This window comes from Prinia subflava, chromosome 6, assembly GCF_021018805.1.
Source record: "Prinia subflava isolate CZ2003 ecotype Zambia chromosome 6, Cam_Psub_1.2, whole genome shotgun sequence".
Lineage (NCBI taxonomy): Eukaryota > Metazoa > Chordata > Aves > Passeriformes > Cisticolidae > Prinia > Prinia subflava.
The window spans coordinates 5507502-5619435 of NC_086252.1; the positions used below are offsets into that span (position 1 = coordinate 5507502).

The following is a 111934-nucleotide window of genomic DNA, read 5'->3' on the forward strand; positions in this document are numbered from 1 at the left end:
AGGGCACCTCCGTCCACAGAAATGATGGCTTGTGCTCCACAGGCCTCACAGACACAGCACAGGACAAATCCACGCTGTGCTCGCTAAAACACAGAGCTGAGCTGAGCCCTGGTGACACAGCCAGCAGGGCTGCAGTCTCCCTGAGGTCACCCCGGCTGCAGGGAAGCTCGTGGTGCTGTGGAGATGTGTGGCAAGGAAGAGGAGAAACCCATCAGGGCAGCAGGTCATGGAATGGTTGCCCACACATCCAGTGCCTGGCTCAAGGAGGAACTTTGGCAGTGGTCACATTGTGCTCAGCACCTGGTCTCAGTTGGAAGTCACCGAGCTGCAGCCCCAGGGATGCCCTGGGGCCGTCCCTCAGTGCAGGTGGTGCTGCCCAGAGCCAACCTCTCTGAAGGAACAGGGAGGGAAAAGCAGAGTAGGGCACAGAAACTATAAAAGATCAAACGCTCCCAGCATATCTCCATCAAAAATTCAGAAATGTTACAAAACTGCCTTGTTTTGTTCAGGAAAAGCAAGTGCCAGGTAGGGGTGGGAATGCTGGAAAATTCAGCATTTAGAGAAAACAAACATGTTTTTTCTAATTTTCAGGTTGAAAAACCACAGTGCAGGGGAAAAGAATCAGCTCATTTCTCTTAAAAGATGTTTTCTATTACATACTAGAAACTATATACAGACATTTTATAAATACACATACTTTATATTTCAACAGATCTACATGCAACTTTATATACATATAATACATATTTCATTATAATATATAAATATTGTACTTTTTTTATAAACTCACCCTTCTCCGTCAGATTTCCCAGCTCCTTTCAAACATCCATGGAAGGAGCTGGCAGATGGACTGTGTACATCCCAAAGGCTCCAAGTGCTCCTTAGGAACCCTTCCAACCCAACCCACTGCGTCCCAGGTCACCAGTGGCAAGGCCTGGGTCCAATGCTGCAGCCAGCAAACCCTGGCATGTTCTGGATTGGGAAGAGACACAACCAGCAAGGGAAACATCAGGGACGAGCTCCAAAACCATTTATTGGAACAAAACCAATAGGAATTCACATGAATTTAAAGCTGGGCAAGCAGGAGGAGGTATGAGCTTTATCAGGTTTCTTGGGTGTCTGATCTTTTAAATAACCTCTTAATCCCATTCCACAGAATGCTACTTTGGGATGGTAAGAAGTTGTTTTTTCCTTCCACTGGAGTGGCATAAAAATAAATCTGTCAACTCATATTGTATGCACACATATGGGCTGTGGCTTTTTTTCTGTGGGAAGATATCACTCTCTCAGTACTTACAATTAAGTACCATTATACTTAACTTCTTTATCTTACTGCAATTTCTGATTTTTAACTGTAAAAAATGGAGACTTGAAGTCTGAGAATACCTGAGAGGCCAGCATCCAGAGAAAACCAGTTTAGCAGCCAATCTGGGCATGTCTTGTACAGTACAGCAAAGCCCAGAGTGTTTGCTACAGGAGCTCTAACCTGGATCCCAAACACTGGGAACACCTGGGACACGGAGAAATCTGGGGTGGGGAAGGACCAGAGCAACATAAGAACACCATACAGGGCTCATTTTCTTATAAAACAAGCAGTATTGGTACAACATGGCCACAGCCACGGGTGCCTGGCTGGGATGGCAGGAAATTTAATACCAGAAGTGAAAACATCTTCTGTTTCTCTCTTTAGGACAGGCATTCGTGAGGCTGGTATCCGTGCTGGATCATGCATGTAAATACAAAGCTTTGGTTGCCCTCATGGGCTGACCTGCAACCACAGCTCAGCTTGCTCCAGCGCCCTGGGAAATCTGTCCTGTAACCCTGCTGCTGTCCCTGCCCAGGCCAGGGACACTAGCACAGGAACAGTGCAGGGAGCAGGATGGTGGGAAGTTGAGAAAAGGGCAAAAGCCCCCAGGTGAGCCAAAGCAACCAACATCAATAGCACCAGCAGGATGTGCACAGCAGTGGGGAAGGTTTGTTATCTGCAGTTTGAAGGTAGCTCCTTCCCCAGGGAATAGTCCTGCTTTGTCCATTCCTGTGTCTCCTAGAGACAGACGTCCCCCCTGGAGGCATGAGGGGGATCTGGCAGCTGAGGCTGGCAGGGCAGAGCCAGGCTTTCCCCCAGCACTGGGCGGTCTTGGGGCAGTCCCATGGGAGAGCTGGGCAAACCACAGCCACTGCGGGGCTAGGAGAGAGAGAGAACAGTGGTGAGGCACTTGGCAGGGAGTTATTAGCACTAGCTGGGCAGATTCCCAGCACAGAAACACTGAGCCCCAGAGCAGAGCAAGGCCCTTACCCTGTGCCTGCCCTCCTGGCTCAGTGCAGAGGCGTGTCCCCCACAGGAATTCAGTGTCTCCAGAGAGTGGCCGATGCTCCCAAAGTGCCCTGCAGTTGAGCTGGGGAAAGGGTGCTGGGACACGGAGGGAACAGGGCTCAGCTGCTTCTTGGGAATATGGTGGTAGGAAGGGGGAAAACACCTCGGGTATGGAGCCATCTCTTCCCAGGAGTCCTCAGTGCTGGCAGATTCCATGCTGCACAATCCATTCAGGTTAATGTGCTGTGGGGGCACGCTGGGCCCAGGGCCCAAACAGTCCTGGGGCTGGGAGATCACATCTTGGCTGAGGTCATAAATGTCAGGCTGAGCTGGAGACCCCAGGAGTGGGCAAACATCGTCCTGCCATGAGCTGGGGTGTGGAGAGGAGCTGGGGCTGGTGCCACACGTCCCATTCATCAGCAAGTGATGGTGCTTCTGCCGGCCTGGCGGTGCCACACGGTCCTGGCACTGGCTGGGCAGGGAGAAGGACTGGTGGGCATTCTCTTGGGGGAGCTGCACAGCTGGGAAGTCTCCCTGTAGCCACTGGGCCCCAGGTGGCTCCTGCAGGCAGGGGGCTCCCGGGGCTGAGCTGGGGGCCCTGCCCCATGGGGTGCCCTGTGCTGGCTGGAGGAAGCGGAGCACAGTCTCCTCTCCAGCTGGTCCCCACTGGGAGCCACTGGACAGCTCTTCCTGCTCAGCCAGCTCTGGGAGCAGCCCTGGCACAGCGCTGAGGGGCTGCTCCCACAGAAGGATGGGGGGCTGGCCCTGGGCAGTGCTGGGCTGCCCTGCACGCTGTGCCAGGTGGCACCTGGAATCCTTGCTCTCCATGTGGCACGGAGCAGTGCCTCCCTGTGGGTTGGGGGGCGTGCCTGGCAGAGGACAGAGCTGCTGCCCTCCCTCATGCTCATCCACTGGATGGCTGGGGACACAGGAGAGAATCTGGTCACTGGCCAGGATGTTGTTCAGAGACGGGGACTGGTCTGGGTCCATACTGACCATCATCATTTTCTCATCCAGCAGCAGGAGCTCCAGGTCCTCAGCATTCAAGCCCAGGCCCTCCAAAGCACTGACGCTCTCGTCACTCATAACTGAGAGCGAGTCCATGGTGGCCAAGAGAGAGTTCTCCTGCTGCAAATCCAGCAGCTTCTCTTGGAGACTGCTGCCCCTTGAAGAAACTGGAGCTGTTCCCCTACTCCAGGCATCCTCTCCTGCACCCGGCAAGGACACACCCTCGAGCTGGAAAGTGCTGCTAAAGGAAAGGTTCTGAGTGAGAGCTGGGTGTGAGGCACACACCGCCTTGTCCTGTCGCATCCCAGTGCCCAGCAGAGACCAGGGATCAATGCCATTCTCCTGGGAGTGCCCACCGTGGCTGCAGGAGGGCTTCTTGAACTTGCTGGGTTTCCCTTTACTCTGGAAAAGGTCAGGGAAGCCTGGAAGAGGGTGAGTGCTTTGGTATAGAAGCGCCTCTCCTGTAGCAAAGGTAAAGGGAAGATGCAGGGGCCGCTTCCGAAGGTGCTCTCCTCCTTCTTCATCTCTGCAGGGCAAGAAGAGGACACTGTGACTGATACGTGCACAAACCCACCCCATGAGTGCTTCTGCAATGAGCAGCTGTGATCCCTGCAAAGCCCCTTGGCTACAGCCAGCATGCATTCACACAAACACACACAAAACCCCCAAACATCTGCAGCATAACCAAGCACCCCCTACTGAGGGGTGGCCTTGCAGACAGGGATGTGGATGAACAGCACCAAGCACAGAATCCCACAGCTGCTCCTTTAAAAGACACAAGCAGCAATGGAAAATCCAACATCCTGCCCTGCTCAGGACATCCCAGAGCCATGGAAAAAGGCAGGCTGTGCCATGCCAGCCCTGGCACGTACACGAGGGGCCTCTGTGTGGCCACGATGTACTCGGGTTTGCCGTTCTTGTAGACGAGCCGCGCGTTGGCCTGCACCCACTTCCAGCGGTTGTCCTTGGTCAGCAGCCGGAACACTGTCAGGCCACTCTCCCCTGTCTTCATCACTGCCAGGAGGAAGTACAAGGGCTGTCACCGTGGCACACTGCCCCTCCCAGCTGGAAACAGCAGCAGCATGGCTGGCAGGCAGAGGGGACACCATGCAGGTGGACACCCCTCCCTCCACTCCACCCCAAGCTTCCTGCAGTGACAGGAGCAGCACAGCAAAGCATCCGGTGGGGAAAGAGCCACTGGGCTTAACAGAGCAGCCAACAGAACTGCCCCAGTCCCAGCCCACTCATCAGCACAAGTGACCAGGGAGGGGACTCTTACTCCTGACGTGGTTCTCAGCACAGTACAGCGTGTCAGCAGCATGGACAAACTGGTACCCGGTGCCGTACATCCGCAGCTCCGCCTCGGTGTAGCCCAGGACGATCTTCCCCCTGGGAGAGACAGAGAGCACACCCAGCTGAGAGGCAGGGCTGGGGTGGGGTGTCAGGAATGGCGCACTGGAAGCTCTGCTGCTTACTTGGCATCACACGCCAAGGGGGTGAAGTCCAGCTTGTGCTTGGTTCTGAAGATCATGTTCTTGGTTCGGATCTGCAGGATGGATGGGGGCTGCAGGGGTGTAGAGATGGCGAACAGAGCGAGCTGGGGGGGCAGTACAGAGCCATCTTCAGATCTTTTGTTCTGCCCATGAAGGAATTTCAGCCTGCCTTGAAGGTTTAAAGCCTAGGAAGAAAAGAAAAGCTCAGTGTCATGCAGAAAAGTGAGAAGGAAGAGCGCTGCATGGAAAGCAAGACATCTGTGTGCAGCGTTGGTGTAAATAGAATCATCGAATCACAGCAGGGTTTGGGTTTGGAATGGCTTTAAGCATCATCTCGTTCCAATCCCCCTGCCATGGGCAGGGACACCTTCCACTATCCCAGGTTTCTCCAAGCCCTATCCAATCTGGCCTTGGACACTTCCAGGGATCTAGGAGCAACCACAGCTTCTCTGGGCAACCTGTGCTCTCCCGTGCAGGAGGGATGACCACCATCTACTTGATCTTAAGACATGCTTTTAACAGAAAATCCAAGTAAAACAGGGGGAAGAAAAGCACTTTTGTTCAAGATTCAGCATTTCTGAGAGGAGAGGAACAAAACTCACAGGGAAAGGCTGTAGGTACAGGCCAAACCCATGAAAAACGGGGAAAGTCTCTTGCTGAGACAGGCAGGTGCTGCACATGGCAGAAAGGAGCATGGGATCATTCCAGGGGATGGTTTCAGTGGTGGTATGAACCTCTGTGGTGAGCCTGCCTCTCTCCTGCTGGGGAGGGTCTGTACTCACCAGGAAGCCGGAGGAATTATCCAGGAGGCAGCGAAAGCGGCACACAAAGCTCCTCTCCAGGAAGGAGGAGTTTTCTGGGGGCAGCTGATCTGGCTTATAGATGACAGCAGAAGAGTCTTGACTCTTCCCCACTGTGGAAGAGAGGGACTGAGAGGACTGAGCAAGGATTCACCCCAGTGAGGGTTGGATGTCCCCAGCACTGGGCACTGCAGCAGTTTGCAGAGCACAGAAACTTAGGGGAAGGCCACAACATTTGGATGAAGCCGTGGCCTGAGCCACATGGGCTCAAGTGGTGACAGTGAGCTGGGCTCGCGGCATCCCTGGGGAGCCACACACCTTGTGCCACCCAGGATGGCAGCCTGCCTTTACCTGCTGGAGAAGGCTGACCCTCAGGAGTGAGCGGTGGGTCCAGGGCCCAGTGGAGGTTGCGCCTGAACTCTGGCTGGTCCTCGGTGTGGATCAGCTCGAAGACACTCTGGTGCATGACATCTGTCTAGAGGGGACATGCCACCTGTGAGCTCTGCAGCCTGTCCCCAGTGCCAGTTTTCACATCCCACCTGGGAACAGCCATCACGGCCCCAATTGGTTTTATCTTACCCAGTTTCGCTGGGGCTCAAATGTGTCCCTGGTTAAATGAGGTTGGAACTTTCCCCCAGAACTCATGTTGGGGGAACAGACAGCACATCTGGCTTTAAGGACCCCTTGCTCATGTTGGGCCTGACTTCCTCCCTGCGAGAAGCCTAAAGAGCCAACATAGCTTCCCTCTGACATCCCCATAACTCAAAATCCTAGTGCTGACTTAAGAAATGAGATGAAAACATGGATTTGGGAACAAAACAGCAGGAAGGCCACCCCATCTCTAGACTATTCCCAAGAGAACAACACCCTGGGACTTGTTCCCCTGTGCCCAGGTGGACAGGTCTCATCTACCCCAGGTGTTGGGGACAGCCAGCAGTGTGTAGATAACACCAAACCATAGTAGCTGAAGGACTGCAGGTAAGTCCCACTTCCCTGTAAATCTGATCTAGTGCCCTCCAGGTTACCTGGGTGCCCAGAGTGCTGGAGCCTTGTGGGATTTACCAGGATTTGAGTGAGTGCCTCAGGCAAACTGGGCAAGGAACTCCAGACACCTCACCACAGACATGAACAACATGAAGGCACATCAACATGGCAACTGGAAAGTGTCTATGGGCTGATGAAGTCCCTTGGCACCTACCAGTGACCACACCTGGCAACATGGGGTCCAAATTCCCAAGACCAAGAAAAAGCCCCAAACAGCTCCCTGAGACCCTGCAATCCCTGCAGAGTCTCTTCCCTGCAGGGAACTTGGGGCTATTCTGCACCACCAAGGAAAAATTGACTCTTCACAACAAGTCAGAGTCCCACCAACCTGATGAAATCCTAGATAGTCCTGGATTGTATGCGAGGAGTAAAATATCAGTCCTTCTGATGTCACCACCAGCACGAAGCCATTGAGAGCCTGTAGGAGAGAGATCAGCAGGTACAGGCCACAATCATGTCACTTCTCCAGCAGGACACTGGTCACCCAAAGCCTGGCTAGCAGGTAGCTGAGCTGCCACAGAGGGCCTCTCTGAGGTCATGCAGCTCTTCCATATAGCTGCCTGAGAATATCCTAATCCAGACTGATGGAAAACTGTGCTGCCATCCTGGGAGCGTTCACTCAGACTCAGCTTTGGACATTTATCCTCATCCTGTGCAGGGAGCAGATAAAAACCTCTGAACTGCTTGCAGGATGGAAGTGGACACCATGATTTGGTCCATTCTGGTGGAAATGAGCCTTTCCAACAGTCTTGAGGGCCTTGGCAGCTGTGTGTGGCCATCCCAGGCTCCAGAGGAGTGGCCTGGAGAAGGACCATGGTGTGCCTGGACTGTCCATGGGCAAGGAGCAAGGCCAAGGAAGGTGTTATCTCCACTGCCGGCTCCCTCCTCAAAGTAGCCAGTGTTGAGAGGGCCTTAATCAGCGGAAATGGAAAAGCCAAAAGCTAAAGCATAAGGGTTTGGATTTGAAACTGGGGCAAAACCAATCTGATTTCCGAAAAGCCAATTTTTTCTAAAGCAGCAGGGAATTCAAGCTGAGTCTGGTGCCTGAACTTGGGGGAAAACCACAGAATGCCTGGGTGACCTCAGAGCACCTTTTCCTTTCTGCCAATACATCGCAGAATCATTTAGGTTGGGGAATCCCTCCATGATCACTTTTTCTGGAGCACTACCTGGTTCATGCACAACCCACACCCCTTAGGGCTGAAGGCTGTGCTCTGTTTTCACAAAACAAATGCCCAAAGCTGCTGTGCCCATGTGGGTTTGAAGCCCCAAGCCCTCCCCAGAGAGAAGAGCAAATGCAGCCATCAATGTGAAGTGTCCATTGCATTTTTAATGTTACACACTTAGACATTTCACAGTTCACTGGCCCTTCCATCCACTCCTCAAGCTCCAGGATTGCAAAGTCAATATTCAAAGGAGCACTGGGCCTCCTGGCAGGAACGGGCTGAGCTGATCAGAGCCTCTGTCTTACTCAAGAGGGGCTCACTGCTACCAGTTTAATAAATTTGGCAAGTAATTTGAATGTTTTCCCCGAGCTAAAAACCCCACAGCTGGCAGGACAGGACACATAAGAAGGGACCAGGGTGCTGGCTGACAGTATCCTTTACACACGGGGAAGACTAGAAGGGGCAGAGGAGTTCCCTAGCAGTTTGGGAGTGCAGCTCCTTTCCAGGAGCCCTGGCTTTCCATCCCTGCTCTTTGGCAGCAGGCAGGAGCCCACTGGCAGAACACCGCTGACACAGGCACTGGCAGGATCCAGGGAATTACCCTGAAGTGCTGCAGGCACAGCACCAGCCCTTGCAAGCCTCTGTGGCACAGAGCCCAGTGCTTTGGAGACCTCGTCAGCCCCCTGCCAGGGATGAGAGGAGCCCCACAGCAGTACTCCCTGAGCCCAGCTGGCAGACTTCATTCTGTGGCTTAGTGTCCCCAGTTCTGAAAATCCCCAGAGTCACCTAGTAGACACTTTCAAGCCTGTGGTGCTGCCCAAGAGCAAAGGCAGTGAAAGCCCATGAAAAGCATTGGTTTATCTTCCCAGAAGCTGAAGAGCTTTCACTGCCCTGACACCATCAGGTGGCCACCCCTCCCTAAGGGCAACAGATCCCCAAGGGGACACTATGGCAGCACAAAGCAGGACCTCTCTGGAAGGCAGAGCTCTGTGGCTTTTGTGCAGTTTGGGTCCTGTGGCTTTTCAGAGCCAAAACCATCCTGCACCACTAACCTGGTGGGGAAGCCACAGTAGCCAGCCCTGGCTTGCTTCCTCCACTTCATAATGCACAGACATCAGCATTAATTAGGGCCTGGCATGTAGTCTCAGCCAAGTCCAGCTATTGTTGCTGCCAAGTCCTGTTTCATTGTCCAGGTCAGAGTTTCTCCCCCCTCTCCTTCCCTTTATTCCAGGCACAAACGCTCTCTCTATTTACTGGGGTTGATCTCAGTGTGTGGGAATCTGCTGCAGAGGTTAATTAGTGCTGCCAAATGCACTTTAACCCTTTGAGCAGCTTCAGAGGAGGAGAGGGAAGAATCAGAGCAGATCAAGAGACAAAGGAAGTTTGGCTATCAGAGGTGACAGACGAGGTTGAAGTGTGTTTATAAGTATGGAGGAATGTTTCTTTGGGGGCACAGAGACAGATTCTGAGCTCCTGCCACGTCCAGGGTCACACAGATAAGACACTGAGAGAGCTGAACCAGCTTCTCATACCCAGTTTGGTACCTCTAAAAGGATGGTACCCAACTGTGGGAGGGGCTGATGAGCAGGACATCAACCCTCAGCAAGCCCTGCTGAGCAGTTTTGTTACATCCTGAGGGAAAATCCTCAGGTTTCTGGTTATTAAGTAGGCTGCCCTTAGCCCTTCTCCCAGCAGACACAGAGATCCTCAACTCTCAGGCAGGACAGTAATTACACTTTGTGCTGAGTGAGCGTTTGGATGGGAGCTGGAGCTGCCCAGCACGCTCAGCCCGTGCTGGAGGACAGCCAGGCAGGCAGGGAACAGTGCCACAGCCTGTGCTGGGTGCTGGGCAGGGGATGGCAGACTTGTGTCCTTGCAGGACCTCATGCTGCCAGAGCCTGACCTCTTCCCGTTCTCTGCACAAAGTTTGGGGACAGAAGGTGACCTCCTGGTATCTCTGAATAAATCATGGCAGCTGCATCACCAGCCTTGTCTCCAGCATCCCCAAAGGAGACAACCTGGGAAAAACAGAGCTCCTGGAATACACCCACCCACCCTGTGTTTAAGGAAAGTGCACACAGCCTATCAGCATCTATCTGTGTGCTCAGTGAACATTACTTCCTCATAATCGGAGGAGACTTCCAGGACATTCTCTTCTCTGTTTTCACCAGCATTTGGACAATATCCTCGAGTCAGGATCAGTGTGCCCATGCTGAAAACAGCACTCAAACACCTGCTCGGTTCCTATGTTACACCTCTAGCACATTTACATACGAGAGCAGAGAAGCAGAGAAGATGAATCACCATGCTCAGGAACCCAGCAAGATGTTCCCTACATATGGACTACTTACAGATGGCAATTTTTTCCACGAATAATGGGAAAAGCAGGGAAGAAGAAACACAATTTCTGCCCAGGGACCTTTGGAAGTCTTAAACCTTTGCCCAGTGAGCTACACCACATGAAATCACAAATCACCTGCCATCAGCATCAGAACAGCCTGGTTTGGGGGTAAAACTCAATGGAGCTGGAAGAGGGACAAGAGGAAAACCCCATGAAGGCATTTGTGAGGAGCACTAACCTGTAGGAGCAGCTCACCCTCTGGAACTGCTGCCGAGTCTGGAGCCGGCCCGGTGCCACAGGCTCCATCCCTCTGGGCTTCTTTGGCTGCAGGATTCTTCAGGGCAACTGCACCAAGGCAAGGGAAGGGACATGAGTGCTGCAGGAACACACTGCCACAACAGCTGGAATGCTGCAAAGCTGGACAGTGCAGGGGAAGCCACCACGCAGTCACAGCCCTTTGCTTCACCCCTCACAAGAGATGATTTTAACAGGATGTTTCCCCACCCCTCAAACACCCTCAACTGTTTCAGTCTCACTCATTTCGCCCCCCTTTTAACAACCTACAAGTAAAAAGCAGTTAAAGCCAGGGATCCTTAAATTAGATAGGCCTCAGAATAATAGAATTATGGAATTGTTAAAGTTGCAGAAAGATCATAGAGCCCAACCATTCCTCAGCACTGCCAAGACCATGTCTTGGCACCAAACCATGTCTCAGCACCAAACCATGTCTCCAACTGCCACAGGTCTTCTGAACACTTCCCAGGACCATGAATCCATCACTGCCCTGGGGAGCCCAGTCACACGCCTGGCTATTTTTGTGACGAAATTTTTCCCAATACCCAACTAAACCTGCCCTGGCACAACTTGAGGCCATTTCCTCTTGTCCTATCCCTTGGTCCCTGGAAGTAGAGTCAAGCTCCCTCCTGTCAGGGAGTTGGGCAGAACAAGAACATCCCTTCTGAGCCTCCTTTTCTCCAGGCTGACCTCCTTTCCAGCTCCCTCAGCTGTTCTTCATCACATTTGTGCTCCAGACCCTTCCCCAGCTCAGTTTCCTTCACTGGACATGCTCCAGCCCCTCAATGTCTTTCTTGTTGTGAGGGGCCACAGTTGAACACGGGATTCAAGGTGTGGCCCCAGCAATGCCCAGCACAGGGGACAGTCACTGCCCCAGCCTTGTGGCCACACCATGGCCTTCCTGACCACCTGACAGAGGCTGGCCAACAGCAGCAGAACCCTGCCCTACACAGGAGGCATTGCAGCAAAACCCAGGATGAGGAATGTGCCATTTTGAAGGATACGGCTCAGTCAATGATGCCTCGTTACAGTTCAGCAACACAGTGGGTTTACTCAACCAAATTAAGGCAAGCCACAGCTCACAGTGGGAGAAAAACAACAAGGAAAACACATGGATCCAGACACAGACACCCGAGATCTAACAGTGGTCGATGCATGATCCACACGCATGAGAGAATCTGTCACTCAGCTGAACTGAAGGATGGGCCTGTAAATTTTGTTCTGTACTACCCAAGAGAATGATTCCTGGGGATATTTTGACATGGATAGTAATTAAAGGTAAGATAACAAACAAGCCTGTGCACGACAGGCCTGTCCAGAGGAGCTCACAAGAGAGCTGGGAAGCCTCTTGCCAGCACCACAAGAACAGAGGACAACATTTGGCAGCTGGTAAACCAGCTGCTCCCACTGGGATCTGGGAGGAAAGGTGTGAAACACCAGCTGCAGCACCACTGTGGCCTGCCAGTGCACAGAGGGAGCAAGAGCTGTCATGGATCTGCCTTTCCCAGCTCCTGGACTGCAGGGCTTCCAGGCTCAGAGGTGATGGGAGCATCAAGTAGACTCTGGATGCAATTGGACAGTGAGTCAGAAGGCAACAGCCACCCGCACATGAACAAAGCCAGGCTCTGTAACAGGCTCTGTGCTCCCTGTGCTTTGCCAAAACAGCTGCTGAAACTCAGCTCCTCCATCTGCATGGAGCTGATCCTGAAGGATCTCAGATGCTGCAAAAGGTGGATGTTCCAGAGCCAGGCTTTGGGGACAAAGAGCAGGTTTGTGCCAGCACCCTCCCAGCATCTTGCTTTTCTGATCGCTAGGAGCAAAATGCAGGAACTATGAATTATTCAAAGTCTCCAGTCCTCCTCCATGAGCTCCCAGCCCACTGTGCTGGAGGTGAAAGACAAAAATAAACCTGGCTGACAGGAGAGCAACTAAAGGTGCTGCCCTCTGCTCAGGGCTCTGGTTTGCTGGTTTGATATCGCCCCTGCAAATGGAAATCTTGATCCCAATTGCTGCCTACAAACAGGCTTTGCTATCAGCATCTGGGCTGTGGGGCCAGAGGAGACACATTAACAGCAGAGGACAGCCCACTGTCCTCCATGGGGATGTCTGCCACCCATGTCTGCCAAACAGGAGCCAGCCACTGGGGTGTGAGGGAAAAAACAGAATTCCCATGGAGGTTTCCCCATAAACTTCACCAAACAGCATCTTTTCCGTCCGAGTCACCCAAGGATCCCCGAAGAGGGCAGGCTCTTGGCTCTGGCCACACCAGGCTGGCATCCTGCCCGGTGTCCCCCAGCTTTGTGTGTCCATAAATAGCCCCGTGCAGCCCCTGGGGGCAGCAATTCAGCAGAACTGTCACAGCACATCAGGCTGACAGAGCAGAATGAGCCAGGGAACGGCCACATCCTCTCTGCTGCATGCATCCCACCCAGACCTGGGCACTGGGAAAGGTGGGACACGCTTCAGGCACAGCACTCTCCTTCACCTAGGGCAGCAATACCAAGTGCAGCCTTTGTCCTTGCTGCATAACTGGGGACAGGCACTTGCAGGTAAAAAAGAGGAGAATAAAAAGGAGAGAACTAGTTTTTCCTGGGCTCCCTCCCTGTGGCCACTGGTGTCACCTTTGTTGCTGGAGGGAGAAAGGCAAGGAGACAGAAACTGGTCACCTGAAAGCAGTGAGGCTTTCACAACTTCACTGCTACTTCTTCCAAGGCAAAGCTCCTGCCAGGCCCTGCAGGCTATTTGGCCACAAAAAGCCTTTTAGCTGAGAGGAAGAAAATCTCTCCCATCTCTGGGGAACGAGCTCCCTGCCTACACCTGCCTCTCCACAGGAGAAGGATGCTCCCTGCCTCGTGGTATCCTCACACATGGTGTTCACCAGCTCCCTGTGCTGTCATCAGGAGAGCAGGAAGGGGCCACCAGGGGTGGGTTTCCTCCCTCCATCTCCAGGTGCTTCCCAGCCTGGGAATCTGTTTCACGTGGTGCTGCAGGGACACCTTACTGCCTACTAGGTTTGCTAGTGAACTCCTGAACCTGACAGGGCTTTGTAGACCTGGGAAATCTCTGCACCACCAAGCAGGAATTAACACCTGAGAGAGGATATCTCCCAGCCACCTTCTCTGCACACAGCAAAAGCTGGTGGGAGCAGGGTTTCCATCAGCCACTGACTGCAAAGGAGAAAAATTAAACAACTCCATCTGAAACCTGCTCCAGGTGTCAAAGAAGGAGAAGGAAACCAAACTGCTTCCTGACTCTTTAAGAGCTGCAGGAGAGGGCTGGGCTGCCCTGCATGGCCACTGTCAGTCTAAGCAGGTTGTGGAGAGGGGAAAGAGAAGGATTTTGGTAATGGTGCTCCCTACAAGCCTTCTGCCAAACACGCCAGGATGTACCAGCCACTCTAGGGGAAGGATTGATTGATTGATTTTGTAACAAAACTGCCTTTTATCCACATCTCTCTTTCTGTCATTTGTGCCAATCCCCTGAAGAGCTGGTCTTACCTCACGGGAAAGTCTCTACTCCCATGAGTGGATCTCCAGATTGCCCTTTCCCACCCACTTCTCCAGCTTCTCCTTTCTCACTGGCAGAGGGATCCACAGCTCTGCTGCTTGGTACACCCCCCTCACATCAAATAATCCCTCAACATTGTTTTTTACCTACCTTTTATTGCTAGTAAGAGAGAAAATATTGGAAATTTAGAAAACATGTAAGTGGTGAGGGAAGTGGGCATAGATTTGCCAACACCAGGCCACAGAGCCGTCTTTTCCCTGCCTTGCTGAACCATCACTTGAGTTCTCATCAGCGCTGCTCAAAGCCCATTTTCCAGCCACTGGCAAATACTTCCTGACTTTCCATTTGTTAATTCATAATGGATACCACGGTTTTACTTAACTTTGTACCTGCCAGAGCTCCCTGTTGGCAAAAAATTCATTAAAGAAATGAATTATTTATCCCTGCCTGAATGATGTGGATACTCTGCTTTCCAAGAACACTTGTGGTTAATAATGGATGGCCTCTTAAAAGATCTTACTGCACTTTTAGAAGCAAGGAGGCCTTGACTACATGTAGCTTTTGGTTGTGTCACTTGGGTCTCAAAGGGAGAAGCATGTGCAGGAGTTTAAACAAGGACAAAGATGACAAGGACCTGCCAGATTTTCCTTCTTCCTTCAGCATCATCAACTGTTTGAACCCTCCCACTCCCACTGCTCCTCCCTCAGGAGCTTTAGCATCGGTTTGGGTTGGAAGGGACCTTAAACACCACTTGGTTCCACTCCTCTACTGTTGGATACCTTGCACTAGACCAGGAAGGATTATCCCCACACAAAGCCTCAGCCTGGAGTTTCTTCCCAGCCCTGCTCCCCTGCCTGCCTTTGCAGGAGCCCTTGAGACAGCCCAGTTGCTCGCAGGTAGCAGAGCAGGCAGTCCCCAGAGCCCGCTGTGAGCCCCAGGGAGCTCCAACAGCTTCCCACCAGCTGCTTTCCCGAGAGTCAGGGAAAAACACTTGGCAAGGAAAGCACACACCAGGAAAACTGCCTGCCTAAGGGAAGTCACAAGACTTCTCCGCCTTAAATTGCTCCTCCGAGGTCAGCTCATTACCTAGGCAATTAAGAGCACAAGGTGATCACAGGACCAGGCTTTGTTTTTCTTAAAACAGTCCTTAGGCTTCACTGCTACAGCTCTCTGCAGTGCTTGACAAACAGCTTGGGAGGAGCATCCTTAGTCCCACACAGCCCATCTCGAGCCTTCATCCCTAAGCAGAGATTTCAGGGGCACAGTTATATAGTTTATAATAATTATGTAATTAAAAGCACTTTTCCAGCCTGACCCAACTGCAGCTCAGGCACTTTCTGGGCCACCACAGCTCTAGCAATAACATCCTGGGTTCATACCACAGTTCAAAGGGTGAGGCGCAGCCCTGAGGCCGCACATCGATCCTACAACAGCCACCAAGATTTTAAGAGGACTCTGGGAAAATTCCCGAGCCCCCACATTCCACAGGAGTGTTATCTTTCAAAGATACATGGGAGAGAAAATCTGCTTAAGTTTTGGATACATGACCTTAAGCTTTCATATAGAACAGACCCATGCAGAGCTCAAACCCACACAGAGCCCCGACCAACTGGCCACAGCCACAGACTTTTGCAGCCAACAAGCCCCTCTGGAGCCAGAAGTTTCTAAGGCCACAACACGTGCCAGGGTATTTCACCCTCTCCTCCCAGCCAGTGATGCACCTGAGCTGCCCAGAGAGCCAGGCAGGATGCTGCACACAAGCAGAGGTGCATCTGCATCTCTGAGGATGCCCCCTTCAAGGCAGGGTTAGCCCATTGCTATGGGGCTCAGGCATGCGGCTCCTGGCACCACGGACTGACCTTTTCCTACTGCTCTTCCTACAGCTCATAAACCCTAGACTTGATTCAGAGCATCAAGAGAAATCCCACAGGTCAATCACTGAACATCAGGCACAGGTCTGTGACAGCCATAGGAAGGCCTGGGGACACCCAGGTGGCCCCCAAGGACAAGTGAGTGCCCAGGAGGGGCTACACACACACCAGAAGGGCCAGGCTTGCTGTAGGATGGGAAGCACAGCCTGGATGAACTTCCAACACACTGCAGGAACAAACTGCAAGAGACACTTCTCCAAAGTGAGCTCTTGGCCATTGTGACATCTGCCAGTTGACCTCCCACCAGGAGTTTAAGTGGCCCAGGATACACATATGGCACCTGACAGCCATATAACAAGGTGCCTTTGAGGCATCTTCTTTTTTTGATAAGAAATCCTCATGCAGAGCAAAACAGCAAACCTGGAGCATCTTTCCTTCTCTCCCCCTTTCCAGAAGGTGAGCGAGATGGAAGAGACAGGGACCCCTCCTCCCTTCCCAGCAGCATGTGCTGGGCTGAGCGGAACAGGGCAGGATTAGAGGGGAGCAGCCCTGCCAGGCACCACCGGGATAAGCTGCTGGCACACAGCTGGTGTGACATGCTGTGCAGGCCCCAGCAGGGCTGGCCAGCAGCAGCACACAGGCTGGGGGACAGGCAGGTGCCCTGCAGCACATACTCACCTCTATCAGACCCCAGGAGCTGAAACAGGCTCCAGCAGAGCAGGGAGGAAGATCAGGGTAGTGAATGGGAATTAAAAATATTTGTTTACCAAGGCAGGTAAGAAATAAGGCATTTGGAGGACTGTTGAAGGGGAAAAGACCTGGATGGGAAAGGAGGAGGTACAAGCCTTTAAATCAGCTGGCACTGATGTCTGGATAGGACCCTCAGCTTGGAAGCCAACCTCTGCTCCTTTTGGCCTCCTGGTCCCAGTGCTGCTTCTAGTGGGTGCTGCTTCTCCAGCAGGATGGATGTCGGATGGGCTGGATATCCTGCTCCCTGGCAGGACACCTCTCCTGATGTTTCCATCCCTCCTAGGATCCTGCTCCCTCCTACAAAAGAGGTGAGCTCTTTTGTGGTAAGGGAGCCCTTGTGTGAACCTGGGATTGCAGTGTCAGGCGATGGAGGAAGGGAAAGGCATCTGGGAATCTCACAGAGGACAGTGGTGCCTCATAACAAAAAAAGCCTCTTCCATCTGCTGTGGATCAAGAGGAGACCTTGGCTGAGATCCCTCCTCCCGCAGAGCTGCTGAACACACCTGGCACTGAGCTGCTTCCTGCTTTGTTAAACTGGAGAGATGTGAGTGGTAAAAACTGAGCGGAATCACTCCACAAACACACACAGGATGGTCTTGTCCTTTGCTCTTCCAAAGCCCTGCAGAAAGCCACCAACCCAGCACATCAGCCTGAGGAAGGGTTTGCTTGGGTAAATAACCCTGCTCAACAAAGGCAGCGCTTGATGATCTCTAAACCACTCCAAAGATTAAACAACAGAACACTGAGCAGCCTTCATTCCTGTCACTCTACTGCAGGCCTTTACTGGTGCCCCCACACAGGCAGAGGCAGCAGGGACAGCTTCCCTTGTGGCTATATAAAGAATAAAAATCCTCATGTCCCCAGGAAAAACGCATCCTTATAAAAATCAAAGATCTTTAAGCCCGTACAAACTTCCCCATGTATCAGCTATGCGTAAACCAAGATGGTGAAGTAACATTAAAACCAATTAATAATTAATAAATCAATAATTATTTATTTATTCTGGCAGGGGATGGGCTGGCATAAACCTGCTGGGTAAATTGCTGTCAGCGATCATGGGCAACACCTGAGACCTGCTCCAGCTGTTTCTCCTCACACTCCATGGCAGCACATCCCAGGTTTTGTCCTTTCTTTCCCTCTATCTTCTTTCAGGGACCACTCAAGCACGGTGGATAGATAGACAGATAAATAAATAAATAAAGTCATTTAAAACCAATTATTTTGTTGATAAGCTTCCCCAGAGTTCCATTTAAGGATTCTTTTTAAATTGCTATTAAGCATCACGAATGGCTCAGCTCGGTCTGCAATCGCTACCTTCATCTGAAAAACTGAATTGTTCCTCCTTCCCTACCACACCTGCCTCAAAGCCTCAGACAAACGGGAAATCAGTGCCACGGAATTAAACTAGGTGGAACGACAGGGGGGAAAAAGACACCCAGAACAAAAGAGACAATCTCAGAACAGTAAATTTCCTGATGACCTGGTGCAGCAAGGCAAACAACTCTCCTAGGCCATTCCTTTACCAGCTCACCCACTTGCCAATCCTTTAAGCACGGTTAAAACAGACTGGAAAAGGGAAAAAAAAAAGGCAAAAAAAGAGCACACACTGAATATATTTAATGTGAAACTGTGGTGGTTCTGTGGCCTGAAAACACAGCATTTTCGAGCCATTGCTACTCCACCAGGAAAATCCAGGGATGCCTCAATGCCCTCCCGAGGGCTCCTCTTAATCATAATTACAGTGCGGCGGAACAGTTCACAAAAATAAAAGATTCCCAAAAATAAAAGGCTCCCAGATAAATTGTAAGCACATCACACGGAATTAGCGCTCACTGCCAGCACAGCGAGTCTATAGTAACAGGAGGGGAAAAAAGTCACTTCCATGGGGAAACTCCCCAGGAGGGACGCACAAGGCTCTGCCTCATCCTCCTGCACAAACCAGAATTTTCTACTTCAGCGGAACCCACAAAAGAAATCAACTTCATCCCTCCAGATCCCTGCGATCCCACAGCAGTGCCGGACGCAGCCCCAGCCTGGCAGCTGGAGACAGCACAGCCAGGAAATGTGGGCTAGAAAAGCGGGAAAAGCAATCCTAGGGGAAAGAAACCAACATTCTGAGGGGTAAAAAGATTAAATTCTAGGGCAGTTAAAGAACAAAATATTCGGGGGTATAGGGAAACAGAATTCCAGGCAGGCATGGCAAAATTCCAGAAATGTAAAGAGAGGAAAGACACAAAATTCGAGGGTGTAAAACCCACCAGACTCTGAGGTGGAATAAAGGAAAAATTAGGGTGAGAAGGAGCCCCAAAATCCAAGGAGGGCAGGTGGTGGAGAAACCAAACCCAAAATTCAAGGGAAAAAAAACCCAAAACCAACAGCAAAATTCGAGGGGGAAACAGAAATCCCACAAAATTCGAGGCAGAAAGAAGGAATCAATTTCAGGAAAAAAAAAACAAAACGAACAAACAAAAAAATCGAAGCTGTTAGACACACAAACATTCGAGGGCGGAAAACCCACACAATTCAAGTGGGGGAAAACCTGTCAAAATCAAGGAGAGACATACAAGATGCGGGGGAAGGAGGGGAAATCCCACAAATTCGAGGAGGGATCTATTCGAAATTCCTGAAAATGGGGAGTTTTCCCCCAAAAAATTCTAGGGGGGAAAAAAGTACGATTCTGGCAGGGAAAGAAAACAAGTTTTTGGTGAGGGAAACTCCGTAAAAACTAGGGAAGAAAAAAACCCAAGCCACTAAAAATACTAAGTGAAAAATACTCTGTGGAGGAAAACAAAGTCACGAAGTATTTTTGGGGTGGGGGGAGAATTGCCGAGGGGTGCAACAACATCCCGGGAGGGGGTAACACAGCTGCAGGAGGATGCAGCGGCGAGGGAAGGAGGGGGACAGCGCACAATTCCAGGCAGGAATTGCGAGCAGCGGCAAGCGCTGGGAACATCCCTTACCGCCGAAGAAGCGCCTGGCGCGCAGGAAGCCGGCGCTGAGGCGGAGCACCGACAGCTTGTCCAGCCCGGCCACCACGTCGGGCGGGAAGGGCAGCAGCCCCGCCAGCCGCTCCAGCTCCTGGTTCAGCCGCTCCCGGTGCCGCTTGGACGGGTTGGAGCCGCCGCCGCCGCCTTCGGCCGGGCCCGGCCGCGTCCTGCCGGGCACAGCCGCGTTACCAGGGAAGGGGAGCCCCTGTCAGCGCTACCCCGGCGCCCTCAGCCCCCCGGCCCTCACTCACGCCCGCGGCACCGGCTTCCTCCGCCTGCGTCCCGCGTACATGGCCGGGCCGGCAGCGCCCGAGCGCCGCGCCCTCAGGGAGAGAGGCAGCGAGAGCGGGAACGGGAACGGCCCGCCCCCGGCCAGGGGGAGACGGGGGATGGACGGGGATTTGGGGCGGCGGGGGATTGACGTACGAGGGAGCTGAGAAAAGATTTGCGGCTGAGCGGGGAGTGGGAGCTGCTGAAGAGAAGGGGTGATGGGTGGGAGGGATGGAGGGGGTTAAGGAGGACGTGAAAGGTGCTGAAGGGGGTTTGGGGTGTGAAAGGCGAGTGGAAGGAGTAGGGGGTGATGAGGAATGGGGGCGCTGAAGGGGGACTTGCGGTGTGACAGGGCTGTGGGTGGGGGTGAGCAGGGAGCCATGGGTGGGTGGGGATGTGAGGGTGGATGGGGAGGTGGGGACTGCCCCGGCGGTGCGCTAATGGCTCCAACAATCCACTTTGCCCTGGCAAAGCACAGAGCGGCGGCCTGCCGGCGCACAAGGGCTTACAGATAAGGGAAGAGGCTGGTAAGAGGCAAATCCTGCGATGTGGAGCAGGTCTTTATCATGCCAACGTCCTCCCTCGTGTAATGGCTCAGTTGCGAAAACTCTGTTCCCAAGTACCTCGACGTTCACCCGTAAACTGAAGGCACCCATCTCAACTGATGGGCTATTATTGATTCAACTGCGCTCACTTGAAGACAGCTGCAACATCTCAGAGGGTGTCAAGGGTCCCCAAGTGTCCCGTGATCCACAATATTATCCGGGGTGAAGCTCCCCGCCCCAGCGGAGGTACAGGGGATGTTCCCACGTAGCTCAGCAGAACATAAACCCCACGGACGTGGTGTTTGTTGGACTCTTTCCCTTCACCACTCGATGGATGTAGTCTGCAGTCACCACCTCGGCAAGACACCGAAAGGACGCGAAGAAGTAGTGGTATTTTCTCTGCGCAGTCTGTTTCACTGTCACTTTCTCTCCACCCTCCTATCTTTCCCCACTTTCCCTCTCACATTTACTGTTAAATAGAAATCCATACTATTGGCATATGCTGTCGTTTACACCTTATTTCGGGCAGAGGGATCTCTGTAATAATTTTTAATAGTCAGATACTAACAACCACGTGTGTCAATGCTGAGTGTAGCCTTTCCTGTGAGTCCCACAACCCCACAGGGCAGTTTGGGGTTTCAGAGGCAAGACACTGTCATGCCTCTGCTGCCGTGCATGCCCACAGTAGCTGGGGACAGTGAAAACGAGAGTGTCACGCACCCAACACCAGGGCCAGGCTTTTCCCAGCACTTGCTCAGTCAAGGAGGAAATGGAGAGGCATGGTTTCAGGTCAAAACAAATATCAGCACCATACAAAGCAAATCGCCTTTTAATACATCACCAAACACAGGGGTGAGGCTCCGGACAGCTCTTTTCTCCTCAGCATCTTCCGGCTGCAACCAGCAGCACAAAGGAATCACGGAGCGGAAAATGAGACGCTGCCACCAGAACAGACTTTATCTGCACAGCCACGAGGTACAGAAAGATCAGACACCAGTGACAGCACAGGGGGGGTCTGTCACAGCCCCAAGCAGCAATGCCCCCACCCTAAGGCCCATCTCCTGCAGCACTGGGAGCCCTGGCACACCTCAACACTGTCTCACAGGTGCCAGAACAGAGGCTGGTGAGCAGAGTCCCTTCTGCTTTTTGGATCTGGATCATGGCCAGTCAATTCCTGGCTCTGTCCTAGGTGCTTCTCGAAGCCACCTTAGAGTGCTCCAGGATGTTCTGGCGTTGCTTTGCTCTCAGCCTGCAGACAGGAGCTTGACCTTTCCCCATCAGCCAAGGCAAAGCTGGGCATGAGGGAAGAGACCCAGGGAGATGAGGCCACTCCACACCAGGACATGTGGGCTTGCTGTTGGCCCTGCACTAATTACCTGGTATAATTTGCTCAGCAAATGCTTATCACTGGTGTGCAAGGCAGATGTGATGCTCAGGGTGATGGGTGCATGAGAGGAAGGTATGAATGTCCCTGAGCACTCTGATCTCTCTGACCCAATGTTGCAAGCCAGTATGGTCTCAAATCATCCCCACCCTCGCCCCTCAGTGCTTATTTTGTGGCTTTCCTGATGGATCTGCAAGACTTTGCTCCATGGTGGGGAAAAACAATTCATTCACATCTTAGGTTACATATATATAAAAGGAAGAGAATTCAACCAAGTGGTTGTGCGGACTGCAGGACAATGGTTTGAGGGGCACCAAGTGGGTCAGGAGAGGCAGCCAGTGGTCACTGCATCCCTCTCTGCCTTTCCTTCTCACTGCTTTGGCAAAACCACAGGGGAACCCCCACTGTTCCTCTGTCCCATGGCAGTGTGGAGCAGAGGAGAGGAAGGCAAGGACAAACCAGTGACAAACCCAAGGGGAGCCTGGCTAGCCTTTCCCCACTCTGCATCCCAGAAAGGTCACAGTGGCCTGGTACCCACCTCTCCCAAATTCCCCTGGAAGGCTGCTGGAGAGCCCAAACCCCCAAGGTGCCTCCACTCCCACCAACTTCACTTCCCACTGAGATCCTTCAATGCTGCTGAGCTTCTTGAAGTGCTTGGTAACATCTTTTCCAAAGGATTTGGGTGGTCTCTGGAGATGGAGAGCACAGGAGGAAATGAGGCTCAGGCAGGCAGAGATGATACAGGGGACCAAACAGCAACATGACAAGAGTGGTCCAACACAGGAGACGAGGAGACCATGCTATTCTGTTGAGAAACAGCAGTTCAGTGCTACCTGCCTGTGAGGCAGCAGCTCCATCTGCAAGAGGCTGCTCCAAGCATGTGGATGTGCCAGCAAGCAATGTCCTTCCTTGGACCCCAGGAGCCTGTAAGCCTCTGCAGTTGCACAGCTGCATCTCCCTGAAAGATTTCTCATGGGAAAAAAAGTCCAAAGCATTTCATCTTAGACTGCCTGACAGCATTGGAAGACAAAATCCTGAGAGACCAGGGAGCACAGGGTACCATTGGCAGGCATGAGCAGCTCACAGCTGCTGGTGGCTTTCCAAGACAGCGCTCCTGGTTCACAGTGAGCTCCAAACCAGGCTGCCCACAAAGGATGGTCTGGCTGCACCCCTGGCAGACTCCTTGCTCCCTCCACAGGAGCCGGGCACCTCAGGTCCTGCAGCCCTCACACCTCACTTTGAACTGGATCTCACAGGCACAGGGAGGCTGCCCAGGTGAGAATGGAACTGATGGGCAGCCAGGGTCCTGCCCAGAGCACGGGGGTTCTCCTGCACCCATCTTCACAGGAAGAGCTGTCAAGCACCTTGAAACCGAGCCCAGTGAGGAGCAGGGTGCTCCAGGGTGGTTCTCAGCAGGGCAAGGCAAAGCACCTGGCTGCTGGGGAAGGGGTACTTCAGCAGCATCCCTCAGGAAGCTCCTCTCGTGCCTAAAAGGGCTGTTTCCATACTGGCACTCAGGCAGCACAAGGCAGTCCATCTGGTGGGTGCTGGGATCCGTGCTGGAGCCCAGCAGGAGCCCACTGTGGTGCACTGGCCCTGCCCCATGGCTCCTCTGAGGAGCTGCCCCAGCCTGCGGGAGCCACAGCTGTGAGAACCCCTTGTCCTCTCGGAGCACTGCCTGCTCCCCTTCCCAGGAAAAACTGGGCTCTGCATGGGCTACCAAGGGCTGTTTGGGGAAGCTGCCATGCCCTGCCAGCTGCCTGGCTCCTAAGGGTGCAGGGACAGCAGCCTCCACATCACAGAGGTTCCCATCCCTGGAAAACAAGAACTCATGCAAGCCCTGGGCAGGGCAAGGAATGGATTGGGAGCGGGGTGGCAACCACAGCCCAGCCCCTGGGGGCCTCTCAGGGCTGCCACCTGGCAGAGTTTGGGGCTCCACATTCATTCCTGCAGCTTCCTGCTGTTTTGGAGCTATGGCCAGCCAAGCCTCCGATGGACAACTGCCTGGGTTTGCCTGGAGGGGGACATTGTGCCACAGAGTCACCAATGTGTTTGAGTGCAGTGGGGGTGGGGAGTTTGAGCCCACCAGCTGGCACCCCAGCTGGCTCTGAGCAGTGGGAACACTGTTACCTTCAGGAGCAGAGGGGGTAACTTCTGCCTGAAATGCTTGGTTTGCCAGCTGAAGTGCTGCAGAGGATTTGCTGCTGGAGACAGGGACACCCAGCACAGTCCCCGCCACCGGCCTGGCTGGGTTAAACAGGACCTGCTGCTCTGGCTGGGCAGAGCTGCCCTCAGAGGTAACAGAGGCTACAGAGCCCACAGCCCCCTGGCCTGCCCATGTGCCTGCTGCCCTGGGCTGTGCTGGGGCTGGGAATGCTGAACCAGCTGCCCAGCAGTGCTGGAAGTGAGCCACAGCGTTGTTTTTCTCATGGCAGTGTGTGAAGTCCAGGCTCTTCCTAGCACCCTCCCTGGGGAGCATCTGCTCCACACAGGATGTCACCTTGGTGCCTGGCCTCTGGCCAAGTCCCTGAGCTTGCAGCTCCTCCTCTGCCCCCAGGCTGAGCAGAGCCTCCTCCCATTGCTGCAGCTCTGTGCTGTCCATGCTGAGGCTCTGGCAGACGTTTCCACCCACCCCGCTTTTCTCAAAAAGGGTTTCGATGACCACCAGGAGGGAGTTGCTGTCCTCCTTGGCACTGCTGACGTTCTCATTCTGGCTCAGTCCATCAGGCTCAGGGATGAAACCTGGCAGGGAGAACTGAGGCACGTTATCAGTGTGGGAATTGTATATGGATGCATCCTGCTTCATCATGGCCCCAAGGAGAGAGTTGGGGTCTACCAAGCCCAACTCTGCCTTGGAGTTTGCTTGCACCTGCAACTCCTCCTTGCCTTGGAATGAGTCCAAGAACCCAGGAAGGTCATTCCCATACAGGACTGCTTCCCCCGTGGCAAAGCTGAAAGGCAGCTGCAGATTTCTCTTCCGGAGATGTTCCTCCCCTTCTTCATTCCTTCAGTGTGGAGGCAAAAAGGGATGGAAACAGCGTGAGCAGCTCCTCCAGGCCAGGCAAAACCACGCTTCTGACAGCAAGGGGGGAACTCACAGCCTTGCCCTGGCTTTGCTAGAGGAAAAGGGGGCTGGATTGTGCTGGCTATAAGAGGGCTCGGGAGAGCCTTTGGGGAGGTCTGCATGGCTCAAGGAAGGGCTGCTGCTCCTAGGCAGGAGCATGTCCTCAACCACCTCCTCAGAGCCGTTTCACTCACACTGCAGGAGGACAAATGCTGCAGAAGTGCCAACCCCACCTACCCCTTCCTCCACCCTCATGGCCTCTGCATGCCTCAGGCAGCCCCCCACACCCAGAGCAGCTGAAGGGGGCCAGCAATACTCACGATAGGGCTCGCTGGCGGGCAATGATGCAGTCGGGCCTGTCCCCTTTGTACACCAGGCGTGCGTTGGCCTGCACCCACACCCAGCCGCCCCTCTTGGTCAGCAGCCGGAACACCGTCAGCCCGCTCTCCCCTGTCTTCATCACTGGGGCAGGGACACAAGAGAAGTGTCACAAACAGAGTGCCTCCACGCAGGCAGACACAGGACACGGGCAAGATGCCACGAGGTTGAGCATCACCTCATAGCCGTGCTATGGGGGCAGGAGATGCAGGATGCTGTCTCTCTGCCAGCTCGCCAAGCTCATCCAGGAGGAAGAGCCTTTATCACAGCTACTCCAGCTCCGGGACAGACAGCACCAAGGAGCAATAATACAGCCATGCCAGAGCCTTGAGGGACCCCACAAACACCCCCCAGGCAGCCCCCCGGCACTCACTTCTCACGTGGTGCTCTGCGCAGTGCATCATGTCGGCAGCGTGCACAAACTGATATCCAGACCCCCTCCTGCACAGCTCCACCTCTGTGTATCCCAGGACAACCTTGCCCCTGGAAACAGCACAGGAACGCAGTGACACCAGGGATGCATCCCCCACAGCTGCACCCTATGAACGGCCGTGGGAGTCTGTTGGTCCCACCCGGAATGCCGCAATCTTCCCAGAGAGAGAGGTCTCACAGGAGACAGCCTTCTGGGGGTCTCGGACAGTCCTCTGGCCACCAGGTTATCTCTGCAAGGCACAGCCTGTGGCTGCAAGTGATTCAGCTCTCAGCAGCGATTTCAGCTCTGCCTTGCGAGGTGATCCCAGGCTGAATCAGGGACAGAGAGACACGAGAGTCATGTGGCCACTCCACAGGGTAGCTTTTATTGTCCAGCACCCTGCAAAGGGGTCCAGGGACAACAGCTGCCTCCTGAACTGAGCAGAAGCTGGGGTATTTATAGGGGAAACTGAGGGTGGTACCAAGGGGAGAAGACCAATGGGTTAGAAAGAATCTACATAGGTATATCAGAGCATGATGGGATGTCACTGACCAGGGAGAACAGCCTCAGCTAAGGGGTATCTCCCTGGAGGAGGGCTGAGATGAGCTTATCACATTCCATTCAAGGGACATCTCCCCAGGTGAGGGGCTTGGCAAGCTTATCTGCCTCCACAAGCACCCCACTGGCCAGACCCCTGCTTTGGAGCGATGCTCCACCCCAGGCTGAGCTGCATCCCCTGTTCCACAAACCACACAAACCACAGCAGACAAGAAGTGCTGGTGCCCTGTTAACCTGCTCTTCGTGTTACTGGGGGCCTGCAGCAGAGGGACAAAAGCATCAGGCCATGGGAGCTGGGTCAGGTGTTCCTTGTCCCCACCTGGTCTAGTTTTCCATCCAGAACCAGGGTTTTTGCCACGGGCAAAGAGAGAGATGCCTTACCTGGAGTCACAGGCCATGGGAGTGAAGTCCAGCTTGTGCTTTGTCTGGAAGATCAGCGTTTTGGTCCGGAGCTCCAGGATGGGGAGAGGCTGGAGGAGTGTGGCAATGGCAAAGAGAGCAACTGGGGACTTGTCTTCTGCTGCTGACTTTTGCTGCCCAAGAAGGAACTTCAGGCGTCCATGGAAATTCAAGGCCTTACAGGGATTAGAAAATGTGAGTGTGAAGCAAACAGGGTGGTAGGAACTGGCTGTGCTCTCATCCTTATGGGACACAAGTGGCTCTGGGGGAACAGGAGGAGCAGAGGAGTGTCCCAACATTACCAGGAATCCTGAGGAGTTATCCAGCAGGCAGCGGAAGCGGCAGGTGAAGCTCCTCTCCACGAAGGATTGCTTCTCAGCACAGAGGTGCTGGGAGACGGACATGGTGCTGCATCTGGATGGCAGCTGCTGCTCAGGGGGAAAGGCTGGAAAAGCAAAGAGAAAAGGAAGCTTTCCGAGCTGTGCTGCACCCCCTGAGCTCATGGCTCAGAGCTGCTCAAGCGAAGCCCCGCAGGGATCACCCTGCCACTCACTGTCAGCAGCATGCAGTGGGGTCCTGTGCAGCTGGTGGCGGAAGGTGGCCCTGTCGTCTGCATGGATCAGCTCATACACGCTCTGGTAGATGAGATCTGACTGGAATGACACAACAGAATAGCGTCTGCTCCTCGACAGCCTGGCAGAGGTGTCAGGAGGAGGACATGGCAGAAAGTTTCCCTTCCTGGGCACTAAAAGTGCAGGGATTGAGTGTAAAGAACAGGCAAACTCCAGCTCCTTCCCCTGCCACAGGAGCTGCTGCCCTCTGGGAAGCTTTGCTCCCCATCTGCACCTTCTTCCCACACCAGGACTTCATGCATCTGTTTCCAGCCAGGAAAACACGGTGCTTACCTGGTGGAAGCCCAGGTAGTCCTGCACAGTAGGGGAGATGTAGAAGATGTAGCCATCTCCGGTCACGGCGATGACAAATCCATTGAGTGCCTAAAAGCAAAAGTTCAGTCCAAAGTTATTCTCCCCAGCTTCAATCCAGCTGCTGAACGCTGAAATCCCCCAGCTGTTTCTTTAGCATCCAGAGACAGGAAGGGACCTTCTTCCTCAACAAGGAGCCCCACAAAGAAGGACAGCACTTACAAGATTCAGTTCTGTGGAGTTTTTTGTTCCCAGCACAAGCAATGATTCAAGCTGGACCAACCACTTTCTCCAAAACCCCCACGGAACCCTCTTTCACTGCAGGGCAGCTCCTGCATTAGGAGGGACCAGTAAGGACAGGTTTCATGGAGGACCTGGAACTGGTTTCCTCCTCTACAGCTGGAAATAGCTACATTCTTCTGGGGCTCTGCTTTGGACATGATGATCCTTATGGGTCCCTTCCAGCTCTGGATATTTATGATTCTGGTGACCATTTCAGGCTGATTTCCCCCAAAAGCAAAGCACTGCACTAGACAGTGATTCATGCCCCCTGCTCTTGACTGTGATAGGTTTAATTTGTAAGTGAATAGAAGGAGAGAAATTAGGGAAAGAACACCCTAAATGGAAACCTAGTGTACAGATCCAGCTTGCTGAGGACCAGTCCCTTCCCTTTGTGTGCTACAGCCCCCAGAGGGACCCCGAGGCAGTTTTCTGCAGATCACAGTATATCCTTAAAATGATCTTTGTAGGGAGCAATAAAAGCCAGCAGACAGCTCAGCGGGGGGATTTCTGTCACAGTAACACCTCATAAGTTCTCCAGATGCCTTCAATCACCCCAGCCTGCCAGTGCTCTGCTGGCTCAATGAATTGCCATCATATGGTCCGAGTCCAAAGCCCTGGAGAGTGCTGAGGAGCAGCTCCATGCTGGGGCTGGTGCAGCCCAGGGCTCCCTCCTGGTATCCAGCTGCTCCTCTGTGACGGTCACACTCCCACACAGCTGGGACTGTGGGGGACCTCGTGTGGTGCAGGATTCACTGCCAAAAGTCACACTGAGCTCCCAGGAATCACTGCCTTGCCAAAATCCCACATGGAGGCTCCTGCTGGGGGTCTGCTCACACTGCCTGCTGCCTGGAGGGCTCTGCACGAGCAGGGCTGAAGCGACCAAAGCCTGACGCATCCATCTGCTGGTGTTTGGAGAGGTGGGAGGACTGAAGGCCCAGAAAGCCTACAAGAGAGCTGGAGAGGGCATGGAGAGACAGGACAAGAGGGCTTCATGCTGCCAGAGAGCAGGGTTAGATGGGGTATTGGGAAGGAATCCTTCCCTGTGAGGATGGGGAGGCCCTGGAACAGGGTGCCCAGAGAATCTGTGGCTGCCCCAGGATCCCAGGAAGTGACCAAGGGCAGCTTGGGTGGGGCTTGGAGCAGCCTGGGATAGTGGAAAGTGTCCCTGCCATGGCAGCTCATCACAAGATGAGCTTTAAGGTCCCTTCCCACCCAAACCATTCTGGGATTCTGTGAAAGCGCAGGCACAGGAGATGCCAAGGACACGGAATGATTGAAGGTCTTGCACTAACTCGCCCTGCAGCCCCAGGGAGCAGCATGTTCCTCAGCTGATGTGCCCAGATGCTGCTTCAGCAGTCAACCTTTCCATGTGACCTTTCCATGCCAGGCCTTTCCAGCTCACATTTATAGATGGCAGCCCAAACCAGCAGCATTGTGGGAGGCTGATTCACCAGCTCCTCATGCTCTGAGCTTCACTGGAAGCTGTTTCATGAGACACACGTGGCCTTTCTACAAAGCAAAGCTCTCATTTCCCATTGTTTTTTTCCACCACTGTTTTCCAACATGCAACTGCTCTTCTTTTCTCCCCCACAACCTACAAACTGAAGCTGGGCTTTTCCCATCCCAGGCAGGTTGTGAATTCATCCCTATGGAGCTCACGCAATGCCCCGGGTAGGGCAAGGAGTTCCTGGGGGATGTTCTGTCCCACAGCTCTCAACAGCCTCCTCTTGGCCTTTGCTGAAGATAATGAACCAACCCAGGGTTGGGAATTACTCAGGGATCAATCCTTACACCACCGTATGACATCCCTGAACCTCTTGGTAGGTGTCCTAGGTTGCTATGCAAGATGTAACCAGAAGTATGTATTCTATTACCATCTGTTAAAATCAGGCGGGGCAAGGTTTTTTATCTCTTCCATGACCAATCCTCCACCCAGAGATGGTGTTAATGGGCCATTGAGTCTCAATGCCGTGACTGATAAAATTACATCATCCCACTGTGAAATGCTCCACCCAAGGGGAGGAGCCCAGCATTCCTACTTGGATAAAAATCTGAGAGTCAGAACACCAGTGCAGCCTGTTTCAACTGGATTCCCAGAGTTAGACTGGACTCATCTCACCACCACTGGACCTTCAGAGGAAAATTACACCCTTCTACAGAATCATTGCTTCAACAGAACCACATCTGTCACTCCAGGAGGACTGCAGCCACGATTTAATTGGACTGCTACCAGCATCCTGACCAACAGGGTTCCAGGTTGCATTCTGACTCTGTCAGTGTTTTCTTTTTGTTTGTTTGGTTTGTTTTTGTACTACTACATTTTAATTTTAATTTTCCTAGTAAAGAACTGTTATTCCTATTCCCATATCTTTTACTGAGAGCTCCTTAATTTCAAAATTTAATAATTTGGAGGGAGGGGGTTTACATCTTCAAGGGAGGCTCTTGCCTTCCTTAGCAGACACCTGTCTTTCAAAACCAGGACAGTTAGAATGGAGCTTGTGTCCATGAGATTTAACATAATGAAAGGGGCAGCAAATTGCAGTGGGATAAGGGGGAATGGTGGGAATGAGGATCTGGACCCATCCCAGCCAAGCAGTGTCTCTGTCCCCAGGAATTCAGAGTCTGCAGGAATCACAGCAAAGCAGCTCTGGGCAAAGCAGGGTCTCATCTTGCTCCACAGATGGGATCACATGCTCCAGAGTTGCTTGGGGAGACCCCGAATGACCAAACCACAGCACAATACCTGGAGCAGCAGCTCCCCCTCAGGAAACAGCTCCCTGTCAGCCTGTGGCTCCGTCCATCTGTCCCCTTCTGGGGCTCTGGGCTGATCCATGCAGTTGCCATCCTTTGGAGCTGTAGCTGCAAGTGGAAACTAAATTAGTGTGGAATGGGCAAGCCAGGAGTCTCCCCCTCCTCCTCCTCCTCCTCACCCCAGGGCTGCTCATGCAGCTACTGGATGCCCATGGACCCAGCATGGAGGAAGATGAGACCATCAGTGGGAACTGGCACAGAGCCCATTTACAGAGCCATGCCCAGCTTGCCTGAAAGGAAGCCTGAGGCTTTCTCCAAGAGATTCTCTCTCCTGCTTGATCTCATTTCTGGGAAACCTCACTCCTGCCCAGATGTGAGGCAGAGATGCAAAGCACAGACGAGGGCTGAGCGCTTCTGGGCTGCCCAGGCTGGAGAACACCACCCAACAAAGCTTGGAGGCTTCTGGTTACAGCCTGGCAGAGCTGGAGTTGGCTTCCAGCCACACCACTGGGGTGCTCTGTCTGCTCTGCTGCCTTCCAGGTTTGATGAAAGACACAGGCAAACCTTCCCAAAACACCTGAAATGCCATCAAAGCACCCATATTTGTTTTCTCCCTTCCACCTTTGGCAGCTTGGAAGCAGATCAAGAGCTGGTGGCCGTGGCACTCCTGGTGACACCTGAGAGGTCTCGGCTCCCAGGTCACTGCCATGACCTTCCCAGGCTGATTCAGGAGCTGCCTCATGCTTCAGTACTGGATGCCTTCAAGGCAGCACCCCTGGGTGCAGCTGGCATGAAACCTCCTGCTGCCCTACTTGTGGGACCTCGAGCTTCATGGGACTCACACAGAACTAGTGGTTCAGGGAACAGGAATGAGGACAGAGGCTTCCAGGGATGTCCCCAGCGTGGTCCTTTATCTGCTGATTATCACTGAAAAAACTCAATCCAAGCTCAGCCACCAGCAAAAGGATGATTTTCAAGGCATGTTTTTGTGCCAGCTCACAATAAAAAAAAAAAAAAATTAAAAAAAAAAAATCAAAAAAAAAAATCACAGAAAAGCTCACAGCAGCTCCCATGTGCTGGTGCACCCCACTTCTGCCACCATCTCCAGCTCCTGCAGCTCCCTGAGGTCTGACAGAGCTCCCATGTGCTGTGTAATTCACATCCCAGCAGTGAGTACTGCCTGCCCCATCTCAGCCCTGATCCAAAGGGAGAAGATCCTCTGAATGCTGGAAATGAGGAAGAACCTCAAACTATCCCATACCTGGCCATACATTTAATTTTCTCCATGGCAGAAATTCTCCCTTCACCACTGAAATGTTTTGAAGGTTTGTTTAGTTTCTTGAACCAAACAAACCTTCAAAACCTTCTTTGTTTGGTTTCTTTGTTTGGTTTCTTGGTGAACTTGAACACCAAGTTCAAAGCCAAAACAATTTGATGAAAGACACAGGCAAACCTTCCCAAAACACCTGAAATGCCATCAAAGCACCCATATTTGTTTTCTTGAACCAAACAAACCTTCAAAACCTTCTTTGTTTGGTTTCTTGGTGAACCTGAACACCAAGTTCAAAGCCAAACCAATCTGGAATCTAAAGAAATTTCCCATGCAACTGCTGATCTGGGACATTTTGCTCTGCAGCAAACCATCAACATGCAAAAGCATTTCCCCTGATGGACTGGCACATTTTAATTCAAAACAAACTTGGAATCAAAGCATCTCTGGGATGTATTTACACCTGGAGCCTGAGTGCCAACAAGCAGGCACCCATGGAGGCTGTCAGCAGCCAGGGCATGGGTACAGTAGGGTTGGGGTAATCAGCTGCAGGTCTGGCATAAGATGACACCAATAGCAGTGGAGAGGGTGCTGTGGAGCAGAGCCAGCCTCCATCTCCATCGCTGGCAGAGCTAGGATACTGCTTCCTCCCCCAAACCTTCAACACTCCTTGGAGATGCTCAGGCAGCATCTCCACCTTCTCCACCAGCCACAGCTTCTGCTCTTTTCCATCCTGTGCTGTCAGAACAGCCTCCTCAGGGGATGTGAGACCTCTGGAAAAGGTTGGGAAAGATGAGATTCAACAGGGAGACACCAAACAAAAAGCCTCTTCACATGATTGCCGTGTGATCCCGAAGGAAAAACATCTCATCTGGACCACATGGCTTCAATTTGCACTTCATGGAGCATAATAATTTCGAAATGAAACATTGATTCTCATTTAAAATTTGATTTCTTTTGAAGGGCTGGCTCCTCTCTAAAGCATTGAAATGAGGCAAGCTGGCAGAGGAGTTCAAAAAGAAACAAGCTCTTCCAAAATACAGCTCCAAAAGGGCACAGAACTTTTTGAGAGCATGCAAATCCTGAGAGCATCTGGTCTCCAGCTCTCTCCCAGTGTCCACCAGCAGTACCTGCAGGGAAAGCTGGGGAGAGCTGCTGTGGCTTTCAGCATCCAGCAAGAAATACCCATCTTGTGCTTTCCAGCAGAATTTCTTCTCTCCCACTGATCTTATCAAGGTGCTTTTAATCTCCCATCAAAGGTGCTCACTTCCCCTTCTCTCAAACACAGAGCAGTCAACTTCTGCACAGCTGAGCTCAAAAATCCTCCAGAATCCATCTCCCATGGGACACACCTGACCTGGGGAGAAGGTCTGGAGCATGGAGAGAGGGGAGGAAACTCAAAGAGATGTTGCCTACAACAAAAGTACTGGTGGTGTGGAGCAGCTGGTGCTCACATCCATCCCAGCCCTCACCATCCACAGCCAGGGGCCATGGTGTTCCTGTGGCTCTCCTCCTCCAAACAGGTCTCTGCACTCATCCTCACTCAAATTGCCAAGAACCATCAGGATTGGGAGCAATCCCAGGAGAAACCCAAGCACTTCCAGGTAGAGGACTCCAAGAAACCACCAGGGGCACAGAGGCTATTCCCAGTCACTTTTTGGATTCCTCAGACTGCTGAAGCCAAGTCTCCAAGGAGCCAATGGCTAAGATGGACTGGAAACAGTGGCTGGCAGGAGGAAGAGACGCCCACTGGCCGCCAGGCAGGACAAAGCAGGTGACAAGCTGTATTAAAAGCTGCTAATTCATCCCATTTAACACACTCCTTTTAATGGAGCAGTTGAGACTCTTACACAAAGCAGCTGAGACCACAGAATACTGGGATTAAAGGAAACAGGTATATCCAACGTATATCCAAGCTATAATATACCCACAACAACAGGGGTAACTGGGTAAAAGGACAGTGCACTTTTGCTGTTTGTGTCCAGTTTTTCCCATCTCCTGCAATGCATCTTGGGACAATTAATGGGAATTAAAATGGGGATGTGGTGATTAGGGACATGGGTTAGTGGTGGGCTTGGCAGTGCTGGGTTAATGGTTGGACTTGATGATCGTAGAGGTCTTTTCCAAGCTTAAAGATTTCATAATTCTATGAAAAAAGACCATGGCAAAAGCCATCTGCAGTTACCAGGTAAGTCCCAGCATTTGCTGGGGCAGTGTGGTCATCACTTACATTTTCAAATTACTGGGACAGAGGCTATGTGTAATTTTTAAGACAGGAGGGGGAAATCCAGCTCTGTCCTGAACCTCAACAGCAGCCACAGCACTGCAGGTTTCCTGCTGCCAGTAAGATCCCCAAAGACAGCAAGGCTTTTACTCAGCCAGGGAAGGTGCCAGACAGGATCAGTAGAGTTTCCAGCATCAATGAGTCAGGATGTGCCCCATATGACCCCCAAGAGCATCCCCCTATGGGTTGGCTTTCTTGCCTCCCCAAGGAGGTTCCTAAGCCCTGCAATAGAGGAAAAACTTCCAGCAGGAGAAAGGAGGAAAAAGGAGAAAAGACATCTAATCTCTTCACTTTTTTGTCTATCACATTCCCAAAGAAAAACATGGCAAGGCAGCCATGGAGGCTAAACACATCCCTTGCCTCTGGCATGAGTTTGGAGCTGAAAATAATAGGTTAGTGGTAACAACCCCAGAGCCAGATCTGTTCTCACAGACTGTGTTACACGGGGGGGAGTTGACAAGCTCCACCTACGGTCAACACTTCTCTTTGAACAGGCTCCAGAGGTGCCTGGCATCCAAAAACCAGGAGCTGCCAGCTCTTCCAGCAACACCAAGCCACTCACAACCATTTCCCTCTTGGATCTTATCCCAAACCCTGTCAAATTAGCACCAACCTTTGCCTCAGCTGTTTAACAAAGGCATGGTGCCAAGCTGAGCAAGCTCGTGCCATCCAAGTGAAATGCCAAACTCACAGATTATAAACTATTAGGAAAAGTCACTCAGCATTTTCCAAAGAGTACAGAAATGCCCTGGGGAGTGCTGGCATCCCCAAGCCCATGCCAGCCTCTCCAACCTGCAGCTGCAAACCTTCATCCCACACAGTCCTGCAAGATCTTGCCCAAGGACAGATTTGAGCTTGACTCTTTTCACTGCCTCAGTTACTTCAGGCCCAGACCCCTGCAGCTCTGCCCCATGGTAAAAACAAACAACAAGGAGATGAATAAAAAAGCTAATTTAGTGCTGATTGCAGTGAGATTACCCAGGGAGACCTGCCAGCTGCGCTGCAGCAGAGCACTGGGGAGGGAACTGGTGAGACCAGCACCAGAGGTGGGAAAGGACCTGATGAGACCTTCTAAGCCCAGCCCCTGCTCTAGCCAGGTCAGCTGGATGGGGAGGGAGCGCGTTGCTCACTGTTTGCTAGGAGCTGTTAGATATGTCAAGCTTTGCCAGACTCCAGACTGTGGTCTCACACCACGACAGGGCTTTCCATGGGTTCTGAAGGAGACTGCGTTAGGTTGGATGTTGGGAAGGAATTCTTCCCTGTGAGGGCGGTGAAGCCCTGGCACAGATTACCAGAGCAGCTGTGGGTGCTCTGTCTCTGGAAGAGTTCCAGGCAGGCTGGACAGGGCTTGCAGGACCCTGAGACAGTGGGAGGTGTTCCTGCCCATGCCAGGGGGTAGCACTGGATGAACTTCCTTCCAACCCAAACCAGTCTGGGACTCTGTGATGCTCTCTCCTGCAGACCTCCCTGCCTGGTGTCCTAGAAGAAGCCATGGCAGCACATTCCCTAATTACACCCTCTCCACCTCAGAGAGCATTTTAAGCCCTATTTTCTTGCTCACCCTTGGCAGGGCCACATCTGCAACCCCAACATTTGCTTTCTTTGTTACAAGAACCATAGGAAACGAACCCCAGCATAGCTCTCCAGCTAGCTGGAGGTTTTCTAAGCCATTCAGCACTAAAATCCATCCAAGCTAATGAGATCTCCCCCTTTGCAGCAAATGGGGCTCCTGTCTCACCAGAGAGCCCAGAGCATCGTGGCAGTCGGCAACACAGACACAAGCTTTTCTCCTTGGGCACTTGCTCTCAAAGAGACAGGGATCAGCAAAGTCACTCCAGATTTGTCTGGGAGACTGTCAGACACAGGTCCAAGTAGCAACCACTGCAAATTGGTTTGCAGACAGAGCTCAGCACAAGTCTGGCAGTGAAGTTCAGTCACTGTTTACGTGACTGACAAAGCCTTTAAAGTGCCTTTAAGGCAGGCTGTGATAGCACCAGAGCTGTCACTACCACCCAGCACTGCTCAAGGCTGAGCCTTATGGGAAGCTTGGGGAGACCAAGCCCTGAGCCCCCTGATTTTGGCACAGGATGACTGAGATCCCAGGCAGCAGAGAGCTGTGCAACACCGGCAGCGTTTGCCCCAGGGCACAGAGAAGTTACAGATGCGCACGGAGGGAGCTCCGAGAGCTTCCCTCTCTAGGCCTGAAGCTTGGCATTTCCAGCAAACTACTAATTAGTCTGGTTTCTCCTTAAAGCACAGACAGAGAAGAACATCTAAAAGCAGATTCAAAGGATGATGCAGTGAGTCACTACCTCGCAATGGAAACCAGGATCCCATGCAGATGACACGTCCCTTTCCTCGTATCCACTGTGTAGCAGGCACTGATACCAGCACCCAAACTCACTGCACTTGTCCTCTGCTCTGTCCCACCCCAAACACTGCCCCAGCCCCTGATGCCTGGCTTCCTACACCCCATTAAACCTGTCTGTTCCCAAGGCACACAGTACCCACACCTCAGAAATACCAGACAAGATGGAGAAGGCTGGAAGCCTCTCAGATTTGTCCTGGTGTTAGCAGCAGACAACACTGGGAAGCTCCACTCTAGGAGAAAATGAGAAATGCAGCACAAAGGAAAAAAGAGCCTCAGGGCATCACCCTGAGCCAACTGTGCAACTGGTCTCTCAATTGTCTGGCAATTACTACTCTGTCAAAACATCCATCTCTCTTCTGCCTGGAGATAAGGCCGGGCTTGGGCTGTGAATGGGAGAGGATAGGGGTGCTCTCCTGCTGCAGGAGAGGAGCCTGCATGAAGCACAGGACAGCAAACCTGAGGCAGAAAGCAGAGCACAAGAGGTGACACCATGTCCCCACAAAATGCCTGACAGGACACACCACAGCAGGCTGCTGTGACCTGCAGCTGGCATGGGTCTTCCGCAGGCATGCCTGAGGGAGGCACACCTCCCTGATGAATCTGGGATGATCTGAAGTCAAACAAGATGAACTTCAGGGCAGAGCAAGAGGAAGGAGCTGGAAATCACAGGCAAGTGGCCAGATGGGAATAATTGGCCTAACAGAATGGGGCTCCAGAACCCCTGCAATGCCAAATGCCTTTCCAGAGCAGCTCTTATGCTGGGAAGCACATCCTGAGCACATCCAGTGGTATCCAGCTCTTTCTGGAGACACAGGGCCCATCTGGAGAGTTTGGCACAGGAGTGTCCTCCTGGAGCCCAGCACCCCAGCTGGAGAGGGCCCTGGGAGAGCCCAGAGGAGTGGGCATGAGGGAAAAGCCATGGGAGCCAAGTTTATCCAGTCTGCAGCGGGGAGAAGACACAATAGGAGACTCTAAATATAAAAACTGCGGCTGCCTTCCTGCTCCACATGCTCTGCCTTCCCCAGTGTCCATCACCCATTCCATCAGGCCCAAGTCACTGGAGACGGAATACGTCCCCATCTGCATGTGCTGGTGACTCCTGGGAATGTGATGACGCCCACCAGCCAGGCTCTGCACCATATATAATGTTATAATTATTAAACATACTGTAACTGTAATAATAATAAAGGGTTGAAGAAGAATTGGGAGGGAGGAAGAAGGAATATGGAATAAATATAAGAATACCAAATATGGAATAAATAAGGAAATACAGAATATGAAATATAAAAGGGAATATAAAATATAATAATATATAAAAATATAAAATAATTATAAAGACCATAAAAGGTAAAATGTAAGATATATTATATTATGAATGTTCAATTATTTAATTAATTTAATTTTAAATTCAATTTATTGGAGGGCAATGTTACTGTTCAGCAAGACACACTGTTTCACCGACCTCTATCTTCGTCTCCACGGGGTGGTGGAAGTGTAACACAGGAGGGGTTCTGGTCTGTGGGAAATAGATTTGTAGAGAATTCTCAGAATTTCCCACACTGGAGATAAAGGATGGCTGCTAATGAATTGGAGGAATTTTGCAGGAGATCTTAGCTGCTAGGCAGGGCCCCATGCTGCTCCCTCCATCCACGGTGACATATTCTTACTAGTATCAACATCCAAGGGCCCACTCCCACAACTCACCATCATGGTCCCTTCAGGAAACACAACTTCCCATCCCAAAGCTTGAGTTAGGACACAAGCTGTGCAGTGGGGATTGATCTCAGGGGCTTTCCCCCCCTCCCAGCACAGACACTCACCCATCAGGTAGCTCTTCACCTTCAGGTAGCCCACAGCCAGCCGGAGGATGGAGAGTTTATCCAGCCTGGAGCGCACATCCTCAGGGAAGGGAAGCAGCCCTGTCAGCTTGTTCAGCTCCTGGTTTAGCCGGTCCCGGTGCCGCTTGGAGGGGTTGGACTTCACACCCTCAGCAGGGGGTGGTTTGGGGCTGGAAGACGCAGGGAAGAAGTAATCGACCTGGGACTGTCAAACCAGCTCTTTCCAAACCCAGCACTGGCTTTGGTGCAGCCACAAGAGTGAAATGGTTAAGATTTTTCCATACCCTGCTCCTCCTAGCAATCACAGCATCACAGACTGGTTTGGGTTGGAAGAGACCCTAAAGCCCATCTTGTTCCAGCCCCTGCCATGGGCAGGGACACCTTCCACTACCTCAGGTTGCCCAAGCCCTGTACAGCCTGGCCTGGAACACATCCAGGGATGGGGCAGAATGAGATGAGCTTTAAGGTCCCTTCCAACCCAAACCATTTGGGATTCTATGACTTAAACAAAGAGTGTATCTCATACGGTGGTTTAGGGCACTTCACTTTGAAAAGAGTTTCTCTCAAAAAAAGTTGATGTAAAAAGTTTTGTTCACCTCCCATATTCTGATTTCTGACCCTTTCAGATGGGCGTTTCCAAATTAAACCAGCATTTGATGCCAAACTTAGGCCCTGGGGGCAACCCTGGGCCTGCAGAAGGAACAGTGCTCAGGAGAGCAGCCTGAAGCCTACATGAGGTCCCATCTCTGTGAGCTGCAGTTATTTCACCCACCCCGCCAAAATCCCAGCACAGCAGTTAAGAGCTCAGTTAATAACTTTAACAAGACTTGGATGGCACCCTGTGTCCTTCATTTTTTAATGCCAATCTGAATTTTGTAGCTCAAAGACAAACCCTGCAGACCCCCCAGCTCTGTATCTCACGCAGCTGCATCCTCTAACATGCATCTCGTTTGGTTTGATGTAATTTGTCTAACCACAAACTCCCTCTCTGCAGGAATCCTTGCTTCAGGAAGGAGCTTTGGATAACAGGATCTGCCAGTATTTAGCAGCAATTTAAGCTCTCTCCTCTACCACCACTCTCCAATCTCATCTGGCAGGGCTGCTTGCATGTGTGACATGAGAGGAAATGAGCATTAAATGAAATGCACTGAGGTGCCTGTTGAATTTGCAGCTTAGAGAGAGATTGAGGGGTCTTTTAAGGATGAATGGAAAATTGCAGCATTTCCTCAGGAAAGCTCAAGCCTGCTGGATTGTAAGTGCAGCATCAGGAGGGATACCTCTCTCTCAGGGAGGCTGGCACAACCCTGCTCCAAACTAGCCCACACAAGCTGGGTAAAACACACTGGCACCGGGGCTTTTACAAAGCTTAAACACTTGTGAAATCACAGTCACACAAACAGGAAGGAGAAAAAATTAAAATAGTTTTCCTTTGACTGAAAAAAAAAAAGGGGGCAAAGAAAATTTGTCTGAGATTCCTCAGATACCCTTTAAAGTCTTCCTTCTGTCCACTTACCATCCAAATCCTGCCCCAAACAGACAAAAGAGAAAATGAGACTGGAGATGAGCGTGGTAGTGGGTAAAACTCTGAGGTATAACAGAATCGTTGGGATAGCCTGGCCAAACACTGAAAATCCTCTGTCTGAGGCACACAGGGTGACAGCCAGCAGCAAGTTACCCCAAGGAGGACACCCCAACACCTCTGTTCCTGCACTTCCCAACTGCAGCACACGTGGCCAGCCTGGAGAGGGGCCGTGCCATGGAGGAAAATGCCTCTTGGGAACAGTGAAGCTTGCTCTAGACATTTAAAACCTGTTTAAATTCCCTTCCCTTTGGCCCAGTGGTTATGAAGCACACTGCACATCCACCAGCCCTGCTCTGCCTGGCCTCTCCCAGCAGGATCCCGCTCCAAGATCTGATCCATCACACAGAAAAAGAATCTCTTCCCATTCCCAAGGTTGACCTTGCAGAACCAGGGAACGACGGCCCTTCTGCTCCAAAGAGACACCTTCTCCCACACCCTGAGCCACACAAATCCAGCGCAAACCCTCAGGCTGATACGCCAGAGGGCTGGAATCACCACTCTGAGATGAACAGAAAACAGGTTTGTGGCAAAACAACTATCCTTCATGTTTACACAACAAGACTCCCAAATACATATCCAAGAGAGGCTCACGGTCACCTCTCCACAGGTTTAAAGTGCTCCCTCCTTCATCTCGGGCTTGGACCTAGCTCACCCGTGTCCTCCCCCACAGCCTCCCATAAATATATACCCACCTTTGGTTCCTACACACCTGCAAAAGCTGAGGTTAAACAGGCTGGTGGGACTTAGGAGCTGGGGAAGGCATGAGGGAGGCAGGAAACACTGGGGACACACTGAGGGGGATGTCATGCAACAGCCACTGAGCAGCATAATAATTAATAAGTAAGGAATCGAGATGTTGTGGCAATTACTAATTGCTGTATGTTTGATTTAAGCGGGCACCTAAACACAGCCCAGCCCACGAATCACTGCTGAGCAGCTCAAACTCTCCGGCATGCAGGAAAAGCATCTTTGGGATTTCTGTTCTCCCACCAGCGTGCCAGAGACGACACAGCATTAGCTCCAATTAACCCTGATTAAAACCGAGTAACCCATGCATGCCGCTCCCTTTTGCTAACCCAGCGCTCGCACCAGAGCGGCTCCAGGCACTTCCCCAGAGCCAGCTGGGCTCCCGCTGCCTGGATTTCGCTCGCCCTGCCCGGTCCCACGCACGGGGGCGACCGGGGAGAGCTGTACCCACCTCTTGGGCACCGGCTTCTTCCTCTTCCTGCCGGCGTACATCCCGGGACAGCAGCAGCAGGGGCAGCGGCACGGGCAGGGCAGCGCTCCGGTACCGCAGCGGCGGCGGCACCGCGCCCGGGGCGGGGCTCCGGGCCACGGCACAGGCCACGCCCTTGGGCGGCCACCGTGCCCCAAGGACACCAAATCCTGGGAGACACGGACACCCTCCGGAGGGGACACTGTGCCCATGGACCCACTGCCCCCAGGTGACACTCTCCAGAGGGGACACTGTGCCCATGGACCCACTGCCCCCAGGTGACATCCTAGTCCTGGGAACACTGTCCCCCTCACAAGGGGACACCAAATCCTAGGAAACGCCATGCACCTAGGCCACAATCCTCAGCGGACACCAAATCCTGGAAAACACCATGTCCACAAGCCACTCTTCTTAGGGGCCACCAAATCCTGGAAAACACCATGTCCACAAGCCACTCTTCTTAGGGGCCACCAAATCCTGGAAAACACCATGTCCACAAGCCACTCTTCTTAGGGGCCACCAAAACCTGCAAAACACCATGACCATAGACCACCATTCAGGTGACACTGAATCCTGGGGAACTTATCTGTGGGCCACCATCCTCCGGGAACATTTGATTATGGGAAATGCCATGTCTGTGGGACATTGTCCACAGGGGACATGGAATCCTGGCAAACACCATGTCTGTGGGCCACCATTCCAGAGCCTGACATCCTCGCTGGTGTCACTTGAGGAAAATCCAGCCCGTTTCCTCTCACTTTGCCTTTCCCTGAGTTAATGCTGCCCAAAGCTTTTGTTCTCCCCGTAAAAACCAGCTCCAGCTGCTGTGGTGAGGCCCTGGCCCAGGCTGGCCAGGGAAACTGCGGCTGCCCCATCCCTGGAAGGGCTCAAGGCCAGGTTGGACAGGGACTGGAGCATCCAACCGGTCTAGTTGCAGACAGAGCTGTTAAGGAAACCTCAACCCATCCTTTGTGGGTTGTTTGGTTGGGTTTTTGAAGCTGTTTGCAAATTCCAGGGATAAGTCCTTGAAATGCAACTTGATTGTTTCTTGCCAGGGGGCAAAGCAGAAGCTGCTAATGGTGTCACAAATGTGCCAGGTCAGCAGAGCTGATGTCACTTTGATGGGAAACGTGTAAAACATTTGGTTGTGACCTTCCCAAACCCAGTAATTTAACAGTGGTTTTTAATCAGGGTTAGGGTTACTGCACGTGCTCCAAGCCTAAAAGCTTGGCGATGTTGGTCGAGCACTCGAAGCAGGGTGCAGAGGGAACTGGCACAACTCGTTGTGCAGGTATTGGAAAGAGACGTATCCTAGGCTCCCTCCTGCGGGCAGACACACTGCAGGCATCCTGTCTGTGCCTTATCCTGCCTGCTCCCTAAGCCGCTGTCCCTTACACCGTCTGCTCCCTAGCCAGGCTGTTCATTGTCCTGCTCGCTCCAGGTCCCACCTGTTCCCTAACCCGGCTCTCACATGTCCCACTTGTTCCCTATCCCGGCTGTTCCCGGTCTCCCCTGCTGCCTATTTCGCCTGTTCCCTATTGCCTAACCCGGCTGTCCTATCCCGCCCATTCCCTATCCCACTGCTCCCTAACTCGGTTGTCCCCTACCCGCCTAAGTCCCTATTCCGGACCAGACTACTCCCTGTCCCACCTGCTCACTAATTCGGCTGTTCCTAGTCCCGCCTGGTGCCTGTTCCCCCTCCTCCTTAACCAGGCTGTTCTCTGTCCTCCCGAGTCCTTAACCCGGGCCGTTCCCTATCCCGATGGTTCTTCCTGCTCTCCATCCCTCACCCGGGCCGTTCCCTATCCCGGTAGTTCTCGATTTTCCTTGCTCTCCATCCCTCACCCGGGCCGTTCCCTATCCCGGTGGTTCTCCCTGCTCTCCATCCCTCACCCGGGCCGTTCCCTATCCCGGTAGTTCCTGGTTCTCCATCCCTCACCCGGGCCGTTCCCTATCCCGGTGGTTCTCCCTGCTCTCCATCCCTCACCCGGGCCGTTCCCTATCCCGGTAGTTCCCGGTTCTCCATCCCTCACCCGGGCCGTTCCCTATCCCGGTAGTTCCCGGTTCTCCATCCCTCCCCAGGCCGTTCCCTATCCCGGTAGTTCCCGATTTTCCTTGCTCTCCATCCCTCACCCGGGCCGTTCCCTATCCCGGTAGTTCCCGGTTCTCCATCCCTCACCCGGGCCGTTCCCTATCCCGGTAGTTCCCTGCTCTCCATCCCTCACCCGGGCCGTTCCCTATCCCGGTAGTTCCCGGTTCTCCATCCCTCCCCGGGCCGTTCCCTATCCCGGTAGTTTTCCATTTCCCCGCTGCCTGTCCCTGTCCCTGTCCCCAGTCCCGCCGAAGCCACAGGGCCGGTGGGCGTGGCCATCAGTGTGGGCGTGTCTGAGGTGTGGTGTCGTCATCACCCCGGGGCACTGCCGCTCCCGCCTGACGTCATCACTGCGCGCCGTAGCCCTGTGTCCGGCACCGCCATGTCCTTGTGGGTGTCCCGGCTCGGCCGGGCCGCGGTTGCCCGGGGCCGGCGGGGGAGCTCCGGGCCGGGGAGCGCCGCGCTGGGCTCCGTCCTGCCTGGGGTGAGCGGGGAAGGCCTGGGCAAGGCTCCGAACTGGGCCCTGTCCTGCTGGGGGTGGATGAGCAGAGAGAACCTGGGGCCGGGGATGCCTCTGCCTGGCACTGGGCTGTCCCTTGGGAAGGGACATTCCCGCAGGGAGCTGGAAGAGGCGGCGAAATGCGGGGCAGACTGGAGCAAATGCCTGAGAATGGAGTGCGGTGACCTTCAGTTGCGGCTGTGGTCAGTGGTGCTGCGAGGAAAGGAGTGGTAGATAGAAATGAACGCCCCTGTGTGTCAGGGAGGTCCTTGTGCCGCTCAGAATGAGGTGTGTGCAGTGTTTATTGGGATCTGTGGGAGGCTCAGAGCAGGGCTCAAAAGGGCCCTGCCTTCAGTCCCACAGCCTGGAGGGGTCTCGCCACCTTTCAGGAATTGTGGAATAGTTAGGACTGGAAAAGACATCCAAGGTTACCAAGTCCAACCTTTTGCCCACCAAACTGCTGAAATGAAGCTGTAACTCTCCTGAAAATGGGTTTAGTGTTATGTGCCTAACAACAAACAAAATGCAAACAAAAGTCTAATGTGGGGTCTCCCTTGGGAACTCTGGGTGTGTTGTGTGTCTGGCCTTCAGACTGAAAGCTGTTTTATGCTTTGTATCTTCTCAACCTTTAATTTCATGAACAACTTCCCCACCCAACTACTGCTTCGGTTGCTAAGCTGAAATGATAGTACTAAGGTTACAGAGTAAATTTTTCTTGCCTTAGATGCATTAGAGTGTGTCCTGTGTGTGTGTCTGGAAAAGCTGCATTTTCAGCTAAAAAGCCCTTCCAAATCTGATGATTTCTCTGTGTTTTTGACCAGGCAAGAATCCACACCAGCCCTGAGCAGAGCCTGCAGTATGGGTGGCTGGCCTATATGTTGGGAGAAAGGGCCACCAAGAAGTTCACACAGCACAGCAAAGTCTTCACAGTGGAGGGGAATCTGTCTTCTGGGAAGGGCAAGCTGGCCCAGCAAATAGCAGAAAAACTGGGTATGTCTCATTCTGTTTCTCTGAGAGCTGACAGAGTTTCATCATGGCTCTTGTGCAGAAGAAGTTCACCAGTGCAGCAGTTCTGGATTAGGAAGTGCTGGAGGGAATGGGGAGGGTTTGTGGATGATGTTGGGGAGGTTTGGCATGGGGACGTGTCTCAGGTCCGTGGGATTTATTGTGAGTGAAGCTTCAGTTCTAATGGAATTGGTGTGCTCGCTGTGCTCCCAGAGAGTTTGGATTCTCCAGGTGGCTGTGCTTGGAACGGCTCAGCTCTCCCTGGGCAGTGGCAGTGCTCAGAGTTTGGGTTCATTTTCTTCTGCTGTGATGGACAGAGGGGTTGGGGCTGTTTGGGAGCTGTTCAAGGAACAGCTGTGTGTTCAGCAGCTGAAGAGGCATTTGCTGCAAATGAATACAGTTTATTTCTGCTGTGGGTTTCTTCTCCTTGTCAGGAATGAAATACTTCCCTGAGGCAGACATCCACTACCTGGACAGGATCTCAGGGGATGGGAAGTTGCTGCCTGAGAAGTTCAATGGCTTCTGTAACCTGGAGAAGTTCTACACAGACCCCAGGTCTCCCGATGGGCACTCGTACCGCCTGCAGTCCTGGATCTTTGGGAACCGTGTCCTGCAGTATGCTGACGCCCTGGAGCACCTGCTCAGCACAGGTTGGGCAATCGTGGAATGGTTTGGGCTGGAGGGCGCCCTGCAGCTCCTTTTGTTCCTACCTGGAGTCTGTTCTCCCTTGCAGGTCAAGGTGTGGTGTTGGAGCGCTCTCCCTACAGCGACTTTGTGTTCCTGGATGCCATGTTAAAGCAGGGATATGTCCACAAGAGATGTGAGTTCCTGCCAGCAAAAGGGAGCTGTTTTGCCATAATCTCTCAGAAGTCTGGTAGTTTACTTTACTTGAAAAAAAGAAACAAAAAATTCGTGCTTGGAAGGAGGGATTCCTTTAAATATTCACTGCTTGTATGCTGCTGGGTGGAGCTAGTCTGGTCTCAGTGGCAGTGAGAGGACAAAAGATAAAGGACATGTTTCATTTGTAAGGAAAAACCCTTTTTCACTGTGAAGGGAGTCAAACCCTGGAGCAAATCACCTGGGATCTCCACCCTGGAGATAGTTAAACTGCTGTGGGTGGAGTTCTTAGCAGAGTGGTTGAACGAGGTGATCTGGGGATGTTCCTCCTGACCCTGAGTGATTTGATGTGGGGTTATGTGCACTGAGCTCCTGAGCTGTTGCTGCCTGTTCCTGGTAAATCTGTTCTTTTGGCTGCTCCTGAGGTGGAGGTAACCGTGTTCTTGATTGGCTCCTCTTTTTGCTGTTGGATTTAATAGGTGTATATTTGTTTTTTACCATCTGTAAGTTGCTGCATGACTTTGAGAGCTGGTTATAATGTCCTATGTCTTCCTGCTCTGCATTGCTGAGGCAGCAAAATCCAGCAACCCACAACTTAATACAGAATCCCAGTTTGGATTGTACTGGAATCCTTAGGGAACAGACATCTTGATTAGAGCTACTGCTGCTTACTGTCTCCATATGGTGGGGGAAAAGCTGAGATTCCTCTAAACCTGAGTCAGGAATAAAGTCCCTCTTTGATGTAACTGGGTTCAGATTCTTAGATCTCAGTGCATGGAACTTCTGTGGAGATAGTTTGTTCTGTAAACTTCCTGAATTCTGTTTGAGGGAAAGCTAACCTAAACTTGCTCTATGAGCCCAAAAGAAGAGACTGCAAATACAGAGGTGGAAAACGTGATTTATTTGTGTTTTACACAGGCCTTGATCACTACAAAGAGGTCAAGGAGATCAGCATTTCTGAGTTCCTACCACCTCACTTGGTTATTTATGTAGATATGCCTGTCCCAGAGGTGCAGAAGAAGATCCAAGAGAAAGGCAAGGTAATTTGATCTTTGATTATTGCCTATTTATCTCTTATCTTTATTTTTACTTGCCTCTCACAAGTGCTGCCTGCTAATGTCTGCTGTAATCACACCCTGTATGTGAGTCCTGTGGGATTTGCTGCTGAATTCTGCTTCTGAGGAGCTGCTTGTCCCCTGAGGTGTGGGAGCTGTATGGTGTTGATGACTCTGTGGGTATTCTGGTATGCTTGCTTTTTTAAAAAAAGGCAAAAAATCAACTTGTTTTGGCAAAAGATGCATACTGCATCGATACCTTATCATTTGTGGAATGAGAAATTGTTTTAACAGCAGGTGAATATTTCTACCAGGCTTTGTAGCTGCCACTTCAGGAGTGGTGGGGAGGTGCTGTGCTGCTTGCAATGCACTTAGAGGGGAAATATTTCTTATTCCTGAGTGCCTGCAGCCCAGCTGGGCTCCCTGGCTCCTGCTTCCCAGTTGACTGCTTCCTCACACCCCTGCTGGGGTTCACCTGTGAGTCACCTGGGGTCAGCAAGTTCACTTAACTCCGTGAAATCCAGAAAATCACTGCTGGATGACTGCCTTATTGAACTAGTCTTGGCTCAGGAAAGCTGTAGGGTGCTTTTGGGGAACAGCTAATCTAAGGAAGGTTTGTAATTTGGGGGCTTTCCCCCCTTCCCCTTTCTTTAATATTTAGATGAGTGCTTGTAATGAACTGTTTGCAGACGTGTTATGAGGATTAAAAGCTGTTTGTCTTGCCTTGTTGAAAGGCTATGGGAAATGCAGTTTAACTCTGGAAAACAAGATAGTTTAAAAGAAAGTTTTGATTTATTAGGAAAAAAATCATTTAGGGAGTTCTTCATGTATTGGGGGAACCTGTGAGTTCTTAGCCCTTGTAAGCATGGAAATCAGTGGCACTTTTGAAACCTTTGGACAGAAATTGCTGTTGTAGCTTGTGATTTTTGGGTCAGTGCCATTGCTGAGCTCTGTAGGGCTTGTTTGGGGAACACATGGTAGATCAGAGAAATTCCTGGTGTTTTGCAAATGTGGCATCATAAGTAACCTGTGTGGAAAGCAAGCTAGCTAACAGCAGGGATATTATCCATAAAATTTCAGAGGAGTTTGAAGTGGGTGTTTGCCCATGCACTTCTCTGAAACTGGGAATAGGTGCAAATTTGGCCTCCTTAAACAAAGGGTGGACTCAGTCTTCTCCTGTTTTCTGGGTGACTAACACAGCTCCTTGGAATGTGTAGCTGGCAGGGATGAATCAATCCTTGGAAAGCTGTGGGCTACTCTAGATATTTTGTGGCATGTAAGGAATTCCAAACCCCCCAAATGCCTTAATTCCTTGAAACTTTCACTGATGTGCATGTAATTCACTTGAATGTTTGACTGCTTATCCCAGAACGAGGCCTTGGCAGGTGGTGGAGCTGCCCTTGGAGTCTGTGCTGGTGGGAAAAGAAAGAAAGTTAATTCCATTATATTTTCTGTTTGTTTGCAGCCATATGAGAAAAAGGTGTCTCCTTCCTATCTCCAGAGCATTGAGGATGCTTACAAGAAGACCTTCCTACCAGAGATCAGGTTAGCAAAGCAAAATGTTTTGCCTCTTAGGTCTTTGAGCAAAAATGTTTGCAAACATTAAAATCTCTGCCAATATCAATATAACAAGTCATGTGAAAAAATCCTGCTTGTGCTACAGGGTACAGTATTGTGCCCTAATGAAGGGGTGCTGCATTCACAGCATAAGAACTGTGTGGCTGTAGTCACCTTTGCCATCCCAGAAGCCTGATGCCAGTGTTGGAAAATTAAAATGGGTTCAGGAGTGATGTGCAGAATGCCACAGCTATGGCTGTGTGTGTTTCCACAACCTGAGGAGAGAGTGATGCAATACAAGCTTTTCCAAGGCCTTTTTGGAAAGTTTTAGGGCTTTTCTCTCCTCAGAAAGTTCTTTCAGTTGCCACAGAATCCCAGAATGGTTTGGGTTGGAAAGACCTTAAAGCTCATCCAGTGCCACCCCCTGCCATGGGCAGGGACACCTTCCACTGTCCCAGGCTGCTCCAAGCCCTGTCCAAGCTGCCCTTGGACACTTCCAGGGATCCAGAGGCAGCCACAGCTTCTCTGGGCACCCTGTGCCAGGGCCTCAGCACCCTCCCAGGGAACAATTCCTTCCCAACATCCCATCTAACCCTGCCCTCTGGCAATGGGAAGCCCTTCCCTGTGTCCTGTCTCTCTCTGGGCTCCCCTGGCTTCCTCTAGCTGGGAGGCAAAAGCATGTGCCCTGTAAACCTGGGATGAAACAGAGCTTGCCAGCTCTTCCAATTCTTATAAAAGAGCTCTAGGAAAATTAAAATTGTCCTAAAAATATAAAAGTAGAATTATGGTTCCTCATAATTCTGGAAGGACAACTCTCAAAGGGTATCAGGTGAATTAACTACCTAAGTTCTGGTGTGTGCAGGAGGCTGATGTAAATCAGAGTAGATTCCCAGGTGTTTTGTGGCCTGCCTGTGTTCCCCTGGTGCTTGCTCTGACCCCACTCCCCCCGGGTGGATCAGTGTGATGGCTGTGCCAGCCACTGAAGTGAATAACTCGATACTGAGCCTGTCACTCATGCAGGCAGGGGTTGTTGGTGTCACGTATGGTCAGCGGCCTCCCTGTGTGTCCCCTCAGCCAGCACAAGGCTCTTGGAAAGGAATGGGAAGCCTTGGGAATGTCATCCCCCTGAGGGCAAACTGCTGCAGTCACTGGTGGGGAGAAAACTGCTGCTTGTTCTCTAGATCAGATCAAGCTCCACAGACATCTTGTGGTGTTCAGTGAGGCTAAATCCTAAATCCTGCTGGGATTTCACCCCTTGCCCTCTGTGCGTACATGGTCAGCAGCCCTGTTAGGCAGATCCTGTCACACTGATCTGTGTCTCCTGGCTGTGGGGGAGCTGGGAGTGTATGAATCCAGCTCTGTGCACCTCTGGACATCAGGGTGGCTCCAGTCTGGGATAAAGGCAGAATCCACAGCTGCCTTTAACTGGTTGTTTTCTGGCAGGAGTGCAGGGAGCTGTGTTCATGCCTGGCTGTGACCTCCTTGTCTGCCTAGTTTGATTCCCTGACTCCTGGGGATGCCTAAAATCTCGTCCAAACAGGCTAGAAAGAGTTGTTACGGACTGCTGATCAAACTCCTTCATGCTTTACATGTTGAAGTTTGCTTGTTCCTTGAAAAGCAGTTTGTTACTGGGCAAAACTCCTGTTATCTTGGGCTGTTTAGCTGGAGCAGCCTGATGCTGCCTGAAGTGGTTTATAGTGGATTTTTGCTTTAAAATTGATGCTTTCTTTCTAGTTGACTTATGAATGTCTTTTATGTTTTTGTTGGTAGTGATTTGTGAGCTGGGTGCTGTGGCAGGTACTGCCTGGTGTTTTGGAACAGTGTTTGGGTTTTGTTTGATTTTCCTCTTTTCCTGGAGCATGAGCCTTAAGATTGGTAATGTTCTCTTTCATATCCAACTCTGCTTCCACTGAGCAGCTGTTTTCTCTTAAGGAAATTCTCATGATCTGTGGAGTCACTGAGCAGCTGTTTTCTCTTAATGAAGCCCTGATAATCTTCAGGGTCAAATCAAGAGATGGGATCAAGTGATTTGATCGGTGTTGTGAATGCAATTGCCGGTGTCAGGCTCTGCTGAAGGCTGACCTCTTCCTTGGGCTGACAATGAGGAGAATCTCTTATTCCAGGTGCCTGCCTCATCCCTGGAAGTGTCCAAGGCCAGATCCTACAGGCCTTGGAGCAAACTGGGATAGTGGAAAGTGTCCCTGCCCATGGCAGGAGGTGGAACAGGATGAGGTTTAAGGTCCTGTCCCACCCAAACCATCTGGGATTCTATGAATTTTTCTCCATGCTCCTAAACTTTGCTGTGTGATGTTTTATATAATGTTCATATTGGGCAGCTATTCCAGGGCCTTCCAGGTTTTCCAGCTGGCAACAGCTATTGCTGAATGTGGCTGAACATGTGTAGTGAGTAAGGTTCATGTAGGAGCTTCTGTTGTGGCTCTGCTCTGCAAGTGCCTTTTCTCTGAAGGCCACTGGCTGATAAAAAAGCCAGTCTTGTAACCAGGAAACAATACCTTTTAAAAATGTTTTTACAATTGCACATGTTGCTGCCTGTGTTTGTATTCATTGAGCTAGCTCAACCTGAGTAAATGATAAATGAATGCATTCTTCTCCTGAAATGACTCGCAGGTAGTCATGCACTTGGAAGACAAAGAGTCTACTGAAGTTCTAGGTTAGACTGAAAATTTCACTTATGTTTAAGTAGATTGGGCAGCTGTAATAGGTCTAAATGAAAACAAATTCATATGTGTGGTTTTTAATTTTTTTTTCAACTGAAGTTATGTAGATATCCAGGCCATTGGCCCTTTAAAATCAACTTTCCACCTGCAAATAAGCAGCTCACAGGTACAGCAGGAATTCTATTGCAACAGCTGGGAACAGTCTAAAAATTTGCAATGATTCTGATTTGGTGTTTATGCCTTTTAACTTCATTTCTGTTCCTTTTGGAGCTCTGGGGGAGCATGGGTAGAGCAGTTTTATCAAGGGAATTCAATTTCTGTGTTCTTTGCAGCGAGAGCAGCGAAGTTCTGCAGTACACAGCAACTGCAGCTGAGGATGTGGAGAAGGTAAGCTTTGCTTTTCTGCAAGTAAGTTTAATAGTTTTCTCTTATTTCAGTGAACTTGCATGGAGAGTTACCAGCAGGATAACAGAAGTCTTTTGCTTCACCATCATTACCTTTTCTCTCTAGCTGCTGTTCCGTGAGGGAAAGAGCACCAAGGGTTTTGAGAATCTGAATGGATTTTGGGCCCATTTCTGTTTAGGGATAAATCTCTGTTAATAACAGTAGTATGATGTTAACTGGATAATAATAATCCTACATGGAAGCTTGGGAGGAGGGAGAGGAGAGTTGTTCATGGGCTGTCTCCGAGGGCTTTTTGGTCTTTATCCTAATGAGGTGAAGTTTCTACCCTACTTATACAGACCCCAAACTCCTTCTCCTTCGATGTTATATGCAGTGTGATCTTGGCAGAGAATTGATATGTATATGTGTGTATATATATATATATGCAGTAGCCTGTTCATTAAGCTTATTAGCATATTCAGAGCATGCCTTTTTATATTTAAGTGATCCTTAATCAGACTAAAATTACGTTTTTGCCCAATATGTCCTTCAAAGTTCTGGTTATATGACTGTGTGAAGCAGAAGATATTGATAAGGACTTTCCCTGATCCTAAAATTAACACTTCATATCCTCCCATAGGTGCACTGCTGATTGTCTCTAGGCCTTTTGGTTCCTTTTATAAGAACAGGGTTTTGTGCCACATTCTGGGTCCTTTGCTGTTGTGGATAGTTTTTTGAGTGCTCCTGCACTTGATAATAAAGGTTATCATTAATAACCAGCAGACCTGTGGGGCAGTATGGGTTTATACCCTTAAAACGGGGCTGGGAGCTTCAGTGTGACAGCAGATAATAAATAGAAAAAATGTACCAAAAATCAGGCTAAAATGAACAAAAAAGCTGAGGTTATGGTGTGACTACAGAGAACCTGGAGCAATAAAAGTTATTTTTTTATGGATAACAACATAGAAGCAAGGATAGGAGTTGAGAGCTGTTGTGTTTCAAGATGGTACTTGGTGAATTAAAGGAGTTGAGAGTTAGATGGCTGTTTTTTCCTTGTTCTTCTCTCTGGACACATCTCCAAGTGGTCAAACTAAAGCAGGTTGTTTCCTCCCTAGATTTTTTTTTTTGTAGTAAACCCCATTGCTAGAGATTTGATTTTAATCCTTTAAATCTGGATTTAAAGTCAGTCTAAAGCTCTTATTGTTCAAGGAGCTGCTCTTCCGAGCTCAGCAATCTTGTCATTACTTTAAATAGGGTCATCAAATGCACCAGAGGAGTCCCTAATTTGCTTGGACAAATCTGGACTAGGGGGAAGGATTGTTATTTGGAGGTTAAAGTGCAATGCCACAGAATGATTAAGGTTGGAAAAGACCCTGTAAGATTATCCAGCCCACGATGTTGGCGTCGTCGTTGTTGGGTGTTGGTGGATATTGGTACCTCGAGGAATTCTGTCGTTTTTCCCCCTTTTCTGTTGGGATTCACTTTCCCTTTGGGATGACACAGCAGAAATTTGGAGGTCAGGGTTGGCAGGAGGGCTTTGGCTGTAAGGTGGATGTTTACACAGGTGCAGCCTCTTGACAGGCAGCAGTGTTCATTAGCCCACTCCAACCTGTTTGCTTAGGGATTTGGGAGCTGAATTTTTTTATGGCCTTATGGTTTAATAACTTTTAGTTTGCTCAGAGCATGCATACACAGCTTAGAAATGATTTTTTAAGTGTCCTAAAAAGGTCAGTTGGGGTTTCCTGTTGTAATTAACTTTGGTTGTGGTGGCTGAAGGTGCAATGAGTGCTGAAATAAGCTTCATTAGGATGTTTCACACTGGTTTAGCACGACGGTAAAACTGGGAATACAAAGTTAGCGGTATGTTTAATTTCTTTTAAAGCCTTGGATATTTGCTGCTAATTCCTGGGGGATACCAGGGCATCCCTTATAAATTAAGAAGTCATTCTTCTGTCCTTATTGGGAAATTGATGCCAGAAGCTGATATTAAGGAGCTGCTGGGAGAGAGATCTTCTGACATGATGGTAACAGTGAGCAAAACTAATTTGGATACAGATTGCTTTCCCCCATAGCACATTGTGAGCCCATTGTAGCAACTCTGTGATTAGTACTGTTATCAGGTGCAGAGAGCTTCCAAAGCTTTGCAGTGGAGTGGAGAAGGAATTGCTTTTGTTCAGCTTGTCAATTAAATAATTCAAAGGAATAATGGCTATTTGAACTAACTTATCTTACACCTCTCTTCCTCTTGTCTTGGAGTTACATTGCAGCAGTTTATGCCTCTAAAGTGTTTATTCAGTGATATCCAAACCATTTTTTCTCACCATGAAAACATAATTCTGCTAAGAGTGGATCTTTATAGTCGAGGCTACTTTGTAAAAGCACTTGGTTATCATTTTTAAGTGGTAATAGCTGGGATTTAGTGTTTGCAGGGAATAATTACAGTGGATTTAGTGTAAAGAATACAAGGACTTTTTGTTTATCATTCTGTCACTTCATTGCTGACATGTGCTCACCTATCAGCGGGTTGACAATGTGCCATCAGGAATTTGGTCACAACACCTCAGCTTTATCCTTTCCCTATGGAAAAGGTCTCTGGAAAGGGCTGTTTGGAGCTGTATCAATCCACTCCTTCCCAGTTTGCTCCAAGGTGCTGTCTCCACCTCATCAGACACCTGAAGTGCATCCTCCTGACACCAGGGCAGGTTTCCCTCAGCTCCAGGCAGTGAGGTGTGATAAGCAATTACCTCCTGGAGCAGCAAAGATCTGTTTTCTGGTGGAGCCAGGCTGTAAATGAAGCTCAAACCCGGGATTGATGAGTTTGGGGATGCTGAAGGAATGATTTGCTGAGCTGGTATCACTTGTTTGAAGGGTTCTGAGCTGTGAGTGTTGCCTTTCCTTTCATGCATGGGTGGGTCCTGATGGCTGGTGAGCTCCTGAGCCCTTGGACTGCAGCTCCTGCAGGCCTGAGTTTTCCAGCCTGAAAACCAGTGATGTGAACCACACAGCACCGAGGCAGATGCCACAGCTGCTCCCCTGCCTGTCTCAGGGAATGTGTTACTGAGCCTCTCTGGGAATAAAACCAACCAAACTTCATTTTTGTAACAAAGAGGAATTAAATCTAGATTTACTTCCATTTCCTCCTCATTATCCCTCAGGGGTGAGCCTGTACCTTCTTTGCTTTTCAGCCCCAGTGGCAAGTTAAGGAAGAATGGCTTGGATCAGGTAAGAATTTGGCAACAAGGCACCTCTCAGCTGGTTTATTCCCTGCCATCCAAAGCTGCAAGCACAGGATGTTAGGAGATCCCCCCCCCCCGTGTGTGCCCAGTGCTCCTGGCAGGGCCACAGCCTGCAGAAATAGAACTGGGAGATGATCATGTTATCTCTAGATATTTGCCTTGTTACTACAGCTTTAGCAGTGAAGCCTTTCTCATTTGTTTAATATCCTCTTTTGATTATTTAATTGATTTTTGGATCAAACCACCTCTTAGTGAGCTTTCTTTTCTGATTCCAGGTAATTGAAGACATCGAGTACCTGAAGTTTGACAAGGGTCCATGGATGGAGCAAGATGATGTTTCTTTCCACCACTTGAGACTTTAGTAAGTGTGATGTCATCCAGCCACTGAGCAATTCTTGGCATCAAATCCCAGGGAAAATGGTCAAAGCCATGAGTTTTTAAAGGTGGGGTTATATTTTGTCATACTGCTGTTTGGCACTGGAAGGTGGTATGGCACTTTTGCTGCTGATTGATGAGACAGGAGGCTTCAGACAAGTTTGGGTGGTTTTTGTCAAAGATTCTTGTCTGACCAGTGGGAAGAGATCAGATTCAGACAGTGGAAAGTGACTTGTTGGAATAGAATTTAAATTGATTTTAGTAATTCTTTGCAAGTGCAACATGTTTAATTTGTCAGTTTTGTTTATATAAAATACCAAGATCATATATAAAGAATATAGCTGCACTTGTAAGGCTGTTAATACCAGAAGTGAGACAGGCTCCCCATTTTGCTGCAACTTCATCTTCAGATTGAATGTGCAGGTGGAAAATTCAGTATAGTTACATTTTTAAAACAAAATCTAAGAGTTTCATTATTTTCATTATTTTCTGATCATCTCACAGGTTAATAGAAACACAGATTTTTAAACTGAGTATCTGCCCCTAAGTTTGTATCTTTGTTACAGGCATTGGACTAGCAAGTTAAACTTCCTTTGTGATATTTCTTGCATTCTATTTTTCTGTTCTGTTACTTCAAATACCTCCTAAAAATAGAGATGATGCTCCTATTGTATGGTTTTTCTGTCAAGGAGTGAAGGAAGAAGAAGAGCGGTGCTGGGTGGTGTCTGAGAGAAACAGGTCATGATTTGGGTGCGTTTTACATATCAAATATAAGGTTTCTTTGTGTAGTAATTGGAGGGTAACATCTGGTGACTTAGGCCCTAAAAAATTATCCCAATCAGACTTCCTTTGAAAGAGGAAATAAGTTGCTTGTTTTCCTGTAGCTCCACAGTAGTGTAGGTATTAGGAAAGGATTATTAATTGTGGTGAGTAGGAGGGAGTTGAAGGAAACCTTACAATTAGAGCAGTGTATTAAGATACTGTATGAAAATTCTGTTTCACTGTTTTAGAAGGGAATAAATTGCTTTAAGGACTCAATTTTTCATTGAACCCTGGAGGTGGGTGAGATGGTCTCCTACACAAGGCTCTTGTCACTGTAGGTAATACAAAATTATTACTTCTTTTGGCAAAAAAGACCCCAGAATGCAATAAACTGCTTATTTAAACCACACAATAATGAAATACCCTTCAAAGAAGGGACCCACACTGAACATTGAGCCCAGCTCCTGGGGTTTGCTCTTCAATCTTTTTTTGTGCTGGGCTGTCAGGGCATCGATAAAGGGATGACAACACATCCTGTGCTCATCTCGAGCTCATGCCTCGCTCAGCTGGGTGAGGGAATCCTGGGCAATGTCTCAGGCAGCCTGGGAAGAGCCTCTCTGTAAAAATGTGTGTGTTTGAACATGATCTTTCCCCATGGTAACTGCAGAGATGCAGGGAGCCTGCTGCAGGGTCAGCTGTGTTGGAATTGCATGCTGGATTCAATGCCCAGCCCAGGTGTGAGTCCCTGACCTCTAAAGTTGATTCTTTTTTCACATTTTCCAATGCCCGAGTAGCAAAGAGCCTGTGGTCCCCACAGATTTGCAGGTGTCCCATGCCTGTGTGAATTTTTCCTTTGGGAAGTGGTTTTCCTGCAGGTTCCCGGTGCCTGCTGGTGTGCTGGCACATGCTGCCCTCTCCTGGGTGTTCCTGGGAGTCTCCAGCAGCTATTTAGGATCATTTCGATTGGAGAAGCCCTCTGAGAACATGGAGATTGCAGAATCACAGAATTACTAGGTTGGAAGAGACCTTCAAGATCATCAACCCATGCCTAACACCTCAAGTAAACCATGGCACTGAGTGCCACATGCAGTTCACCACTTTCCCAGCACTACCGAGCCCACCGCCAGCCCATGTCCCCAAGTGTCACACCCACATGTTTCTGGAACGCTTCTGGGTCAGTGATTCCACCAATTCCTGACCACCCTTCCAGCGAGGAAATCTCCCCTAATACCCAACTGAAGTTCTGCCCTGTTTATTTTTCCATCTGCAGTTGCTTCCCTTGCTGACTGCCCAGCTCTTAAGCCTGTGTCAGCCCTGCTGTTCCTTTCCCCCCTCAGCTTGTCTGGGGGATTGGGATGGGTGAGTAGGGCTGAGGAGAACATCTCCAGTGCACACGTCTAGCGTCTAATGCAGGAAACCCCATCATCAGTGATGAATGCAAATTAGCCAGCTAATCAAACCGGTTAGCCGCACCCATGGGCAATCAGTTGCATAATTGTCTCTTTTATCTCCCTGCCTGTCCTTAAGTGCTCTCCCTTACCCTGACATCCTGGCTGTGGGATCTTGGTAGAAGGTTAAAAAGGGCTGCATTTGTGGCTTGGAAGCTGGAGGGGTCTTCCAGAGAGTGTTCTTCATATCTTCCCTTCTGCTCCAAGTGCCGAGTCCAACAAAAACTATTCTGGCTTTTTAAATGTCTTTTTAAATATCTCACTCCTCTGCTGCCACTGTACTGTCCCAGATAAAAACAGGCATGTTTTTATCTGGGCCCTTCCCAGTGACATTTGTCTGTCCACACGTATTGCAAAGTAAATCACGTTTGGGATGAGGAGCTGCAGGCTCTGTAACCTTGCCTGTGTTACTTTATCAGCTTGTGGAGGGAACTTGCTGTGCTTGTTGCATCAGACAACTGCACAGCTAAATGTGATCTGTCCCTGCAGCTCCTTCAGAACCTGGGAGCGAGGGACAGAGAGCCTGCAGCTCTGCTTCCCAGTGTAATTTGGATTAGCAAAGGGAAGAAGTGTCCTTCTTTGAATGTCTGATTGCAGCCAGCAGGACTAGAGGGGCTGGCAAGACGTGTGTTGGACCTGGCTTTGAAACTACTGTCATGGAAACTCCAAAAATCTCAGGAACTGTTAATTGTAAAACCTCCGGCACTACAAACTATTTTCTTTAGCACCTTGGTTCTCTCCTCATCATAAAATCATGGAATCCCAGAATGGTTTGGGTTGGAAAAGACCTTAAAGCCCATCTCATCCCTCCCCTTGCTATGGGCAGGGACACCTTTCACTATCCCAGGTTGCTCCAAGCCCTGTCCACCCCATCTTTTTGCTGCTTTGCTGCCCAATCTTTTTCTTTTGTGATTTCCTCTTTGCAGTGGTTTTTCTAGGTTGGAAGAGCTGTTGTTGCGCCTTCTCCCCTTTTCTTGCAGACCTGCTTCTTTTGGAGTGTTTTTGTTGTTGTTCTTGGTGCTGATGGTGAGTCTGCCTCACCTTGGCCATGCCATCCTTATCCTGCCTGGCCAAATGAGGGAATTGGAATCCCTTTGGCAGAAGGAGGAATATTAATTTCCTCTGTCAACACAGAACTTACCTTGAATGGTTTTGTGGTGTTGGCTTTTAGGCCAGTGAGTGCTTTAGATCTCTCTTGTCACATGAGTTTTTGTGACTATGCCAACATCAGATGTTGAGAAATCACAATCCAGGCTATGCAAAATCAGGGTTTTTTGTTGGGTTGCCTGGTTTATTTGTTTTTTCTAACCAGTCTGCTGTTCTTATCCCATCTTGCACCTTTGACAAGGTTCATCAGACTGATGTTCATGGTGTGTGTCCTGCTGTGAGCTGCCTGTGAGAGAAGCAGGAATTCCTCCTCTAAAAAACAGGAATGTCAGTCCTGATCCATCTGCTTGTGCAGTTGTGCTTAATAGAGTATGTGAATTAGTGTGTAATAGGTGCTTTTGGAAATGAGGTGTTATCCATTGCTGTAGGGTACTTCCAAGTGGGATTCCTGTGGAAGAACCATAGTTAAGAGGGTTATATGAGCTAAAATTTGATGTTCCTAAAGTCCTGGGAGCACACAGTCACTTATGTGCTCTCAATTCCTTTTCAAATATTACCTAATCCAAAAGGTAAAGGTGCTGCATGCTGAGAGCTCCTTCAAGAAAGTCTGGTAAAGTATCAGAAAAGAATAAATAATGATAATTTTCTGCTGGGGGAGAAGGAGGGAAAACAAACATAAAAGGTGCCTGTAAGTGCTTCCTGCTGAGCATGGAATTAGTCCTGACAAGTGGCTGTGGTTTTGTGGTTAGACATTGTTGCGGCAGATGTCTTTGGGTGTGCTTTTGCTTGGCATTCCAAATTATTTCTGAAGGTGCAGAGAATAGGGAGATTGGATAAAATGGTGGTTTAAAGAAAGCTTTCATTATTTTCTTGGGCAAAGAAGTTTTGGGAGCAGCGGGTTTGTCATTTGGCCCTTAACTAAAATGAATTGTGCCTAGGAGTTGTCCTCTCCAAATGGCCACTTGGCTGAGATTCAGGAAGGAATGGATTCACTGCAGAGTGGGTGACCACAAAACCTTATTTCCGTGTATGATGATGTGCTGGTTTTGCATTAATTGATTTGTGGGAGGGTAAGGGTAGAAGGAAGTGATTCTCTCTGAGAAGCTGCCACTAGCTTCCTCAGTGCCTCATAAAATCAATCAGTGACTGATTTTGAATACTGATACCTCCTTGTTAAACCACTAGAAAGCTGAACATGCCTCTGTGAACACATATGTTAAAATTTGCAAAAAAAAACCCCAGGAAAGTCTCTTTCCTTTGTTCCTGGAAAGAGGTAACAAGCAGGACTGACTCCACCTTTGCACAGATGAAGCTTGCAAAGCGCTAATCCTCTCTTAAGTGAGAGAAAAGGACAGAGTGAAGACATGCAGAGAGACAATATGAAGACATTAAGGTCAGTGAAGGAGGAGTCAAGTCCTAGATGGGCGGAAAAAGAGGAGATGCCTAGTGTTAGACTGAAATTCTTTTGTAAGGCCATGGTGATGGACTGTGATATACTGGAATATCCCTTTAATTTGTGGAAACTGAAAATGTATGGGGAGATGAAGAGTGTTCAAATTGCAGATAGGAGCAAAGGCATTTGTGTTAAGTAAATGTTGAAGTAGCTGTGATGTCATGAGAAGCTTGAACAGAGAGAGAGAGATGAGATGAAAATGAAGATCTGCCCCCAGGGAGAGAAGAAGACCTCTGTTCCCAGAGATAAATGTGACCTCAAAGAGATGAAGAGAACCTCTGCTTCTGAACAGCACATCTTTACTCCATGGTCCATAAAGCAGCTGGGGAAAGGCTACATGAAATGGGAGGGACTTCATGAATGCAGATTCCCAGGCAGCTGCTGTTTGTGAGAATTAAAGCCACAAGAGAACGGTTTTTCTTGTGGAGAAGTTTCCATGGCATAACCAAAGAGACTCCTCTCCCTGAGAGAACTGATGAAAGACTATTTTTAGAGGTGGTAAACTGACCTAAGTTTCAAGTTTTGTCTCTATATGTTGTCAGTGAGAAGGGAAAGAAGTTGTGGGGGGAGGGGAAGTGTTTTGAAGCTTTTATTCTGATTCTTATTAATTATATCTCCCCTCTTGTAGTTGGGTTAATAAAATTTTCTTTGTGCCCTTTAAAGTTTGAGCCTGCTTTGCTTTTTCTCCTAATCCTATCTCACGGCAGAAAAAGAGTAAATGACTCTAGTGGGCACTGAACCCACCACAGATGTTATGCTTTCTATGTGCCTGGACTCCTTTTTGTGCCTTCCAGCATGTGAAACACACATTTAATGTTGTTGAAGTTTAATAATGCCACTGTTTATTGGAAGTGTCTTTGGTGTTCATCCTGATCTTGGAAAGGGGCATTTATCCTCACCTTCAACCATCTGAACTTTGACTGGATTATTGTATTTCCTTACAAATCTGTCTGTAGTGGGATAATTTACAGTGTGAATATCAGGATGTGTTAGCAAACCAGTTCACTTGTTGGAACGCTTCATTGTTGGGAGGAAAGGTGCCAAAATTTATGGATTTGGGGGTAAAAAAATTTGCTTGAAGATGGTGAACTTTGTTTTGCGTATCTGCATGTCAGTATTTGTTGAGAAATGTAATTCACTGAAGACAACCCAATTTGCAGAGTTTGTAGTGTTGGATTTAGGGTTTGGTCGGTGCTGACTGGAAAAGGGTGGATGTGTTTTTGCCAGCCACGTGCAGGTGGCACTGTTGGCCTGTGGATAACCACAAGCAGCAGGAGGCTTTCTAGTAGTTTCTCAGGCATTTTAAATTCAGGATATCTGAGGTGCTGGTGCTGTGCAGAGTGGATTGGTGGTGCATCCCAAGATCCATCACTGGAGCTGCTGTAGCAGCTTCCTCCAGGTATTCCCAGGCAGGATGCTGGAGGCACCGCCTCCTACCAGGACCTCTCACTGTCTCAGTACTGGTCCATTTAGGATGGGAATTCAGCAAGGTAGTGTGTGGCATTCAATAAAATGTTTTTTACACTGCTTTTATAGAAAGCAAAAAAACCAGAGGGGATTCATGGAGAAGGGTCCCAGGAAGGATGGAGCATCTCCAAGGAGAAAGAACCTGGGAGGGGAGATGGCAAAGCAGGAGGTTGGAGCAGGAGCGAACTGGAGGCAAGGATGAGGGGCAATAGTACATAGATTTGTGAGAAGGATAAATGTTTGGAAAACAGCCCAAACCTTTGGAAGCTTTATTTAACAGAAAAGTAGTTCTTTAATCATAGAATGATGATTATGAATCCTAGAATGGTTTGGGGTTGGCAGGGTCCTTAAAGCCCATGCAGTCCCACGCCCTGCCATGGGCAGGGACACCTTCCACTGGATCAGGTTGCTCCCTCCAGCTTGGCTCAGAACATTTCCAGGGATGGGGCAGCCACAGCCTCTCTGGGTACAATACTTGGCTGTTGCTGAGGCAAGGTGTAAACTGAATGCTTCTTTTCCCCTCAGTGTGCAGGACAAGACTGGAGTGCTGGATGCTGTGTCCATCCCACGCTTCATCCCCGAAATCACCATTGGCGGCACCGAGTATGACAAGATCTTCTACGAGTACCGAGGGGTGAGTGCTGCTGGGGACAGCCAGGGGACACAGCCAGGGTGCTCCTCACTGCTGGGGACAGCCAGGGGACAGGCCAGAGTGCTCCTCGCTGCTGGGGACAGCCAGGGGACACGGCCAGGGTGCTCCTCGCTGCTGGGGACAGCCAGGGGACACGGCCAGGGTGCTCCTCACTGCTGGGGACAGCCAGGGGACAGGCCAGAGTGCTCCTCGCTGCTGGGGACAGCCAGGGGACATGGCCAGAGTGCTCCTCGCTGCTGGGGACAGCCAGGGGACACAGCCAGGGTGCTCCTCGCTGCTGGGGACAGCCAGGGGACACAGCCAGGGTGCTCCTCGCTGCTGGGGACAGCCAGGGGACACGGCCAGGGTGCTCCTCGCTGCTGAGGACACTCTACCCATCACCCTCCTGCCTATTGATAGTAGGAACTTCTGCATTTTGGCCAAATCCCCACCTTTTTTGAAGTCTAGCTGTCCCCCAAGAGGAATAACAAAGCAAATGGTTTGTTTTGTAAGCTGATTTTCTTTTTTTTTTTTTTTTATCTTTAGATGGGGACTAAAGGATAAGTGGTTTTCATTTGTTTCTGTTTCTCGTGCCCTGATGAGTCTGTGATCTCTGAAATCTAAAATAATCCCTTAAGTCAAACAAGAAAATTGGAAACCCATGGTGACTCCTTATCGAATGCTGAGGAAGGGGGTGTTTTTTTTGAGGAGGAATGAATGCTGCCTCGCTTCCCCAAAGTGCTGTTGCTTTAAATAGAGTGTTTCTGCTCATGGGCACGCATCCAAAGCCTGTTGTGCCCAGTGCTCTTGTACACCTCATGCAGGCTCCCACACAGGGTTTTAATTAGCTCCTGCCTTGCTGCTTCTGGAGACGGCAGCTTCCAATGCCCCTGGAGCTCTGCCCTGGTGCTGCTCAGTGGTTCCCTGGCATGGGGTCCTCTCCCACTGCTCAGGGCTTTGCCTAAGGCCCAGGTATTGGAAAAGCTCATTGGACAAGTTGTAGAACTGATGATAATTAATTCTGAGTGGCCAAAGTTGCAGGTGAGCCTCTGTTTTCCAGTTAGGATGAACTCTTTGCCACTGCATCCTATTATTTTCCAAGCAATCCTGAAGACAAAGGGAGGAATATACAATATAAATTGTTAGAACCCATGATTTGCATAATCCAAATCCTATCATTTTTCTTTACCTGGTAGTATACAGTCTCTTACTGAGATTAAAATACAAGTTACAGATTTATGGACTTGTTTGGAAACTGAACTGCCAATGTTTTTTTCTGGAATAGACAGAAAATTCCACATAATTTGTTCCTCCTCAGCTGGCTCTGTAGTGGATAGGCTCCTGGGTTCACACTGTTCTGCCTCATTTGAGATGTGACCTTTCCAGCTTGTAAAAGGGGCTAAAGCTAAAGGTTAAAGCAGCAGAAAGCATCTGAGGTTGTCTAACGGGTTTGAAAACTCCCTGGTCCAGCCGAGAAATTGCTCTCAGAATTTCCTCCTCCTTGCTGTCACATTCTTAAATCCAAAACTTCAAGCTCAGGCTCAGGGTTTTTGGAGCCCTTCCCTCCAGGAGCTGCCTGTGCTGTGCAGCACAGATTTCAGCAGGATCTGCTGCATGCCTCGTCTCTAGCACACAGCATCCATCTGCACTGCCAGTGCCTTTCTTCCCCGAGATGAGAGGGCTTTTTTTGGGCTGAGATGTCCCTTTGCTGTGGAGCTGGGAATTACTGAGGCTGCCTGACACACAGCTAGATGTGACCTCGGTGCTGTGTGCTGAGAGCCAGGGGTGAGACTTCTGAAAGCCTTTTTTCCTCTGCCTGTACAGCAGCACATCCCTCTTTGTGCTGGCAGGAAACTGAGAATGTCCTGGCTCATCCAGTAACTGGCTGCCAGGAGAAATTTGTGGCTTGCCTTGCAGATGTAGCAAAGGGATGCTTAGGAGTAGGAATCTGGGTACCTGGGAAGGAAAGCTGTGCTCTCGCATCGCTCTGCTCCACGCCAGTTAGTTGACAGCTGAAGCTGAGCAAAAAAACCATTGCCAAAATATAATCTCCCTTCTGCAGCCTTGCTTGTAGGCCCTGATTCAGGAAAGTGCTGCAGAAAGTGATAATGTCCTTTGGAATCGGGAGGAGTTGCTAGTTTCAGGAAGTATTCTGTTAAATTTAGGCTACATTAATACTCCTTTTCTCCCTTCTGAATGCTTGGATACTTGTAATCCTTTGGTGGTGTGGGGGGATGTACAGGGATGCTGCACAATGCAAAAGATGCTGAGTTTTCCTGTTTTCCGTCAGCTACTGGAAATGGAAGCACAAAGTCAGCCCCACCTACTGTTTCATGTTCTGAGGATTGCATTCTTTGTGCTGAAACTTTGAAGATCTGCTTGGGCTTTTTTTACCGTCCAAGTTTGTTTAGCAAATGAAGGGCTGATTTTTTTTTTTTCTCAGGCAAGGCTCCTGCAGAGAGGTGATCCAGCAAGAGGCCTCCAGCTCAGGCACAGGGAGCAGATGAGCTTCCAGATACCCATTTTTGGGCTGGGAGGTTGTTGGGTGTGTGAAGAGGGAATCACAGGCCCCTGCCTTGTCCTGTCTGTTCAGGGATGGTCGCAGCTGTGCTGCCACTTTGGCATTTGAAGACAAAGGGTTTAGGCTCACTTGTAAGTAAAGTTTAGGCTGACTTGTAGGTAAAGGCTTAATTATGGGATAATTACAGAAGTTTAACTTTTCCTTGTGGGAAATATGTGCTTTTAAAGTCGCTGTAATGATGTTTACCACATAAATACAATGATTTGCGTAGGGGATTTTTTCCCCCTGTAACTACTCATAGATCCTTGATCTCTCCAATAGGCAGCAAACTGCTGTGCTTTTCAGAGCTCCATGCACACAATTCATGCTGCCCTACTAATGGTGGTTTTCAGGGATTTACAAATTCCAGGCAGAAGCTGTGTTTTGTTCAAAATATTCATTAGAAGCAACCAAGAAAGAGGAGGAGGGAACTCTTTTCAGAGTTCAAGATTTTAGTATGTGTGCTTTTCCACAAAATAATGAGGTGGCCACATACAGTTCTGAATACTCTCAACTTGCTTTTTTTTATGTATATCTTCTAAATTTCTTGTTAGGGCTCTTTTCATGTGTGAGGAAGTGGCTTTCTGCAGCCTTCTTATACCATGAAGTTCTCTGGCAGGGTCCAGCACTTCTGCTCAGGCATTCAGAAACTTCTAAGGATGCTTTTCTGGCAAGGGAGAAACAACCTTTCAGTCAGGTTCTGTAGATCAGAGATAAGCATGTTCATTCTTCAGGGAAGCAACATTATTTTAGGAACTGTCAGACTGTAAAGTCTTGACTACCTTTTTTTTTTTTTTTTCTCTTAACAACTGCTGTATCTCTCTGCCTTTCTTCCAAGTGCACACAATCCCCAGGGATAAATGCTCCAAACTCCGTGTGCGCCCTGCGAAGCTGGAGAGCTGGAGCACTTAGGCAGATGTGTTTGCAGTGAGGATGAAAACAAATGGTTCTGTTTAATGGAATCAGTGTACTTAAATAATGTGCTGATGTACTTCACACTCCTGCTGCATCTCCTGGAGTGGGGAAAAACGGCTTCTTTGACGTGTGTGTGCTTTTCTGTGTACATAAAAGTGCAGCTGTTTGCTGGAATTCAGAGAATCAAAGAATCACAGAGTGCTTTGAGTTGAAAGGGACCTTAAAATTCATCTCATTCCCACCCCCTGCCATAGGCAGGGACATCTTCCACTGTCCCAGGCTGCTCCAAGCCCCAGTGTCCATCCTGGCCTTGGACACTTCCAGGGGTCCAGGGGCAGCCACAGCTTCTCTGGGCACCCTGTGCCAAGGCCTCCCCACCCTCACAGGGGGGGATTTCTTCCCAGTATCCCATCTAACCCTGTCCTCTGGCAGTGTGAGGTGAGTCCTCCTTGTCCTGTGGTATGGAAAGATAAGAGAAGGCTCTCATTTTATTTCCGTCCCTGTTTTCCTTGGTGGAAGATACCTTTTGGAATATAGGGATGCTGAGCATGAAAGCTTGAGCAGATCAAAGTCTTGGCTACTGCTGTGAGATGCAATCCAGCTCCTTCCACAGCAGCTGCACAGCTCAGCTGCCTTGCCAAACTTCATCTTTGTACCCTGATCCTCATCCTCCTCCCTCCTGCCCTGGGGCTAGGAATGTGTGGCTGGCAGGGCCCTGTGCAGCAGCAAGTGGAGGAGAGGGAACAGGATGAAGGGGAAGGGAATCCCACACTTTTCCCAGGCTTTTCATCACTCCTTTCCATAAGGGTGCAGCCTTAGGAGGGGAAATCCTCTAATGTCTGCTGTGCCTCCAGGTTTGAGGGGGTTGCAGGGCAGTAGCTTTGAGTGGTGGAAGGTGAGCCTGCAGCACGAGTCAGCTGTGTCCCACAGCCCAGCACAGACAGTGCTGGGAGAGCTTGTGTTTGCCATGGGAAATCACAGCCAGCTCCAAAAGAAGGACATTAAGGGAAGAGGTTTGAGGTGACCCAAGAGCAGTCCTGGCCTTTCTTGGCAGTTGTGGGGCTGAAGGTGGCTGCTGGCAAGCTGAGGTTTAGCAGGGCCCTTAGATCCCCATCTCTGCTCAGAGTGCAGGGAACTCCTCACATAAAATCTCCTAAAAGAGCTACAGAAGGAATACTTGAGTTTTCAGAAAGCCAGAGTCTGGATCAACAACAGGATCAACTCTTGCCTTTGCAGGAGCAGGGAGCTTAGGATATCTTTCCTTCTCCATGTTTGTGATCGTTGCCATAGCTGCTGCCTTTGATAGAACCTTCTGTTTTCTCTCTCCTGCCATTTATTTCTTGGCTAGATGAAGCTTTCATTCTTTTTAGGATCAAGATCTCCTTTCCTAATTCTGTTTTTAGGGAGGTGTTTGACAGCTGTAATGCCCAGCCCTGTCTGCTGTTGAATCCAAGAAGGAATGAAAGCAGACACACAATAAATTAGAAAAGGCTTCATTTAAGGGTTTTGGGGGTTTTTTTCTATTTTATCACTGTAAAAATATTTTAGCCCTTTCTAAAGTAACAAGATGTTGCCTGGCTAGATATTAGTAAGACCAGAAGAACCTGAGGAATAATGAAAACCTGGGAATGACATAGTTATTGCTCAAGGATACTTGTATCTGCTCCTCTTCCCACCTTCCTGCTTCTCCTCTGCTCTCACCAATTCTGTCCATATCAGGAGAGTGTGAGAGCAGCCCCCCTTTAGGAACAGGCAGCTTTTCCACCCTGCTCTCTCCAAAAAGTGTCATGGACTGCTGGCAGAGGTATCTATCCCAGAAATTGTAGGGAAGAAGCCTGACAGACCTTGGAACTGTCTCAAATCTTGGGTTTGGTGGTTGTGTGTGTTTTATTTTAGGTGATGGCTCCTGCTGTCCCAGGCATGGGGTACCTCTGTAAATCAGAAAGACAATCAAATCTCACTGGCATTAAAGTAATCCATTTTCAACTTGATAGTCTGTCCCTGTGAAAGGAAACACTTTATGAGGAGCACATCTCCCTTTCCCAAACCTCTTGCAATCCCATACCTGTGGAGGGATGTGATCCCCAGGGTTGATCTCTGTTAAATTAAAATTAATTGGAATATAATTTAATAGGGGGGTAACATCTTCATGGATCTTGCACTGTGAGGTCGAGTCAGTCTGAGGTGTTTAACTGTGGCTCGGATTAGTTCCTTGGCTTTTCCCTGCACTCTCTAGTGGGTAACTGATCTTCTTATGGGCACTTCTCTTTCCAAAGGATTTTTATTGTCTGTTTTTCTAATGAATGAGTGAAGGGCAGGACAGCAATCCTTGAACAGTTCCAGCAAACTGGAATTGTTTTAGCCTCAATTCAGTGAAGCTTTTTTCCTTTGCTCTTGTTTTCTGGGCTGTGATGGATGTTAACAGCAGTGAGAATTTTAGTTGAGTGAGGGATGGCAGGAATGATAGTGTAACAAACATCTGTCTGTGCCAAGCCATGGGAACCAAGCCATGCACACCTCAGATGTGTGTTTGGGGGGAAAATTGCTCCCCTTCCCTGCTTTAACTGCTGCTCTGGAGCACAGGATCAGTGGGGTTGGGAGGAGATCACTGAGTCCAACTTAAACCCAGCAGTGCTGAGGCCACCACTAGCTCATGTCCCCAGGTACCACATCCACATGGCTTTTAAATCCCTCCAGGGATGGGGACTCCTGGGCAGCCTGTGCCAAGGGTGGCAGCCCTTTCCATGGAGAATGTTTTCCCTAATACCCAATTTCAACAACCCCTGATGCATCTTGAGGCTGTTTGCTCTTGTCACTTGAGAGGAGAGACCGACCCCACCTGGTCACAGCCTCCTTTTGTGTAGCTGTAGAGAGGAATCAAAGGAGGAATAATAAGGAACAGTTAGGAAACAAACCTTGCCAGGATCCAGCCAGTATCTGCAGCTCCATGTTCCTGGATTCTCTCAGATTTTAGCTGTGTGCCTACAACACTGCCAGCCCTTTGGAAGAGAGGATTTCTCCTGTAAAAAGCAGTCATCTGCTCCCAGCAGTGATGGAAGGGGCTATTATTATGGCTGTTCTAAACAGCCACTGAGGGATGAGGTCGGGATATTGATGAATGAGCCTGAGCTCACAGAGTAATGACTCTGCTTTTAAGTGCTCTTTGATCAGTGCTGCTCCAAACAGGCTATTTATAGAGCTTCTGGAGCTGTGGAGCCCAGCCATCAGCACAGAGCAGTGCAGGAATAGAAGGCAAAAACGGTAATTCTGTTTGTTCCCCAAAGGCCGGGAGACAAGGCAGGCTCCTCAACAACCTTTCCAGGTGATCGGAGCTCTCCAGAGCTCTACCTGCACGTGTTGGTGTGGAATGATCCGGAGTAAGCAGCTGGCTGGAGCTGCTTGTTGCTCCTCCACAGCCTCTGCCACTTTATAGGGCTTTTCATCATGTTTATAGTTTTGACAGCACTTCTGTGGCAGGTTCTTAATTTAACTGATGAGACGGTCTTGTTTTCATCTCTTTTCCTAATGCTCTTTTAAAGTTGAGCAGGTTGATGCTTTTGAGCTGACTCTACCTTTGGGTACAGCTCATTTCAGGATTTTATCCCATCCCTCTGGAAATAATCCTCGCTGCCAACTTTCGGGTTCTGTGGAGTGTAATGCAGCAGGCCAAGGCTTCATTCTCACTCAATTTCCATGGAGTGGAAAAATCTGTTCTTTGGTGACCTGGCAGGGGCTCAGCCTTGCCTCCTGCTGCAGGGATGTGGGGGAGCTCTTGGGGCTGCCTGGTGGGATCTCTGGAATCATAAAATCATAGAATGGGTTGGGTTGGAAGGGACCTTAAAGCTCATCTCAGCCTCCCTGCCTTGGGGAGGGATACCTTCCACTATCCCAGGGTGCTCCAGCCTGGCCTGGGACACTTCCAGGGAACTTGTACTGCAAGAGAAGGTGAATATTCAGTCCCTCTCTGTTGTCTCAGCTGCTGGCAAGTCCCATAGAGTTTTTTCCTATCTCCTTTCCATCAGCTCTTTCAGCCAGGCTGCCCAGCCTAGACAAACCCAGCAGCCTCAGGGCTGGTCCCTGATTCCCATCCCTGCCCTTGTGCTGGCCAAAAGCAGCCTGGGAATTTCAGCTGGGTGCACTTTGGAGCACCAGCCTAACCAGAACCAGCACATCCTACCCCTTGTCCTGCAGCCCAGCATTTTCCCTGGTGCTCCTACCACTCATCGCTGCAGAATCCTGCCCTGTTCCAAAGCATGCATCTCCTTTACTGCAGTCACAGCTGGAAAATGGGAAAATGTGGGATTTGAAGAGCACAGTTTGGGGAAGTGGTCTGTGTCACTTGTGCAGCTCGTGCACAGAACATCAGTTCCCATCCTCCTGCTTCCTAGGTAATATGGGACTTGTTTACTCTGCTTCCTTCTTCCCCCCCCCCCTTTTTTTTTTTGGCTGTTTTGAAAGCTCAGCTGTAACAAATCCCCAGACTCCCCTGCCTTTGCCAAGGCCCACTGTGAATGATGGAGTTATGGATGAATACTTATTATAATGCTTGCTTTGATGTCTTGCATGTCTTTAACCAAAGGCACCCAGGGAATTTGTTTTGGACAATGAATTTTAATTCTGTTGGGGTTGATATTGTAGCTTTTTAAAGAGGACAGATGTACCCAGAAACAAAACTGTAAACCGCTGTATTTTCCCAGAGATCTCCTGTTGCTTTAATAATCTACTTATCTGGAAATCTCTTCAAGTATCAAAGGGCCAATTATGTGGTGCCTGGAGAGGACCATGGAGAGCTGTTTTTGTGTCACAGGCTGCTCACAGCAGGTCTCATGTCCTCCCTGGCTCACTGCTGGAAATCTGTGGGGCAGAGATAGTAATCATTTATTTTCATCTCCCATCTCCTCTTTGCTTAGTGGGGGAACTCTCAACAGGACTGTGTGGTTTCTGCTGATGTTTAGACAAGACGTTAATTGGAAAACCTCAGAAAAACTGATCACAAATGGTTTGTGACAAGGCAGGGTGGGAGTGTCTGGTGGAGGAGGTCAAGTCTTTTGTCAGCTTGATTTTTAGGGAAAGAAGTGTCTTGTTTTGTGACATTCAAGTGAATATAAACACAACTCCCCTTCCTCAAAACAACAGGCTTCATCTTTTATTAAATAGCTCATTTTTGCGGCCTGAGTACAGATTTTATCAAGGCTGCATCTTGCTTCTCTCTGCAGGGGCAGCTCTCCCCAACAGGATCCTCTTACATGTTTTTTTGGAAAGGAAAAATCCTCAGGACAAGTCTGGAGTCTTGTGTGAAACCAGTGTTTGTGTGGAGACAGAGCAGATGATCTGTGCTTAATTATTTGGAGAGGCTGCCAGCAGATAGCTTATTTTTAAAGGAAGAGTTTTATTACAGCATCTTTGCTGGCTTCAGCCTTTCTCACCAAACTCATCAGCTTTTTTTCTGATGCTTTGCTTCTTGGGTCCAGTATTGGAGCTCAAAGCTGTTCTGTTCCATTTCTTTTTCATTCCTGGAGGTAGGAATGGATGTCCTGGAGATGGATTTTGCTTTTGGAACCAGGATCTCACCGTCTCTGGCATTCTAGGTTGTGGTCAGTACCTTCCAAAGGGCACAGCTTCAGCACTGAGACTCACAGGCTGCAGCCTAGGTCCCAGGGTACCCTTGAAATTTGGGTAAAGGCTTCAAAAACCTTTGATTTTTTCCATCAAAAAGTGATTCCTGGGTTTCCTGATGAAGGCAGGCAGATACTGCTTTTGCTTTAATGAAGTTAAGTTCAGCTCTTGAAGGCTAAATCTGCAGTTTCATTTGAAGGGTTTAATTTAACGTGGTAATTAACTCAGTATCTCATGCATGAAGTATTTCATATATTTAATAATGTGTGTGTGCCTATTTTGGAATGAGATTCGGTTCCTCTCCTCAGTGATACAGTTAGGGGAGCCATCTCTCTCACGCTGGGAGGAGCTGGATGAATCCAGGTGGAATGTGGTGCTGAGATCATTGGCCTCATTTTCATACATATATTATGACACAGTCGTTTTTGCAGTCCCTCCTTCAGCTGCACAACTCAGTCTTTTTCAAGAGACTGATTTTTCTGTAAGTTTTATCATTACAATGTAAAAACAGTATTTCATGTTCTGTGGATACCATGAGGCACTTCAGAACTTTCTGTGGGGAATGACCAGAGTTTTGACTGAGCTTTCTGCTTTCTTTAGCTCCCTGGGCGCCAGTACAAGCCAGGCTACAATGCTGATGTTGGGGACAAGTGGATCTGGCTGAAGTGAAATCCCTTCCTGCTGGAGCCCTGGCCAGGATGGACCACAGGACCTGAGGGAAGAGGAGCCACGTTCAGGGCACCTGCTCCACATCTCTTGTGTGGCACCAAGGAAACACTGCTTAAATCATTTCCCATCCCCAGCAGAAGGGAGTAGACTCCAGGAGGAAAACTACTTTATTCTGGTTTATTTTACCCTGAGGAACTCAGGGATGTTGGATAGTCAGTATGGGATGATAGCCAAGTGAGCTGGGGCAAGTTCAAAATCAGAGCTAAACTTTCTCTTCCTCAAGACTGTGGCACATTATTATCCAGGATTATTGTTCTGCTGATTCAAGAGAAATTAAACCTGTACCCTCCTGGCTCTCACAAAGTTAATTTCTTGCTCTGTCATGCGTGGTGTTTTATGAGGTTCATTAGAAGCAACACTGTGTTCTGAAAAGCACTGACTGGACCTCAGCAAAGCATAAGAAGTTCATTGAGAGATGGGAATAAGTGGTCTCAATTCATACAGCAAAAACCTCCACGTAAAGTTATAAAAAACAGTCAAAATAATTGCCAGCAGTTGTGCTCACAGCTTCTTGCATTGATTCCACTATAGAGCCAAGTGTTTGTTTGGTGTAAAAGACAAGTGTAATTATTATTTTTGCAAGTCTCTGGAAATCTGAGTTGGAGGGGGGTTTTTTTAAAGAAATTAACTTGGTATTAGTCACAGAAATGAGGTACCTTGGCATTGGTTCAAGCACCACTGTCCAGATTTAGGCTACAGTTAATTTTGCATTTCCAGCATGGGGCTCACTGCTTCAGTCACTGAGAAGTGCTGCCAGGCATTCCAAAATTCAGGGCATTGCCTTGGGGTTAAGCAGCCAAGTCTTGCTTGTGTTCCTTCCCGTATCAAAACCAGTATGAAAAGAATTTCCTAATAAGAGCTTTGGAGGCCTGGTGAGATGCTGGATGAAGGAGCGGTGGGACAGAAACATGGCTTTTTGCTGATCCTGTAGCTCTTTGTTTCCATGTTTTATGCCTCATCCAAGTGTCCTCTGGGAAGGGATGCCTGAATCCCTCAGGACTTCCCAGCCAGTCCAGTGAGATCCTGAGCATTGTGAGCCTCCCTCCACCTGCCCAGACCACCATCTCCCAGCTGTGAGGGGTGTGGGGATGAAAGGAGCACCTGCTGTGGCTTTAGGTTTCCCCTGGAGAGGGCAGCTCTGTTTGTACACGTGTTGTCCCAGTGTCACCGCCTTCTCCAGGTGCTGGAATTCATTTGGCATTGTGTGCAGCCCGAGGGCAGATCTGGAGAGGTGTTTTGTGCTGTGGGCAGAGGTGGGCAAGCTGCTGTGGGACACTGTGGGGCTCACTGGGGTGCAGAGCAGCTTTAGGAGCCTTCCCCACCTGCTCCAGCAGCATGTAGGGCTGAGCTTTGGATATAAAAGACTCTAATTCCAGTAAGGAAAAGCAGTGCTGGTGAGCCCTGTGGGGTATGACAACATGCATCTCAAGCACACTTTTAAAAAATTTTATTCAGGCTCTAAGTCTGCTTTAAAACTGTTTATAAGCTAAATCTGTGAAGGAAATAACTTTCTCTCTCCTTGCTGTAGGAAGGAGCGCTAGCTGTGTTTTTCTCTTCCCTCCTTCCCACTCCAACACCTCAAAAAAATTCTCTTAGCAAACCAGCTGTAAAGATTTGGGTTTTGGAGGCTATGCTGTGCCAGTTGGATGAATCCATCTCCAGTTCTTACTTAGATGGGGGAAGATAACATGGCTCAAGTCCTCTCCGTGCTTCTGCGTAGGTGCCTGTGTGAAACCATCTGCAGTCTGTCCTCTTATCCCAGATTCCCATTGCCTGGGGTTTGCCTCTTGCCTGTCACACCCCGTGCTTGGCTCTGCCTGCTTTCCCAGGGCAGGTTCCCTGGGGAAGGTCACATTTATGGCAAAACGACCAGCTTTCCCTGTGGTCACTCCACCTCAGCAACAACCTCCCCCTCGGCTTCACTTTGCACAGGAGGGGAGAAAGGAGAGAGGAGGTGAGTGACTGGTGCTTGTCTGTGCTATCCCAATATGTCCATTAGTATTTTCCCCTCAGCTGGGGCAGGCTGGGGGCATCCAGGCTGTGGAGATACCTGTGCATGGCTGAGCTTCTCCGTGAGGAATTGGCTCCTCAGCAGTGACATGAAGCCCAGGGCTGCAGTTATGACATCTAGCAAGTTTCTTCTTTCTCTTTCACAGTGAAACTTTGATGTTTTAATTACAGAACTACAGAAGGGGATTTGGCTTGGAGGGACATTAAAGCCCATCCTGTCCCACCCTCTGCCATGGCCAAGGACACCTTCCCCTAGCCCAGGTTGCTCCAAGCCCTGCCCAAACTGGCCTGGAACACTTCCAGGGCTGTGGCAGCCACAGCTTCTCTGGGCAACACAATAGCAGTGAGGTTTCAGTATTATCCCTGCTGCCTCAGTTCTGCTGTGCCCCCATCACAGATAAAAGTTGGAATGAATCCCTTCTGTGGAAGAACCTGCTGAGCAAGTGGAATTTAGGTGCACAACACATCCCAGCTGGCTTCCAGTGCTGTTCACAAAAGCAAAATGAATCAGTTGTGCAGAAGTGAGTGGAAACAACCAAAGCAGAGGGGAGGTGGGATGGCACAATGTCACCTGATGGGCTGGTTCCCAAAAAATGTGCCTGCGTAGGTTTGGTGTGAGCTGAGTGTTTATGGAGAACCCCAGAAGCCACCTGTGTTCAGGGAGGTATTGGAGCAAAAGGACATCTGTAGATCAAGGAAAAGGATGGACTCTCCTCCTGGGGATGACCTTCTGTTGACTTGCATTTGATGTGAGGGTGACAGGAGAGGACATCATGAGGGTGGTGAGGCCCTGGCACAGGCTTGCTAGAGCTGCAGTGGCTGCCCCATGATCCCTGACAGTGTCCAAGGCCAGGTTGGATGGGGCTTGCAGCACCCTGGGACAGTGGAAAGTGTCCCTGCTCATGGCATGTGCATTGTAGCAGAGCTTTAAGGTGCTTCTCAGCTCAAACCATTCCACGATAGTGGCCAAAGCTCCTTGGGAGTGCCTGGCCCTGGGAGCTCCCATCCCTGTTGGCCAACACTGATCCCATCTGATGACATCGCTCCCTGTGATCCTGCTGAGCTCTTACACCTGGCACCACGGGTGGCAAGATGCCATAAAACCTGCTCTGGTTTCCAGCTTAAAGCCCTGGTTTCTGCCAAATGCTCGTTCCCAGCGAGACCAAGCCCGGTGCGTTGCCTCCCAGTGCTGTGTAATTCCTCCACAGGTGCTGGAGCCCAGCCTGGCTGCTGCTATCTGATGGGACCACTCCTGTTGTGCTTTCCACCCTCCCAAGCAAAAAATGCAGCTACAAATGAGACTTCAATTTTCCATGCCTGAGAAAGCTTTGGCTCAATTAGCTCAATGCTGAGCGTCTTCAAAAGCAGCTGAGGTTGGAATTTGTGGCGGGCGCTGCAGTTCCCTCCGGGAGAGGCAAGCACTGCTCCTCATTCCTCCACCTGCTCCTGGGGCAGGGAGCACGGCTGGGGAACCAGCTTTTGGGGCAAAATTACAGTGACAGGGTGGCACAGCAGTGCCTGTCTGCAGACCAGGAAATGGGATTTATCCAGCTGCTGATGCACAGGTGTGCTCTTTTCTGCTTCCTCTGCTGCCTACAAGAGGGTGGCTGCTCCAGACATTGCTGCTCTCTGTGGAAGCAGATTTCCTTTTTGGGAACCAAATGCTTTGATATAAAGCTCGCAGGAGAGTTTCTGGTGTATAAAAAAGAGTTGATGCATGCAAAAAAAAAGGCACAAAATGGTGCTAAGATACAGCAGGCATGACCTGTGCAGCCCTAGCAAGGTCCACGGCAGCTCCCAGGATGTTCCCTTCACCTCTGGGTGTTTGGGTAGATGAATTTGATTGGTTTTATGTCACAAAAGGTGAGAGTGTCAGAAACCGGGCTGGGATTTGCCATTAGGACACAGACTCCCTTTGCTGCTCTTTGGGTTTTGGTTTCTCTGCCCTTACAGGAGTGATTCAAGGCTGAAGGAGGGAGGAACTTGATGAAATGTATTTTCACACTTTATCTTTGGAAATGGGTAAAAATCAGGCTCCCATTGCCTTCAGTGAGCAGCTGAAGCAGTCCTGGAAATCAGGCTGTCATGGGCAGGGACTGTACGTTCAGTAAGGAAGGGAAACCAAAGCCACCATGGGCTCTGAAGAGTCTCCAATCCCCTCTGACTTCTTCCTGAGGTGTTTGTTGTGAGCCAAGAGAATTTGGCAGGGACATGAGGGTCTCAGGAGCAAGGCATCAAAGCTGCTGCTCTGATTGCTGCTCCCTGGTCACAGGTGGAGTTGTGTTGGGTTGTAAAGCTGGTGCTCCAGGCAGGGACATGAGCAGATCCTCCTGGCAGTGCATTTGTGGCTTTGTCAGTGCAATAATTCAGGAGATGGGGCCCTTGCTGCTCCCAGCAGTCCCTGTGATGTCCCAGGGAAGGTGTTGCTCTCCAGACAGTGATGGAGAGGAGTGGCGTGGAAGGCTGGTATTCAGTGCCTGGGCTTGGCACAGTGCATCAGTCCCTGTGCTTTCCTGGCACAACCCCCCCTGTTTCTCCTAGCCATGCTAATTTCCATCCCTCATCCATCTCTGAAGTCCCTGTGGAGCCGGTTGTCCCTTTGGTGTCTGCCCTCGTGCGGCATTTTGGCGAGAAGGCAACTTGAGCTGGACAGCATCCGCTTCCTCGAGGAGCTTAATCTTCAACGGGAGGAGCTCCTATGAGCTGTGTGAGGCAGCGAGGGGAAAACGACTTTGAGACCCAATAAAGCCTTTTCCTGGTGTGCCCAGACACATGTGGGTGATGGTACTGCTGGGTCATGAGCGGCTGCCTGGTTCCCTGGCACGGCTCCGAGCGCACAGACCCCTCTCTCACCCTGCCTGGCCCCTCTGGTTTGTGTCCCAGAGCCGGGGGCGGGTCAGCCCTGCCGCTGCAGGGAGCGTGAGGCACCTGCAGAGCCTCCAGGGTCCTGGTCTCGCTGTTTTCCAGCGGGATGCTCGGGCTTTCCCAGCATATCCCATTAGGTGGCAATGCAGCCTGCTGCTCTGAGCGGCCCCGCTGGAGGACGGCGCTGAGAAACGCGCTGCAGCCTCTGGGGGGTGGGCTGGGGTGGCCAAGGCTCTTCAGTGTGTGCAAAGGGCTTTCAGATCTGCTTTTAATTCTGTTTTGGCTGCTGGCGCTAAGGAGGACGCTGGCATTCCCGTCCTTCTGGCTTTGAGGTGCCCTGTCTCGTGTAGTGGTGGCTGTGGCTATGCTCAGGCCAGCTCTGTCCCTTGCCTGGGTTACACAGGTTCTGTTTGCAAGTGCTTTGTCCACCCTGGTGTTCCTTGTTGCTCTATTCCGTGTCATTTCCAAGTAGGAGAAAGCACCCAAGTGGCACCAGGGCAAGAGGGACACTTGGCATCATCTCTGGGGTGACCAGCGGGCAGGACCACTCCTGCTCATCTGTCTGCCTGACAGAGTCAGCCCGAGCTCCAGGCAGGGCAAGGCTGCCACTCTCCATGCTGCCAGCAGCCTTTCCCAGGCCTGCAGAGGATGCAGACACCTGCACTGCCCCTGGCCACGGGGCTCCAGCTCTTGGCCAGAGCCGCCAGGTGAGTCATGAGCTCACCTGGGCAGAGCTGGCCTGCAGCCAGGGGCTTCCCGGGCTGACCGCTGGGCCGGCAGCAGCACAGCCCAGGGAGCACTGGGGCAGTGCCTGGGGGGAGAGCAGGGCTGGGCCCCAACGGGAGCTGAGCTTGGAGCACGGGGCTGGAGGCTCAGTGGGTGCCCTGGCATGGGGTCAGGGGTGTATTTAACAGCGCCGTGCCTGATGGGAGCCCCCAGGGGTGGCCCCGTGCTCCGCGTCCCCTTCTCCTGAGCTCTGAGGGTCGTGCATCCCACAGCCTGCCTCTCCCGTGTTTAACCAGGATGTTAGCTGGAGATGAGGGAGCACTCGGGCCCGGATCCGGGAACAGAGCAGTGTTCCACGGCAGCCCAGCCAAGGGGAATGAAGCAATATTAAAGTGTGATATTTCATTGCTCTGTAATTAACTTCAGCTGCTTTCAAGCTGCAACAAATTACCCTCAAAGCCCGTTTTTGTACCGAGGAGAACTTTGAACTGCGTTTGCAGCCCTTGTGCCTGGGAGGGAGCGGGAAGGCCGCTCCTGCTGTCTGTGGCTGCAGCTCCGTGTGTGGCTTGGGGCCGCTGTGCCGGGCTGCCGTGTCAACACAGGCAGGAGTGCTGGGGCTGGCATCAACCCTGCCAGGGGCTGGCATCAACCCTGCCAAGGACAGCCCCAGGCAGGGGAAACCACCACGGCATCCCAGGAGAGCCTCTGGCTGCACCCGGAGAGTCTTCTCTGCTGGGATGGATCCTGGTGCACCTGAGGCTTTAGCTGCATGCTGCCATCACAAGGTCTTCCCAAAATACCGTGGGCAAGTTAATCCAGGGCCTGAAACTTCAGCTAGCTTGTTGGAGGGAAAATTCAGCTCAGCTGCTAGAAGGCAGCAGCCTCCTTCAGCAAGGACCTGATGATCTGATGATTTTGGGAGCCACTGCTGCCCCTGAGTGGCTCAAAACACAGCTCTGCATTTCCCAGCAGCACCCCTCCTGCTCCAGCTCCCTAAATTCCTTGGAGAACATGCTTGTCTGTGTTTGCTTTCCATCTCCCATCTCCAGCAGCATCCGTGGAGATGGACCTGTGCAGCCCAGGCCGGGGAAGGTGGCACAGGCTCATACCACACATGGCCTGGCTGCTGCCAGACTTCCAGGCAAAGGCTCTGCCTGGCTTGGTGGTGCCAAGCCCTTCCCATCCTGCTCTGGAAGAGCAGAAGAACTCCAGCAGCTTCTCTGGGCTGCCACAACCAGGGCCTTAATTCCCTTTGATGATTTCATGAGCTCATGAAGCCAGAGGAGGATGGAGAGCACTCCACAGGAGCCAAGGAGCTGCGGCACCACTGCCACGTCTGCTGTGATCAGAGGTCTCAGAAGGCTCCTGTGCCCTAGGGAAGGGCTGGCTGTCCTCTTGGATGCCCTCAGGAGAGGAGGAAGGAACTGTGGCTGCTCTGGACCTCTCTGCCCACCTATGTGCCCACAGAGGAGGTGGTCAGAGGAGTTTGAAGAACTGCTTGGTTTCTGTAAATGATGATGGTGATGGGGGATGTGAGTTCTTGCTCTGAGTGTGTTAAAGCATGAGGAGCAGACAAACCTTCAGCCCAAATCTCCAGGGAGAAAGCCACTGGCCCAGACCCTGCTGTGGCACCCTAGGATGGCTCAGTCCCAGCCTGAGTCCCCCCCAGCAGCCCTGTTACCTGTGGGTACCACCTGCAAGAGAGTTCCAACCCCTGGATGTGGCACAGGAGGGGTCACAAGGAGCTTGATCCATGGATGAGCCTTAAAAAAAGGGGGGAAGCTTTCACATCTGTTCCCAGTGATGCCCATGGAGCGGTGCTGGAGCCCAGCCTTGCGCCCTGCTGGGGCTGCAGGAGAAGATGTGAAGCACTGACACATGGCCAAGCTTTAATTACCCTTAATTACCCAGACCCATCCACCGGGGTCCAGTTCTGGGGCAGGTGCATCCCACTGGTGTGCAGGAGCAGGGAGACCTGGCACGGGCATGATGGAGCTGCCCTTCTTGGGAAAGCTGTTTGGTTTGGATTCCCCGGGGATGGCTGCAGCACCAGCCTTATCACCTTCAGCTGGGCCAAGTGGAGTAGGTTAATGATTAGATTTATCATAAAGCAATCTAATGAGCAGCAATAGAGCCAAGTGCCTTCTATTCAGTGACACAGGTCCAGATCTTAATAGGAGCTGACAGCCTGACCCTGGGACCGTGCTCTGGCCAAAGGAAATCAGCCTAATAGTTCCCTGGAGAGAGCAGCCATGGCTTTAAAGTATCTTCTCAAGGCATTTATCTGACCAGCTTAAAAAGACCAAACCACCAAAAAACCCGAGCTGCAGAGCTGGGTTATCACCCTCTTCCCCATTTCTGCAGCTCGAATAGCCTCACTCAGCCTGGGAATGTGCTGGAATGGCTCAATTCAGCAAGGAAAACTCCAACAGCATCCCAGATCCTTCCCAGACTGGGCTCTGGCATCTTCATCAGCGGTACCCAAGGGGAGAATTAACATGCTGTGAGTGCTAATGGGGAAACTTCAATACTTGAAGGTATTTGAAGGCTTTTGTTGACATATTTGCTTTTGGAGGTAGTGTTATACTGTGGAAGCTCTTCCTCTGCTCTGAATCTTTCCCTCCCTCTGCAGTTTAGAAGGGAAGCCACATGCTCTACTCCAAATTCCCAGGGCAAGTCTCCATGCACAGAGAAGCTGTGGAATCTCCATCCCTGGAAGTGTCCAGGGCAGGTTGGACGGGGCTTAGAGCACCCTGGGACAACGGAGGGTGTTCTTGCCCATCACAGGGAGTGGGATGAGGTGAGTCTTAAGGTCCCTTCCAATCCAACCCATATTCCATGATTCTGTGGTCTGAGCAGTGGATGCAGCTCCTTGCACGGCAGGTGCAGAGATGAAGAGGAGGGTCAAGCCAGGGGTAAGGAAAATCTCCCAGCAGTGGCTGGAAGGAGAGAATCCTTGTGGTGAGAGGGCGGTTTGCCACTGTGGCTAGTAAAGGGGTTTTATTGGCTCAGCAGCTGGTGCCAGGAACCTCAGGGAAAGCTGCAGGGTGTCCTGCAGCCTTCATCCAAGCTGCTCCCAAGGACCTGTTCCAACAAAGGTGTTCAGTCCTTGGGAAGTCTTCTCCAGTGTGATCCTTCAACAGCCTGAGTGATTTCTGCTGCTCACACTCCATGAGTTTTCTCCATCTTTAACATAATTTATTTTTTGGTTTGAACAATAGCAATAGCCAGGGCTGGCTCAGCAGTTGTTTGATCCCACAAGTCTCTGCCCTTGGCCACGTCATATGACACAAAATTCCTCTAGGCAAATTGTGTGAAAATATGCTTTTTTTTTGTTGTTCATCACTTCTGGATTTACTGTCCCTTCATTCCCTCTGAATGGCCTGTTGTTTGCAGAGCTTGAATGTGAGCTCTGTATGCTCTGGAACCAGCATGGCCCCATCCACTGAGCTCTACAGAACCCCAAGGAGGCTTTTCCCTCAGTGTGCTGATTTTCAGAGCAGCCCTCCAAGGCAGGGCCATTGCTCTGGCTTTGTGTGACACCCTTTCTCTAGGAGATGGCCCAAAAGGATGGTGGGGACAGTGGCAGCGAGCAGATCCTGGGAACAGGGAGGGAAGGCAGCCAGCTCCAGTGGGAAGAGCTCTGAACCCCTCTTTGTGCTGCTGTAACAGTGACCCTGTCCATCCTCTGCCCTTGTCTCGGTGCAAGTGCTGTGAAATTGCCTGGGAACCCCTGGCAGAGCAGGGCCTGGGAATGGTGGGGCTGAAATTGTGCTCATTCCATGCTCATTCCCACCTCAGCCCTTCCTGGGGCTGCTGTCTGCCCTTTGCTTTTCTTTATGTTCAATCTGTTCCCCGTCCCTGGAGTTGTCTGAAGGAGCAGAAGGTGCTTCCAACTTTAGAGGTGTTTCTCATGTCTGTGAAAACAAACAGGGCTGATTTGTTCCCTAACTTCTTGTCCATGGGAGCCGCAAAGCTTTGCTTCCATGGAGTGGGAGCTGGGAATTTTGCTCCATTTGATCGAGTGCTCCCTGCCTCAGCTTCAAAGCTCTCTTTGCTTTTCCACTCCCTTTTATGTCCCATCTCTTGAAATTCCAGTCCTGCATGAAGGCACAGACCCAGGACGGCTGAAGGCTTCCAAATGCAATTATTTTCCAAAGCATTTCAATAAATTAGCAGCTCGTTCCTTTGCCAGACAGCATTTCCCTTCCCACTGACCCACGTCTGTGCAGCCTTCGATGTGCCTTGGACCTCTCTCCTCTGGGATGTCAGCTCAGGAGGATGCAGCCAGGCACTCTCAGCTGTGATTCAGACCTGGGCTGGGACTCCGGAGATGTTGGCATGAGCATCTGCATATATATATATATTTTTTTTTTTAATAGCCTTTTATTTATGACGCTACTTTGGAGTCTGATTCCCTTGCTTAGTTCGATATTTATTGGTGCTTCACCCGCCTTGAACTGGGAGCCGTAAGCACTTTGATAAATGGATTTGCCTTTCCTGGAACCATGTCCCAACATCAGCATGCTCAGCCAAGTGCCAGCTCCTGTAAATCAAGGATGGTGAGGAGAAAAAACCCCAAGCAGGGCAGGATGGCAATCCAAGCCCCAGCTCCTCAACTCCATGGGGTTCAGTGCTCGGATGAAGGACTGCTCCAAGTGACTGAGCTTTCTGTTCAGTGCAGGGAGGAACTTCTTCCCATTATCCCATCTAACCCTGCCCTCTGGCAGTGGGAAGCCATCACCCCCTGTCCTGTCACTCCATGCCTTGTCTAAAGTCCCTCTCCTGGAGCCCCTTTAGGTCTCTCTTTCCTGTCCTATCACACCACAGGCTAAGGGGAATCAGGTGTGCAAGAGACAATGTCAGTGTAGGAAAGAGCCTGGAAATACCAGCTAAAGGTGAGCTTCACGACAAACCCCCCAGGCTGGGATCAAGCTGGGATTTTCCCTCAAAATGCTTCTCTGTGGCAGGGAGAGGTGGCATTTAGCAAAGGCAGTTTTGGGATCTATATTGAATGTCTGGATGTTGCTATGGAGAAGCTGGATGGAGGCACCAGGAGAAAAGGAGGCTCAGTGGGGGCCTTCTGGCTCTGCACAACTCCCTGACAGGAGGGGACAGCCAGGGTGGGAGAATTGGGCTCTGCTCCTGGAGAACAGGGATAGGAGTAAAGGGAACAGCCTCAGGCTGGGCCAGGGGAGGTTTATATTGGAGATTAGGGAAAAATTCCTTCACCAAAAGGGTGGCCAGGCATTGGACCAGGCGACCCAGGGCAGCGGTGGAGTCCCTATCCCTGGAAGTGTTTGAAAGATAGGTAGCTGTGGCACTTGGGGACACGGTTGAGTGGTGGCCTTGGCAGTGCTGGGGTTGGGTTCAAGGATCTTGGAGGTCTTTTGCAGCCCTCATGATTCTGTGACTCCATGAAAGAGTACATGGGTGGAAAGGGACCATGGCTCCAGGGAGATGTTCCAAGGGAGGTTCCTGCTTGCCCAAGTGGCTGGTGCTGGACACTGGGGTGGGCTGGATGCCTTGGGCAGGGCCATGTGGGTGGTGGGACCGGCACTGACAAGGATCTGCATCCACAGCTGTCCCCTCTGCACGAGGAGCTTCTCTTTTAAAATAATGACCAGAAAAAAAAATCCCCATCACTTAACAGAAACGTTTCAGGCCTTTTGGGTTTTTCCCTGTGGCTAAGTCTAATGAGAAGAGACAGCAGAGGATTTATCAGTATCTGCTCTCTGGTTCCAGCTTTCCCTCTGTGCTGACAGAAGATCCAAGGCTGTTACTCCTCAGGAAGGACTTCATGCAATGTGACCACAGCCCTGATGACAGAGCTGCATCCTGACCCTGAGGTGTGGAGAGTGGGGGGACATAAAGCAATAGGATAAATCTGGATTCAGGGAAAGATGTGAACCATGGCAGCATTGCCATGGTAACAGGGGACCTGTGAGTGCCTGCTGCAGCCTGGCACAGGCAGCGTTGCACCGTGGGCACCGTGGCACACTGTGATCCAGGATGGAGAGGGCTACTGCCATGGACAGGCTGTGCTTTTCCTTCTAGAAGTCAGCAGAGGCCTTGAGAAGATGCTCTGCAAGCTGGTGGCAGGGTGAGAGAGAGGCAGCTGTGAGCCCCGAGAGTCTTCTGAGCAGGATCCAACCTCCTGTTCCTCCCCTTTGCCCTCCACGTCCGCAGCCCCAGCGCTGCTCCCAGCCTGGCTGCTGCTGGATGGAGCACACAGGCCGTGGGGCAGGTTAGTCATGCTGCTGGGCAGCAGGGATTCCCCTCTGGGAAAAAACACCAGGCTTGGGCTGGGTTGGAATTCCCCCAACTCAGACCTTTGTACTTTTCTCATCCCAACCAAACACATCCAGTGTCCCGCACCCACAGCCTTTTCCCTGGTCACAGCAGCTCCTGAGCATCCCAACCCCCTTTTCGCAGCTGTCTGCCGGCCAGGCACAGAAAACTCTGTCCCAGAGGGGCCAGGCAGTGCCCCAATTCCTGCCCTGCTGGTGGCCGGGGTTTGGCTCTCACCCAGCTCCCAGGGCTTTCAGCCTGCTCCAGCCCCTATTGCCGTCCTGTGGCCGAGCTGTGGGTCCAGCAGGGAGAGGGACAACAGGAATTGGGTCCCTCGGGGCAGCCCCAGCAGGATGAGGATGTGTTTGGGTGGGGGTGTCTGCAGCAACGGGGGCAGCAGTGTTGGATGGGAGCTCGCTGAGCAGGGCTGGGAGCAGAGATTGATTAACGAGGCTGTGCTGTAATTACTGCCGGCGTGTTTGCCCCCAGCCCTGCTGTGCTGTAGAGGGAGAACGTGTCCTTGCAGCCGCTGCCATCCCTCCCCGTGCAGCCATGTGAGAGGCAACGGAGGCAAGAGGAGCTAAAAATAAACCTGGGTAAAAATAGTCCCACGTGTGCTAGCTTTCGAGGGGAAATGAGGGGAATTTTCATCTGAAGGAAACGGAAAAAAAGAAAGAAAGAAAGAAAAAACCAACAAAGAAACTGAAATTTATTTTCTCAGCTCACCCTCTGGAGAACAGGACCTGTGTCCAGGAGGGGGAGAAGTGGATCAGTGATCTCACGGGGTCAGGACTCCACCTCAGCATCTGCTAATGCACAAAATGTGGCATTGCACCTCTCCCCTCTGCCTTGCTGCCTCCCTCTCCTGCAATTTCTCTTAGCAGAGGGAATTTCTCTCCTTTCTGCCCAGCTCAGCTCTCGGTGCTTCAGCAATGCCTCAGGGCTGACTTTACAAGGGGATAGAAGGATTCATCCTTATTGCACCAATGGGGGAAAAATGTTCATGGTACTATGATGGAAACCCAACTCCACTTAAATTTGTCCATGCCCTGGGATGTGTGGGGCTTATCCCGGGCTGCTGGAGCTGTAAGTGGACACCCTTTGAGTGCTTAGTCCAGGGAAAGCTGCTCCCATCCATGGGAGAAGGCAGGGACAGGCAGATCCACATCCTGCCTGAAAAGGAAGGGCTCCTGGAGTTCATTTATCATAGAAACAAGGAACCACAGAATGGTTTGGATTAGGAAGGACCTTAAAGCCTGTCATCCCACCCCCTGCCATGGGCAGGGACACCTTCCACTGTCCCAGGTTGCTCCAAGCCCCAATGTCCAGCCTGGCCTTGGACACTGCCAGGGATCCAGGGGCAGCCACAGCTTCTCTGGGCACCCTGTGCCAGGGCCTGCCCACCCTCCCAGGGAAAAATTCTTTCTCCAAATTAATCTTAATTGCCGGGAAAGCGGCTGAGCTCAGTAAAAACAATTGCTTAAGCTGAAACAGAAGGAAAGAAATGGTCATTACAACACATTCCAGGCTGGCACGTGCTAGGAATGTTCTTAATTAATGGCATGGTGGCAAGGAAAAGGAAAGGAGGATGTTAAAGCAAGGCCGTGGACAGATGCAGAGGAGGAGCCCCGTCAGGGAAGATGTCCACAAAGTCTCTCCAGCCACACAGCCTCCAAACTGTTCCCAGGAGAGGATGGCACAGCCAAACCCGGCTCAGCCCCCGCGCTGCTCCAGCCTGCGGCAGGACGGGATGTTTGGTGCCAGCCTGGGAGTGTGGGGTGAGGAAAGCACGGGAGCAGGCAGCCTGGATGGAAAGGGAGCAGCTGATGGATCTGCAGGCTCTCCTGCTGAATGAGAGGTGTGTTCGAGTTTCTGGCCAAACCTCGGTCTGCCAGGGCAAGCCCGAGTTTCCAGGCTGGGAAGGTGCTCCCCACCTGTGCTTCATCTCCCGTGAGCAAATGAAGGAGGAGAAACAGGGAAGAGGCCCTTTGCCATCTCGTTCTTCACCTTTTGTGAGGATAATCTTCCTTTTCAGACTCTTTTCAGTGTCGTTTTTGCTTTGTTTGCTTGGAGGGAGCACTGGCACACACTCCAGGAAATTAGCTCTTAACTAAAAGCATTTATGTAATTGGGAAGGGAGCGAGGGGGAGGTGAGTGCACGCTGACTTTGGGGAAGTGCAGTCTACAGAAACAAACCTTGCTAACTACGCTTGGTCCTGATTAAGGAAGATAAATCTGTCAGTGAGGGGCTAAATTTACCGAGAGCGTAATCCCCTGCCCCTCGCCCCACCAGCAATGGTCAGGCTGCGTTTATTTCTGTTGGGCGTGCTCCAGAAAGTGCTGGGAGGTGAAAAACAATCCCCAGAAATGTGAAAAATGTGGAATGAAGTGGGGGCGGCAGGAGGAAAAGTGGGGGGAGCACGGAAAGAGCGACCAATGGCAGCACAGTGGGTGCGATCTCAGCTCCGCTGCTGAAATAAGAAATCCTGAGATGCTCAAGGCTGATTGAGAATGGCTGGGAAAGGGGCTCAGACTGGAGAAAAAGAGGCTCAGGGGGGACCTTCTGGCTCTGCACAACTCCCTGACAGGAGGGGACAGCCGGGGGGGGATCGGGCTCTGCTCCCAGGGAACAGGGACAGGAGGAGAGGGCATGGGAACAGGGACAGGAGGAGAGGGAACAGCCTCAAGTGGCATCAGGGAAGGTTCAGGTTCCTTCCAAAACAAAGCATCCTGTGATCCATTATCCTGCTGAGGACAATGCCTCTAGGATGCCATCACTGATGGCTCATGGGCTGGAGCCATCCCTCTCTGGCCTGCAGGATGCAAACATCCTTCAGATTTGCTTATCAACCCAAATCTCTCATAGTACTGATTAATCAAGGAGTCACTGTCACCCACTGCCCATGAACCAGGAGACAAACCCACTTTGTTCTGCTTTTTAGCCCTCTAAACCCAGGTTTTTGTGGAAGTACCAGCAGAGGGGAAAAAACTCACTTGCATGTTTGTTGACAGAGACTTCTCACATCCCAGTTTTTGCTCTTGGAACTGTTTGAACTGCCTGATCCCTCCTGAGTTTTGGGGGTATCCGAGCTGAGGAAGCCATCCTGATGTCACAAGGAAGGTTTGGCTCTGGGACAGCCCATCACACCTTGCTGAACTGCTGCAGGACATGGTTTGATGACAGCCATGTGGCACTGTGGCATCTAAACCCCACCATGCTGGAGATTCAGCAGGAGAAGCCCCAAGGAGATGTCAAACAAACAAACAAACAAACAAACAAATAAACACTGGGTCCAGCTGCTCCATTGGTGTGAATGGATTGGCTGGAGCCTGGAGCCAGGTGGATTCCTGCCAGGTGAGACTCAGTCTGTGCTACTGCAGCATCCCTGTGCTGCCTTGCTCAGCAGCCTTGGCTCTCTCTGCCGGTCTGTGCAGCAAGGACATGCTTTTATATCCAGGCTTTGCAGCTGCCAAAACAAACCTAGTCTCAGATGCAGCCCCAAAAGTCATTAACAATATTGGCATGTGCTCCAGCGGCTGCATTTCCTCCCAGACCCTGAGCTGGACCTTGATAAGCCTGATTGCTTTGTCACTTAACTCTGCCTCCACCTCCACCGAAACACTGGGCTGGCTTCCCAGCTGAGGGAGAGCAGGGCAGCTGTGCAAGTGGGCATCCTTGGAGAACTTTGTCCAGGGAGAGCTGCTCCCACCTGTGGGAGGAGGCAGGGACAAGCAGATCCAGATCCTGCCTGGAAAGGAAGGGCACCTGGAGCTCATTTATCATAGAAACAAGGAGCTACAGAATGGTTTGTGTTGGGAGGGACTTCAAAGCTCATCTCATTCCACCCCTGCCATGGGCAGAGACACCTTCCACTGTCCCAGGCTGCTCCAAGCTCCAGTGTCCAACCCAGCCTGGGACACTTCCAGGGATCCAGTGGCAGCCACAGCTTCTCTGGGTGGTGCCAGTGCCTCTCTACCCTCCCAGGGGACAATTTCTTCCAAAAGTCCAATTTAAGTTACTCCCTTTCAGTCTGAAGCCATTATGCAGTGTTTACAGACATGATACATATACTCCCTTGTTTCCCTTCTTCACTGGCAAAACCAATTGGATTAACATGTGAAAATTATTTACAACCCAGCCTTTGAACCGGTGTCTTCTCCAGGCAAGGTCAAGAGGTGTGAAGGAACTGCTGCCCCCATTCCCTGAGTGGATGGCTCTTCATTTCTCAGATTGGCAGGACGGTGTGTGGTAAAACAGGGTCTCCTCACTAATCAAAGCCACTCCTGTGGGCTGCAAGGGCTCCTTGGGGTCAGTCTGTGGTGTCCAGGTCTCAAGGAGCAGCTCAGGGCTCTGTAATGCTCAGGGCTGGGCAAAGCCACTGTGATCCCTGCTGGCATGAGGGAATCCTGCAGGGACTAACCTCTCCTGTGGGGCAGGCAGTGCCCTGAGGTGTCCCGGGTGGCAGGGGGTGGAGGGGAGGCTGTGCTGCCGTCCCTTGAGCCAGGGCAGCCAGGGAGCTGTGCTGACTGCTGCTGTCCCCTTGTGCAGCCTGCGGGGAGCCCTGTGCGCTCCGGCTGGCGCTGTGCTCCTCCCGGAGCATCGCTCCTGTCCCCGGCAGGTGGAATCTGCCTGGATGCCCCAGGGGATGTCCCTGCAGGGCTGCCGGGGGCACAGCTGTGCTCCAGCTCTCCCTCCTCCCCGGCTGCTGCTGGCACCTCTCAATAGAGCTGCTGCCAGGCCGGGCAGCGGCGTGGGGGAGAAGGCCCCGCTGGCAGGGGCTGTGCAGCTGCTGCCCAGGCTGCTCTCCTGCAGTGCTTGGCTCCACCAGCACCTCCCTGGATCCTTCACCAGATCCCTGCCCTATGCTGCCTCCGGGGCTTGCCCTGGGCTGCTCTGCCATCCCGGAGCCTCGCACCCGGCCAAAGGGCGCAAGGGACAGTGTCCCCAAGGCTTAGGGATTGTCCCAGATATCAGCTGGAAGTGATGGGCAGGTGTTTTTCCATGTCCACCCCTGATGGCATGTGGATAGAATTAGGGAGGAGGGAAGACTGGAAGGGAAACAGTGCGTTTTGGCAGGGATAAATGAGTGTACTGAGAGGGAGGGGGTGGGAGGAGAAGCTCAACCCTTCTCCCAGCTCCCTCGCAGATGGAATAAGATGTCCAGTGCCCCTCAGTACCAAATGGTCTCAATTTGCTCCTGCGTCAGAGGGAGCTGGTTCTGCCTTGGCTGGGGCCATGAGGATGCGTTTCATAACAGCAGCTCTTGTCAAGAACAACAACAACAACAACAGCTTCAAAAACCTGTTGAAACTGTGCTATGCCCTGAACAGAAAACACATGGGAAGAGGGAAAACTCCCTCCATGGAAAAGCCAACGTAATTAGCCGTGACAGACTCTGCAGGCCAGCAGCAGCTGAGAGGCAGGAGGGGACGGACAAACAACCCAACATCGTTTTATAGGCAAATGTAAATGGGTCATTAGCTATCTTCGAACAAAATGTTCCTTCCTGGGGAAGGCAGGGACAGGCCTGGCTGGAGGAAACATTGCAGAAGGCCTGGCGAGGCTTCCTGTGAGAGCAGCTTTGCTGGGTTGCCGGATAAAAAAGGTTCTTGCTCTGCTGGAAGCAGAGCTCCTGGGATTTTTGCCTTCTAGCAGGGTTAGGGTGACAGGGCACAGGTACTTGTGGCATATAAAGTCAGCTCTGAGCCACTTCACGTCCTCTTCTCCATCAGCAGAAGCAGCACCCTGCCCCAGGGTCTCCAGAAGAGTTCCAAGCTGAAGGCTCTCCAGCTTAGGGAAAGTCCTGTGCCAAGTGCTGCACAGTCATTGGAGAGGGCACAGAGTCCTCTCCAGATGTAAGAGCTCAGCTGCAGCAGTGAGGGCAGTGGGAACAAGAGGAGCATTGCATGTACACCTTGTCCAGAATCAAATCCCACTCAAATGACAGAATCACAGAATGGTTGGGGTTGGAAGGGACCTCAAAGCTCATCCAGTTCCACCCCTGCCATGGGCAGGGACACCTTGCACCATCCCAGGTTGCTCCAAGCCCCAGTGTCCAACCTGGCCTGGGACACTGCCAGGGATCCAGGGGCAGCCACAGCTGCTCTGGGCACCCTGTGCAGGGAAGAATTCCTGCCTGAGAGAGCTGAACTCCTTGCAGTGCCAAGGTTTTCTCCTGAAGATCCCTTCAGATGTTGCATTTACCACTTTAAATGTTTGTGATTCAACCCGAGCAGCAAAAACCAAAATATTTTCTTGTTTGGGCTCCATCGGAGCTTTCAGGTTATTTACAGCCTGATTCTGGCAGCTGAATTGTATTATTCACACGTTGGCTTCAGCCAGTTCAGGTGTCTGGTGACCCCTTTAGAATGACCACAGGCTGCAATGAGCTTTTGTGCATGGAGCACAACTGGCAGGGAGAGGGGTTTTGTGAGACACCAAATCCTCCTGTTTGATTGGAGTGTTTGTTTCTGGTCTCCCTGTGGAAGGTCTGAAAGCTCCAGTTGTCCCCCTAGAAGGGTGGAACAGCTGGATCCAGGCCGGTACCTCCTGTGCACCCTCTCTTAATAAACTCTCAATTGACTCTTAATACCCTGAGGGTTGTCGCCAGGCTGTTTGCAAACCACTGGCTCTGAGAGCCTGTGGAGAGGCAGGGGGGCAGAGCTCCCCTTTGTCATTGTGCAGGAACGCTGATGGATCACTTTGCCCCTACTCTAAATTTCAAATGCTTCCACTTGCCCGTGACAAACAGCAGAGGAGTGGCAGATGCCAAGCCCGGCTCTCTCTGTTTGGGACCCAGATCCCAAACAGCTGGGAAGAAAAGTTTCCTGGATACCTGTGTTAGCATCCCTGCACTCAGTGGAGAAGCCGGAGGCTTCCTCACACCTGAAACTTTCTGGGAAGTCTTCCGTGCTCCCCTATTCTTTGCCCCATCCCTGGAAGTGTCCAAGGCCAGGTTGGATGGGTTTGGAGCAGCCTGGAATTGTGCCCCACTCCATGGCAGGGGGTTGGAATTTTAAGGTCCCTTCCCCAACCATTCTGGGAACATCAGGTTGGAGAAGAGGTGACTTAGAACAATGTGCCTTCAGGGAAATCTTGGAGTGGGGGTATGGCTGTGCTGGATGGAGAGATCCTGCTGCTGTGCTTGGTGTCCTTAAGGCAGGGCTGGGAGTTTTTCAGGGGTCTCCGGGAATCAGGGACTCTGATCCAATGGCATTTGAGAGGTGTTTGATGCATAACCCAGGTTAAGGTCTGTGAATGCCGTGAGACATCTCCTTTGTGTGTCCTCTGCAGAAAGGAGATTAATGTAGGCACAGAGATGCAGCCTGCTGGGGGTGCAAGTGTGTCTCTGGCAGTCTTTGAAACCTTCCTTCACCTGCTTTTCTGAGTCCTTCATGCCTGAAGATCTGATTTTGAGCAGCATGGTTTAGTCCTCCCTCATCTCTGGTTTTCACCTGGAGCGAGGCTCTCTTGGACAGTGGGCTGGGCTGCTCAATCTTCCTGATGGTGTCCCTTGGTGAAGGCTTCGTTTGAAGGCAGTGCTTCCGAGGCATCGCTGAGCTTTTAAACTCAGAGAAAACTTTCATGGCATTATTTCCCGTGGGCCAGCTCCGTGTCCGGGGAATCAGAGGAAACAGCTGCACACTTGCAGCTGCGGGTGTCAAGAGAAGCTTAATTTTCCAAAGCCTAGGAAAAGGGACCCTCAGAGCCATCGCCAGTGCTGGATGCACCCTCCAGTTCTTGCCCTCATTTTCAGGAGGGACAAGAGCTCTGAGCTGGTTGTAAATAGCAACACTCAGCTTCCTCTACCCTGCTTGACACATCTGGGGACTGAGCTGCTAAGTCCAGACACCGTGGTGTGACAAACCTACTGTAGCCTCTTTGTACTGACTGCATCTCACTGTGAGTAAAATTCAACTTAAAAGCACAATGGTGATGTTGGACTCCATGCAGGATCCTGCCCCTCCTGATCTGAGGATTAGCCTTCTAGTATTTTGCTCTTGGAGAAGTCTTCATGATGCCATCCCACTGAGCCTGCCCACATGGATCTGTGGTGTTTTGCTCATGGATCTGTGGTGTTTTGCTCTTTGGGCTGCAAACTTCCAGGAATTTGTAGGTGGAAATCTGACTTCTGCTGGTGCTCTCAGAGCCTGGTGCTGGTGCTGCTCCAGCTGTGCTCCTCTAGCACAGCAACCTCGAGTTTAATAACAGCTCTGGAGTCAACTGGGGAGCAGCTATTGTTTTCAGAACTTCTCACACATGTATCACTTCAGGGTTTCCCCCTCCTTCCATTCGAAGTGTTTGGAGATAGAGGAATGAGGGAAGCAAGCTGCCAGTGCCAAATGCACATTTCTTGGAGCAAAATGTATTGGTTTATTTTGTTTTAAACAGCTTATTGCAAATGGGGAGCAGCTGTGGATTTTGTGATGACTTTTTTCTGTTTCAGTTTTTGGAAGCGTGGGGTCATCTCCCTTTTTTTTCCATAGCACGCTTGCTACAGAGAAAAAAAAATCTAATTTTGAAGAATTTCAAAGCAGTTATTTAGACTTAATCAAAATCTTAATTCCCTGATCAGTTAAAGCCTATTCAATGAGAAGACATGAGAAGGATGAGCAGGAATGTGGATTTTCCTCAGGGCTCCCTCTTGCCCTGCCCTTCTGAGGCTGAAATGAAGGCAGTAAACAGTCTCACGTGGCAGATCCATGGAGTGGTTTGGGTACCCGAGCCCCAGTCCTAAACACAACATTCTCAGGCACAGGGTGGAATTCTGGATGTTCAGGGCCAGGAATTGGACTCCACAACCCTTGTGGGTCCCTTCCACTCAGGATATTGTGATTCTGTGAGATGGGCTGGAGACTCCATCCCTAGAGGCATTCCATTGTCCCAGTGCCTGGTCTGGGCCTTTAGCCACACCTGGGTGTCCCCAGGGTGCCTGATCCGAGCATCCCTGTGCATCTTCTGCAAGGAACCTGGCCAGGGAGGATTGGGGGAGGCAATTAATAGAGCTGTGATTCAGGTTTAAGCACTTCTCTCCCTAAGAGCAGATGGAAGGATTCTTCCTGCTTGGATCCCCTGAGTGTGCGGTAAGCCTTGGTATAAGGTCAAGGAGGGAGCACAGTTCCAGGGGAAACATAAGGTCAGTGAGGCTCCAGCTCCAACCTGGCAATTCATTTCACAGAATCCCAGAATGGTTGGGGTTGGAAGGGACCTTAAAGCTCATCCATTTCACCCCCTGCCATGGCCAGGGACACCTTCCACTGTCCCAGGCTGCTCCAAGCCCCAATGTCCAACCTGGCCTTGTTCACTTGCAGGGGTCCAGGGGCAGCCACAGCTTCTCTGGGCACCCTGTGCCAGGGCCTGCCCACCCTCCCAGGGAACAATCCCTTCCCAAAATCCATCTTTACTGCTGGCAGAGTGGCTGAGCTCCCTGTGCCTGTGTGTACAGGTGTCCCTGGGGCACCTGGACTTCAGCGCAGCTCCATGGATACAGACATCCCATAACAAAGGAGCAGGCCCTGAGTATTTTGAGGAAGGGAGATAATAATAAGCCAGTTTGGCACAGCTCTTTCTTAAGCCTGGCAAGTCAACCCTGACAACGTAAACAGCTCTTTTGGGGTGAAATGTTGCTTTTCAGTTTCACAGATCTGCTGGCCGAGCTTTCTGCCAAGGCGTGGTGTGAATGAGGTGCCCTATATTTTCTTGCTTGCCTGTCCTGCCCTTTCCCTGCAAAAAGGAGATAACTGCTGGCTCTGCAGGGCTGGCCTGCAGCCTGGGCAGCATCAGTGGTGCTGTGCTCCGCTGTCAGAGCTGCCCTGAGTGCGGAGGCGTGGAGGCATCTCCAGATCCCTCTCGCAAGGATCCTCCGGGACTTGCGCAAGTTCTGCCGGGCAGGAGAGGGAGCGGGGCAGTTTCCTTCCTGAGGTTAGTGTCAGCCCTCACCAATCCTCTGCTACCTCCAGCTCCGCCCTGCACACCCCAGCTCCCGGCTCTGAAGTTTGGGAATGCCGGCTTCTAACTCTTGACCTCCCACACGGCTCCAATTCCAAGAAACAATGCCCTAAATCTGCTGGCAGTGACAGCTTGCTGATTCCTACGGCATGGCTTGTTGAAAGATCTGAATATACTAATAGGAATTGGCCTGATAAGAGGCTTCTTTTCTTTTTTTCTTTTTGTTTTTTTTTTTTTTTTTTAACCTCCTCACTTAGGAGCTACATGCAGCCCGGGGAATCTAGAAATTAAATTGGCTTTTTGTCAAGCCTCTTCTATGCAACAGCAATGGGACCCCTGCAGTGCAGTGCAGTGTTTCCAATTATATTTTGGAGCATGTTACTAATTTTTGGCAGACAGAGAGAAGCAGGCCAGGCAAATGGCAGGTGGCAGGCTGTTTTCATATTTCACTGGGAGCATGGAGGAAGGGAGAGGGGAGAAGGAGCCGAGCTCCCTGCCAAGAAGTGTGACCTCGCACGAGTGTGAGCAGAAGAGTTTTGGCACGTGGTGGAGGATGGAGGGCTGGGCAGGCATGGTTGAGCCAGTTTACATCCCCTCCTGCTGGGAACACGCACGCTGGGAAGCAGGGCTAAAACAAACACGCTCCAGCAGCCACAGCCTCCGGGTCTGCATCTGGCACCTCTGGGTGCTGTGTGGCTGCACCCAGGCTGATCTGTCACACTGGGGACAGCGGTGTCACCGTGTTCTGCCTCTCTGCCTCGCTCCTCTGCCCTCAGCACACAAACAGAACTGGCTTTGGTTCCTTGCTTTGCTCCCAGCACAGCTAATGCATTCGGTGTGGCACCGGCTCCGCAGGGCCTGGGTGGCCTCTCGGGGCTGTTGCACAATCTGCAGCTCTCTGCAGGTGTGTGTGCAGCGAGGGCAGCAACGACCAGAAGCTGATTCCCAGGATCTGCATCTGTCCCGGGGTGGCTTTGCCCGTCAGGACAGAGGTCTGGAGGTGTGGATTTTAGGGGTTGGAGCACAGAATGGTTTGGGTTGGGAGGGATAGTAAAACTTACCTTGTCCCAAACCATCTCCACAGGCAGGGACACCTTCCACTGTCCTAGGCTGCTCCAAGCCCCAGTGTCCAGCCTGGCCTTGGACACTGCCAGGGATCCAGGGGCAGCCACAGCTTCTCTGGGCATCCTGTGCCAGGACCTCTCCACCCTCACAGGGGAGTATTCCTTCCCAATATCCCATCTAATCCTTGTCCTCCTTCAGCTCAAATCCATTTGCCTCTGTGCCCAGAAATGCTGCTGTGTTTAACAAGAACAGTCAGAGCTAGTGTGTGTTCACAGGGACCAGGAGCAGAGCATCCACCTCCACCCAAGGATGTGTCAGCCAGAAGGACTTTGGGGGAAAAAAGCCCCAAGACTCAGCATGGAGGCCTCTAAATGCTTAATTTAGACATCAAATCCAAAAACAAAATGGTGAACGCTGTAAAAAGAGGGTTATGAGAGATCTTATTCCAGATCCATCTGGAGCTGGGTTTGTACTGAAGCAGGTATGGTTCTTGTTACAATTGCTGAATGTTGTTCTGATTGCTAAATGTTGTTCTGATGACTAAATTTTGTTCCACAGCAATGATTTCACTGGTAAAACCCAAAAGACTCTCATTTTGAAAAGATCGTAAGGCAAGGCTGGAGACAGCAAAAAAAATTCTCCAGTGGAGGGAAACCACTGGTGAGCTGGGCATGATGTCAGCAAGCATTTTTGTTGTGTGTTTTGTAGGGGATTGTGTGTGCTGAAGGTTTATTTCCAGTTGGCTTTGCGGCTGTGTGCTGAGATCTATTGCCAGAGGTAAATGTGGGATCATTAAGGTGGGAGAAGACCTCTAAGATCCTTGAGTCCAACTATGAACCATCAGGTCCCCATGGTGACAGTTAGCTGTGGCTGACAGGAGACTTTAAAACTCTTTTTTTTATTCTTCCCAGTGGTGGAGGCACCCCAAAAAACACCTCTCAACCATCTCTGCTCCCCCATCCCTCTGCCTGTTCAGACACTGCTGTCACATCCCATCCTCCTCCTCCCCCTGCTTCTGTTTTGCCACAGGGGTGAGCCCAGATATTTTTGGCACCAGTGCTAATGTTCTTGAACTGCCTTTGAGCTGATAGCAAGCCTGCCAGTCGGAGACTTGTGGGATCCTCCGCGACCTTGTTTCAGAAGCAAATTGTCAGAGTTTCAACCTGTTAATTTGCTTTCCTGCAACCTGCTTGAAGGGCTTGGGAAGCAGGGCCCTGGTCAGCTGAAATGCTGTCAGTGTGCTTTCAGGAGGAGGCGCTGCCTGAGGACACGGGGATGGGTATCACTTCTGGGTTGTGCTGCTGCTGATGGCAGTGCGGTGAGTGCATCACAGCCCCTGTGTTAAGCGTTTGCCGGTCACACGGCTGAAATCAGGTGACAAGCAATTTGCCATCAGACCTCCTGCACTGTGACCAGCTAAATCTGTGCTTGGTGGCAGCAGAGGTGGTCTTTTGACTCCACCTGAGGGATGCTGGAGGAGAAGAAGGTTTTGACATTTTTTAAGGCATCGTCTCCCAGTGCAGTGCTGCTTTTCCCACTAAAGGTTTTTCCTGAGTGTGGAGCCTGGATCCACCTCACTGTCATAGTGTGGAGACACAGAATGTTTAGTGATCGGGTCTGAATTAGCCCCAGGACAAGATGCCTCTCACCTGGAAATAGCTGTGCATGATGGAAAGGGGTATGGCTTTGGGTTGGAAAGGACCTCAAAGGTCATCCAGTGTCACCCCCTGCCATGGGCAGGGACACCTTCCATTGTCCCAAGCTGCTCCAAGCCCAAATGTCCAACCTGGCCTTGGGCACTTCCATGGATCCAGGGGCAGCCACAGCTTCTCTGGGCAGAGATTTTTGTCTCTCTGACAGTGAACGGGATTAGATTCTTTAAGACTATCCGCCCCAAGAAAGCCAGATCCTTATTCCTAGTTGTTCTAAACCCTGGGGCAAAGATGGAAAGGGAAGTTCAGTGACCACTTAGGGAAATGTGAAGAGCCTTGTTAGCCCCAGCACAGCTTCAAGTATGCCTTGGGTTGAGACATATCCTTTGTTCTCCTGCCTCATGCCAACTTGCAGGAGAGATCTGACACCTTGTTATCTTCTCCAAGCTCTCCCAGCATGGTCTGTGCTCTTGGGCCGCTGGAAATCACCCAGGGCCCTTGGAACGGGAGGATGCTTTAAATGGAAGGCATGTAAATGCTGCTTTCCAGCATCTTTATCCCCAAGCCCTTGTGTACTCTTGGAGAGAACAAATCCAAATAGCCTCACTCCTCCCCCAGTGCCTGTGGCATGACCTGGAGCCTTGTGGCACAATGGAGATTGGGTTACACATTTTCCTAATATCCATTTAAAAGAAAGGCAAGGCACTTGGAAATTATTTTGGGAGAACCAGTTTATACCCCCCATTTCTCTTCCTGATAAAGATCCTCAAGGAGCTGTTAGGATAGGATGGGTAATATTTCTCGGCCCTCACCTGTGACTTGGAAACCTTGAACAATTTTGTAGAGCCAAGTGGAATTTGGGGAACTCCCCTACACACAGCCTCTGCTTGGTTCCGTTTTCTTGTTTGTTTTCCAAACTGATTAAAACTATGAAAGCTTCTTCAGCTTAGCTGTCTGTAAATGGTGTTCTGATGTTTATGCTGACATTCGAACCAGAACCGTCTTCCTTGGGAACCCCAGCGAGGTGCGGAGGGGAATACACCCCTGGAGTGATAAAAGCTGAGCACATGCCCACTAATAAATTTAGGTGTTAATGCCTTGTTTTTGTGCTGTTTGGTTGCCATAGAGATGGGGCCAGCCTGAACTAATGGGTTTGTTGTGTGAAGTTCTGTACACATTTGCCAAATGCTCCTCAGTGTTTCTCTTGTTACCTCTCTGCTTTGTTTTTTTTTTCATGCCATGGAGCAAACGAGCTCGGAAGCAAAGCCATTCCAGGATCCCAGGAAAGGAGGCTCGCTGTAGGTTTTGCAGGGCTGCTGAGAGAGATGCAGGATGTGGTTTTAAAGAGGTGGTCACGCTGCTCTGTACACCATGGGCCAAGGGATAACAGGGGGATTGGCTCCAGGCTGTGTGGCACCTGTTTGCCCAGGCCTGTGTGGCACAGGAACCCATTTCATTCCTGCTCCGAGAATTTCCATGGCTGGGCCCAGCTGATGGACAGGATGCCTTCCTGGGAACCCCTGTTTGTGCACAGAACACTCACCGGGATCCTTTTTCCTTGGACAGACCCAAAATAAAACATCACAAACAGGTGGTTATTGTTTGGAACAGTGAATTCCCTTACACCCTCAAACAGGCTGCCTCTGGATCCCCGGGAGTGTTCCAGGCCAGGCTGGACAGGGTTTGGAGCAACCAGGTCCAGTGAAAGGTATTCCTGCCCATGGCAGGGGGGGGAAATGGGAAGAGTTTTAAGGTCCTTTCCAACCCAAACCATTCCATTATTCCAACACCCTTCAATGCTACTTGGGAGCTGTCATTCAAGGGAAATCACTCCATGAATCCACGTGTGGTCCTGGAAATTTGGACTTGATGAGAATCAGATCTTCTAATGTGGATATCACTAGAAATCCATGAGTGTTGAAGCATTTTTTTGGTGTGTGTAGGTGTTTGTCAGAACTCCCCACTCACAGCATCAACATGCACTTTCATTTAGAAAGGCCAAAAAAATAGCAAAACCCCAAAGCTCTGAACAAATTTTTATTTTTCAAAGCTTAAATGTTTGGTGCCTGCCAAGCACTAAACTGAGAGGTTTGTTGCCAAAATAGCCTTTTGCAAAAACCTTCTTTTAAAAATTCCTGCTTGCTGGAAGGAAGGAGGGAAGAAGGGAAGGAAGGAGGGAAGGAAGGAGGGAAGGAAGGAGGGAAGGAAGGAGGGAAGGAAGGAAGGAAGGAAGGAAGGAAGGAAGGAAGGAAGGAAGGAAGGAAGGAAGGAAGGAAGGAAGGAAGGAAGGAAGGAAGGAAGGAAGGAAGGAAGGAAGGAAGGAAGGAAGGAAGGAAGGAAGGAAGGAAGGAAGGAAGGAAGGAAGGAAGGAAGGAAGGAAGGAAGGAAGGAAGGAAGGAAGGAAGGAAGGAAGGAAGGAAGGAAGGAAGGAAGGAAGGAAGGAAGGAAGGAAGGAAGGAAGGAAGGAAGGAAGGAAGGAAGGAAGGAAGGAAGGAAGGAAGGAAGGAAGGAAGGAAGGAAGGAAGGAAGGAAGGAAGGAAGGAGTCCTGCTCAGACAGTTTTAGAGGAATAGCTCTAAAAGAAGTGGCTTTCCCAGGATCAAAGGCAGAGCCATTTTGCTGAAGGTGAGAACAGAGTGAACCATGCAAGAGGACAATTCTGGAAGCCAACAATCTGATTGCTGATCCCTGAAATGTGCATGTGCAGCTGGGTTTTTGCTTTCCCAGCTGATCCTGGTGAAATTAGGGAAAAGCAGGGCTGGGTTAACAGCTGGACTCAAAGATCTTCGAGATCTTTTCCAACCTTAAGGATTCTGTGAATCTTTTGAGCTGAGGAGAGTGCCAGAATCTGTTTTAATCTCCACTAGTTAATGCAGCCCTGGCTGGTGAGGGGGGAAGTGACACCCGTGCTCCAGGTGCCACAAGAAATTCCTGATGCTGCCTCTCCCTCTCTTCCCAAGCCTGTGGTGGCAGCACCTTTCCTGGGATGAGAGGGAATTTATTTTGGAGGGAGAGGAGAGGAAAACTGACCTGTCGGTAAACTTGGCCAGAGCTGTTTGAGCGAGGCTGGCTGGAAAACAGCTGTGCATGCACAGAGCAGAGCCTGCACCCTGCTCTGCCAGGGTGGGCTGGCAGGAAAGTCCTTTTGCTCCTTTTATTTTTTTTTTTTTTTTTTAAGAAACAGAAATACAAGACCTGATGGGCAGCCTGGGAGGAGAAACCTGAGGTACCTGAGGGCCTGGACCTGTGGGAGCATCCCAAAACACTTGTGAGTCCCTTGAGGTCTCTGTTACCCCAAAAAGTGGCAGTCCTCGTGAAGCTGGCTCAGAACAAAACAGCAGAGCGGGTGTTGGAAGGGTCAGGTGAGTAGGTCAGAAGTGATCTACACTTAAAAGTTCAGAAGTGACCTGCACCCCTCCCCTTTGTTATGAATGTATAAATAAAATGATGTAAACCCAAACTGCCCGGCCATGCCAAGACCTTCACTTTGCAAAGCCTTTGCCTTACTTTTTATGTTAGATGAACATCTAGTAAGCTTAATTAAAGTTTAATTAGTGTAAGTAGGCTAAATGTGGTAGGTCAGCAGGCATGGCAGATGCTAGAATACTGTTGGCAATAATCAACCTGACCGAATAAAAAAGGAAAAAATTCCCTTCTTAAAAAAATAAATACCTCTAAATGACTGGTTTAGACAAGTCATCTCTCAGGGGTGCTTTTTTGTTTTTGTTTTTGGTTTTTTTTTAACTTTCTTTCCCCAGGCAATACTGACCAATTAAGAGCAAATCCTATTTCTTCACAGCAGCGAAAAAAAAAAAATCAGTTTTTGTCCTTTACTGTGCTCTGGAATGCCCAAACATTTTCCAGAATCTGGGCACATACCACAGGGAGATGTCTCACTGCTTTCTGCTCTTCTCTTCAGTCGAGAGCCACACAGTGAGTTTATTAAAGATCTGATAGTCATTTATGAAGGGCTTTCGGTGAAATTCAGCAGTGCACCACCAGCCTGGCTGGCCGCTGTTGCTTAGGATGTCCTTGGCAGCTATGGGTGATATTTCTTCAATTTTGAAACAAAATTTGGATGTGATTTGGGTATTTTGACATGCAGGTATCTGTGCCTATCTGTGGTGATCCTTTTTTTTTGTCCTGCTGGGTGCTGCTGGCAGCACAACTGGGCCATCGAGCCCTGTGGCTGACTCTTGACCTGTTCTGGGATGTGCTCTTGGATCAGGAATCCCACTCTGGCCACCAGGCTCTGGTAGGCCACAGCATTTCACAGTCAGCTCCAGCAAAGATTCTCCAGCTCGTTCCTTATTTTTATCTGTCTCGATTGGATCATCCCTAAAAATAATCTGCAATGCAAGATACCGCAGTGCTGAATTCCCCAGCGGAGAGGGGAACGTGCTCAGAGGCTTCCTTGGATCAAAGGCCTCGGAGAGGAGCCAGGAGCAAGAGCCAGGCTAAAGTTCAGGAGTACCCTCCATATCCAGAGGGTAGCAGCACAAAAAAAAGCTGCTGTTCTCCTGAGGCTTTGTTGGGCACTGGAGGAAGCTGCAGGGAATGTGGAATTCCCCCTGGGATCAGGTCGTGGCTGGGAAAATGGAGAGAAGCAAGAATTTAGGGCAATGGTCTCAGGCACAGCAGGCTCAGGCAGCTGCCCCCAAAAGCCTTGTCAGAAAAAAATTCCATTGCCCAGACCCTGCTGCTGGAGCCTGCTGGAGCTTCCCTGCGGAGCCACCAGCACTGAGCACAGGAGGCCTGGAAAAATACACCAGCAAACTGCTAATGAGGAGGAATATACGAGTTCTTGGCTTGTTAGGAAAGTCTCAAATGAAGGGAAATTTCAGTTCTCAGGCACAGATAAGGAAAGACACCATTTTGGGCTTGATGGAGGTCTTGTCCAAGTTTAATGGCTCTGTGATTTCTGTATGAAATGGATGGGGGACAGGCCCTAGGCCCTTCTGAAGTGTTCCTACACCCAAGCACAGTGGGCTCCTCCTGTCAGCTGGAACTACAGGCAGATGTATGTACTCACACAGCAATTTCTGAGTGATAGTGAGGGATGATGAACAGTGGGGAAGCCATCAGCTGATGTCTGAGGTGCTGCAAGGGCTTGAAAGAGAAATGCAGCGTGGCAGATGAAGCAGAGCCATGCATGGGGGGCTTCTCCTGAAAAAACAGTCCTGGCTGTCCCCTCTGGGTCAGGGCTGCTGTGCCTACACAGTGCAGGGCTCAGTGTGAGCTCCCAGGGGCCACAGAGCCACCTCATGGTGCAGGGCACGAGCAGGACATGGGATCTGGCCCTCCCTCATCAGGACACTGCAGCAGTCCTGGCTGGGACACTTGGCTCCACTCCCTGCCCAGCCATCAGCCCCTCTTTCCTTTTGGCTGAGGGAATATTTAACTGTTATTATTTTTAAATAGGGCAGTTTTGGCAACATGAACTGATGCATCCTTGTGGGCACACGGGCAAGCTGAGGCATTTTCTGTCACTACAGACTGCTGCTCTTCTATCACTGCTTATTGTTGTCACCTACCTCAAACCCTGATGGGGAGAGTGCTTTATTTTTTTTCCTTTTTTCTTTTTTTAATGACCTGTTCAGCCCTCTGATTTCTAAGTTTCCAAGAAACTTAAGGAACAACAAAAGCTTTTAGGTCAAATTAAGCACTTTGAGTCAAGCAAACTTTGTTTTTTGAAACCTGACTAAGGAATATAGACTTTCAATTTAGGATTAGCCTACACCAATTTTTCTTTTTTTCTAGATTTATTTTTCTCTTCCTGTTTGTAAAAATGAAGGGGAAAAGCTCTGCCCTGGGGTAATGCAGGTCCCTTTCCTGTTGTTCCCCCTGGGGTGAGTGTCCTGAGAAGCAAACAGAGCTGGGCAAGTCTCTGGGGCTCAGGGGATAGGACATGCATGAATGGCCCCAAGTTGTGCATGGTGAGGTTTAGAGTGGAAACTGGTGGAAATCTCTCTGGAAGGTTGGTCAAGCATTGGACCAGAGGCACCATGCCTGGAAATGTTCAAAAGGCACGTGGATGTGTTGCTCAGGGAAATGGTTTAATGCTCTTGAATTCACAGTTAGACTTGATGACCTTGGAGGTCTCTCCCAGCCTTAATGATTCTGTGATTATTTTGGTTAAAAGGAAGTGGAAACACAAATTTAAAAAAAGGATTAATCTGCTGTTTACAATGCTGAGCGTGCTCTGGTTTGGGGACAGCTTTCCCCTCCCCTCCTTCCCCAAATGAAAACATGAACCTGTGCTTGCTGCATTTTAGTTTTGCTATATTTTTACCCTAAAAGAAGTGTGTTAATAAGCATTTCTTTGCAGCCAGAGAGCCACTTGCAGATGTGTTTACCCTGAATGTCCTTATCCTGTCTGCCATTTGGTCATGCTAAGCTCAAGAGGGAGCTTGCCCTGGACACAGCTCCGAGGATATTGCTGCAGGAGCCACTGCTCTGAGCAAAGTGCTGTGAAAACATCCAGGAGATGTCTATTCCTGCCCTAATCCCTGAAATGTGTCCCCCATAACCACAGCCAAGCAATTTGGGTGCTTTGTGCAGAGTGGAGGGAGTTGATGTGGGGACTTTGAGAGCTTGAGTGTCTTGTTTTGCATGTAAGTTCTCAGGACTGAAGTGCATAAATAGAGGGCTTTGCATCTCATAATTTATAATTCAGCCCAAGAAATGCACTAATACCTTTATCAGAATTGGGAACGTCGCTCAAAGCACAAAAGCACAAATCACTGAGGAACAGGCAGACATTAAGGGATGCTGTTCTCCCTGCCTCTGAAATAACAGCCAGGAATTAGTGAGATCTCTCCTAAACAAATATTTCACTGTTGTGTGTCTGAAAAAATACAATTCTCTCACCTTTTTTTTTTTTAAAACAAACCAAGGAAGCAAAGGAAAAGCTGAAGTGCCTAAGGTGCAGGGAAGCATTTTGCTCTATTCCCTGACTTTGCTAAGTGCCAGCTGTGTTTGTCCACTGCAGGGTAAGAGCAGGAGGGCTGAGGATTTGGGATGGGCAAGCCTGCAATGGGGGAGGAACTTCATCACAGCTGTCCCTGGTCATGGGACCTCTGGCTCTGGTGGATGTTTGGTGGCCAGGCAGTGAAATCAGGGGGTTAAGGGAGATAAACCCACCTCATCCAGGTGGGAAGGGGCTGGGAACAACCCGCTCTAGTTGGAAGTGGATGGCCTTTAGGGTCCCTTGCAATCCATGAGGTTCAGTGCTCCTGTGGCAGGGAAAGAGGTGGTGGAGAAGCTTCTCTGTGAGCAGCACAGGATGGTTTTGAGTGCCCTGTAAAGCGCTTCAGCTCAGAGCAGAAAAGAAAAAAACTCACTTGGGAATGCTGATGCGTTTGCCAGGGTTGCCGTAGCCACAATGAATCCCAGGAAGCATGGCACCCACCACGCCATTTCAATTGTTCATTTACAAGCCCTGGCTAGTACAGAAAACAAGAACTGCCCTTCAGAACCCCACTAATGGACCTTCTCCTCCAGTCCCCCGGAGCTGACAAAGCCCAGCTTCACGGGCCACGGGGGAAGACATAAAGCTGCTGGTGATCCCAGTGCTGGAGCCACAGGCAGCTGGAAGGTGATGGAGAGGGTCTCAGTGGCTCCAGGGTGCTGTGAAGTGGGGGCCCAGGCCATTAAACCTCCATGGGGACAGGCTAGGGGAGGGAAGATGCGTGGGAGTAGGACTTCAAGTCCTGGCTGAAACTGTTTGTTCTCTTATTTTTAATCTCCAGCATCACTGGACACGGTCCCTCTGGAGGTGCTGCCAGACCATTGAGTGCTCCATCCCTGCCCACTAGACACCCTCTTCCTGGAGGAAAGTCGGCAACCTTGGGTTTATTCCATTTTTTCACCCATGCCAAAGCCTATTTAATATCATGTTTGCTGTGGGTTTGTTTGGGTTTGGTCCCACAAACGCCTCCAGGGCAGGTCAATCCATGTCCCAAGCCACCCCTTTGCCTTTGGAGTTTGCAAAATCCAAGGAGACCTCTGTCGTTCTGCATGGGTATCCCTCCCCATCTCATCCCAGATGTTGGGAAGCATCAGGGAATATTACTGATAAACAATAGATGTCTGGCGGAGACACTGGTGATTTTCCTGGTACAAAAGGCTGCTGCATCCTCTCTGATAATTCCCCTTTCTTTTCCTCCTTGTTGGCTTTGTGGTTTTGTGATTTATTTGCGGGCTGGCAGGCGTCCACAGCCCTGCAGGAAATGGATGTCTGCTCTTGTGTTTGGGGGGGCCATATAAACGTGTAATTTTCCCACTACATTAATTACAGACATTTCTCCCTGGCTGGAGCAGCTCCATGGTTTCTGTGCCCTTTTGGTTTGTTCTCCCCAGCCCAGGCTGAGAGTATTTATAGAGAACCCCAGCTCTGACATCCTCAGCTGAGCTGAAGGAAAATTAAAGAACTTGGCCACAAAAACTGTAGAGGGGGAACTCACTGCCCTTCTTTTTTCACCTGATAGTAACTCCAGGATAGCAGCACAACCAAGTTTTTCCTGGCTATTCCTCCTGCTGACACTTTCCTCAAGGATAAAAGTGATTTGCCCTAAGAAAACAACTCTCCTGCTATGGAAAAAGAATTGTAGGGCAATTTACTTTGGAATAGCTGTGCTACCTAATTTCTGGCTCCTGGAGAGAGACCCAGCCAGACTTGGAGAAAAGAAAGGAAAGCTGAGACATAATTCAGTGTGGTTATATCAGGTTTTGTTGCAGGAAAGGCTGGACAAGCCACTGTGAGGCCCTGGCACAGGGTGTCCAGAGAAGTTGTGGCTGCCCTGGATCCTTGCAAGTGTCCAAGGCCAGGTTGGAGAGGGCTTGGAGCAGCCTGGGACAGTGGAAGGTGCCCCTGCCCATGGCAGGGAGTGGAACAGGATGAGCTTTAAGGACCTTCCAACCCAAACCAAAAGTGTGGGATTCTGTGATCTGGGACAGCAGTGGAGCCAAAAATCATAATTTCCAGCAGATTGAATGTACCCAAGGTGTCCCTTGGCTTGTAACGTGTGTTCTCTGTGGATTCCTGATGAAACATGTGTCCTGCTGTGATTTTTCTCTTTGTCATCCTGCCAAAAGTGAAGGTTTAGGATCAGGGATGTCTGCAAGGACAGGGCACAAACCTGAGCCAGCTTGGTGGCATGAAACCAGGAGGGAGGTGAGGATCGGTGATGGGGAGACATCCAGGGATGCAGGATTCTGGGATTTCACCTCCTCTGGAGTCACTGCCTGGATGTGCTGCTTCTCTGGCTCTGCTGGGATGTGTCTCATTCTTTTTAGGGCTGGGAATGTTCCACCTGCAAACTTTCTCCCAGGGATCCCAGCAAACCTTTGAGATAAATCTATCCACATCCACATCCACATAAAATTAAGCATCTTACTGTGTTTGTTCTGCCTCATCCCCTGTAAGTCTTCAGCACCTTCCCTGACCTCTCTCACATTTCACTTTCAGAGCGCAGCCCACGTGTGGGCCACATGCTCCACGCTCTGTATAGGCTTGTGCAGGGCTGTTCTTGCATTCCTGTGGCCCATGGCAGCAGGCTGGGGCCGGGACAGAGCCGTCAGGAGCCGGCTTTCCTTGGGAAAGCAACCACCTGACCACGAGGATGGCGTGGCTGGGCCTGGACATGCAGCCTGCTGTTACATCTGCACCTGGCCTGGCCTCACCGAGTGGTGAAAACCCTCCTGGGGATGGAAGGAAGGATGCCCTGGTGAAATCTACTTCAGAGAATCCCAGAATGGTTTGGGGTGGAAGGGACCTTAAACTTATCCAGTTCCACCCCCTGCCATGGGCAGGGACACCTTCCACTGTCCCAGGCTGCTCCAAGCCCCAATGTCCAACCTGGCCTTGGACACTTCCAGGGGTCCAGGGGCAGCCACAGCTTCTCTGGGCACCCTGTGCCAGGGCCTCACTGACCTGACTAAAGAATTTCCTTCTAAATCACCTTCCCGTGATCTGAGTTTAGAGTCTAAATGCAAACACCATTAGCAGCAGCAGCAGGCTCCATGCACTTAGCTCCCTGCCCCGCTCTAAAAGCAGCAGCCCCAGCAGCAAACATCCCTCCCTACGTCCTCTCAGGGCTTAGCTGGAGGAGCTGCACCCCCTGCCATCACACCGTGGCACTTAGTGTAAATCTCATACACTCCCTTTTCCATTTGGCTGGGTTGGGGGTTTATTCACCATTGAAACCTGTCCTTTCACACGTTGTTACAAAGGCAGGGATTTATTTGGGCACGGATTTAGTGCCCTCGTCAGTGACGAGGAGGTGCTGCCGAGATGCTGACACAGCCATCAGCCGCAGAAACACCACTCCGGCCACTGCAGGGGGGAAAGGGATTCAGGGCAGGTGTAAAAGTGGGCCAGGCATGACATAAAATAGAGGAGGACAAGTGTGCTCTGCTTCCAGAGGCTGGGGGAAGGTGCTGAGCAGGAGCTGCAGCAGGACATCACGGATGGTGGAGGGAGCCAGAGAAACATCCAGTGTTTATTCCTCTCTGCAGTGAGCTCAGGGCCAGTTGGGATTGGCCAGGAACTGGGTCAGGATGAAGCGGGATGAAGCAAACAGAACCTGAAGACCTTGAGCGAGGTCCCTTCCCCCCACCTTGCCGAGCCTGTGCCGATGCTCTCAGGCTCCTCCCTGCCCCAGCACCCTCCCGGTCAGCCCCTCGGAGAGCTGGATGCCCCTGCACCCCCAGCCTGCTGAGGGCACACGGGCAGAGTGGTGTTTATGGCACAGCAGCACCCTCTGGACTCCTCTCAGCCCCGCACTGGCGTTTCCATCTTGCCCAGCTTTGGGTCACAGGGTGGGCTCCTGTGCCATGCCCGTGTCTTTGGCTGATGGAGGGGAGGTAACCACAGGTGGGACATGAGTCAAGAGAGCTCATGAGTCAAGATGGTCAAAGCTTCTCTGGGCACCCTATGCCAGGGCCTCCCCACCCTCACAGGGAACAATTCCTGCCCAATATCCCACCTAACCCTGCCTTCTGGCAGTGGGAAGCCATTCCCTGTGTCCTGTCCCTCCATCCCTTGTCCCCAGTCCCTCTCCAGCTCCCCTGGAGCCTCTTTAGGCACTGGGGGGGGGCGGGGCTCTGAGGTCTCCCTGGAGTTTTCCCTTCTCCCAGCCTGGCTCCCTGAGCATCCTCACAGCCTCCTCTGGACCCTGCTCTGAGGCTGCTGGTACCAACCACGAAATAGAGGAAATATTTCACTAGATTGCCCTATGCTCCCATCAGGTCTGGCAATCTGTTTTTTCTGAAGTGGAGGGGGAAAACAAAGAAAGAACACACACTCACTCACACACACACACACACACACACACACACACACACACACACACACTGACTGCTACAACAATGTGAAGTGTTTTCCTCTTGAAGAGCCCTTACTCCCGGGGGCAGAGAAGGAGTCAAGCAGGCACTCAGCCCTCCACCTCCGGGCTCAGGGGTTCCTAGAAGCCAGGGCTGCTCAGGGAGGGCTCAGCGAGGGCACTGCCATCCTCCCACCGGCGGGCCTAGGGCTGGGGGCTGTGATCTGTCAGAGGCACACCCTCCACTCGGAGCAAGAAATGTCAGGGAGAATTAGGAAGATGACTGGAGGCTTGGAGTGCAATGGGAAGCAACTGCTGCTCCTAAGCAGGCTGTGACTACTCAGCCTTGCTAATCAGATTTCGGGGAATGCTCAGCTGGCTCTTGCTGTAGAGAGCTCAGGGTTTGTTTTGGGGACGGGGTCTGTGTCCCATGGGGAAGGAGAAGGCTCCTGATTCCGTGCCCAGAGAATTGGTTTTGTTGGTGGAGCTGGGGGTTGGGAAAGGCCATTTGGAAAGCTGTGGATCCCCATCACGGCTCTCTGCAGGCCATTTAAAGCACTCAAGGCAAGGCTGGGTGCCCCCTGAGGGTGTCCAAACCCAACCTTACCCCGGCAGCTCTGCTGGCTGGGGGTGACCCTGATGCCAGGGCCGTGGGCACTTGGCCGCTCTGAGCCTCAGCGTGTCAGGGCCAGCAGGAAAACCAACCACATCCAGCACCACCATTCCATCCTCAGCAGCTGGCTTCAGCCCTGCCCCTGTTCCCAAAGCACCTTTTGGATCCCAGGAGCTTTGGCTCAGGCATCAATCCTTGAGCTGAGGGCACTGGGGATCCTTCGCACCAGGCTGTAATTAGCAGAGGCTCGTGGGATTTTTGGGGTTTTTTGTTTGGTTTTTTTTTCACGGTTTGCTCCGTGGCGATTCCAGCGAGGAATAAAAGTTTACTCCCATTCCCCAGCGCTTGGGGAAAGCAGCTTCCGTCAGCACTGCCTGTGCTCTCGGCTGTGCTGGATATGGCAGGGCTATTTTTAGAAGCCAGGGTTGCCATGGGAACCCAGTGTATTTTTTCTGTTAAATATAGCAGCTGTTGCAGGGAACTCTTGTCCTTCTGCATGTAAAGGCTGCGTTCCTGCCCTCTGACAGAGCTCAGGGTATTAGAGGCGGATAAGAAAGGATGATTAAATAAGTGGAAGCCCAGAAGAAACCGTGGATCTGTAATTACATGGAGGGGTTTGGGATGCAGCCGTGTGTGTCTGCGGCTTCTGCATTGAAAATGGAGTGGGAACAGGGATAGGGGAGCTTTTCCACGTGGGGCTCCATGAAACCACCCAGCCCCTCTGTCTCCAGCTGCCCAGCCTGCCTGGCTTGGGCTATTCTGGTCTCTGCCACTTCCAGGAGCCAGTCTGGTCCTGGCTGGGCCCACCAGGACTTGTCCTGGCTGGGAAGAAATGTGGGGGTGCCAAACAGGCCTTGCCATCCAAGGGGAAGAAGGAGCCTCTTTTGGGAAAAAAAACCCAGTTTTGTTCCTCCCTGCACCTCAGGAGCCTGAGGCAGAGGTTTGTGGTGCAGGTTTGGGGCCTGGAGCTGCCTCCATCTCCTGCTGGTGATGGACACCTCAGCAGAAGCAGCGGGAGAGGAGCAGGTCCCATCTCCTGCATCCAGGGATGCTGTGGGACTGTGGTACATCCTAAAGCAGTAACATCCCCCAGCTTTGGGGTTCAGTGGGAAGTAAACTGACTCCTTCTTTTTTTTTTCTTTTTCCTTTTTTTTTTTAATTTACTGGATCTCTGTAAGGTGCCAACACATCCCATCAAAGGGCTAGTTTCCATCTCCTGGGAGGAGGGGGAAGGAGAGGGTGGGGAGAATGATTGCTTAGGCCAAGGGCAATCTGTCAGCTGGGAGATGGAGATCTTTTTTTTTTAATTAATTAGCCTTTGCCTCATTAAATGAAGAAAGAAACCAGAGCACAGCAGATATAAGCAGGGCTTAGGATTGCTGAAAGTTTCCCTTAAAAGTGGATGCAATGACAAACAAACAAAGAACCAAATTTAAACCAGCTTGAGTTTAAAGTATCTGCGGAGGTCACTGTGACCAAAGGTTTGAACAGGAATAACACGTTTCTGGGAGCCTTACACGCTCCCTGAGCTATCGTGAGTGGCATCTATTGCTGAGGATGTTATTGCTTTTCTGAATTTAATAGCAGGAGCAGTGCTTAAGCAGCAGAAAGCTGCAGGGGAAGAGCTGCCTCTGTGGCCGTCGGGGCTGGAGTTCACCTGCTCCCCTGCAGGGTGGTTTGGAGGGATGGGGAATTTTGGAATGCCAGGGATTTAGGAGGGTGGAGGATGGAGTCAGATGCTGCCTGTCCCCCTTGAGCTGGAGCCTGATGGAACATCCTCTAGCTGAGGGCATAAATACAGGGCTCATCCCTGAGGAAGTGCTGCCTGTAATGAAGGAAGCAAAGGCTGCCACATCACATTTGAAGATTTCCATGCACCCTTCAGGGAGGGGATTGTCAGGGGTTTAGGGCCCAGAAAATGTAGCTTGCAGCTGGGAGGGAGGTTCAGGGCAATCATTTCAGATGCTGCTTTGGTTTAAATCCAGCATGGGGTGGAGGGAGCACAGTGGAGTGGGCACAGCTCCAAAAACACATGTTTGTACATGGAATGGTTTGAGTTGGAAGGGCCTTTAAAGACCATCCAGTTCCACCCCCTGCCGTGGGCAGGGACACCTTCCACTATCCCAGGGTGCTCCAAGGCACATCAGCCACATCCCCAGTGCCAGGCAGGTGGGTGACAGACCCCATCCTTTCTCCGTGCCTTTGGGGCACTGGTCATCCCACTGGATCTACTCTGCTGGTGCCAGAGGCAGAGTTTCCCCACAAATGGGTATTTATTAAAACTCCTGCCTCTGCTTATAAATCCATTTCCTGGTGTGTTCAGAGGTCATTAGGGTGTTTATGTTATGCTCCCTGCTTTCCCCAGGTTGATTTATGGGTTTATTGTAATCCCTCAATTGTATGGCATGCTCATGGGACAGGCAGAAGTCCTGGGAGGTTTTCCCTTTTTCCCTGAGTGTTGGCTGCTCCATCCCTCAGCTGTTTGCAGGACTTGTGTGAGGAAGGACTATGGCAGTGTCACGTTCAGCCCGGGACAGTGGAAGGGGGTTGGAACGAGATGGGATTTCAAGTCTCTTCCAGCCCAAACCATTCTGAGATTCTGGGATTTTATGATGCTGTGATCCAGCCCCGAAGCACTGAAGGCTGCAGCCAGACACAAAGCTCATTCATGAGGATGAAGGAGGCAGCTTGGAGCACCCACTGGATCAAAGAGATGCATCAGCACCTGCTCCCAGCGGGAGGAGATGGAAGGAGTGCTGGGAGTTCTCTCCTCACAAGAACAGGGGTAAGAGGAGACAGGATCTCAAAACCTCCAGAAAGGTGTCCCTGCCACCAGGTCTGTAGCTAATTGGGAAGGGTGTTTCGAGGCTGATACTCCCATCCACCATCCCTGCCGGAGTCACTGCAAGGGCTGTTCTGGAAGCTCTGTTCTGACATTGGCTGTTTTCAGCATGGTTTTGTTTTTTCCTGGGGAACACGTGAGTATCAGAGGAATTTCTGTTTGTTGTAGCCTGAAAGCCGACAGTTCTGCCCTCCCCTTTCCAAGCTCAGCCTGTATCAGTCCTCAGTGTGTTTGCCAGCCCAGCCTCAGCACCTTCTGCAGCAGTAGCATATTTGGGGACATTTTCTTAAGAGAGGAGTGTCCATAGCAGTGCTGATTCAAGGAGAAAGTCCATACTTTATGTGAGAGAATTTCTGGGCACCAAGAAAACAGGGAGCAAGTCCCAGCTGTGGGCTCCCCATCCCTGGCAGTGTCCAAGGCCAGTTGGATGGGGTTGGAACCACCTGGGATAATGGAAGGTGTCCCTCCCCATGGCCGGGGGTGGGACAAGATGATGTCTTAAGATCCTTTCCAACCTAAACCATTCCATGATTTCATGATTTCCAGTTAGTCCCAAAGGTCTCCACTGTCCCCACAGGAATATCAGTTTGACCCAAAGCTGCGGCAGGAGCTGAGGAAGCAGTAGGATGAATTTCCTGTAGGACTGTAGTCTTGTTGGCTTTCAACCCATCCTAAACCCCAGGCACCATGGAGACCCTGTTATCAGTTGGGTGGTGCCTCCAGCTTAATTGGGGGTCTTAATTATTTTTGTTTTTTAGTGTTAGCACCCCCCAAACCCTTCCCTGAGTCCCTTCTAGGGGTACATCTAGAAAAAGGGTGTTTGCTTTTGCTGTGTTGTGAGCAACCTCACCACCCCGGAAAGCGGGGGAGCACTGGAGAGAACAGATTCCAAAACCTCTCCTCCAACCCAGAGCTCCTCCAAGGCAGCTGCACCTCTGGGAGAGAGGCAGGAGCAGCTGAAGCAGAGGCAAGGCTGGATGAGATGATGCCATGAGGATTATTTCACGTTCCTGTTCAATGGGAACCCGGAGTAGCCCCTTCCTCCCTCATGGGGCAGCAGCTCTGAACACCTGGAAGGCCTGGGCAGTCC

At 50.7% G+C, this 111934-nt stretch overlaps 3 protein-coding genes across 6 annotated transcripts; 1 reads left to right on the forward strand and 2 right to left on the reverse strand.

Moving 5' to 3' along the window:
* Nucleotides 1–795: 795 nt before the first annotated feature.
* On the reverse strand, nucleotides 796–19887 carry LOC134551929 (aryl hydrocarbon receptor-like). Its single transcript, XM_063399976.1, has 11 exons — nucleotides 19827–19887; nucleotides 19549–19742; nucleotides 10405–10511; nucleotides 6988–7077; nucleotides 5967–6090; nucleotides 5598–5728; nucleotides 4798–5000; nucleotides 4602–4711; nucleotides 4195–4336; nucleotides 2297–3848; nucleotides 796–2185 (listed from the first exon to the last, which is right to left on the reverse strand). Exons 1-11 carry the CDS (start codon nucleotides 19865–19867, stop codon nucleotides 2045–2047), a joined length of 2835 nt encoding a protein of 944 aa, XP_063256046.1. The 5' UTR covers nucleotides 19868–19887; the 3' UTR covers nucleotides 796–2044.
* A 1298-nt stretch (nucleotides 19888–21185) lies between these two features.
* LOC134551930 (aryl hydrocarbon receptor-like) lies at nucleotides 21186–42940 on the reverse strand. Of its 4 annotated transcripts, none has more exons than XR_010080718.1 (12): nucleotides 41085–42939; nucleotides 38287–38474; nucleotides 37929–37982; nucleotides 30534–30649; nucleotides 27491–27580; nucleotides 27139–27238; nucleotides 26888–27030; nucleotides 26568–26761; nucleotides 25590–25699; nucleotides 25159–25300; nucleotides 22313–24779; nucleotides 21186–21350 (listed from the first exon to the last, which is right to left on the reverse strand). XR_010080718.1 is itself a non-coding variant. In XM_063399977.1 (12 exons), the coding sequence occupies exons 2-12, from the start codon at nucleotides 41444–41446 to the stop codon at nucleotides 22985–22987; spliced, it is 3294 nt and encodes a 1097-aa protein (XP_063256047.1). In that variant the 5' UTR covers nucleotides 41447–41628; nucleotides 42753–42939; the 3' UTR covers nucleotides 21186–22984. The 4 variants fall into 4 exon arrangements, 3 of the variants coding, with proteins under 3 accessions (XP_063256047.1, XP_063256048.1, XP_063256049.1); XM_063399977.1 differs by having other exon boundaries at nucleotides 21186–24779; nucleotides 41085–41628; nucleotides 42753–42939; XM_063399979.1 differs by lacking the exon at nucleotides 21186–21350 and having other exon boundaries at nucleotides 23544–23788; nucleotides 23905–24779; nucleotides 41085–42940.
* A 579-nt stretch (nucleotides 42941–43519) lies between these two features.
* Nucleotides 43520–71816, forward strand: NDUFA10 (NADH:ubiquinone oxidoreductase subunit A10). Its single transcript, XM_063399981.1, has 10 exons — nucleotides 43520–43678; nucleotides 44515–44683; nucleotides 45133–45348; nucleotides 45432–45518; nucleotides 46454–46575; nucleotides 48056–48135; nucleotides 51158–51212; nucleotides 54721–54806; nucleotides 61583–61691; nucleotides 71380–71816. The coding sequence occupies exons 1-10, from the start codon at nucleotides 43577–43579 to the stop codon at nucleotides 71446–71448; spliced, it is 1095 nt and encodes a 364-aa protein (XP_063256051.1). The 5' UTR covers nucleotides 43520–43576; the 3' UTR covers nucleotides 71449–71816.
* The last annotated feature ends 40118 nt before the right edge of the window (nucleotides 71817–111934 follow it).

Excerpts from the sequence above, each read along its gene's own strand:
- LOC134551930 (XM_063399977.1), bottom strand. The coding sequence starts at position 41,446 with ATGGCGTTTCCTAGGATTTGGTGTCCCCTTGTGAGGGGGACAGTGTTC. Across the intron at positions 38,475-41,084 it reads AAGAAGCCGGTGCCCAAGAG|CCCCAAACCACCCCCTGCTG; the intron begins GTGGGTACAGCT and ends TGCGTCTTCCAG. Across the intron at positions 25,301-25,589 it reads CGCAGAGCACCACGTGAGAA|TGATGAAGACAGGGGAGAGC; the intron begins GTGAGTGCCGGG and ends TCCCTGCCCCAG.
- LOC134551929 (XM_063399976.1), bottom strand. The coding sequence starts at position 19,867 with ATGTACGCGGGACGCAGGCGGAGGAAGCCGGTGCCGCGGGC. Across the intron at positions 5,001-5,597 it reads ATAATTCCTCCGGCTTCCTG|GCTTTAAACCTTCAAGGCAG; the intron begins GTGAGTACAGAC and ends TTTTCTTCCTAG. Across the intron at positions 2,186-2,296 it reads GCCAGGAGGGCAGGCACAGG|CCCCGCAGTGGCTGTGGTTT; the intron begins GTAAGGGCCTTG and ends TCTCTCTCCTAG.
- NDUFA10 (XM_063399981.1), top strand. The coding sequence starts at position 43,577 with ATGTCCTTGTGGGTGTCCCGGCTCGGCCGGGCCGCGGTTGCCCGGGGC. Across the intron at positions 45,349-45,431 it reads GGAGCACCTGCTCAGCACAG|GTCAAGGTGTGGTGTTGGAG; the intron begins GTTGGGCAATCG and ends TCTCCCTTGCAG. Across the intron at positions 45,519-46,453 it reads GGGATATGTCCACAAGAGAT|GCCTTGATCACTACAAAGAG; the intron begins GTGAGTTCCTGC and ends TGTTTTACACAG.